Source organism: Nycticebus coucang, chromosome 20 (assembly GCF_027406575.1).
Source record: "Nycticebus coucang isolate mNycCou1 chromosome 20, mNycCou1.pri, whole genome shotgun sequence".
Classification (NCBI taxonomy): Eukaryota; Metazoa; Chordata; class Mammalia; order Primates; family Lorisidae; genus Nycticebus; species Nycticebus coucang.
In genome coordinates, this window is record NC_069799.1 from 68475001 (window position 1) to 68584808 (window position 109808).

Consider the following 109808-nt stretch of genomic DNA (forward strand, 5'->3'; position numbering starts at 1 on the left):
CTGGGTCATCAGCGAAGCCACACCAGTGGGAGGGTCCCAGGGGCTATATCTTTGCAGCCCAGCATTGAGCAGGTCCCCCCCAGCAGGCACCGAAAACTGTGTCCACTCACAACAGGGCCAGCTCCCTCACTGGGGCCCTGCCAGCCAGTGCGCCACTAAGCTCAGTGGCCAGGTCCTTGAGTCCAGGCAGCTCCTGGCACCTGGGCTTCTCTCCCACAGTCAGCAGTTTCCTGGTGACCCCCAAGCAGGCATTCAGGTGGCCTGCAGGCAGCAGCCCTGGCAGGTCAGGGTCTCCTCTGCAGGTTCCACAGGGTCTCCTCCCCTCTGTGCTGGGCAGCAGGCGGCGGGAAGGCAGTGAGGAGGCAGACAGGACTGCAGAGACTGGGCTGACCTCCCAGGGCAGAGCTGGACAAGAGGGACAGGGGCCCAGCTGGCTGGTCTGGGAAAAGCATTTGCTGTAGGCCTTGGGAGCCACAGGACAGTTGAGATTTAAGAGGCACCCATGGGGCACCTGACACGGGTTCCTTGTCTAAACATGAGTCTCCCCCAGACACTGAACAGAGGTGGAAATCCCAGCTGCTTACTTCTGTGTCTGGACCTTACCTCTGTGAGGCATGAGCAGAGCCTGGGCACGTGGCATGCCACCAGAACATGCAAGAGCCACACCTGTCATGCGTGGGGGAACCACAAGGACATCTGGCTGTCACTTGGGGTGCCACACCCCCAAATTTCTGCAGTCTGTTCTTCAGACTCGTATTCCCCAAAGGTTGGAGGTCGGCAAGTGTAATCTTCAGAAGGAAGAGAGATGAAAGATCTAGCAGGTATTAGAGTCCACTGGGAGGAGTCTTAGGGTGGGGGGGGGTCTCAGCAAGTGTTTGCCAAGGTCACCAGACGTCTCGCTACAGCATGTCCAGAATGTCCTGACCTGAATGAGAGGCTTCTCAAGATAGCCAGGCAGGAGTCGGGGCCAAGACCCAGGTCAGAAGCCCGGAGCTGTGGCCACCACCCCAGGGTGCAGAGCAGAAGCTGTCCCCAGCGGGAGCCCTGCTGTATCCTCTGCTGTATGTGAGAACCTGTAGCTGCAGGATGAGTGTTCCCAACCAGAAGTCCGAGCATACGAGCTGCCCGGGAGAAGCACATTGATAGGAGACGGTCCTGAAACCTCTGATGCTTTCTGGACAGGACCAGCTCATGGGTGTATGACCATGGAGCCCATGCAGACCTGAGCTTAGGAGGGCCTGACCTGGTCTGACACTCTGTTGTCATCTTGAGACTCCTTATAACTCTTGAACAAGGGCCCTACGTGCCCATTTTCCCATGGATCCCCCAGATTCTGTAGCCAGCGCTGTTACCTACAGTCCTAGCTCTTCTTTTTACTATTTTTGTTTTCTCGTCATGTGAACTATAACCCTGGAAACCTGTGCACTGCTTGGGCTGGCGTGCAAGGCACCCCAAGTCTTTTTTTTTATTATTATTAAATCGTAGCTGTGTACATTGATGCGATCATGGGGCACCATACACTGGTTTTATAGACCGTTTGACACATTTTCATCACACTGGTTAACATAGCCTTCCTGGCATTTTCTTAGTTATTGTGTTAAGACATTTACACTCTACATTTACTAAGTTTCACATGTACCCTTGTAAGATGCACCACAGGTGTAATCCCACCAATCACCCTCCCTCTGCCCACCTCCTCCCTCTCTCCCCTCCCTTTCTCCCTTCCCCCTATTCTTAGATTATAACTGGGTTATAGCTTTTATGCGAAAGCCATAAATTAGTCTCATAGTAGGGCTGAGTACATTGGATACTTTTTCTTCCATTCTTGAGATACTTTACTAAGAAGAATATGTTCCAGCTCCATTATGTAAACATGAAAGAGGTAAAGTCTCCATCTTTCTTTAAGGCTGCATAATATTCCATGGCATACATATACCACAATTTATTAATCCATTTGTGGATTGATGGGCACCTGGGCCTTTTCCATGACTTAGCAATTATGAATTGGGCTGCAATAAACATTCTGGTACAAATATCTTTATTATAATGTGATTTTTGGTCTTCTGGCACCCCAAGTCTCAGATGGCTTCTACATACCACTATTTGTTCATTAATTCATTCAACAAATATTTATAGAAAGGGAAACATTAGGGCCAAGCTTTATCATTGACGACCAGTACAATCCTTTTGATTAAAAGGCTACAGCACAGTGACATTCTGCTGAGGCTATCACCATGGTCCCAGCAGGTGAGACGGTGACCTCACTGTGACCTGGCCAAGCTTAAAACATGAAAGGAAGGACAGTGTGTGTGTGAACAGCTCCTACCACTTAGTGCTCAGTGCTTGCCAATTCCCTCCCAACAGGTGTGAGTGAGGCCGAGGCACGCCAGCCAGGGAAGTCTCCCCACTTCAGCGTGAACTGGGTTGCAGGCAGTGCGGACCTGGAGATCGTTAATGCCACCACGGGGAGGAGGAGCTGCGGGGGCTCGTCACGGCTCTGCAAACATGTTTTCTCTGCACGGTGGGCACAGCTGTATGGCAGGGTAGGTTACACCTGTCCTTGGGGGGAATCTGGGGTACAGTGTATGGCAGGGTAGGTCGCATCTGTCCTTGGGGGGCGAATCTGGGGTGCAGCTGTATGGCAGGATACATCACACCTTTCCTTGGGGGGTGAATCTGGGGTGCAGCTGTATGGTATGGTAGATCACATCTGTCCCTGATGGGGGAATCCAGGGTGTGGCTGTATGGCAGGGTAGATCACACCTGTCCTTGGGGGAGAATCTGGGGCACAGCTGTATGGCAGGGTAGATCACACCTGTCCTTGGGGGAAAATCTGGGGCACAGCTGTATGGCAGGGTAGGTCACACCTGTCCTTGGGGAGGGAATCCGGGGCACAGCTGTATGGCAGGGTAGGTCGCACCTGTCATTGAGGAGGATTCTGGTTCAGCAGCCCCAGGCTAAAGCCCTAAGCAAGCTCACCTGCACAGGCCACCACTGCCCTGTAATGAGGGTGACGCAGGACTCTAGAGCCAGTCCAACTGCCCAGACCCATAGAATTTCTACCCAGACTAAGCCCTGCTTCCTTGAGCCAGGCCCCAGACCAGCAGCCTGGGTGGGCAGTGAAGCTCCAGGAAGCCAACAAGAATAGGAGCTTATCAGTGAACCTGACATGGCCGAGTGCTGTGCCCACAGAGGGCATCGTATGAAAAGCTAATAGGGGGTTTTTTAAGTCAGTATTATTCCCAGTTTAGATTTAGGAAAACTCATGTCAGAAAAGTTAGGTAATTTCTCCCACATAATACAGGTAGCAAATTCAGGGTTAGAATTCCTCTTCAGCCCCAAAGCACACACATTTCACTACATCAATCACTGCTTTCTCCTTCATAATAGGGGTAATAACTACATTCCTAGGTTTTAAATTGAAATACATATTTTTCATTGTTTCCAAAGCATAGCAAGCTGTAACAAAAAAAAAAAAAACAATATAACAAACAAAACATATTCTGCTAATTTTTCTACACTCCCAATAGGAATAACAATGTTGTGGTTGATTTATCAAGGAGACAGACAGGACAGACATGGAGGCTTGAAATTAGCACTTTGCCAACTTAGAGGATCCCGGAAATGGCACATATTTGCTCTGAGCTGGGCGGTGATCTGTCTCTGTCATGAGCCACTACCAAGGACCTAGGTCTGTGGCCAGCACCCTATGACCCTCAGCCTCTGTCTGGCCTGCTCTAGGGCACCCCAGGTCTTGCCTCTTCTGAAGACTTTGTAAGGCCAGGGAAGCATCAACGTCAACTTGCTAACAAAAGGGACCTCTTTTGCACATGCTCAGGGCTGGCATGAGGTCAGCCTCCCTGAAGGACCCTGGAGTGGGCTCCTGAGCCCCCAGTCCTGCCCTCTCCTGTCCCAGGTTTGATCTCTGCCTTCTGTTGGTGGTACAGCTTGTCCTGCTATAACTCAGGAACTGGGCAGAGGAAGCATCTGAACTTTATGGACCTCCACTGATGATGCAACTCAGGCCCCTGCCTGTGCCTTGCCTGCCGTGATGTGACACAGTCTTGGCCCCGCTAGTCGTCCCCGGTTCCTCCCCCACTGGAACCCCTCCGTCCCCACACGTTGACATCACACTCGTAGCAGGAGGTGAGTCACCTGCTCACCTTGCACCATGTACACAGTGTGGTGAAGCAGCTTCCTGACGACTGGGTTTCCCCCCATTTCCTGAGAAAACTTGATAACTGCGGCCAGGCTGCTCTTTATAATGTTGCTGTTTTCTTTTGAAGAGGGAGAAAAAGACAAGCAAAGGGGCGAGGCCCAGAGCCGATGTCCTCCCGGGCACTCCTGGGTGGAGGCCCATATTTCTGCCAGCGGCTGATTCTCTCTCTCCTTCCTGTCCACAGCTGAGCATGCGGACACCAAGCCACGGAGACACGCCGACCATGTACTGTGAGGCCAAGCTGGGGGCACACACCTACCAGTCTGTCAAACAGCAGCTGTTCAAGGCCTTTCAGAAAGCGGGTCTGGGCACCTGGGTGAGGAAGCCGCCAGAGCAAGAGCAGTTTCTACTGACTATCTAAGCCCCGGGGCTCCTGGCTCTTCAACCAGAGTGATGTTACTGGAGAGGACAAGGCCAGGTCTGTGGAGCAACGTGGTGTGTCCAGAGGTTCTCTGCATCTGCTTTCCTTTGGTGTTCCAGAAACACACACGTGTTCTGTGTTTGGCTAAGACTTGAACTCAGAATTCTTCTCCCCAGATTGCTAGTCCCAAGATCCTGCCCACCATGCCTAGCAGTACAGGTGCAGCCAAGCCAGCTCTGTCTCTCCTTAGTGGCGTCAGAGTCTCTGTTCAGGCGTAGGGGGTTAGCTGCTGCCACGAGAAGTGGTACCGAAGCATTGCCAGTTAGGAATCGGCCCTCAGGCATGGTCCCTTCCGTGTCCCTCCCGTGCCATGTGCCTCTCTGGTGACGCGTTTGGGTCTCACTAGCACAAGTTTACATGACACTTGAAGAAAAGCCACAGTGAAGAGTAAAGCCATGGGCTCCCACCCTGAGCGACCAGGAACAATGCTCTGTGATTGTCATTGTTCATTTAGGTTTTTATTCCACCTCCTTTTACAAAGAATTTGCAGTGCATGATGTTACAGAGCACCTAAATAGAACCAGAGAAATGGAAACAGCTGCCCCACGCACAGATGAGCTAAGGTCAGTGATGTAAGAAAGCCACTTCCAAACTTACTCCTAGAGAGTTGTAAACTGACAGGTGCCTGCTCACTCAGTTACGAGTCTCAGCTTCTTTTGGCAGAGAGTGACCAGCATGGATGTTTGAGTTGTATAAGGGTTGGCTGCCACCCTACAATCACCCTAACAGTCCTTGACCAAATTTTGACTTTACAAGTAAAATTTTGTTAGAAAGCAAGCAGCAAACAGAACAAAACAAACCTTTTCTTTTGGTCTAAGAAGATACCAGCTCTCTATTCTTTTGAATTCTCCCATCGCCATCTTGCATTCCATTAAAGAAAAATTTGCTTGAAGCAGCTGCCAAAGTGCAGGAGGCAGACTCTGTAACCTTTGGAGCAGGTGTCACAGGGAACATAGCACAGCGGGGCCTCAGCCAGAGACCCCCTCGGGGAAGGGAGGCCCTTTTCACACCTGCCTTTATTCAACCCACATTCCTTGAATTGCTTTCATTTCCCCACTGAGAACTCATTCCTAACATTTCTCATGCTGGTTAATTCTCATGCAGGTCTCTAATTTCTCCCATTAAAAAAATCAATATCCAAAATTCATTATGCTAAAGAGCAAAGCATAGCAGTGGCCACGTATGGGCCATGGACTTCCATTTAGAATTCCAGCCGGCCACCCACCAGAGACGCAAGGGCCACATCATTGCACACACACTCAAGTGCTGTAGATTACAGATGTCTTAACAGTAACACAGAGATGAAACAAATTGCGTTTTAGCTATTTGTTACAAGATCATAGGAAACAGAGGTCTTAGCAAGGAAATAGAGACTTGCCTTATGATTTAATACAGGCCAACTGTATCTCTTAACTGAGTTTTTCTAGAAAAGGAAATGGGCGCTGGGGTGGAAACATCTTCGAGATAAAGTTTCAGAAGATATGAAAATGCTTTTGTAAGTCAAGAACTCATATTAGTCTTTCAAAAATTAGGAAATAAAGTGAAATCTTACGTCAGTGCAAAGGCTAAGACCAAAAAGCCAGTTTGTATTAACTTCTGAGGGGCTGGCGCCACAAGGAGGAAGCCTGGAGAACTTGAAGAGGTGATGGTGGATTTGTGACCCAGACACTCTAACTACTGGAAGCACTTCTCTGAAAGCAATGGAGGCACAATCGATTCCTAGCTGAAATCTGTGACCTGCCCTCAGTCCCTGACACTCTGAGATGTTGGCTGGAGAAGCGTGTATATGCTTCACATTGCTGCTCCGAACAATGCTGTTTCCATGCTGAGGGGGCCAGCACAAGCAGCTGCTGTCTGACCGCTGCGGGAGGGATGCAGGGTCTGGTTCAGCGCACGTGGAAAGCGCTCAGCTGCCTGAGAGTGCTAATGCCACATGGCCTGGATCGCAGGTATATGGTCATGACTCATTTTAGGAAGGCAATGACTCTCTAGAAACAACCCAAATTAAAATATCTACTTCTGGGGAAAGCCAGAAATTAACTCCGCTTTACCTGTGAGCCTCAGTAGGTGGATTAGTTTATTAAGTCAGCAGGAGATTCCCTGGAAGAAGAGATTATAAACCTTCGACAAGGAGAAGAGTTTATAGCAAGAGAAGAGTTTTTAATGCAGAAAGAAGTGGGTTGTGGATGCTGGAGCTTTTCCGTGGAGACACCTGTCAGAGTGAGTGTCGAGTGGAGAGAGAAGTGGGAAGGAGAGGCCAGGGTCTGGGCAGAAGGAGATGGCGTGTGGAGCACGCTGGGGAGTCAGTGGGCAGAAGAAGCCTCTAAGGAACTGGGAATCAGAACTCACAGGAGGAGATGGGAAGTGCACAAGTGACCAGTTAGCACTGCACACCATGGCACCTGCAGCCACACACAAGTCCCCACCTGGCAGAAGCCCGGAAGTGGCCAGGTGACGGGATTCTGACATAGTCCAAGGGAACAGGCCATGTCGGCCCCGAGACGAAAGGGCTGGTGGTGAAGCTTAAGGACCTCATTCTCATGTCTGTGTCCAGAAGAACCTCCCAGCACTGCTTCCAGGCTCAGCCTGCACCTTTGGCTGATTAGAGCCTTAAGAGCAGCCCACACACGCCTCACCCAGTGAGGTTCCTGTGAAGAGGGCAAACACAAACAGACCCGGTGTAGCTTTTAGTTATTCTGAGGAAAACGTGACTCAGCAAAACAGAAGACAAAACACAAAGCCAGTGGCTATGCAGGAGCCCAAGCTGCCCTCTGTGATCTGAACTCGCCTCGAAACCCCATCTCTGTGTCTCCTTGACTCATCCTGCCCTGCGGCTCAGAGTCCTCTGTCCTCAAATTGTCTGTATTCTGTTTCCATAAGTATTTAGCCCTGTTATGAAAGTCCACATAGAACCAGCATCATCTTTATTTGCCTCCAAATCACACATTGCTTTCCCCGCAGGGAGATGTGCAATGTAAGGCTCCCTGCCTGGTTCTCAGTCTAAACCTCAGAGTGCAGATATTATGGAGCTGAGCTCTGCCGGTCCTTCTGCAGCACGAGTTTTCACAGCGAAAACCATCAGCGTACTGAATTTAGGAGATCTGGGGTTCAGGGGCTTTTACCAAGGAAAGGATTTGCAGGTCTGTAACGACTGTTTCCTTTTCATTCCTGTGATTCTCTTCAGATCTGCATATATCTATCACACCACTCCTCATTCTGTGATGGGTCTTATTGTTTCTCAGAAAAGTCGAGCTGAGTTACTTTTCAAACAAATGCATAGCTCACATTTTTTCCACATAATTTTCTTTTCACAGGAAACTGTTCTTATTAATAAAGTTAAATGCTTTTCTTTTATTCAGTATAGTGTTTACCACGTCTGGAGAGCCATAAACAGTAAATCCATAGTATATTGATGCCCAGAATAGAATAGTTAAGAGTATTTTGATGAAATCCTATTTTTAGATTATAAATTTCAAGATGTGTCTATAGTATCTTGTTTTAAAAAATATTAAAAAGACATTTGAAATTTAAAGTAGACATTTTTAATTTAGGGAAACTTATATACCCATTTTTTAAGAAGCCATTCTAATAAAAAATAATCTAACTGGTCCAAAATACAATAAGTATCACTTTGTGATAGAGACCAAAGGGAAGTTAGAAAAAGCCTTTCTTTTTATGTGCTCCCGTTTGATTTCTGTGGCCACCTCTTCTGGCAGAAGTTGCTCTTAGCATTCAGCAAACTCAGCGCCCCTCTCCCAGCTCCCCACAGCCCTTCCCTAGCGAAGTTTGCAGAGTTCAGCACCCCGTCTAGGACCATGGTCCAGCATGTCCTAAAAGGCTGTCCCAGTTTTGAGTTTTGCAGGGTTCATGGTTGGAAACACCCTCCGGCAGTTCCTGTCTGGCACAGTCTGCCCCTAGGTTCTCGGTATTTTGTGGGTCCAAGAGGCAGAGTTGATAGAGCGAGGTGGGAGGGGGGTGAATGGGGCAGCTGATAAGACAAGGGGGAAGGGGCCTGCGCTGTCCGTGATCCTGTCTCCACCACGAGGAGACCGGCCACCTCCCCCCCAACGTGGTCTACACTGTCCGTGGTCCTGACCACAAAGGGGCAGGGCTGCGCTATCCGTGGTCCTGACTCCATTCCCGGAATGAGAGTGCTGCCCTGTCTGTGGCCCCACTAGGAGGTTACTGTGCTGTCCGTGGTCCTGACCCCACCATGGGGGGTGGGGGGTGCTGCGCTGTCCATGGTCCTACCTTCTGGGTCGCCGTCCGTGCTCCTGGCTCCACTGCTGGGATACTGAGGGGCTGGCAGTTCCTCCATCCAACATGCTGATTCATCCGTGCCACTGGAGCTCAGATGTCCCCAGGAAGTTAGGGATGTTGGTGGCTCCTATCAAGTTTCTCCACAAATTCTGACGCAGATAAAGTACAGAGAGGACGGTGGGGCAGTGAGGACAGAGAAGCAAGGTATGACAGGTGTGGGCTCTCAGAGGTCGCCTCGGGAGGACACCCAGAGGTGTGGCTGAGCACTGCTCTGCTCACTCCCCCAACAACCTCGCTTCCTGGTTTCGTTTCTCACCCTTTTCTGTCCCTCTCCTCCCCTTTACCTTTCTTACTATCCTCTCCTCCTTATTCCCAAACTTCCAGTTCCTTCATTCTGAGTCCTTATACTCCCAGGAGGGAATGAAGCCTCAGACAAACTCTACCCCTGAAGGGTCTGTGAAGGGCTGGTGCTGGGGCAGCAGGCACTCCCACTGTGTGCCTGGACGCTGTGTCTCCAGGGACTCACCACTATCTCCTTCTGGACTCCTGGAAAGTGTCCACTCAGTCTGACCTTCCTCCTAAAGGAACATCAGTGGTCACATCCCTAGAGAATTAGACTAACAATGTCACCCCTGTGGGGACATGTAGACCATGTCAAACCCTGGTGGAAGAAATACCTTATTTCCAGCTCGTCATTTTAAAGTCAAAGCTGGAGGGAGGAAGTGTCCTCTACAAATAAAGACAAGATTACCTGTGTTCCAGCATCTCTTTTCTCATGGGCCCTAGATTTTTATCACTCTGCACTATATGCACCAGTTTAAAAAAAATCTTTCCCAGCAGTGCCCAGTTAATGTTCAGCATTTTTTAAGCAAAATAAATGTAATACACAGTAATTCTTAATTGAAGGTGTGTACACAAAAAGCATGGCTGAATGGCAATATTGTACCAATGGATGTACATTTGTAAATTTGTAAAAAAGAAAAATCTAAAACCTCAACATATGAATTTTCATATGTTAATTTGCCCTGAATTCTGTAAATTGCACTTCAGTGACATCTGATAAGTGAATGATTCTGTTAAGTGAATAAAAATATCAAATGAAATTGTTCTTTCCTGGACTATTGTGTCTTTTTCATCAAGCAGGTGTCCAGAGGTCTCTGTGGTGTATAAGGTGCAGATTCAATTTGAGTCCACAGTACAGCCCACCCCCACCCAGAGAAGCAGCAAATTCAACCCCGAAATCTTTCTATTTTAAGAATAGTTATGTCAATTAGTGGATTGTGCCTGAGCAACAGTTACTAGCCCAGATGTTACCCTCATAGACTTCATGTAAATGAACTAGTTACAATATCACAAGACTGGAAATGAAAAGACTTACCTTCAAGCCTTGGATCAGTTTCTCGTTATTGTACAAAATGACATTAATCACCTCAGGCGTGACTTTGCACCTCGGTTTTCTCACTGTCAGTTGTGAGAAACAAGCCTTATCCTATTACTTTACAGGATTGCTGAGGGGAATCAATGAAGTCAGAATGTTGCCATGCTTTGAAAAGTTAAAGCATGATAATATTTAATATGTCCTTAGTCTTCCACCTAAATTTGCCATAACAGATGAGGTTATATGTGTGGCTGATAAATTTTCTGTAGAATACTAAACCAGATGGACATTGAAGCATAATAAACTCCTAAAGCATCAGCCTGTTGTTCAAAGCCTTGGCTCTACACAATGCCATGAACAGAACATTCCAGACCGTTTTCCCTAAAACACATTTGCCCCTTTCCAGGGACTTAAGTTCAGATGCAGTATGTCCAGAAAGGGACATATATTTGCTAGCTGAAGAAACTTTGATTTCTCACTTGTCATCCTAGAAATGGGGCAAAATTACAAACATAGTGATTGCAGGGCTCCCGTGCTACAGCTCAAGTAGTTGTGGGTACGCACAGTTGGTGGAAGTAGCCCTCTCATCCTACCACACGTGCCTCCAGGCCAGGGGGGTATTTCCCACATGTTTGCAGTGCACACTCAACTCAAGTGGGTTGCACGTGAGATCTCAGGCAGAGGGGGTGGAGGGTCGGGATCTGTACACAGGCCTGGGATGTCCTGACCCTGTCCCTTCATGCTGGGTGGGGGCTGGCAGCCCCCCTTAGTGAACTGTCAGTGATCTGAAGAGCATCTCACTTTTTAAGTCTCATAGAAAGTAACCCCAGGAGAGGGGATAATCAGAGGTCAAGGTTGTAATCGGGAAAAATCCTGATGGTGTAAATAAGGTCCAAGACAAATATCAAACCTACCAGGGTTGGGACATGCCTCAGCCGTCGCCGGGCCTGAGTCACTAGGCTTTCAGAACCAGAATATCCAGTGGCGGGGCTGGTTTATTGACATCCAGATTAATCTTTCCATGGTCTCCAGAAGCAACTCCCCCTCCAGTGCTCACAGAGGACCCCTCCTGGGAGAAACGGCATCATTCAGCCAGCCAGTGACCAGGCTCTCAGCAACCGTTTAAGTGTGATGGCTCTACACGTCTACCCAGATCACTCTCAAGCCAGCTCAGTCCCTGTCTGCCCTCACCTGGGAAAGCTTCATTTCCTATGGCACTTTTCTTTCTTGTTGAGAATTTCTTTTAGGAGCATGAAACATGAAGTCTATGATACATTGTCTTAGTCAAAGGTTTCAGCTACGTGCATGTTCCCAGGGAAAGTAACTGGAGTCTGCTCTGATTCTTAAAATTTGACAGGTGTGCAATGGGTGGTGAAGGACGAAATGACCACAGGAACCCTGTGATTGATCACCCCTTTGTCTACTCAAGTTATTAAATCAGGTTCCCTTAGCTGGGTTTAGCTCAATGACAGTGAGTTCCAGAAAGCCACCAGCTTTAAAGGGCCAGCTCTCTTTGGAAAAAAAAAAAATGCTTTTTAATCAACAAAGATAAATTATGAATAGACCAGGGATAGTAACAATAAACACAAGTACTGACCTACCCAAAGCAGCAGACCTCCCTCCCTCACCTCTCAGAATTACAAATTAGTCGACTAAACCTGAAATCAAGTTCATTCAGAACATCGGTTCTACAGGTCTCCCTACTGTTTTCTTCGCTCACATCTCTCTCTCACCTTGGGAGACAACCTCAGTGAACTATTCAAAGACAGACACCATGGCTTCACGAGACAGAGGCTCATGTGGAGTAGCAGAAATAGGATGCCTCGTACCAGAAAGCTGGGTTTCTCATCCCTGCTCTATCATGGATAAATTCTGTGACCTTGGGCAGATGACATGGCGCTTTCAGGACTTCAGACATCAACTGGGGTGACACTGACCCAGCAGGGTTGTGGCAAGGATCAGATCAGACAGGGTGAAAGCTCTCCCACACTGAGAGACGCTGTACCCACATTCGCTGCTTTTCTTCAGAGACAGCACAGTGGCAGGTGGCCAGGCGAGGGGTCTCTGAGGACAGACAGCTCCGCTCAGAGACTTCACAACTTGAAGGCAAGAGCAAGAGGGTCTTCCCAGACCTACAAACCACTGTGAAAGAATAAATTGGCCCTAGACTGAGATAAATTGTCACAGAGATAGGGAGAGAATGAGGTGATGTCATTTTATAGAGCCTGATAGAAAACAGCATGTTGGGAAGATGATCGATCACGTAAAAAAATGTTCTCAGAGGAGGGTGTGAGGACCGAGAGATCACTGGCAGCCAAGTGACATGTGTGAGCTTTAAGGGGGAGCCTTTGTCAGAAGACTGGGGACAAAACCCTGGCGGAGTGAGGTGAGGCTGGCACAGAGGCCAGGGATGGGGGCACAGATGGTTCAGTGGACTTGGAAGAAGTGGAGCCCCGGAGAGGCTGCCCAGCGTGCACAGCGGTGGGGGTGCCCAGCACAGAGCAGCCAGGGACTCCCACAAGGACGCTCAGGGCCACCCAGGGCCAGTTCAACAGAGGAGCCTCATGTGGGCTGCTGCATTCTCACTGTCCCTGGACCTGCTCTGTCAGGACACAGGGCAGGGCTGTCGGGTTCCATACCCTCAGGCAGAAGGGCCCTGCCAGGAAGCTGCACCAGCAGCGATTTGGGGCTGCTTTGTGCAGCTGCTTTTGTATCCAGCATACAGTGCACGCTCGATAAACATCAGTACATAGAGAAATGAATAAGCAATGCTGCTGACCATGAGGGGAAGGGAGAACTGGGGCCTGTGCTACAGAATTATTTTCAGTCCCAGCACGAATGCCAACTTTGAACACAACTGTCCTTTGCGTCCAGACCACGTGGCAAAAGGAGGAGCCTTTTTATTTTTATTTTTTTCCTGTTTTCTGTAGAGATGGCATCTCATATGTTACCCAGGCTGGTCTTGAACTCCTGAGCTCAAGCAATCCTCCTATCTTAGCCTCCCAGAGTGCTGGGATTACAGGTGTGAGCCAGTGCACCCAGCTTTAAGTTTCTTATTTGCCAGCAACAGTGGTTAACGTTGCTCAATTGAGCAGGAATGGGGTTCAATGAAAGTAGCAGAATGGACAAAATTGCCATGGAATTATTGGAAGGCCTGGAGAATCAGACTTAAAGCTCTGAAACTAAAAAACACCTCTAAACTCAGACCCCAGCCATCTGCTGAGGAAATGGGGGTGGAAATAGCAGGTCTGACACACCCGTACCTCCAGATTCACTGTGGCTGCGCCATCCTGGTAGGGTCTGAGCCAGGCCCCACATTCTAGCTGCAGAGAGAAAGAATCCCAGACACCTGCTCCCGGGGGTTGGACTCTGCTGTCCTCTGCAATTACAGGCCAGGTGTGTTCTGGGCACTGTGGGCGCCTAGATCTGCTTGGAGGCTGGTGCCCAGCTCCTCAGCAGCCCAGTGTTGCCAGCAGATCCCACCAGCAGCTATTTTTCTCTGGAGGGCTCCCCACACTGAGCAGAAGCCTCCTCGCTGGAACAGCCAGTCCTACACCCCGTCCCCCACCAGGCAGCCCACAGCCACGACTGATGGAGGCACAGAGGCCAGGCCCTGCCTCGGTGGGTAGCCAATCCGGGGGGCAATCTGTGACCCAGGGCTCCCAGGAAAGGGCAGGGTGAGATCCAGCTGAGACCAGGGATGTGCTGGCCACTCGCCTCTGTCCTGAAAGCAGGAATGAGATGTTGGCTGGAATTCCTGCCTAGCTGAGCATATCTGAGGAGTCTTTGGTTGACACTTGAAAAGGGAAGCGTTTCTTCCTCTTCCTACTTTTGTAATTCTTTCTGCAGCCTGATTTTCAGTATGGCAAGAATCAGACCTGGGTGTAGAGACATCCAGGCATGTGCAGCAGGACGGTCAGGTGGCTGCCAGGAACACACTTTCAAGACAGACCATGGGGCCCAAGCTGCCTCAGCCTGGAGGACAGAGCCCAGTTTCCCGCCAGCCATGCATGTGTCTGTGAGCTCACAGGGAAAGGAGGAAAGCAGATAAAATGAGTCATAACTGTCATTTTCACTAGAACACCTTCACTTTGGGCTATAAGGCAACGGAAAACTAGTGCCCACAGAACCACATGCAGACCAAGAGAGAGCAGAGACCCTCTCACAGGACATTCAGGGTCGGGGGAGCTCAGGCCAGCGCAGGATGGTGGGGACACCTCTAAGTAGGAGGAGCAGGCCACAGAGGCCCCCCAGCACACAGACGCAGGGCAGTGGGGGCTGCTGCTCCACCTCAGCATGGGGGACAGAGGCCCAAGAACCAGGCTGGTCTTGGCTACTGAGACCCCATCTCACTGCAGGGCCACCCTCCTCTGCTATGGGGCTGGCATGTCCAGGAGGGTGGCAAGATCCCATCTCTGGGTCGGCACCTGTAGGTCAGTGAGTAGGGCACCAGCCACTTACACCAAAACTGGCAGGTTCAAGCCTGGCCTGGGCCTATTAAATGACAATGACAACTGCAACAAAAAATAGCTAGGCATTGTGGTGGGTGCCTGTAGTCCTAGCTATTGGGAGGCTGAGGCAAGGGAATCACTTAAGCCCATGAGTTTGAGGTTGCTATGAACTGTGACACCATAGCACTCTACTGAGGGCAACATAGTGAGACTCTGTCTAAAAAAAAAAAAAAAAGATCCTGTCTCTAGAGGGGGGCTCATGGCTGGGTACGGTGGACACAGGTGAACACAGATGCCTGGTTCCATGTGGAGGGAGGAGGGAGAAGCTGCGAGTGGCTGGAGGGGAGGGTGGAAGCAGCAAGGACAGAGGGACAGAGAGTTTGCTCTGTCAGTGGTGCTGGGTCCCCTCTGCACGTGGCAGCCCTGTTTATATGTGTTTTTCATCAGAACTGTGGGGCAGTGTGCACACTGGTGTGTGGGTGCCCATCCACCTGAGTGTGTATTGATGTGCTTTGCACATGTGTCCGTGTGTCACACTGCATGTGTGTATATGTATTATACATGTGTGTGCCCTGCTGTGTAAGTGGTGTGTAGTGTGTGCATGCATTGTACATGTATGTGTTGTATGTGCTGTGTCTAAGTATGCGTGTGCTGGATTTAGCAAACAGGAGGCATGGAAGAGAGCCAGGTATGGGAACAGATGACCAGGCACAGAGGCAGATGACCAGGCACAGGAGCAGGTGACCAGGCTCATGAGCAAGGGACCAGGCACAGAAGCAGGTGACCAGGCTCACGAGCAGGGACCAGGCACAGGAGCAGGTGACCAGCCTCACAAGCAGGTGACCAGGCACAGGAGCAGATGACCAGGCACAGGAGCAGGTGACCAGGCTCACGAGCAGGTGACCAGGCACAGGAGCAGGTGACCAGGCTCACGAGCAGGTGACCAGGCACAGGAGCAGGTGACCAGGCTCATGAGCAAGGGACCAGGCACAGAAGCAGGTGACCAGGCTCACGAGCAGGGGACCAGGCACAGGAGCAGGTGACCAGGCTCACAAGCAGGTGACCAGGCACAGGAGCAGATGACCAGGCACAGGAGCAGAGGACCAGGCACAGGAGCAGGTGACCAGGCTCATGAGCAAGGGACCAGGCACAGAAGCAGGTGACCAGGCTCACGAACAGGGGACCAGGCACAGGAGCAGGAGACCAGGCTCACGAGCAGGTGACCAGGCACAGGAGCAGGTGACCAGGCACAGGAGCAGGTGACCGGGCTCACGAGCAGGTGACCGGGCTCATGAGCAGGGGACCAGGCACAGGAGCAGATGACCAGGCACAGGAGCAGGTGACCAGGCTCACGAGCAGGTGACCAGGCACAGGAGCAGGTGACCAGGCTCACAAGCAGGTGACCAGGCTCATGAGCAGGGGACCAGGCACAGGAGCAGGTGACCGGGCTCATGAGCAGGGGACAAGGTGCAGGAGCAGGTGACCAGGCTCATGAGCAGGTGACCAGGTGCAGGAACAGGTGACCAGGCTCACAAGCAGGTGACCAGGCACAGGAACAGGTGACTAGGCTCATGAGCAGGGGACCAGGCGCAGGAGCAGGTGACCAGGCACAGTGCCCCACCCCCACTCCGGCTCCCTGGGCTCTCCAGGTCCCTGCATGGCCTCCACCCAAGTGTGCCCTTCCCGTCCTGCCTGGAGCAGCTGTGCCCTGCTGTCCAGACCCTGTCATGACTGTGTCACACCCCACAGACGTGCCTCACAGGACCCTGCTGCTCCCATGTTTAAGACGCAGGTGCCTCTCCCAGGCCCTGGAACACCCAACCCAGCTCGAGCCTGGCCCTGCTTCCTGCTGGTTTAGGAAGAAAGGGCTTGGGAACTAAAGAGAGCTGGGGTGGACCCAGCTCTGCCGCATTTTGAAAACATATTTACCCCCAAAGCTTGTTTACTCTTTCACACAAGGGGGACGATGAGCTGATGGTGCCACCTGGACATGACGTGCGAATCGTGATGCGATTTCCAAAGGTAAGTTCCTGGTCATTGCAGTACCTGATACATGGGGCACCTCACTGGGGCCAGACACAGAACAGAATGACACTGGGGCCCCCGGCTCAGGGTCCACACTGAGCCTGTCACTTATCAGTGACACGACTTGGGCCCAGCCCATTCTCCCCCCCTCCACGAGTGTCCATTTCCCCCTCCCCAAAATGAGGTTAAAGTAAGTCACTTGAACAGCTATATGGGAAACCGCCTTTAAATTGTAATAAGTGAGACAAATAAATACATAGCTAGCAAGGAGTAGGTGTTACATCAAATTGAATTTATTGTAACTGGGAGAGGGCATGTCCCTAAAGTAAAGGGGGGGCTCCTGCCATCCAGCAGAGCCCCTTACACAGTGTGATGACCCAGCTCGCAAACTGCCTTTCTAAGCCACATTTCCTCCTCCATAAAATAGGGGCCATCGTAGGACCTGCCTCATGGGGTTCCCTAGGATATGGCCAGGACCCGATTTACCCTCTTTGAAACGCTGAGTCTAACGCTGGGCATGTCGGTGGTATAGACGAGGAGGCGCTAAGAGACCCCAGGGCCCCTGGGCTTGGGGGCAGGTGATGGTGGACGCTGCCCACGGAGGAAGCTGGCGTGGAAGCTGCCTCCTCAGGCCCTGGAGGCTGCAGCAGATTCAGCAGTGAGAGGGAGGATCAGAGCACTGCTGCTCTCTTCTAGATATGCTGCAAGCTGCTGGCTCTCATGGACGGTAAACGCCTTTAAATAAAAACAGTGAAGGGCGGCGCCTGTGGCTCAACGGGTAGGGCGCCGGTCCCATATGCTGGAGGTGGTGGGTTCAAGCCCAGCCCCGGCCAAAAATAAAAAATAAATAAAAAAAAAAAAAAGTCTGGGTGGCGCCTGTGGCTCAAGGAGTAGGGCGCTGGTCCCATATGCCGGAGGTGGTGGGTTCAAACCCAGCCCCGGCCAAAAAAAAAAAAAAAAAAAAAAAACAGTGAAGACAGTGGCCTCCTTCACAAGCCAGTAAGTCCCCACAGATTGACATCTCCAAAATAAAAGTCTGCTTTGGGGTAAGCAGGGCTCACAGTGGCATTGCTGCTATGGCTGCCGCTGGCAGCTCCGGGCAGGGCTTGGCCGGTCCAAACGGCCACCAGCCACCCAACCCTGACCAGCCCAGGGGCCGCTCTGGGACTGCAGCACAATCCCAAGTCTGATCAGATATTGGGGGTTTGGAGGAGCAGCAAGAATTCCTCAGCAGAGCGTGTGTGGCCCAAGCTGTCACATCCATGATAAGAGGTGGTGACCTTGAACACGGGCTCAGACAAAGTAGGGTGTCACCCTCTGGACCCGCCAGAGACGTCTCGGCTGCTGTGGGCTGTGGACCTGCTGGAAGGTGCTCAGTTCTCCTTCTCAGGCTCACACACTCACCAGTCCTGACAAGTATCCTCAGGGGTAAAGCAGAGAGTGTGCCCCTCTAAACACAGGACTTTGGTAACAAAGAGAGTGGGTGTCGGGCAGCCTACAAACCTCAGCAACCCAGGAGGGCTGCCAGCTGCCCATTGCTGCATCTGAGACAGCCCCCTCTGCTCTCCAAGATGAGCCTCCCAGGCTTGGGCTACCATAACTTTCCTTCCCCTGCTGTCTTAGCCCCTCCGAGGCAGGAGATGTCTCAATTTGCCTAGTAAAGAAGCAACCCTCGAAGTCCACTTTTTTAGCAAATGAATTAATGAATGAAGGGCTGTTGCCCCAGAGAGGACCAGGCAGGCTGCCCAGACACACATGCAGTCCATGTACAGCCACACATGGTCCATGGGGCCTGTGCATGCTGTTACCTCCACTGGGACCAGAAGGGCAAACCGCACTCTGCAAACCAGCATGGTGCCCACTGAGTCCTGGGGTCACAGTATGTGCCTGGCATGCTGCAGAAGAAAGCATCTGAAATCATACCAGCCACATCCGATGGCACCTCTGAACAGTTTAATTAAAACTGAATATTTAATCTGGCTATATGAGGAGAGTACACAGCGAGTTTTACCTGAAAATAACTTGTTTCTGCTTGGAAAGTGTATATGATCCTCTTCCGGAAACTGTTTCAGAGTGAGTGGAACTCAGACACCACAGCAGCGAAAAGATACCATGACATATAAGGTCCCACCTGCCCTCTGACGCCTGGACAACAAGCCTGTCCCACCTGCCCTCTGACACTTGGACAACCAGCCATCCCGCCTGCCCTCTGACACTTGGACAACCAGCCGTCCTGCCTGCCCTCTGACATCTGGACGACCAGCCTGTCCTCCCTGCCCCCCGACACCTGGACAACCAGCCTGTCCCCCCTGCCCCCTGACACCTGGACAACCAGCCTGTCCCACCTGCCCTCTGACATCTGGACAACCAGCCGTCCCGCCTGCCCTCTGACGGCTGGACGACCAGCCTGTCCCCCTTGCCCTCTGACACCTGGACGACCAGCCTGTCCCCACTGCCCTCTGACGGCTGGACAACCAGCCTGTCCCCCCTGCCTTCTGACGCCTCATTCATCACAGGAATGGCAGTGGCAGGGTGCTCAGGAGAGTAGAAACAGGGTGTACGGTGTCTGATACAGAACAGTCACTATGGTGACAGCGGCCATCATTGCTGCTAACTAGCGCCCAGCGGCTCTCTGTTGATAATGACATGGACTGAGGAGTCACATTTCAGAAGAATGAAGACCCCCCCAACACACGGGGCACAACTTTACACCTGGTTATCTATAGACAGCAATTTACCTAAAAATTGGGATATCTGTCTTGGGGACTGTCATATGTGACTTTCAAACCAGGGGCTTGGCCTTTCTACATGATCAGACTTTGCAGCATGCTTCCTGAGAGAAAATGATTTCTTTTCGTTACCTTTCCCCTGGGGGTCGGGGGAGCCCTCCCTAGGTCACTGCCAAGTGCCAAGTGTCCATGGACGTTCAATTGTCATAATCAGCTCCACCAGCTTGTCGAGTCAGTAAGCACTTACCAAGACCTGCACGCTCAGGAATGCAGAGGTGGACTATGCAGGGAACACAGCATCACACAGAGAAGGCTGTGCCAGTGCCCTGACAGGAAACCCAGCAGAGGACATTCTAGCTGCCCGGGGACCTAGACACTAACCTAACCCTGCCTTCATCAGGTGAACCAGGAGTGGAACTTTTCATCAGAAGGAACTTCTCCTCAACAAACTTCCACACCATTGTTCTTAGGGTATGTGAGCAACTGAGACACAATATTTTTCCCACAATGGCAAATATAAACTTTATTTCATGAAATTATCTAGTGTGAAGTGAGAATTACTTGTCTTTCCAATAGTCCAATGAGTATCAGAGAAAGTCCTATCCTAGGAAAATAGCAAAACCAACCAAATCCCCTTAGAGACAGGTGCAAATCACCCTTTGTGACCCAGAGGAGAAGTGCACAGCACACAGGAGCTGGCAACACAGAGGTGATATTTAGACACTACAGACTCACTGTGGTGTGTCTCAGTCAGGTTCCAGTGTCTGCTTGACGCCAGCTGGACAGGACGTCTGGGTCCCCCCTTCTCTTTGGAACTTGGTTCTGCCGTGGACAGGCCGGAATCCTGGTTACCTGCAGAGGACAAAGAAGTGAGGCTGGTGACAGCCAGCAGATGCCAGGGGGGCATGTGGTGGGGGCAGGGAAACCCAAGATGTATGGCAAGTGAGGAGCCCTCTGAGGGGCACAGTAGACTGATCCTCCAGGCCTGGGGGTGCTGGATCTGGGGACAATACTTGCTCCAGCTACTGTCACCTTGAGCTGTGGTGAGGACCCAATTCTTGAGTCACCAGGGAACAAAATGCTTCTCCCCGGGGCTCAAGAAGAGCCTGGTTTAGGGCCAGGGTGGTGGCCAAGAAATTCCATGTGTGCCCCATGAGGCCACATCCAGTGGAAGGATCCTGTCACTGCGGCCACATCAGTGCCCTTGGAAACGGGAGGCTGCACGGCTGGGCCCCACGGACAGGCCTCCTTCCTGCTGCAAGGCCCCCAGTCAGCAATGTCTGGACTTCCATTCCAGCCCGGTTCTTCAATTACTGCTCCCCGGACCACCTCAGATTCAAGAACAGAGAGGACATCCTGCACAATGCTCACACGCCGCACACCGCACTCCCTGCAGGCTTTACACGCTGTGCACAGTGGTCACGCACGCTTTACACACTGTACACAATGGTCACGCACGGCGCATGGCGCTCACCACGGGCTTTACACGCTGCGCACCGCACTCAAGGCAGGCTTTACACGCTGCGCACGGCACTCAAGGCAGGCTTTACACGCTGCGCACCGCACTCAAGGCAGGCTTTACATGCTGCGCACGCACGCACTTACCGCAGAGCACGCAGTGTGCGTCACAGTCTTAACACACGACACACAGCAGGTACCACATGGTATGTCCAGTGCTCACCGGAGACTCTTAGATATAATCTTCACACAAGAGGCTCAGAGGAAAACGGTTGTGGTCCCAACACTGCTTCCTCCCGGCTGCACCTCCCTGGGTCTCAGTTTACCTTTCCGTAAGTGGCATGTCCCCTACAGGAGTTATCACTCATAATTCCAAAATTTTACAGTTTCGCATGTCATTATGGAAAACAGCATGGTTTCTCAACATATTAACAAATTAGGTCTCATGCAATCCAGCAGCCCACCCTACTGGGTTTATGCCCAAGGAAAGAAATCAGTGCGTCCAACAGGGTCTGCACGTCTGTACCCGTGTTCGTGGAAGCGCTATCTATGGAGCAAAGGTACCAAATCTCCTCAGCAAACGAATAAAGGAAGCGCGGTGTGCGCGCACATCACGGGACGTCAGAGTAGAGGGAGGGCTGCATGCGCGCGCCAGGGGACGCCACAGTAGAGGGAGGCTGCGTGCGCGCACGTCACGGGACACCAAAGTAAAGAGAGGGCTGCGTGCGCACGCCACGGGGTGGCGTAGAGGGAGGGCTGCGTGCGCGCGCCACGGGACCCCACAGTAGAGGGAGGGCTGCGTGCGCGCGCCACGGGACGCCACAGTAGAGGGAGGCTGCGTGCGCGCACGTCACGGGACACCACAGTAGAGGGAGGCTGCGTGCGCGCGCCACGGGACGCCACAGTAGAGGGAGGCTGCGTGCGCGCACGTCACGGGACACCAAAGTAAAGAGAGGACTGCGTGCGCACGCCACGGGGTGGAGTAGAGGGAGGACTGCGTGTGCGCGCCACGGGACACTGTTCTGCCTTTTAAAAAATTAAATTCTGCCACTTACAGAGACGCAGGAGAACCTAGAGGACACGGTGTTGGGTGAGCCAGACACGGAAAGGCGAACACCGCCCTGTCTCACCCGTGTGTGGAATCTGGATCTCACTGGAGCCGAGGGAACAGCCTGGGTTACCCGAGGCTGGGACAGGGGAGGACAGAGAGGTGGGTCAAAAGGCACAAAGTCAGCAGGAAAAACAGTGCGCAGCACAGAACCACAAGCAGATAGGCTTCTGAATGTTTAACAACGAGTGCATGACGTGGCAGGTCCTGCCCCGACTGGGTCTCTGCACAACGCAGACACGTATCCCAACGTCAAAGTGTGTTCCGTGAACACAGCAATTACCATGTGTCAATGAAAACACGCTAAACAATGGTTTTAATTCCCCAGTCCTGTGATCATGCTCTGTCTCCTGGGTGGCCAAGTTTTCGGCTCACCTGTTACTCTTTCCGACACGGCCATCTGGGCAGCAGCTACTCGTGACTCGGGTGCTGGAGTAAGTGGAAGTGAAGTGTAGGCTTGGTCACTTTTACTGTAAACTAACAAACTGTCCAGCGCTCAGCTCTGTGCTGGGCATTTGCCGCCCACTATTCACTATTGGTTTTGGCCCTCATGATGGTAGGCAGTGGGCATTTGGGGTCTCGGCTGTCCTCTCTAGGGGACAAGTCTAGGAGAGCTTGAATGACTTTGCCCTTAACCTTTCTCTCCTCACACGTCCTTCCAGAAAAGCAGAAAACCCTGGGGGCTGGGTGGTCCCTCTGCTGTGATGGACGCCCATTGTCGCTGAGTCTGTGGCTCTCCCACGGGGGCTCTGAAAAGATTTCTAGGATCCAAAAAGATACTAACCGAGCTCTTGGGGATCTAAGGTCTGGAAGTCAAAGAACAAGTAGAATTTGGGGCCCGCAGCCAGCACCATGGGGCCCACTAAGGAGGGAACATTGTTAGTACGGGCCATGGATGTGACACTAAAGCAGCTGCCTCTGAGGGAAGCGCTGACGTGTGATGACCACAGTGCACGCCTGCTTCTGAGAGCTGCAAAGGCTGTCAGTGGAGACCCAGAAAATGTGTGTTGTCTCCATGTCACCACAGGTCAGGTACGTGCATGTACAATCTGCACACAAAGGACCTAATGTCCTCACAAGACAGGTCCCCCAGGAGAAGCAGAGCTAACAGTGACCATGTGCTAAAAGAGCTAGCAAAGAGTTCAGTGTTCTGAGCGCAGTCCTGCCTGTCTCCAGAGACATCCCGAGAAGACTTCACACACTGGTTAGGAGATAGTCTATGGACGCTTTCCCAGTTAGATTTACAAGACTGTGGAAAGTGTCTGTGAACCAGGTCAGGTGCTAAAAACCCAGGTGCATCGGTCCAGGAGACATGCACAGTGGTCAGAGGGTGAGGAACAAGGATGAGCCAGTGCCCATGGCAAGCCCCCGCAGCCCTGCAGACAGCACACGCCCTGCATGGATGCAGCCCTGGGGCCTCTCGGGGCATCCAGAACCTGTCTTTGGCACCCACGGCCCTCCCAGGAGCAGCCTGACCTCCTAAGGGCCCCTCCTTCCCTGGTCCCCTGTGGACTTTCTGGGGGTCTTTCTTGCCACGGCACCACAGGGTCTGGATGGGCCCACTCCCTGACCAGGAGAGGGGGTGGTATGGGCAGCCCCAGCCTTCAAGACTTGAGCTGAGGACACAGGACACCCCCCACAGACAAGTTGTCCCTGCAGAATGGTGCCCACCACGGCACCCACACCTTCCCTGCAGCCCCATCTGCACAGGAATGCACCCCACAGGTGCTCAGCCAGATGCCCTTCGGCTGCTCCCATCCAAACCCCACATGACAAAACACCACAGCCGGCTCACGGAAGGGCACTCCCTCCCACCACGACCTCATGGCAGGTTTTCATCACAGCCAAGTTGTCTCTGCAAAGCCTCTCCCTGCACCAGAGCCGGGCCTGGGAGAGGAGGATGGTGTGGCAACAGAACAGGCGGTGGCTGCACACAGGCCACTCACACCCAAACCTCCACATGTGCTGTGAGAGAAACACAAAGAGCAAGATGTCACCACACCTGAAAGCCGGTGAGGCAGAACCAGGCCTCCCACAGCCTTTTACACCAATGTCTGAAATTGTTAGAAAAAATGGGCAGCAGCTCATTCAAAGCCCTGAGCTCAAGGCAAACTGAGGTGCCTCAGACACAGTGTCTCAGCAGTGAGATCAGTTTTTCACAGCTGCATTTCTCCGGGTGCAACGCCACCACCCTGCGTCACGGTGATGTGTCCCAGTCCCTGTGCCCGTGAGAGTCAGTCTCTGTGACACGTGTCTTTCCCAGCACAACTCTCCTGCTGCTTGGGGCTGAGATGCCCTGGGAAACACCACCCTACCCTACTTCCAGGCACGGATTATCCCGATAACCCAAAACTCCTCAGGGAAAAACAATGCAAGACTCCCACTCACCAGAATTCACTGGGCCAGCACACGGGAGCTTCCAAAAGGACTTTGCATGGAGCCCAGGCACAATTCCAGAACTTCCCAGTTTCAGAAACCACAGGTGAGCCTGGTGCTACGGAAGTTGAGGGGCACATTCATAAGTGCACGTCTTCACAGCTTCCTCTGCCCTGAACAACACTCACAGAATTTCCTGTTCTACCTCACAGCCTCTACAGGCTTTTGCTTATTTCCTGTTATTTATCTTTGTAAGCCAACCAACTAAAACCGCAAATTGATTTTCATTCAGGCAGCTCTGACAGCTGCTAGCCAGGCTTCATGACTTCCTACTCTGTAGGACACCAGGCTCCTCATCCTTAAAGATGTGGCCGAGGACTGAAAGCCTCATCTCCCATCAGCTGTTTAACAGATTCACATGTTCTAGCAAGTGGCCCAGCAAACATCAGCTTCTAGAAAGGTGACCTCAGTGGCTGAAAGGCAAAGCCGAGGGTGCTGGTCCGCTCCCTGGTGGGGCGTCTCTGGAGCCAGCTGTTCCCCTGGCTACAAGTCAGGGGTGGGGAGAGGGTGCTGTCGATTTCACTGCCTGTCTCCACTTGAGTTCTCCCAGAGACAGTCCCTGTGCTGAGGATTTGGGTGCAAGCAATTTATCAAGGCTTTTCTCCCAAGCAATTACCATGGCCTGTTAGCTTGAGGACGACTCTTATACTTTGGTTTCCTCCCTTTCTTTTATACCCCAAAATGCCAGCAGTGGGAAGCCAGCACACGTGGGGAGCAGCTCCTGGGAACTACCCTTGTGTGGAATGTGGGTGCAATGTATGGAGCAGGTGCAGCCATCTTGGACCCAGATGACCATGAATGAAGATACGTACATGAGGTCAGAGATTTAAAAACAAAGTCTTGGTGACCTCATGGCGCACACACTAGGGCTTGGTGGATCATTTCCAGACTTAACCATGAAAGAGAAACCCTAGCCAGTGCTTCGCAAGTTTTGCTGCACACATGGGTCAACCTAGAGATCTCACCAAAACACAGGTGCGGGTGGGGCCACACCTACGATGCATCTTAGAATGGGTACAGGCAAAACTTACTAAAGGCAGAATACAAATGTCTACATACAATAACTAAGAAAATGCCATGAAGGCTACGTTGAACAGTTTGATGAAAATATTTCAGATCGTATATGAAACCAGCACATTGTACCCCTTGATTGCACAAATGTACACAGCTATGATTTAATAATAAAAAAAGAAAAATAAAAAAAAAGAAAATAATTAATGGAAAAAAAGAAAAAGAAAAAAATGCAGGTGCTTACCAGAGAGGCAGGTTTGGGGTCTGAGTTTGGCCATTTCTCCAAAGCTCTGTCTGCTGATGCTGAAGTATGACCTCGCTGTGAGCACTATGGCAGCAGCCTCTGCTAAGTGGGGACTCCATCCACCACTGAGACTAATCTCAACTAGTTAAGACAGATATTTTATCACTTAGGAAGGAAATAAATTTCTATCTTCTTTAAACCACCATGACTGGGGTTTCTCTGTTACAGTCTCAAAAAATACCCCAATGAATATACCTCATTTCACCTAATTTCATATAGGGCACAAATGTAACTAGAATCACAGTCTCTCTAGAAACCATTCTCCATCTTCACAGCTCAGCTCCAATATCAACTTTTCAGGGAACATAAGAAATGTCAAAAACCAAATCAAAATGGATGAAAGACTGAAACCTAAGACCTGAAGCTACCACTAAAAGAAAATACTGAGAAAGACTTGGAGACAGTGTCTGGGCAAGGACTTCTGGAGTAACACCCAAAGCACAAGTGACCAAAGCAAAATTAGACAGATGGGGCCACATGGAGCTAAAAAGCCTCTGCCAGACCCCACACAGACCTGAAATTAGTATTTGGTAAACTGAACTCATCCTTTTTTTCCTCCCAAACAATTGCTTTTCAGTTTCTCCCCACCCCGCTTCTCCTTCCTCCATTCTCCATTCTCAAAATCTTGGAGTCAGCACTGACTCTTCTCCAACTGTCCTTGCCCAGGTGGTGTTGGGAGCGAGGCTGCAGGCTCCCGGCGAGGTTCCTCAATCCAGCTACTCTATCCCTCACTTTCTCAAAGTGCTGGCTGGCTCCCTGCTCTCGAAGCCTAGAAGGTTCCACCTACAAAATCCCCAGAACTCTCTTTTCTCCAATTCTTTTCCCAATGCACAATGGCCTTTGCTCCTCAATTACCTGCACAACTTTCAGTTGAAAAAATACTCTTCAGAGAAGTTTCTCTTCAAATCCCTTGCCCAGCCTGCGATGGGATCCCTTGTTTTTTTCTTGCTGATGCATTTGAGTTCTCTGTGGATTCTGGTTATTAAACCTTTGTCAGAGATATACCCTGCAAATATCTTCTCCCATTCTGAGGGCTGTTTGCTTGCTTTACTTACTGTGTTCTTGGCTGTGCAGAAGCTTTTTGGTTTGATCAAGTCCCAGTAGTGTATTTTTGAAGCTGCTTCAATTGCCCGGGGGGGTCCTCAGTCATGGAAAAAGCCCAAGTGCCCATCGATCCACGAATGGATTAATAAATTGTGGAATATGTACACCATGGAATATTATGCAGCCTTAAAGAAAGATGGAGACTTTACCTCTTTCATGTTTACATGGATGGAGCTGGAACATATTCTTCTTAGTAAAGTATCTCAAGAATGGAAGAAAAAGTATCCAGTGTACTCAGCCCTACTATGAAACTAATTTGGGGCTCTCACATGAAAGCTATAACCCAGTTACAACCTAACAATAGGGGGATGTGGGAAAGGGAGGGGAGGGAGGGGGGTGGTGGGTAGAGGGAGGGGGATTGGTGGGATCACACCTGTGGTGCATCTTACAGGGGTATTTGCGAAACTTGGTAAATGTAGAATGTAAATGTTTTGGCACAGTAACTGAGATAATGCCAGGAAGGCTATGTTAACCATTGTGATGAAAATGTGTCAAATGGTCTATGAAGCAAGTGTATGATGCCCCATGATCATATCAATATATACAGTTATGATTTAATAAAAAAAAGAAAAAATACTCATGGAATACCTATGAAATGCTAGCCAAACAATCTTCAAGACAGCATGCCAGGCACTGAGAAGTTAAAGAGAAGTTGACTATCAAACCACCAATAAGGTCAGGCACAGTGGACACCTGTGTCCCAACTACTCAGGAGGCAGAGGCAGGAGGACCACGTAAGCCCAGGAGCTGGAGGCTGCAGTGAGCTGTGATGACACCTTGGCAGTCCAGCCTGGGTGACCCTACAAGACCGTCTTTAAAAACAAACAGAAACAAAAAAGTAAGTGTTTGCCCCTCTCCCCCCCCAGTAGTGTCTGTTTTCATTCCTGCCTTTGTGCCTGCAGGAGATGGTCAGCTCCCTACCAAGCTGCCCTCGCCTCCTCTGCCTCAGCACAGAACGCAGCCTCCATGGTGTTTAGATTTAGGCCTTGTCTCTCTGTCCCTGCATCTGTGTCTCTCCACCACCCCCCACCCGGCCTGCGCACACACACACATACACACACACACACACTAGACAACTCAGAAGGCCTGGGCCTCAGTGAGCAGCAATGCCATGGGCCAGAAGCTTCCTTCCTGGCAAAGTTTTGCTGGTAAATATATAACAGCTAGTTCTTACAAAGAAGATCTTTGGGGGCCCTTTGGTGGTGTTTGCTCATTGCCATGGTGTAAATGCTGCCACACGCCAACAGCATCCAGGGGTGGGGGGGGAAGGCCAACGGCTCCAGCCCACATGGGCATCACCGGGGCTGCCACTCCCCTACCCCCCTGAGAAGCCTGAGAAGAGAAACAGACAGACGACCTGTAGGGTCTCTGCTGATGGGGGCTCCCTCAGAGGCCTGCAGTGACCAGTGCTGGAGGGGGTCACTACATCACGAGTGTGCACCCAGTGAGCAGCACCCTGCCTACCACAGGAGAAGCCCAGGCAAGCCAGCTGGGGACACACGGGTGGCACTGAATCTGACCAGCTCAGGGAAGGGCACTTCTCTCCAGCCCCAGGTGGGGCAGGGTTTGCTGCATGTCCATCCATCATATACCAAAAGGCATCTCCTGTTTACTGGAGAGAACCATCAGATGCAGCATAAGTGCTATTCAGACTCAAAAGCAAAAACAAGCCACTGTTTTGACAAATGTGTTCTGTGCTTTTTAAAGTGACATGGAAAAGGTTAGTGATGGGGGTGAGGGGGGCTTAGCCAGGAGAATGGGGTGAGGGGGGTTTCCTTTAAATCAGCAAGTCAAAGTCTGGTGGGTTACCTGCAGTTTTAAGAGCAACTGTTGACAGTCATATTTCAAAGTGAAATTCACCATGGCCCTGACAGACCAATTATGTCCCCTGCGGCCCCTAAGGGCACAGACATCCCATCTTTCAGGCCACTCCTGAGAAGCTGCTCCTGAGAAGGCTGCCTGGGGCCTGAAAACACCAGGCCTTGGACACTGCCTGTCCACAGGACCAGCTGGGCTGGGAGCAGGTGAGCTCTGACTGGGATGAGCAGCACAGGTCAGCCCCAGGCAGCATCAGAACAGAAGGGCCTAAAGCACCTTCCGGGAAACCAGAGCAGGTTAAAGAGAAACTCCAGCAAAGTGGGGGTGATGCCTCCTGGGGAAGCGGCTGCCTGGCAGGGAGGGGGGAGCCCAAAAGGAGGAGGTTGAAACGGGAGGTGATGTTTGTCCCCCCTCCCCAAAATCAGGCACATGGAGGTCTCAAGGCCTCAAAAGACATTTTGTCTGTGGTATTTTAAAACTACAAGCGCAGGGTTATCCGTTTCTTCTTCCTTGAGCTCCTTCCCCAACAGGCAGCTTATCTCGTCTCCAAATGTCATACCACGTGGGTTGAGACCAGGAATACAATAAAATACTGGGAGGAATTCGAAAACCAGGAAACTCCCAAGCAATCAGTGAGTCAGGCATCTTGCCCTCCCTGAATCACTGAATATTGCAGCAAATGTCCGAATGAGGTGTGCAAGGAGCTGGTACCGCCACCCACCTGCCATGACACTCAGCCCTGTGCTTGCCAAGGCCCAGCATAAAAAGAGCAAGTCCTTGTTTAGACTCATGGCTGTAGGTGAATTCTCACACATGAACTACACCCTCCTGACAACCCATATTTCAAGCCAGGTGCAGTTGCTCAGAGCTGTGGGAAGCTAAGGCGGGAGGATGGCTTGAGCCCAGTTCAAGACCAGCCTGGCCAAGATAGCAAAACTCCATTTCCACAAAAACTTAAAAAAAAAAATAGCCAGGCATGGAGGCACCTGCCCCAGCTACTCAGGAAGCAGAGGGTGGGGGATCTCTTCAGCCCAGGAGTTGGAGGCTGCGGTGAGCTGTGACAACACCACAGCACTCCAGCCTGGAAGACAGACTGAGACCTTGTCTCTTAAACAAAAAAGAGACTCTTCCTTTCTAGCTTTAGAATCCATGCCTTCTCTGTGCTCTCTCCCCTCTCCCTCATTCCCCACCCTCCTTCCTTCTCACTCTCCCTTTCCTTCTAAGAAGATGAAATAAAAAGTATACTTTTTTGGGGTGTGTGTGTGTAGAGACAGAGTTTCACTTTTTCACCCTCGGTAGAGTGCCGTGGTGCCACAGCTCACAGCAACCTCCAACTTCTAGGCTTAGGTGATCCTCTTGCCTCAGCCTCCCGAGTAGTTGGGACTACAGACGCCTGCCACAACGCCCAGCTATTTTTTTGTTTGACCGGGGCCGTGTTAGAACCCACCTTCCTCAGTATATGGGGCCAGCGCCCTACCCACTGAGCCACAGGTGCCACCCAAGTGTATACTTTTATATACTAGAAACAAAAAAAAGATATTTCAATAAAGAGAAAGTCAAATAAAATTGTAAGCAACTTTACAAAATTTCTCAACATTTGGAGGGACATCTTCTCCCCATGTGCATCACGAGTTTCGTTGCAACAGACAGTATTTCATGACGGATGTTTACGACAAATTGGCAAGAAGTTCAAAAAATCTCACTTTAGAGATACAGAAATTGAGATGTAAGGAACAACTCACTCCTGCTAAACAACTTCAATCTGGAGAGGAAGAGGACAGCTGACCAGGCCAGTAAATATGTTTTCAGAGAATGGTTGAAGAATAAAGAGGGTAAACAAGCTTATTACAGAGCCTGGCAGGTGTTCGCATGTGACAAGCACATATGAGGGTTTAAAATACACTGATACCTTCAAACATCACATGAGTAACTTAGTTCATACTGTGGCTGTGCAAAGGGAACTATTTAAAGGCATAATCTAAGAGGTCTACCAGCTGTAATTAGCAGACAACAATCCCCAGACATGTCTTGAGTCCTAATCCCGGACCCTGCACACGTCTCCTGGCCCAGCAAGCAGGAATTCAAATTCTAGCAAATAGCTGCCCTTAGGATGGAGAGATGATCCTGGGTCATCTGGGGGGCCCAAAATAACCCCAAGGTCAGGAAAGCAGCCAGAGGGGAGTCTGAGGGGGATTGAACGAGGGAAGTGGGGGGTCAGTGGGGTGGGGGGTCATCCTAGGGGCTGGAAGGGCGGGACACAGACATGCCTGGAACCAGACACTTGAGTTCAGCCCAGTGAAGCCCATATCAGACTCTTAACCATGGGACAGACACGGGCACACCAGCTTCTGTGAGTCGCAGTTGCTGCTGTCTGCCAGGGGCCCTCAGACTGCTGTCCTGATGTGGCAGCAGATGCAGATCCATGCACAGGACAGTCAGCAAACTGGCTATTTAACTGCAGGTGATGAGTCTCCCCAAAGTTTGTTCCTGAATGAGAAATTTGAGAAATATTTCATTTTGCCGCTATCTGATTGGTGTCTTTGGAGACAGCAGATGTAGGATTCCGGTGGCCCCACTCGGGGTGAACCCCGCATGTTTCTCACTGGGCATCACCCAGCCCTCCTCCACGGGGGTCACACAGAGAATAGATTGTGAGAAAGAACAATGACGTGGGAGAAAAGCCAGAGGCAAGAGCTGCAGGGGAAGTCGGATGCAGCTGCAAGGGAATATTCAGTAACAGGATCCAAGGGAGGAAAGCGAACAGAGACGATGAGCAAGAAGGCTGAGAGGAAAAGGGAACGAGGTGGGGAGGGTGGACATGTCCCCCTGGCTGGACCATGGTGGAGGTGGCGGGGCCTGTGCAATTCTGATTCTCCCCATCCCACTGAAAATTTCCAAATCGGACCTGAAGCCAACAAGTTTTCATACTTAATACGTGTGTATAATCATAAAACAAGGCAATTTCTCTCCCCCCTTCAAAAAAAAAAAATCAGGAGAAAACTAATGATCCAAAATGTCACGTCTTTGAGGGGTATTTCTGGTGGAGTTTGAGCCACATTTTCTCGCAGAAGACCCTGAACACCAGAAACCCTAAGTTCCTTTTCTTTCTCATTTGGTCTCTGGTTTAGCAGATAATAGAAATCACTCCCAGGAAGAACTAAGGCGATGACCCCTTTACCCCGGAACCCCTAATCAGTAATGTGGTTTTAAGAACTATATTCAAGACACTGGACCTAATGGTCTATTCTGTGACACTCAGCAATATCAGACTCATCAATACTATTGTGTGTGAAAACTTTTCAGCTTCCTAATCAATCCTTGCGCCATCACCAGCAGCCTCATTGCCCATGTTCAGATGCCAGCGTTGGGAGTTTGTGATTTATTCTCTGCCAACGCGGGGTGCCTAAAGTCACTAGGACCTATAAGTTCAATTGCTCACATATGCAATTTCCATTGTCCAATGAAGAAACCGTGAGATTCCAACTCCCTGCATGCCTGACCTCACATTGGAACAGGTCGCAGCTCTCACTAAGCCGCAGTGCGAGAAGCACGCAGGTCAGGGAGCGCCTCTCGTCTCTACCACGCGTCTGCAGCTCTGCAGGACCCAGGGTGCTCATCTTCACACTCTTGTCAGTGGTTGGCATCTGAATCCTCTTTGAAACCTGGAGGATCCCCTGCCCTGGGTGTGGACATGGGACACTCATGTCTCCAGGGCCCCTCGAGCTGGGGCTTGGTGGGCCACACTCTGCTAACAGATACCATGATTTCCAATCAGGAGCTGTGGGTTTCAAACAATAGCAGTAGGGGAGAATTCTCTCTGGTGGTGACAGCAGTGATGAAATTGCTGAGTTTCTGGGCCAGATGTGCAGGTGGACATACGGAGACATCCGAGGTCCCAGGGGACCTCCTGAGGCTCTGTGGTCTGCTCTGGGTGGAAACTGGGACGGAGCTGCCAGCAAGAAGAGGCTGGGCACACAGCCCTGCTCCTCTGGAGCCCCTGGCCAGGGTCTGCAGCCCTCGAGCCCTGAGCTGACCCCCAACTGATACGCCCAAGCACCAGGCAAACAGTCAGTGCAGACTTACTGCCTGCTAAGGCCTAGATTGTATTCTTACAGTCACCTAAAAGCAACAGCACCCGGGGACAGCTCCCACCACCTGACGACAACCCACTACGATGAGGCCCATGCTCTGACACAGCAGCTGCCATTTCTGGCTTGTGGCCACTCTAGACAAGGGTGTGCCGACCCCCCTGCAGCGGGCGTGGTGTGTACCACACATTCTCATGAGACTGAACCAAACTAAATGCTTCATTAAGGAGCCGAGAAAGTGATCTTTCTCAGACAAATCAGTCCCACTTGTGATTCAGTAAAACACCTGTTTAATCAGCTCAAACTAGAGTCATCTTTACCTTCCCTAAAACTCCTGAACCAAAATATCAGAAATATTTCAGGATATACAGTGTTGTTTGCAAACGAGCCGCAGGGCCGCCTCCTCATCATGCCTCCTCCCCGGCACCCCATCCTGGCAGCACTGACACTCCTCTGCCTGTCCCCGACCTGCAGCACGGGTTCGTCTGTCCCTCAAGATGTTTTAATGGTGAGTGAGAATACAACACCTTTCAGTACCTTTTCTCTTTGTATTTCAGATTAACATGGGGGTATGTACAATTAGATCACAGAGTCTAGGCTGTGGTCGTATCCTTCACCCGGGAAGAACACACCTTCCATAAACAAACTCGTCACATAGCCAGGTGTGGAGCACGGGGACAATCCATGCTGAGGACTTGACTCAACTTGGGGGAGGCCGCAGCAGGGTCCGCACCATCTGCCTCTCTTCAAATGGGCCAGAAAAGGGAAATGGCTCAGGAATGGCTGCAGTGGGCACGGCACGTGGGGACAGTCACCCTGCTGGGCTGGGGAACTAATGACCCGGTGCATGTCCCAAACAGAGGCTGAAGTCAACCATTCCAGAACCCAGTGCTTTAAACTCAACTTTACATTTGAAAATATACTTTACATTCTTGGCTTGGTACCTGTAGCTCAAGCGGCTAAGGCACCAGCCACATACATCAGAGCTGGTGAGTTTGAATCTAGCCCTGGCCCGCCAAACAACAATGACAACTACAACCAAAAAATAGCCAGGCGTTGTGGTGGACACCTGTAGTCTCAGCTACTTGGGAGGCTGAGGCAAGAAAATCACTTAAACCCAAGAGTTTGAGGTTGCTGTGAGCTGTGATGCCACGGGACTCTACCCAGGGTGACAGCTTGAAGCTCTGTCTCTAAAAAAAGAAAAAGAAAAGAAAATATACTTTACATTCTCAAGACAATAACATGGTGAAGTGACTGTTCACTGTTTTACAAAGATAAAAAGCAAATGAAATGTGGTTTTGTTTTCATAAAAACAACCTTTATGCTTTTGTGACTCTATTTTTCCTAACATTTTCACTTAAAAACAACAGAAACAATAACCACCACCAAAAATTAAAACCGCTATATATCACCTGAGTAAAAAGGTCTCATGTGCACAATGAGATACTATGGAAACACAATTTTCTAACCTGCTTTAAGGTTTTCTAAATGCAGACATTTTAATTCATTTCTCAAAATATGAAAATGTTACAATTTCTAACTTTACAGGAAGAAACTTTACTTTGACATCAGTGAAATGAGAGGAGTTGGCAATTTTCTATAGCCTGAACTTTTCCTTTGCTGTTTAGAGAGTTCATTCCCAGGATCTGGGGAGGCCTGAGTATCCATCGTCCTGGCCAGTGGGCAGGTGAGGGAACAGCGGCCAGGGGTGGTACCACCCAGCAGGCAGCAGAGTCAAGCTATTAGAAAGTAATTAGACTGCCTTCCAGAACAGAGAGTAAGAACATCTATAGAAACACAAAAATATCGAGCACATAAAAGAGTAAGATTCACATTATCATTGGTGCAGCAAAATACAGCTCATAATGAGGAGAAAAATCAGTTAACTAAAACCAGCCCAGAGCTGACACAGTTGCTAGATGACATTGAACCACCCTGTTAGATGCTCCCATGTGGTCTGAATCCCTAACGCAGGCCCTGCAGCTTCTGACTCCCAGAAACCGAAGTCCTCATATCCATCTGACTTTGCAGTTATAGGACCGCATTTTGCCCTATGACCTCAACTTTCTAATACATTTAAGAAAAATCACTGATTTTCCATTTTTCACCTTTTTTTGATGAGAAAGAGGTTGAGACAACTTCCAAGTACTTTACATGTCAGAACAGAACCTGGAGGTTTCCAGGACAACCACTTTGGAAAACTGGATGGTGGATTTTTAAAAATTAAAAATATAGACAGGTGCGGCAGCTCACCCATGTAGTCCCAGCTGCTCAGGAGGCTGAGGCAGGAGGATCGCTTGAGCCCAGGAGCTGGAGTCTGCAGTGAGCTGGGATCTCACCACTGCACCCCAGCTTGGGCAACAGAGCAAGACACTGTCCCAAAACAGACAAAAAAATACAGTGTACCAACCATATGGTTCAGCCATTCCCCTCCTAAGAATAACTTGTGCACGAATGTTCACACCAGCTTTATTTGAAATGGTGGACAGTGGAAACAATGTCCATGTCCATGGGCAGGTGGTAGGTGCGCTGAGCCGCTCCCACTCCACGGGAGGCACATGCTGGTGTGCTCGTGATGTTAACCAGGTGCCAGAACGGCTCATCCACGTAACAAGTGCCGAGAGTGAGGACGCAGTCCACACCTATAACCACACTTACATTAAATGCTAGAAAATGCAAATTATCCTTTAGTGACAAAAAGCAGACCAGTGTTTCCCTGAGGATGGGGTGGGCTGAGGAGGCATCGTGGGGGTACAAAGGCCCTGAGTGAACTTTTCTGGGCAGTTCCGCACTATCTTGACTGTGGTGATGATCTCACGGGTGAGTATATGTCAAAGCTCATCATATTTGACCCTGTAAATAGTTTAGTGTGTTCTGTAACCATCATACCACGATAAAGCTTAAAAACAGAGAAGAAATAACATTAGCTCCACCTAACAAGGATTGGTGAGAGAATACATAAAATGAATTTTATTACTGAAAAAGAAAAATATAAAGTTTACCAGTGGAACATTTTTACCCTATTTGTTGAGGGTCTCTTCAGCAGCTATAGTGGAAGACATTTGCAACATATGTGCATTGCAAAAATGATACACACTTAGCAAACATTCCAGACCTTAACCAAGTGCTGTTTTCTCAAAACACAGACTGTGGGAATAAAGGCTATTCCAATATATGGCATCACTCTCACGACGCTTCGATTTCCTCCTGGATATGACGCTTGGATTTCCTCCTGGATTTGAAATTATTTCCTGGCCCAGTTTACAGGAAACATAAGAAAACTACCTTTATTGTTTTATGATCACACCTGGTAAATGAAATTCTTATTACATTTCCTGCCTTAAAGCTAGGATTTCCAAAACGTGATTTGGAAATAGCCCAATTTTAACACAGTGTAACACACTGCCTTTTTGCAATTTCCTTAGTGACCACTTTTTCGAGAGCATTCTCTTGGAACAAAATTGGCTTTGTGATACATCCTACAAAATGTATGCACTTACTAAAAATTAGACGGTTTAGAACAATAAAGTAAACGAAAAAACAACTAATATCCAAAGTGAACAGAATTATGCAATGATATATTTGAAACCGATGCTGTTTGCTGTTTAAAAATATCAGTATATGGCTCAGTGCCTGTCGCTCAGTGGTTAGGGCGCTAGCCACATACACTGAAGCTGGTGGGTTTGAACCCAGCCTGGGCCTGCCAAACAACAGTGACAACTACAACAAAAAAATAGCGGGTGTTGTGGCTGGGGCCTGTAGTCCCACCTACTTGGGAGACTGAGGCAAGAGAATCACTTAAGCCCAAGAGTTTGAGGTTGCTGTGAGTCGCAACACCATGGCACTCTATCCAGGGTGATATAGTGAGACCCTGTCTCAAAAAAAAAAAAGAAAGAAGTATAAATTCCCCCATTATCTCAGAATTCATTCTATCCATCTGTGGAATAGCACACACTTTTTCCTTAGAATTTTTTAAATTATTCTTTTAATCATGTTAAAGGATACGTTAAAGCAATATAGACATTTGAACTATGAAATATGAAAATTAAGACACAAAACTTCAGTTCCCACCATCCAAATTAGGAACTGAAAATTGCCAGTTCTTTCTAAAATTATCCCTGTATTTTTATAGATTTGGGGGCACAGCTGCAGGTTGTCAGCGGGCACACTGTGTAGTGGTGAAGTCTGGGCTGGAGCGGTGTGCTTGTGCCAGTAAGTAGCTGTCATCTTGCATCCTGCACCCCACCTCTGGTCTCCAGTGTCCTCTGTCCACTCTCAGCCACGCACACCCACTGCTCAGCTCCATCTAGTCTCCATTCCTTCATTTCTTCATTTACGATGACGTCCCCCACGTTGCTGGAGGGACATTGCTGCATTCTTCTCTAGCTGGGTAGTCCTCTCTGTGTGGACAGACCGTGTTTCTTCTTCCATTCCTCAGTGGAATGATGGATGCACGTACACTGATTCCGTATCTTTGCATATAAACATGCAGGTGTCTATTTGATGTAGTGACTTCTTTCCTTTGGGTAGATCCCCAGTTGTGGGATTCCTGGAACAAATGGAGATCTGTTTTCCGTTCTTTGAGAGATCTCCATCCTGATCTCCAAAGAGCTACTAATTTGCAATCCCACCAACGATGTATGCGTGTTCCCTTTTCTCCATATCCACAGCAATATCTATTGTTTTTTTGACTTTAATAATGTTCATTTTCTTTTCTTTTTTTTTTTTTTGCACTTTTTGGCCGGGACTGGGTTTGAACCTGCCACCTCCAGCATATGGGGCCAGCGCCCTACTCCTCTGAGTCACAGGCGCTGTCCCATAATGGCCATTTTCACTGGAATAAAGGTGTATCTCCTTGTGGTTTCCACATACATTTCCCTGGTGACTAGGGGTGTTGATTATTTCTTCGTGTGTTTCCTGGTCATCTGCACATCTTCCGAAAATGTCTGTTCATGTCATTTCTTTTTGTTTTTTTTTATGTTCCTGGCAGATTCTGGATATTAGTCCTTCATCAGACACACCGTGTGCAAATGTTTTCTCTCATTCCGTAGGTTGTCTATTACACTGTTCATTGTTTCTTTGGCTATACAGGAGCTTTTTAGTTTAAGTCTCATTTGTACATTTTTGTTTTTGTTATTTTTGCTTTAAGGGTCTTAGTCATACATTTTTTGCCTAAGCCAATGTCCAGAAGAATTTTTCCTAGATGTTCTTCTTTACTCTTTGAAGCTTCTGGTCTTGCATTTGAGTCTTTAACCCACGGGACCCAGTTTTGCCCTCTGCAAGAGGCTCTGCAATTCTCCCATCTCTCCCAGGGTATGTGCAGTCTGCTTGTCAGAGCTCACGTGCTCTCAGGTAGGCAGCCTTCTGGTTCTCACTTCTGTCCCATCAGTCCATGTATCTATTTTAATTCCACTAGTACAAGGCTGTTTTGGTTACTAGACCCTTGTAGTATAATTTGAAGTCAGGCAACATGATGCTTCCAACTTTGTCCTTTTTGCTTAAGACCATTTTGGCCATTTGGGCTCTTTTTTGGTTCCATGTGAATTTTAGAATTTTGTTTTAATTCTGTGAAAAATGAAGTTGGCATTTTGACAGGAATTGTACAGAATCTGTAGGTTACCTGGGGCAGTATTGTCATTTCAACAATATTAACCCTTCCAATACATTACCATGGGGTATTTTTCCATTTCTTTATGTCACCAGTGTTTTGTGGTTTTCCATGTAGAGATATTTCACCTCTTTTTTTAAATATATTCTGAGAGGCTTCGTTTGGGTTTTCTTTTTTTTTTGACAGGTGTCATGAACAAGATTGAGCTCTTGATTTGACGCTCAGCTTGGTCCCTCACTAGAGACAGCATTGGACAGATCACTGAGGCAGAAAGTCAACAAAGACACACTGGGCTTAAACTGGACTCCTGAACAAAAGGACCTAACAGACATTACCAGGACATTCTACCCAACAACTACAGGACTACATCTTTCTCCTAAGTACATGCAACATTTTCTAAGACTGTATTTTAGCCACAAAGTAAGTCCCAATAATAAACTTTAAAAACTGAAATCATATCAAGTATTTTCTAAGACCACAGTGGAATAAATAGATATCAACTCCAAGAGTAACTTTCAAAATTATACAAATACTAAATGACCTATGCCTCAGTGATCTCTGGGTCAACAAAAAAATCAAGACAGAAATTTAAAAACGTCTTGAAACAAATGAAAATAGTGACACAACACATTAAGATCTCTGGATACAGAAAAAAGCAGTTCATAGCATCAAAAGACAGATCACAAATCAGGGACCTAACGCTGCACCACCAGGAACCAGAGAGACAAGAACAAATCTGACCAAGCCCTGGCGGAAGGCAAGACACGAAGATCGAAGCAGAAACAACCATCAAGACTGTGACCAAAATGCAACATAAAGTGTCAATGAAACAAAAGTCCGTTTTTTGAAAGATAAACAAAATGGATAGACTGTTTGCTAGATTAACCCAGCATAGAAGTTCAGTCAGAAACGAGACACCTACAGTAACGATGCCCAAAAACACAGCAGGTCGTCTGAGACCACTACGAACATCTCTGTGCCCACGAACTAGAAAACCCAGAGAAAATGGATAAATCCCTACAAACATACCAACTCCTAAGCTCAAATCAGGAGGAAAACACCCAACAGACCAATAATGAGCAGCAAGACCGAAATCACCGAGAACATCTCCTAACAAAAAAAAAGCCCCACAAAGATGGGTTCACAGCGAACCCAGGTCTGCAGAGAACTGATATCAACCGTACTGACTCTGCTCCCGAAGACGGAGGAGGAGCCTCCCCAGCTTGTCTGCAAACCCAGAATCACCCTGACAGCAAGGCCATGACAGGTTAGGCAATGACAGTGGAAAAGAAAACTGCAGGCCAATGTCCTGACAAGGACACAAACTCCCAACAAAATACCAGCTGACTGTATTTAACAGCACATCACAGATAATCCACCACAATCTGGTAGGTTTCATTCCAGGGATACAAGGTGGTCCAATATATGCAAAACTGGCAAATATAATATGCCATATAAACAGAATATAAAACCAAACCTGTATGATCATCTCAATAGATGCAGAAAAAGCACTGAATAAAATTCAGTATCCTTTTGTGATAAAACCCTCAACAAAGTAGGCATAGAAGAAACATATCTCAAAATAGTAAGAGCCGGCTCAGCGCCTGTGGCTCAAGCAGCTAAGGCGCCAGCCACATACACCTGAGCTGGCGGGTTTGAATCCAACCCGGGCTTGCCAAACAACAATGACGGCTGCAATCAAAAAATAGCCAGGCGTTGTAGCGGGCGCCTGTTGTCCCAGCTAGTTGGGAGGCAGAGGCAGGAGAATTGCTTGAGCCCAGGAGTTGGAGGTTGCTGTGAGCTGTGATGCCATGGCACTCTACCCAGGGCGACAGCTTGAGGCTCTGTCTCAAATAATAATAATAATAATAATAATAATAATAAAAGCCACACATGACAAACCCACAGCCAACATCACACTGCATAGGGAAAAGTTGCCGGCATTTCCCCCAAAGAATTGAACAGGGCAGGGAGACCCATTGTCACCACTTTTATTCAGCATAGTGCTGCAAGTCCCAGCCAGAGCAGTCAGGCAAGAGAAAGAAGTAAGAGGATATAAAACTGTCCCTGTGTGTTGACAATATGATCTTTTATCTAGAAAACCCTAAAGAGGCCAGGAGCAGTGGCTCATACCTGTAAGCCCTGTGCTCTGGGGGGCTGAGGCAGGTTGTTATGGTGGGCACCTGTGTCCCAGCTACTCCAGAGGCTGAAGCAAGAGCATCACTGGAGCTCTAGAGTATATGAGGTTGCTGTGAACTAGGCTGACACCACAACCCTCCAGGCTGGATGACAGGAGCAGAGACTGTGTCTTAAAAAAAAAATTATATTTAGAGGAACACAAAAGTAAGGCAGATTCCTAGCAGCCTTCCCATAAAATCATAGCAGTGAAAGTCTCTTCCTCCTGATTCCTTATACTAATATATCATGAACCAGAGTGAGGAAGGGGAAGGAAGCTGAGTGGGGATGGTGGGGATGAGGTAATAAAACACACAGGAGGCAGGATGGGGCTGGGAGGACGGGAGCAGCTGAGGCTGCAGCCAGCACTGAACTGTGGAAACGCTAATCTACAAACATACCAACTCCTAAGCTTAAGTAGGGAAGAAAACACCAAACAGACCAATAATGAGCAGCAAGACTGAAATCACCAATGAGAACAAACAAACTAACCGTGGAAAATCATATAGCATCTAAACAAGGTCACTTATCTTAACAAAGTTGCTTACCAGAGGGGAATTAGGCGAAGGAATATTTTTATCTTTAGAAGGTTTTACCAGAGAGAAAAAAGGAGAAGTTACTGGATAAGCAAAAAGAAACTTTGTCAAAAGCAATTTTCTTTTTCTTTCTTTTTTTTTGACCTGATTCTAGTACATGGGGTAAAGATGAACTTTAGGGATGAAAAGCTCCAGGCTTTCCAGAAAAAGATAAAAGGGAAAGATTGTACAGGCTACGTGACTTCTGCAAGAGGAGAAAAGAGTGGTGTTGTTCTAGGAGAAGCAGCAGCTGGGAGTCGTTCCCTGAACGTGTCCCAGGCTGTGGGGGCCTGGCCACTAAACAACCACTACTCCACAACTCCTTTTTCATTTTTTAGTTTCAGTTTGTGAATAGATGATTTTTAGTTGGAGGAGTTGCTTGACTCTGATTCTCCAGAAGACTGGGAGAATACAAAATAAAACTAGTATTAATATTCCTAATATACACAATGCTATTATTAAATGTTTAATATTTTTTAAATATTTAATATTTTTTAAAGGACTGAAAGATTGTAATTTATCAAAAATGTGTTTAGCTAATTGGGCAGGACTATAAATGTCTAAATGAGACTCATGTATAGTTTGAATTTCTTGGTGAAGCTTTGCCATGTCAAGACTAATATTATTATGAGACCACACTCCTAGGTGACAAATTTTTACTTTATCCCAATTCCATTGTGATTCATTACAGGGTTTCTGAGTAACACAAATTCATTGGAAATGGTAATGGTAAATGTGGTTTTAAACTTCTAACTTCAACTCCTATGAAAGTTACTACCTGTTCTAAAGCATCAAGTTTGGCTTCTAATTTTTTGCCCACCTCTTCCTGCATTGATAACGCTAAGGAAGCGTATTGATCTGATGTATTTACGTAATGGGCTGTGTGTACAGACTGCATGTGACTGGAGCTGAGAAGCAGCACTGGCCTTAATGACAGCTAATGCTACAATAGCTGCTATGATCATGCCTATAACTCCTTTTTTATGAGTTATATCATACTTATTAAGTTCAATTAAAGTTTGTAAACCTGAATCATCATACCATGGTTGAGTTAAATCTACAGGTATATAACAAAAGGTTTCTCAACTCTAGTAACAGCATGAAAAGGATCAATGTGACTAACACAATTGGTCAAGTTACAGCTTATACGATTTACAGTAAAACCATGGTCAGTGTCTTACCAGCTAGCAAGAGTCTTGGAGGCAGGACACAGGCCAGTGTAAAGCTCTGGAACTGTTTTGTGTCACGTAAGTCGTGGGCTTCGGGACTTCTACTGGTTTTGAAGGGCCGCTGCAAGTCACCAAAGATCTGAACGTTTCCTGATTCTGTTGTTAGAATGTTAGTTACCCATCCCCGGCAATCACTTCATCATTAATGTTATGAGTGAATGGTGATTTTCTAGACCAATCCCACAACTTTTCTGTGACATCTTCAATAGGAATATGAACTGGGGAGTTATAGTTAACATTCAAGCCAAGGAGCTAAAGTCAGATGAACAGAAGATGAACAGAAGGGATGGTACAGGAAGGTATTCCAACTGGTATAGGAGTAGATGATATTTAGCGAACCCCCATTTTACAATCTTTGGAAATCTTTAAGAGTTTTAAAAGAAAGTGGCTGATGCTCTCTTACTCTATTGCCCTGTTCATCAGTAGTTTCTATGAACGGGAAACAAGAAAATCCATCAAGATATTCACTCTGTGGCCGGGTGCGGTGGCTCAAGCTGTAATCCCAGCACTCTGGAAGGCCGAGGTAGGTGGATTGCGTGAGCTCACAGATTCGAGACCAACCTGAGCCAGAGTGAGACCTCGTCTCTGAAAACAGCTGGACGTTGTGGCAGGTGCCTGTAGTCCCAGCTACTCGGGAGGCTGAGGCAAGAGTAACGCTAGAGCCCAGAAGTTTGAGGTTGCTGTGAGCTATAATGCCACAGCACTCTACCAAGGGCAACGAAATGAGACTGTCTCCAAAAAAAGAAAAAGAAGAAAGAAATTCACCCTGGTCCTGGGCTTGTTCTGAAGTTTTTGTAAAGGAGGTTTAGAAATGGGATACGGATCAAAAATCATTTTACAACAAAGACATTTGCACCAGAATGTTTATTGCAGCCCAATTCATAATAGCCAAGACATGGAAGCAGCCCAAGTGCCCATCATTCCATGAATGGATTAACAAATTGTGGTATATGTACACCATGGAATACTATGCAGCCATAAAAAAGATGGAGACTTCACATCTTTTTTGTTTACCTGGATGGAAGTGGAACATATTCTTCTTGGTAAAGTATATCAAAAATGGAAGAAAAATATCCAGTGTACTCAATACTAATATGAAACCAACATATAATCAATCACCTATACATTCATATGAATGATAAAACATAACTATAGTCCAGAAAGAAAAAGTGAAGGGGGGGAAATGCCAGGAGGAGGGAGGGTATTTGGTGGGACCTCACCTAAGGTGCATAATACAATGGCACATTTCTAAACTATGAAGAATATAAATGTCTTACCACAACAAATAAGCAAGTGAGGTGATGGTTACATTAATCAATGTAGAAATGGGATGTGATGGAGATTTAAAGGGGGATTTGGCTATGTAATCCTTCTTTACAAAAGGTGGTGGTGGTGGAGGCTCAGGAAATTCAGAATTGTGTTGAAAAGCAACAGTGTTAGGAGGATCTGAAATGTGGAATCCTGCCACAGCAGTATACCCAATGAATCAGGATTCTCTTCTGAGGGGAGAGAATTCCTGTTCACATTTATGCTCCTTGTTCCACAACTCCTTCCAAAATTCAGGAGGTGGAGGGTCACTCACAGGGGCTGAAGGAGAAACACCTGAATTTATTGATAAAGGGGGTCATCCCTGTTCATGATTGGGATCTAAGTACTCTCAGATCAAACTCCAAAGAGCAAAGGCATCAGTGGGAGCCCGAGAAGGACCGTTAGTTGTATGAGAACATAATTTCTTTCCTAGTTTATCCCAAGTTGATGCACTGACCATACCTTCCTCAGGAAACCAAGGACACATTTCCTGAACAAATGTAAAAACTGTTCTAATTGAATAGCATTGACCCTACAACCTCTAGTTTTAAGCATAGATTTAAGCCTTAGAATAAACAGTTCTCACTCCTTGGAGCCTGACTGTCCCATTATTCATAACTCCCATCAAGGATAATCCCTAAAAAATATATACCAACTTGGGACAGTGCCTATGGCTCAAGAAGTAGGGCGCCAGCCCCATATACCTGAGGTGGTGGGTTCAAACCCAGCCCTGGCAAAAAAAAAAAAAAAAAAACTGGAAAAAAAATTAAAGAAATAAATATATACCAACTGCGCAGTTTCACTTTTCTTCCGTGGGAAATTCCCTCACCTGCTTGCACTCACTTTCCGTACTCAGGTCCCTGTTTGGGCACCACCTGTTGCGAACCAGCACCAGGAAGGAGAAGGAAGCTGAGTGGGGATGGTGGAGAGGTAATAAAACACACAGGAGGCAAGGATGGGGTCAGGAGGACTGGAGCAGCTGAGACTGCAGCCAGCACTGAACTGTGGAAACAGCTTTATTATACAGAAACTAAACAAGGTCACTTACCTTAACAAAGTTGCTTGCCAGAGGGAAATTAGGCGAAGGAATTTTTTTTTTTTTTGTAGAGACAGAGTCTCACTTTGTCACCCTCGGTAGAGTGATGTGACATCACAGCTCACAGCAACCTCCAGCTCTTGGGCTTAAGTGATTCTCTTGCCTCAGCCTCCTGAGTAGCTGGAACTATAGGCAGCCCTACAAAGCCCAGCTATTTTTTTGTTGCAGTTTGGCCGGGGCTATTTTTTTGAACCCACCATCCTTGGTAGATGGGGCCGGTGCCCTACTCACTGAGCCATAGGCACCGCCCCCACAAAGGAATATTTTTATCTTCACAAGGTTTTACCAGATAGAAAAAAGGGGAAGTTACTGGATAAGCAAAAAAAAACTTTATCAAGGCTTGGCACCTGTAGCTTAGCAGCTAGGACACCAGCCACATACACCAGAGTTGGCCGGTTTGAACCCAACCCAAGCCTGCCAAACAACGACAACTACCATCAAAAAATAACCTAGCGTTGTGGCGGGCGCCTGTAGTCCCAGCTACCTGGGAGGCTGAGGCAAGAGAATCACTTAAGTCCAAGAGTTTGAGGTTGCTGTGAGCTGTGACACCCTGGCACTGAGTACCAGGGTGACACAGTGAGACTCTGCCTCAAAAAAAAAAAACTATCTAAAGCAAAAGCAATTTTCCTTTTCTTTTCTTTCTTTTTTTTTTTTTAATGTGATTCTAGTACATGGGGTAAAGATTAACTTTAGGGAGGAAAAAAATCCATGCATTCCAGCAAAAGATAAAAGAAAAAGTATGTAGGGGCTATGTGACTTCTGGCAGAGGAGCTGGGGGTCATTCCCTGAAGGTGGGGGCCTTGTCACCAAACAAGCAGTACTCCACACTAATAAAACATGAACTTTTAAAACAATGAACTTTAGACAATAATCATGTGTGATTTGAGGAGTAAGGTAAGGAAGGTAAGGAGTCAGGAGAGCACTACCTCCAGGTCTGAAGTCCTCCCAGGGCCTAGAGGGGAGGCAGCCCAGACCACAGTGGCTGCTTCTCCCCAAGGACACAGCCAGCAGGACTTGACAACTCCCAAGGCTGCTGTGGTGACCACAGCACTTCCCTCACTGGACTGGAATGAGATTGGCCCCAGTCACTGCTAGTCCCAATGAGTACTCTCCCACAAAAAACAATGCTGCTGTGATTTACTTTTTACTTTCAAACAAGCTTACTCCAGAATTAAGTACTGTATTGCCCATTTCAAACACTTTAATTTTAGACTTAAGAAATCAGCTGCTGTGTCTCCTGTCCCATCCGGCACCCTGACATTGACTGATATGTGATTCTGCTGCTTTGTCCCTGATGCCCAGAGTCTCTGAAATGCTTGACAGTTTGACATAGTCTATAGAAGGTCCTCACATCACCGTAAAATGCCTGTACTTGCTCGATTTCTGGGTCACTGTGGTGTTTACATAGCCACTAACAATGTTCCACCAAAGAAAATGAAAAAAGTGAAAATAATAAAAATAAGAGACTCCAAATAATGTAAAAGTCTTGTAATAGTAATCAAGGAACATGGATGTTTTAATGAATTTCATATTGCAATAAAGATGATGAACACTTAATAACATCAATACAACTGATTCCAAACAACACGTATAAATGCGTACTTTTTTCTCCAAAGAAATATGTTTTTCACAGATTTAAGTAACAAATGATATACATAGGATTCTTCAGGTTCCAAAATATGTACAGAATTTTTGACTCTACCAACACTGATGAGAAAAAGTGGCTGAGAAAAAGTGTTGCTGTGCCCAACAACACATCCCTTATGAAGTTCTGTATCAATGCACATTTTCCAGTAAGCACGTATGTTCCTTCAATTATTAAATGAAATTCTGGACACATCACACATGGAACAAAACTGACAACTTGAGAAGTCAGCAACACACACACACACATATGCTCACACTCACCTGCACACACCTGCACTCACACACACGTGCTCACTCACCTGCACTCACACACACATGCTCACTCATCTGCACACACCTGCACTCACTCACACATACACCTACACTCCACACACGTGCTCACACTCACCTGCACTCACTCACACGCACACTTGCACTCACACACGTGCTCACACTCACCCACACACACACCTGCACTCACATGCACACCTGCACTCACACACACATGCTCACTCACCTGCACTCACTCGCACGCACACCTGCACTCTCACACACATGCTCACACTCACCTGCACATGCACATACCTGCATTCACACACATGCATGTGCACACACACCTCTGCACTCACATACATGGTCACACTCACCTGTGCTCACTTGCACTCACACCTGCCCTCACACACATGCTCACACTCACCTGTACATGCATGCATATGCCTGCACTTCCACTGACCTGTACTCGCACACACGTCTGCACTCACACACACATGCTCACACTCGCCTACCCTCACACACATGCTCATATACCTGCACTCACACACTCACCACCTGCACTTGTACACACATGCCTGCACTCGCATGCACATGCACACACCTGCACTTACCTATACTCACACACACATATGCCTGCATTCACACACACACCTGCACTAACACACCTGCTCGCACACATGCCTGCACACTCATGCACACACCTGCACTCAGGCAAATGCCTGCACCAGCATGCACACACTCACACACTGGGCCCATCTCCCCCAAGGAGTGGGAGGCGACCACACTAGGGGTGACATGCGGTCAGCAGTAAGGGGGTCCCTGAGCACCAGCAGGGTCTGTGCCCCGAGGGAGTGTGCATAGCCTTGGCTCTGGAGTCTGGGTCTGGTCCCCCCAGCCCCTAGAAGAAGCTGAGCAGTTACCACAGCAAAGGTCACTAGTCTGCCATCATGAATATTTATTTTTAAAGCTTCAGAATTCTTTAATCTGACTGAGATCTGGTTCTAAGGTCTGATTTCACTAACCACATGCGTTTTCTGATGTTCCTAACCACATCCTGAGACATCAACTTTCAGGCACCAGAGCAGATGGCTATGCACCTCGGCCCCCAGAAGTCGCCTGTGCCCAGCCCCAACGTGTGCCACGGGGGGATCAGCCTCTCACTATGCAGAAGGCCCCAGGCACAGCAACCCCTGGGCAGTGGCACAGTGCTCCACAGGGAATGCAGGCAGGGCAGCAAGAGTGACCAGCCTGACTTCAGTTCCCAAAAACCGTGGAGTCAGGTGAGAGGATTTAAAAATACAACAAATTTTTAGCTTGAAATGACTCTAAAATGCACACGGCCTGTCCCTTAGTTAGCACCCTCTAACTGCACTGTGTCGACATCAGTCATCCTCTGCCCCTCCTTGCTGGGCTGTGCCGGTCGTTCCAGAATCTCCCAATGCCTCAGCTCTGCAGTCCGAGAGCAGCCCCTGTGTGTGTGAGGCCAGGCACTCCCCAGGCTGCTGCCTGCACCCTCCAGAGGACAGCAGAGCACCCCGTCCTGCTATACCTCTGCAAATGGCTTATGCCAATTACCTACTGGTCACACTCCCACATCACCACAAAGCAGGGTAAAACACAAAGAAATAGCGTCACCCGGATGGTGAGAGATAATCACCTGCTTAAAGGGGCAAGAACTGAGATGACTCCTTATCAAAACTGTAACAAGAAAGGAACTCACAAACATCAGAAGAACAGTGATCTTAACAAAGGCAGAGGTCAGCTCACTCCCACAGTGGCAGGTCAGCACTGGGCAGTACCCCGTGTCCCCTGCCACCTGCTCCAGGTGTCACCACAGGAGCCTAACTCGGGATACACCTGGCATCTTTCCTGCCTTCTGGGTTAACTTCTGTATTCCAGCCACAAATCAAGGCCCCAGGACCCACAGCTGCCCAGGCATCCACTGAGGTGGTGTGGCCGGCTCTGGAACACCAGCAAGGCCGTGAGCCTGAGACTCGAAAACCTCCCATAGAGGCTTCTCACCTCAGTCTACTCACATTCAAATGGGTGAGTCACTTGAAACTTCTAAAACCTGTTTATAACCAGAGCTATAAACTAAAGTGCTTTAAATTTTGCTTACTATCTGAAATCAGTGATTAGAATCTGATTTTTTAATTTTCTAGTATGAGACCTCAGGAAATTGAAATGATTTTCTATTAAAAAAAAAAAAAGCAGAAAACATTTCTTTTCAAAACAAACTCCAAAAGTTGGACTCAACATTCTGTGCTACTTTTTTAACTTCTAAAATCCAGATCATTTTTACAGAACTATAACAGAAACTCGAGTTGAAGATAAATCACACGACAGCACGTGCTAGAACTTGAAGGGTAAACAGGACACTGGGGCTCAACTCTGTCACCAGAAGCCCCGTACCCCCGTACAAGGTAGACGTGTGTAATTATTCCAGAAACGCAGGACTGCGTGTGCCACAAGAAAAGTAGACAGATTCACATTTAATCCCACACATAATGCCCTGCTGCTCACCTGCCGGACGCCAACAGCTCACAAGTAATGCACGTGCCATGCGGGAGGTGGGCTTCACCTGCACTGGCCTGAGGATGCCAGTGACGTGATACACACACAGACAGAAATAAACATGTGACACACGTCCCTGTACATTTCATGCAAGCTGGGCACGGTGTAGAAATGACACACACAAAGCACCCTCCTCAGGGTCAGACTCTCACAAAAGTGGCCAATTACTATGCAGAAAAGCCTGCACCAGTCAGAGGTCCATGGCAAATGACAAAACCAGTGACCCTATTTTTCTTGTAACAGCGCAGGGATGTTGATGTTCCAGCCAATGGCCTGCCGGTCAAACCCACAAGTGAACAGATTGCACACGGGGTGGTCCTCGCTCCACGCCGAGCAGCACACCATCCTCCGGTGGCCCTGCCGGCTGCTTCGGGGAAGCCGGGCCAGCCGTACACCCGACATGTCAAACAATCTCACTTGCCGGTTGTCGTGCGGGAGGGCTATGATTTTTTGCCCGACACATACATTGATTCTGCAGAGAAGAGATAAAAGAGAGTTGTACATGAAACAGAGACACAGACGCTGATGCAGGGGACACTCCCATCATTCACATTTCAAGGCAGACTACGTGAGCCCAGGTGCATCTGCCTACAGCATCAGAGAAGAGACCAAGGTGCTGGTGTGTAACTACGACAAGACACACAGACCAAGAGCCCTGGAACACCTGGCACAATGGATCATTTGTGTTCTTAACAGAACTCACGACATTAACCTGAATTTCTACTAAGTGACTTTAAGTATTTGAGGAATGCTGACACAGCATTAGAGGGTGAATGAAAGATATTCCTCAAGGCTCTACCCCTCAAACACCACATCTCCACAATGGAGAACAGACCCATGACCACCCATTCACATCAGCTTGAGCGTCGCGGGCCATGAGCAGTTACAGCACCTGTTGATGGCGGAGTCTGTGCGGATGGTTGCAATGGGGGACCTCATGTTCTTCAGGTCCCAGACTTTCACTGTGCGGTCATCACTGCCGGACACCACATTGTCTCCTACGGTGAACACGGCCGAGGTCACAGTGCTAGAAGAAAGGGACCCAGTCAGACCCCACAGTGTCCCAGGGCAGGTGGACAACACCCCTATCTGCACCCCACAGGATCCTGCTTCCAGAGAACCCTAGGCTGGGGCTCAAGAGGGACGGCCCCCACAGCTGTCCTTCCTGAACACTGCCCCCACCTCTGAGAGACTCTGCCCCGTTCTACACCTCTAGGGAAAGGGGTAAAGAGAACGTGCCAGAGAATAAGAATTACACAGAACCCACCAACCCGGTGCTTGGGTCTAACAACAGCAACTCTCAATTTAATCAGAACACAGAAAGTAGAGAAAAACTCTGACAACTCCGCAAGTCAACAGTGGGCAAAAGACTTCAGCAGACATTTTCCCCAGGAAGACACACAAAGGGCCAACAGGCACGTAAAAGACACTCGCACCTCTGGTCAGGAGGGAGCTCAGCCAAAGCCACAGCAAGACACCAGCACACACCAAGCAGAAGGGTCGTCGTCAAAAGCAAAACCAAACATGGGAGATGTAGGTGCTGGCAGAGATCAGAACTCCTGGGCACTCTGGTGGGAGATGAAACGGTCCTACTGCTGAGAGGGTGTGGCTCCTTCAGCCGTCAGACCCACAAGAGCACTCGGCCCACACAGAAGGGCCGAAGGCCACGGACTCAGACACCAGCATCTCTGATGACAGTCAAAAGGGTGGACACACCCAAACACCTGTAGCAGACACGTTTTTTTAAAGATGTAGCATATATATGGAGTATGTTTTAGCCATAAAGAGGGAATTCTGACATGGGCTGCAGTTTGAGCCCTGAAACGCAAAGGGCCCACAATGGGACCCCATTATATAAGGTCCCAGGGTCTGAGGACACATCACTGACACAGGGGACACGGATGGAGTGACAGAGGTCCCAGGGCCTGGGGACATATCACTGTCATAGGAGGAGGACAGGGTCTAGGTGGAGGTGGGTCAGTTCAGTGGGTGCAGAGTTTCTCTCCAGGATGATGAAAAAAGTTCTGTAAATAGTGGTAGTGAGGCAATAAGGTGAATTTATTTAATGCCGCTAAACTGTACATTTAAAATGATAAAATGGTAAATTTTATGTTATACACATCTACATAATTCAACATCAGAACCTGTCTCGGCAGATGTTAAGTAATAATTTTTCTGTCTAACTCAGATGTTCTAGCACATGGCCACCAGCTCATCACAGAGCATCAAGGACCAGACACCAAGATGGAAGTGCCATTAAAACAAGAGGCTGTAGCTCAGCAACTAGGGCGCCAGCCACATACGGTGGAGCTGGTGGGCTCGAACTCAGATGGGCCTGCCAAACAATAATGACAACAACTAAAACATAGCTGGGCACTGTGGTAGTCCCAGCTACTTGGGAGGCTGAGGCAAAGAATTGCTTAACCCCAAAAGTTTGAGGTTGCTGTGAACTGTGACGCTACGGCACTCTACCGAGGGTGACACAATAAGACTCTAGTCTCAAAAAAATAAAAATAGGGTGGCGCCTGTGGCTCAAGGAGTAGGGCGCCAGTCCCATATGCCGGAGGTGGCGGGTTCAAACCCAGCCCTGGCCAAAAACCACAAAAAAATAATAATAATAATAATAATAAATTAAAAAAAGACAGGAATCCTTCCTTTAGTTTGTGTTAAGATGCTTCATCAGCTTTGCTCTTGAAATGCACACAACACAGGGCACCTGATACAGCCTCACATGATGCGAACCTCTCACCACGGGGAAATTGCACCAAGCACAGAAACAGGGACCTGGGCACTCAAACTGCCTGAGAACACGAAAAGACCACCTTGCTCCAGTGGGTGGTCTGGGCCGTGGCTGGGGCTCCTCCCTCAGGCCACAAGGTCACCCACCCTCTCAATCAAAGGACAGTCACCAACCAATTACTACAAGGCATTTAGCACTGAGCAATAAAAGGCCATTTGAATTAGAAAACTCAGTCACCTCTCAGCTCGATTGGCCAAGTTCAGTGAAAAGAAGAATGTGACACAAGCCTTAATTTCCCAGGGAGCTGAGATGTGGCCACAGAGTCCAGGGGATGCTGGAAGGTCTTGTGGCCGGTGAGCCCCACCTGCACCACTCATCCTCAGCAGCCTCAGCGGGATGTGCTCCCTGTCCTGAGCACTGCAGCATCCAGGTTAATGACCGGCCACCAGGGAGACGACACCTGCTCTCCAGGCAGAGCTGGCAGCAGCTTCTGAGAGACACTGGCCTCCCTGCACTGTCCCCCGTGCAGAGGCTAAAGCACATCTTTGCACTCACTGATGCTAGTCACATCTACCCTGAGGTGACAAGTGTGGAAACCTCCCCTCCATTCATCACAAGTCTCTCATGTGCTGCACCCTCCACACCCAGCCGACAGGCAGTGATTCCAGCCGTGCCAGCTATCCTGGTCACTGACACGCAGCCGTGACTGCAAGACCCACTAGGGCTCTGACAAGTGCTCTGCTATCCAGGCTTTGGGTCCCTGTGAAACCCTTTTGATTTAAATGGACACAGGTGGCCAGACACAGTGGCTCACACCTGTGATCCCAGCACTCTGTGAGGCAGAGGTGGGAGAATCCCTGGAGCTCAGTCGAGGAGTGCGAGACCAACCCGAGCAAGAGCAAGACTGCGTCTCTAAAAAATAGCCGGGTGTTGTGGCTGGTGCCTGTAGTCCCAGCTACTTGGGAGGCTGAGGCAAGAGAATCTCTAGAATCTAAGAGTTTGAGGTTGCTGTGAGCTGTGACACCACAGCACTCTACCGAGGGTGACAAAATGAGACTCTGTCTCAAAAAATAATAATAAAATAAAAAATAAAAACAGGCCAGACACAGTGGCTCACATCTGTAATCCTAGCACTCTGGGAGGCCGAGGCAGGTGGATTGCCTGAGCTCACAGATTCAAGACCAGCCTGAGCAAAAGTGAGACCCTCTCTCTACCAAAAATAGAAAAACTGAGGCAAGAGTATCATTTGAGCCCAAGAGGTTGGGGTTGCTGTGAGCTGTGATGATCCCACAGCACTCTACCTGGAGTGACAGCTTGGGACTCTAAAAAAGAAAAAAAAAACAATAAATGTACACAGGTAACGTGCTAGCTAAATGTGAGCCCACGGCATGAACATGCAGTTTTAAAGATGGAGTGTCAGGATGGCGCCTGTGGCTCAGAGGAATAGGGTGCCAGCCCCATATGCCAGAAGTGGTAGGTTCAAACCCGGCCCTGGCCAAAAAAAAAAAAAAGATGGAGTGTCAGAGCACAACAAAGCCGCTAAGACTGAAGAAGCTCCAACAATGCCCAACAAAAAACTGTGACCAGAAGGCCCAGGAACACCATAGGGAATGACACAGTGCAGCCTCAGTCCACAGAGCGCACCACCTGCAGCAGAGGCCCTGCACAGCAGCACATGTCCATAGCGCGAGCCACGCACACTAACTCCCAGCCCGAGTGCAGCCTTAGTCCACAGAGCACACCGCCTGCAGCAGAGGCCCTGCACAGCAGCACATGTCCACAGCGTGAGCCACGAACACTAATTCGCAGCCCGAATGCAGCCTTAGTCCACAGAGCACACCGCCTGCAGCAGAGGCCCTGTGCAGCAGCACATGTCCACAGCGTGAGCCACCCACACTAACTCGCAGCCCGAATGCAGCCTTAGTCCACAGAGCACACCGCCTGCAGCAGAGGCCCTGCGCAGCAGCACATGTCCACAGCGCGAGCCACGCACACTAACTCCCAGCCCGAATGCAGCCTTAGTCCACAGAGCACACCGCCTGCAGCAGAGGCCCTGCGCAGCAGCACATGTCCACAGCGTGAGCCACACACACTAACTCCCAGCCCAATCTGACATCCAGCAGGAACTGCCCTAAGTGAGACATCTCTCCTGGGCACTGCAGGGAGTAGCGGCCTCCTCACCTCCGCCACCACTGCCAGAGCAGGCTCCTCCCAGGTGTAACAACCAATGTCTCCTGGGGGCACCACAGCAGAGCACTCAGAGGGACAGGGCCATGCAGGAAGCGAGGAGGGGAAGTGCAGATCAGCAAAGCCCCCCAGCCCACAGATGCTCTGTAGTCACACAGCACTGCGAGGTCTTGCGGGGTGGGCCCCTCTGAAAGGCACAGGCCACCAGGAGGCCTGAGGGCTTGGAAAGTCTCAGGACGAGCTGGCCAGGCTAAGTCTCAGTGAATGTTCTACTGAATTAATGGGGAAAACACTCCACAAAAGACCACCTAACCCCATATTAATGAAATGTTGAAAGACATTAGGTCTTTAATAAATCACAATCTTGACAGTTATTATAGGATATCAAAAGAAAGAAAACAGACAAAGAGGCAGCTGAGACAGGGTCGCCTGGGTGAGGGTGGTGAGCTGTGGCTGGAAAAGCTCCAGACTCTGCCCAGCTCCAGTGCAGCTCATTCGTCTTGTCTTGGGGAACAGTGGAGCAGTGCAGCCAGCTGACAGCCCATCGCATACAGCCGCCTGCCCAGGACACCGCTCCCTCTGTGGGCCGCAATCACCAGGAATCATATACAGCAGCTGCCTCCCACACAGAGTCAGGGCTGCTCTGCATAACAATCTGCCAAAATTTCACATGATGTGGAAAATGCTGGAAAGGGACTGTGGTTTCCGTTTCTTTTTTTTTTTGAGACAGAGCCTCAAGCTGTCGCCCTGGGTAGGGTGCCATGGCATCACAGCTCACAGCCACCTCCAACTCTTAGGCTCAAGCGATTCTCCTGCCTCTGCCTCCCAAGTAGCTGAGACTACAGGCGCCCACCACAACGCCCAGCTATTTTTTGGTCACAGCCATCATCGTTGTCTGGCAGGCCCAAGCTGGATTCGAACCCGCCAGCTCAGGTGTATGTGACTGGCGCCCTAGCCACTTGAACCACAGGTGCCAAGCCCCGTTTCTTATTTTTAAAACAACTTCCTAAAAAATAACGCTCTTGGTATCTGAAGAGCCGAATAGGCCTTCCCAGGGAGCAGGTCCTGTTGAAAGCTGGGAGCAAGGGGCATCCCTTCCCTTGGAGCGCCCAGGGCCATCTGGGAGAATGGACCCCTGTCAGGTGCCCTGAGGCCTGAGCACTGGCCAGCTGTCCAGGTAAAGCGCAACTTAACACAGAACCACAACACCCGCACTGCCCAACAGCCCTCGACTTAAAATGCGGCAGTGTCTGAAAAGCGTCCAGAAGGTCAGGCAGGAGCAGGCCTAGACTGCCTCACCCAAGGCCCAGCACCTGAGGATAGACCTGGCAGGACCTTATTCTCTGTGCTCAGAGCCACTCCCTCCTGTCACTCTCCAGTCACTATATAAAATCAAGCTTTCGAAAGAAGAGACAGGTCTTCCCTTGAACAGCAGCCTGCTAAGTGCACATCCCAGGGTCTGGGTGGGGGAACCCCTTCCCCCCATGCTGTTCCTCCACGTGGCCTTTGAGGGTAAGAAGTGCACACTACTTTGTATATCAAGGACGCCAATGAACTAGAACATTCCTGAACATTCTTTGATGGCTAAGTCCCAAAACAGTGGGCCCCAAGATAGCAAACAATCAAAGTAAAAGTCAAATGTGAGTCACACAATTCTTTTTCAGGATCCCTGGAAGAAAGACGTTAACTGTCATGACCTATGGTTCCACCTCCACGTCTTCACATCTCCCTGTGGTTTCCAAGCCGTCTGTGTCAGAGCCATGCAGACACTGTCACAGTGACTTACTGGGAAGAGTGCTGAGGGACCATCCTCTCAGGAAGGTCCCAGAAGAAAACATCACTCGGCCAACGCCGCCTTCTAGCAGTGAAGACAGCAACCCACTCGGCTGAATGGTACACCACAGTTTCAGGGCACAGACCCCGTTCTGAGGCTCAGGGGTGCTGGCTGTGACCCTGCTGGAGCCACAGGCAGCCTCCAGAAGCCAGATTCCTCCTGGCCCCAGAGAAAGGCGCTGTGTTGATCCCAAGGGGTCAGGGCAGCGTGTCCAGGACAGGGCTGCACTTCCTCAGGGTTTTCTTTGTAGCAAGAACCTTCCAGACACTGAAAGAAGACACCCAGTCCAATACAACCTGATTTAAAATCATTACAAAAAAGTTAAAATTAGTAAAATTTATACAGTAACTTCATTCTTGTAACAGCAAGGGTAAAGACTCTTGCTTTTTATAAAATCTGATCATTCTGCTTCATTCTTATTAAGCAAGGTGATGGTCAACTTTAAATAAGTTTGGAATATTTGTAATTACATGAGTAATTTCAAAGAAATCTGAGAGGAATACCCACTACATTTAAATGAGGTAAGAATCTGGCCCCTCAGGTCTTAAAGATCAGACTTTCCAGTCCCTTGGGCCCTGGGTCTCCACCTGCCTTCTGCAGGTTCATCGCTCAAAGGTGCCATGCTACAGACTCACTAGAATAACCAAGAAAATTAAAGTCAAAATATATCAAGAAACACAAGATTTTCACTCTCAAACACATGAGTAGATTAACCAAAAACCACAAAGACAGCCACAAAGCCCCTGCCTCAACAAGCTGCCTAGTTGCCACATGGAGCAGGGAGCCCCAAGGCATTGCAGGAACTTGCGGGGACTCAGCCTGGCCCAACCTGCACCTCTCTGCATACTGGGGACTGATCTGAGCACCCCTCATACTCAAACAGAGGCTCCCCTTTTGCAGCCCTGCCATGCACAGCCCCGCTCAGCACCAGGAGCCAAGAGCACACACGTATGAGGTGGGCTGGCCTCTCCTGAGAGGATGGGCTGCTGGGTCAGCTGGCCTCCCCGGTCTGCCACTCACTGAAGGTGGGGCTGGCACTATGATGGCCCCCAGGGGCTCCATGCAGGCAGACTCGAGGTCAAACATCACTTCTTAACCCCACAAGAGTTCAGAATGAGCTCCAACCTGGCCCCCCAATATCTGGTACTGCCTCCAACAAAGCACCAGGGAGGGTTTCCTGCTGCTCTGCCCAGCACCTGGGGTGCACACACTCTCTGCCAAGTCTCTGGGAACTGACCCTTAGGGCACTGCTGTTCAAAACAACCAAAGACCCACATCCCTGCAGCCCTGAAGAGCTCTAAGGTGAACACCCTGGTCTCCTGGGCCTCAGACCCCCAGAAGACCAAATCCCTGGTGAGAATGACCAGAACGGCCACCTGGCCTCGCCCAGGGACAGATGCTCACCCCCCAAACACACCACAGGCCCAGGCTGCTACAGAGAGGGCAGGGCTGCGAGCTGAGCAGGGAAGGTGCTCCTGTCTCCAGGTCACTGAGCTGCGGCTACGCACACTCCTTGAAGCTAAGGTTCAGACACTACCCTGCGCAACTCGTGGAAGCCAAGAGGCTCCCAAGACCACATAGCCATAGTCCTCTGTCATCCTCCACATCACACAGGGCCCGGGCCGCAGCACCAGCACTCCAGGAATGGCAGTCGGTCAGTCCTGCTTCTAGGCAAAGATCCCCTCAGCCAGCCCACAGGCAGGTCTGATTCCAAGGTCAGTTTGAGTCATCACAGGTACACCCGACACACATTCCCACTGCCCTTGAGCCTCTCTGCCTGGGAAAGCCACAAACTCTGCCCCTCAAGCTTACCCTGTACAGCTGAACTCCACCCGCTATGGGCTCCACACTGCCCAAGCCTCACGCGCCTGACATCTACCAGGGATACTTTCATGACCAACTTCCAGGAAAACAAAGACACCACCCTGGGACGGGGGACACCAACAGCAGGCCAGGCCTGGCAGGTCTGCACCTAAATCAGCACACACTGGGCCACTGAGAGGTGATGAGAGGGTGACAGCCACATGGGCACGTGTCAACATACAGAGTGAGAGTAAATATAACACATCAAAAAAGGGAAGGGCTGGACTTTTCTAACAAACACAAACAATATAACCTTGTATTAATCCAAAATAAGAAAAAAAGAAAAAGCCTTATTAGTCCTTTCTAAAACTTCACAGTCAAAGCTGTCAACAGATCTTTGCACCAAGGAGCTCTACCCACACCCAGCAAAGATAACGATGGTGCAGATTCCAAGGGAACCCACCTGGTTTCAGTTTATCATCTGACACTCAAGCACCATACTGCAAACTCAAGTTTTTCAAACAGACACAGAATCCACATAAAATGACAAAAAGGGGGAAAATCTCTCTCCTATGTAAATCGGATTATAAAATTGGGCCATAACCCTGAAGCACATACAGCTACATCTTGCCTTGAGAAAACCCAGTACACAAAAATTCAAATGAACTGCACAGTTAAGTGAATTATTCTCAAAAAGAATTAGATTCTAATGCACATTACTGAAGAATTTATGCTGAGCACTTGTAAATGAAATATGCCCCAGAGTAAAACTTTTAGAAACATGTTCCACATCATGTTAATATGAACTGCGTGAGAACACACGTGTTTAATACATACTGCCTCTGTCTAAGCAATGATTCACTGAAAACACTTTACATATAAACTTTCAGGGCCATACCAACAAGAACAGCAAGTTTCTTGAGAATTCGAGTCTGAGTTTTGCTTTGGATGTTCAGAAAAAGCACTGGGTTAAAAGACTCGAGAGCATCTCCTTAGAAACCAATAGAGCTGCATCCTGGGCCAGGGGTGAACTGCAGGCCTGACAGGCAGTGCCCAGGGCCACTCTCCTTCCCCTGAGGAGCAGATATGGAGCCGGGCACCGGCCCTACACACAGGACAGTTGAGCTCCTCATGATCAGAGTGGTGGCAGAACAGGGCCCAGTAGTGGGGGATCACAGGATCGTGGGTGCCACAAAAGAGCCTCCAGAGCAGAGGCCCTGTCAGAAGGACACGGCAGCTGGGGACAGGCCCCTGGTCTGTTTCCACAAGTAACATTCAGAATGTCACAGACAAGTGACCACAGGGAAAAACACGCTGCTGCTCCCTCAGCAGAGGACCGAGCCCTCAGCCGGGAACAGGCACACACAAGTTCATACCGCAGGAACCATGTCTCCTGCAGAGCCTCTGCAGAGACACAAGGTGCTGTTACCAACAGGAAGATTCCATAGCTGAAACATTTTTTGTAAAAGGTCTCATTTCCTACTTTTCTAGCTCAGTAGTCAGGGGACCGGCCGCATACACAAGGGCTGGCGGGTTCGAACCAGGCCCAGGCCTGCCAAACAACAATGACAACTACAACAAAAAAATAGCCAGACAGTGTGGCCGGCGCCTGTAGTCCCAGCTACGTGGGAGGCTGAGGTAAGAGAATCACGTAAGCCCAAGAGTTTGAGGTTGCTGTGAACTGTGACGCCACAGCACTCTACCCAGGGTAACATAGTGAGACTCAGTCTCAAAAAAATAAAAAAAATTTTAAAAAGTCCTATTTTTCTAAATACCAGGCCTCCCCAGAGGTCACAGCCAGGATGGGAAGAGGAAGAGGAGCCTGTCTTGTGTCCTGAGATCCATCCACAGCTCCACCTGCTGGCCCAGCCTCCAGCCTCCAGCAGGTCGAAGGACTCAGGCTTAGAAAAGCCTAAACTTCCCCTATTCCAACACAGCAAGGAAATTATAACAAAGGAAGAACTTTCCAAAACATGTTCTTGGATTTACACATCAATAAACTATACTAGCTCCTGCTAAATCAAGCAAGAAAAGAGAATAATATAACTTCAGAGTCTAGTGGTGCCTGTGCACACACCCTCCTTTGATAAACTCTCCCAAGCACCTTGGAGGACGGGGGCAGAGAGGATCCGGGGCTCATGCTCTGTACCTGATCCCATAAAAAACACAAGCCCTAGAACACCATATGCACGGGTCCACATCAAAAATAAGAACTCCTTCATAACCAGTTACTTTCCTTATAAGCACATCCCTCTAAAAAACAACTATTATTTCATATACCTCAAGTTGCCAACTTCATACCTGCAAGACACAAGAGCAAACACTTGCTGCTGACATGTCTTCAAAAGCTGAACATGACGCCAACCAACTCCCAGTGCACAAACATATGTGTATTCTTACCTCTTTTTATACAAAAGTGAAAGTTTTTAGACAATCAAATAAGGCAACTGAGCAGAGAACAGGTGACTAAAGGTCCTCTCAGAAGCACCAGGAGGCAGCTGCAGGAGACTGCTGTGGGCAAGCCCTGCACTCAGACCCTCACGAGCTGTCACCTGTGCCTGCACTTTTCTCTGCTACATGGATGACCTACCAGGCTCCCTATGAGGTGCCCTGACCACACCTGGGATCCAGGTCCTCTGCCTTGCTCTGAATACAATGTTCTGCCCTTGGCCACTGCCCTCAGTCTAGCTCCCTGTACATCTATTCCCCAGTATCACAAGGACAACAGAAGCAGCCTGCTCTTGCCCAGTCACACGGGTGAGCGGGGTGATTCAGTCAGAAGCTGCCAGCCTGTCCCCTCTGGGAAGGCCCCTCTGTGCCAGGACAACAGCTTAGAGATGATGCCCCCAGGGAGGCACAAAGGAAACCACCAAGGATCACAAGCTGCAAACAGGAGAGCCCTCAGTCTGTGCTGACACTCAGACATGACGCGCCAGCTGGAGTAGCAAGAGCGCTCATCAGAGACGCCTGAGGCAAAGGGGGGTCAGGCCACTGTCCGGCCTCTGAGAGACCACGGCACACTTCCCAAAGCCGCTACAGCGCTCTCCACCTGGGAACACACATCCCAAGTCAGACAGAGCAGGCCCCACCCTGACCTGGGTCCAACTTGGCTCCAAGACCACCAGCACCTGGCATGTGCACAGCCTCAGCCAAGAGCACTGCCAGTGGAGGAGGAAACCATGAGAGAAGTGCAGAGGGTGCCTCAGCCAAGGGTACTCCCAGCGGAGAAGGGGACCATGAGAGAAGTGCAGAGGGTGCCTCGGCCAAGGGTACTCCCAGCGGAGAAGGGGACCATGAGAGAAGTGCAGAGGGTGCCTCGGCCAAGGGTACTCCCAGCGGAGAAGGGGACCATGAGAGAAGTGCAGAGGGTGCCTCGGCCAAGGGTACTCCCAGCGGAGAAGGGGACCATGAGAGAAGTGCAGAGGGTGCCTCGGCCAAGGGTACTCCCAGCGGAGAAGGGGACCATGAGAGAAGTGCAGAGGGTGCCTCGGCCAAGGGTACTCCCAGCGGAGAAGGGGACCATGAGAGAAGTGCAGAGGGTGCCTCGGCCAAGGGTACTCCCAGCGGAGAAGGGGACCATGAGAGAAGTGCAGAGGGTGCCTCGGCCAAGGGTACTCCCAGCGGAGAAGGGGACCATGAGAGAAGTGCAGAGGGTGCCTCGGCCAAGGGTACTCCCAGCGGAGAAGGGGACCATGAGAGAAGTGCAGAGGGTGCCTCGGCCAAGGGTACTCCCAGCGGAGAAGGGGACCATGAGAGAAGTGCAGAGGGTGCCTCGGCCAAGGGTACTCCCAACGGAGAAGGGGACCATGAGAGAAGTGCAGAGGGTGCCTCGGCCAAGGGTACTCCCAGCGGAGAAGGGCACCATGAGAGAAGTGCAGAGGGTGCCTCGGCCAAGAGCACTCCCAGCGGAGAAGGGCACCATGAGAGAAGTGCAGAGGGTGGGACATCATTCAGAGAGCTGCTTGGAATCTTCACAAAAAAAACTCAGTGCCATAAAAATAACAAGAAATGGAGAAGGATGGTTCTAGATTAAAAGAGTCCAAAGGACATAGTATCTAACTGTGATGAGCGAATCCTGATTAAATCCTAGATCTAAAAAAAGGGCAGGAAAGGGTGGCACCTGTGGCTCAAAGGAGTAGGGCACCAGCCCCATATATCGGAGGTGGTTGGTTCAAATCCGGCCTTGGCCAAAAAAGAAAAAAAAAATGGCAGGAAAGACATTTGGGGGAGAGCTGAGTAAAGTTAAACCTAAAATGGATAGATAATAGATGATAACATACAATTTACATCTCATTACATTTTCCTAGGTGGATGATAGTATTATATTAGGAGAACATCCTTATTCTTAACAAACACTTGAGGCACCAGCACTTTGGAAGCCAGGGTGGGAGGATCACCTGACGCCAAGGGTTTGAGACCAGCCTGGACAATATAATAAGACTCTGCCTCTGCAAAAAAAAAGATGTGGGCTTAAGTATCTCCTTTCAAAGTGCTCAGCTGAAGAAAACGTGTGTGTGTGTGTGTGTGAGATACACCTATACATACATAGACAGAAACCAAATACGATAAAAACAGGTGAATCTGGTGAAAGATAAATGGTATTCATTGTACTGTTTTTTCAACTTTTATGTAGGCTTGAAACTTTTCAAAACAAAAAGCTTAGGAAAAAACCTGCAGGCTCAGGACTGAGCCTGTCTGGGTCAGGACCTGCCCTGTGTGCTCCGCTCACTGCTGTAAACCCATCAAAGAACAGCGTGGGGGAAAGGGCCCTCCCTCACCCACATGCACACTGCCTGGTGTCAGGCCCACACCCAGACAGAGGCCTCTGCTGCGGGTCCCCTCTGCATGTGGACATCAGGAGCATCACCTCCAGACTTGGGGACAGCTGTGCCCACCCTGGCCTCTCCCTCACCAACCAGCTGGGCAGACAGAACTGAGGCCACAGGAAGGTCAGGCCACACAGAGCGGGGCATGAGGTCTGGCCAGGCACACACCATGCCCAGGTGGAGCAGGCACACTGTGCGTGCTCAGCCACTGACCGTCGTGAAAACTTCCGGTCCTGTGGCCATCATTACCCAAGCCAGTAGCGTAAGGGCCTACTTTATATCATATGATCCAGACTGAATATCTTAACACAGGTGGAGCTCTTAGAACAGACTCCATCCTACGCACAGTTTCAATGCGTGTTCACCATTTCCCAGCACTGACTACAGCAGGCCCTCAGGGTTGAGAAACTAACTTATTTTCTAATCTCAAGATTCTTAAAAAAACTTTGTTCTATTTTCCTTTTGAATACTGTATTAAACCCTTTGAACATAAAATCTAAAACTTAATATCTAATGTTAAATAAACATATAAAACAGATTTCATATTTTGGAGTAGCTAGATGAACAAGTACTTACTTAAAAAGCACTCCAATTTGTACAAATAATCAACACATCAAATCCCGTAATGGTATAAATGTATTTATGATCTATGTACAAACCTGTGGCCCAAGGAGTAGGGCGCCGGTTTGGCAGGTTCAAACCCAGCCCCGGCCAAAAAAAAAAAAAAAAAAATTATATATATATATATAGACTGTAGGCCAGGCATGGTGGCTCACTCCTGTAATCCTAGCACTATGGGAGGCCAAGGCAGGTAGATTGCCTGAACTCACAGGTTCAAGACCAGCCTGAGCAAGTGCAAGACCCTGACTCTAAAAAATGAGCAGGCTTTACAGCAGGTACCTATAGTCCCAGCTACCCAGGAGGCTGAGCCAAGAGAATTGCTGGAACCCAGAAGTTTGAGGTTGCCAAACTCAATATAATGCCACAGCACTCTACCAAGGACAAAGTGAGACTCTGTCTCAAAAAAATATATAGATATATAGGTAGGTAGGTAGATAGATTGAATGGCCTATGTAATAACTCAGACCTATAACCCCAGCACTTTGGAGGCCAAGGCAAGAGGACTGCTTGAGCCCAGGAGTTCAAGACCAGCCTGGGCAACACAGTGAGACTCCATCTCTACAAAATATTTTAAAAATTAGTGGGATGTGGTGCCTATAGTCCCAGCTTCTCAAGAGGCTGAGGCAGGAGGATCACTTGAGCCCAGGAGTTAGAGGCTGCAGTGAGCTGTGATGACATCAATGCACTGCAGCCCGGGCAACAGAGCAAGGTCCTATCTCTTAAAAAAAAAAAATTCTCTGAATGCTCCTACAAGCAGGTACTTGTCTAGACGTGGGGTGTCAGCAGGACCAGCTCTGGGAGCAGCTACCCAGTACACACCACAGGTAGGACTGAACCAAGCAAGAAGAACAGTGATAGGGAAGAGAGGCAGAGGGAGATTTAAAGAGAAGAATCAAAACTACTCCACTGGGAGGCCAGGTGGGTGGACTGCCTGAGCTCAGGAGTTTGAGACCAGCCTGAGCAAGAGCAAGACTTCATCTCTAAAAATAGCCGGGCATTGTGGCAGGCAGCCTGTAGTTGCAGCTACTTGGGAGGCTGAGGCAAGAAAATCCCTTGTGCCCAAGAGTTTGAGTTTGCTGTGACCTGTAAACTCTGTCTCAAAAAAAAAAGCTCCAAGGTCTGTAGCACAAGTGACCAGACATGTTCTCAGAACTCACTGAGAAGGGTCAGACTGGGAGAAGCAAGTGTGGAAAGAACCAAGGAGACCTGTCAGGACCTCCTTACACTGGAGCTGCTGCCATCTATCCCAGTAGAGAGGCACACAGCAGGCTGAAGGCTCTGCACACGTCAGGTGGGCGTGCAAGTATGTACCCCTCACAAACACCTGCAGACACACGTGATAGAGCCCCCACAGACACCTGCAGACAGACGTGTTAGAGCCCCCCAGACACCTGCAGACAGACGTGATAGAGCCCCCCAGACACCTGCAGACAGACGTGATAGAGCCCCCCAGACACCTACAGACAGACATGATAGAGCCCCCACAGACACCTGCAGACAGATGTGACAGAGCCCCCCACAGACACCTACAGATACACGTGATAGAGCCACTCAGACACCTGCAGACAGACATGATAGAGCCCCCACAGACACCTGAAGACAGACGTGATAGAGCCCCCCACAGACACCTACAGATACACGTGATAGAGCCACTCAGACACCTGCAGACAGACATGATAGAGCCCCCACAGACACCTGAAGACAGATGTGACAGAGCCCCCCCAAACACCTACAGATTCACGTGATAGAGCCACTCAGACACCTGCAGACAGACATGATAGAGCCCCCACAGACACCTGAAGACAGACCTGATAGAGCCCCCCACAGACACCTACAGATACACGTGACAGAGCCACCCAGATACCTGCAGACAGACGTGAGAGCCCCCACAGACACCTACAGACAGACGTGATAGAGCCCCCCAGACACCTGCAGACAGACGTGATAGAGCTCCCACAGACACCTGCAGACAGACGTGATAGAGCCCCCCAGACACCTACAGATACACGTGATAGAGCCCCCCAGACACCTGCAGACAGACGTGATAGAGCCCCCCCAGACACCTACAGATACATGTGATAGAGCTCCCACAGACACCTGCGACAGACATGATAGAGCCCTCCAGACACCTACAGATACACGTGATAGAGCCCCCCAGACACCTGCAGACAGACGTGATAGAGCCCCCCAGACACCTACAGATACACGTGATAGAGCCCCCACAGACACCTGCAGACAGACGCGATAGAGCCCCCCCAGACACCTACAGATACAAGTGATAGAGCCCCACAGACACCTGCACACAGACATGATAGAGCCCCCCACAGACACCTACAGATACACGTGATAGAGCCACCCAGACACCTGCAGACACAAGTGATAGAGCCCCACAGACACCTACAAATACACATGATAGAGCCCCCCAGACACCTGCAGACACAAGTGATAGAGCCCCCCACAGACACCTACAGATACACGTGATAGAGCCCCCAGACACCTGCAGACACACGTGATAGAGCCCCACAGACACCTACAAATACACATGATAGAGCCCCCCACAGACACCTGCAGACAGACGTTGATAGAGCCCCACAGACACCTACAGATACACATGATAGAGCCCCATAGACACCTGCAGACAGACGTGATAGAGCCCCCCACAGACACCTACAGATACATGTGATAGAGCCCCCCAGACACCTGCAGACACATGTGATAGAGCCCCACAGACACCTGCAGACAGACATGATAGAGCCCCACAGACACCTACAGATACACATGATAGAGCCCCACAGACACCTGCAGACAGACGTGATAGAGCCCCCACAGACACCTGCAGACAGACGTGATAGAGCCCCACAGACACCTACAGATACACATGATAGAGCCCCACAGACACCTGCAGACAGACATGATAGAGCCCCCACAGACACCTGCAGACAGACATGATAGAGCCGCACAGAAACCTGCAGACAGACGTGATAGAGCCCCCACAGACACCTGCAGACAGATGTGATAGAGCACCCCACAGACACCTACAGATACACGTGATAGAGCCCCCACAGACACCTGCAGATACACGTGATGGAGCCCCCCTAGACACCTGCAGATACACGTGATAGAGCCCCCCTAGACACCTGCAGATACACGTGATAGAGACCCCACAGACACCTGCAGACAGACATGATAGAGCCCCCCAGACACCTGCAGACACAAGTGATAGAGCCCCACAGACACCTACAGATACACATGATAGAGCCCCCCAAGACACCTGCAGATACACGTGATAGAGCCCCCCAGACACCTACAGATACACGTGATAGAACCCCCTAGACACCTGCAGATACACGTGATAGAGCCCCACAGACACCTACAGATACACGTGATAGAGCCCCACAGACACCTGCAGACAGACGTGATAGAGCCCCCACGGACACCTGCAGACAGACGTGATAGAGCCCCCCAGACACCTACAGATACATGTGATAGAGCCCCCCAGACACCTACAGATACACGTGATAGAGCCCCCTACAGACAGACATGATAGAGCCCCCCACAGACACCTACAGACACACGTGATAGAGCCCCCCAGACACCTACAGATACATGTGATAAAGCCCCACAGACACCTGCAGACACACATGACAGCACCAGGTAGAGGGGAAGGTCCAGACAACGCCCTGTGGCACCGTAAGCACCACCAGCCAACCTTGCTGATGGTGGCCTTAGGCTGTACCTGCGTCCCCAAAGCTACTCTGCCCACCGCCCATTACACCCTACCCAACATCAGTGCCTTCTCTTCACCTCCTGGATCCTCTGAAACAGCAAAAAGGGAGTGTTCAGAAAAATAACAGCCATTTAAAAGACAGCAGATTTGGAAATATTGAAAAGCAAGTTTGGAATTAAATTTTCACGTCAATCCACAGAATTTTTTTCATGAACATTTAAGGACACAGGTCTAAATGGCCAAGACTCACTCTGTATGTCCCTGGAAAACATTCACGGAGTGGATGGAAGGGTCCCTGAAATCCCAGAGGCGGAAAGTCGTGTCTCGAGAGGAGGTCACCACCAGCCGCTGGGTGGGGTGCGTGCAGCAGTGCGTCAGCTCCTGGTCATGCCCTGCAACCAAAGGCCACAAAATGCAAGGTCACCACTCACACACACAGGTAGGGCAGCACCTCAGGAACACCAGAACCAGAAACCTGCCCCTGAGGGCTATACCGCTGACCCCCGGGGAAAGTACAATCACTCGGCATGCAGAATCACAAGGGCACAGGCTTTCCCTGACAAGCTTCCCTCTCAGCTAGCCACTCCAAAGGAGCAGGGAGCAGGGTATGTGTTTAACCTATCTTCTATCCTACCAGTTAGAAGGTCGGGCAAGTTAACAAGCTGAGTACATGAACAACTGAAATTTTAATTCTTCCAGAATTAACCTACAGGACCATGCACCCTCAGTAAAACAGTGTTTCCTCAACAAGGAAATGCAATCATTGACAAACGTGCAGAACAACTGTGGGGGGAGGGGGAAGAATACCAAGTTGGCCCCTAGCCCCTGAGCCACCCCCACCTTAGGCCTGTGAACTGTGTAACCTTTGGATATGCTGAGACAGCTCTCTAATGATTAAGGTACATTATAAGGCAAGAAGAATCTTGTAAACATAATTAAGGTCCCCAAATCAGTGGACTTTGAGTTAATCACAAGAAAGGCCGTCCTGGGGGCCTGACCTGACTAGGTGGCCTGTGATGGGCCCTGGTCCCCCAGAAGCTGGAGGGCTCAGAGCAGAGGTGCACTCCAGCCAACAGACAGGTGGAGAAAGGCATCCCTCTGAGGGACCACCAGGGACCAAGGGCAGCCTCAAGATGCTCAGAGGAGGCCCCAGCTGACAACCACAGGAAACAGACTCTCCAACAACCAGAAAGCATAGTGGAGAACCCCAGCCTCAGTGAGGCCCCACCAGGCAACAGCCTTGCCCTGAGGCCCTGAGCAGAGGAGCAGCTGCCACAGATCCAAGACCCTGACCCAGGAAGTTCTATTGTTGCAGAGCAATAGAAAACTAATACTGGCTGGGCACCTCTAGCTCAGTGGTTATGGCGCTGACCACATGCACGGGGACTAGTGGGTTTGAACCCAGCCCGGGCCTGCTAAACAAACAAACAAGAAAAAAAAAAAATAGCCAGGTGCTGTGGCGGGTGCCTGTAGTCCCAGCTACTTGGGAGGCTGAGCCAAGAGAATCGCTTGAGCCCAAGAATTTTAGGTTGCTGTGAGCTGTGATGCCACAGCACTCTACCGAGGGTGACAAAGTGAGACTGTGTCTCAAAAAAAAAAAAAAGAAAGAAATACTATACGCCACAATGAAATCTCCTGAAGATAAAATAAATTCAGCTGCCAAAAGTTCTATCAGAAACAATCTCTGAAAATCTGTGCACAGAAGAGCCATAAGCACTGAACAGTCCTAGCTAAAAAGTGACTCTCAAGCTCAGACAGCGACACACAGACGAGAGTGTGACTGCGGCACACAGCACCTGTCAGAGAATGCACCAGCTCCGACGTCTCCACATCATACAGGTTTGCCGTCCTGTCCCAGGAGGCTGTCACGGTCTGCTTGCCCCCCACCAGCCAGTCGGCAGCGATGACCACACCCTGGTGGCTCTTGAGAGATGTCAGCGGGACCCGGACGGTGGGGCAGTCACTGGACGTGTCTCCATCAAGATCAGGCTCATCTTTATCGGAACATTCTACTTCATCTTCTCCAGAGATTTGCTGCTAAAGGTAAGAGCAGAAAAGAAGGAAATTCCCAGGGGATCTTGAGTATTTTCTGACATAGCTACAAGATCAGAGTCCACACTTTCCTCTTTAGGACGTGCTCATCACTACGGCTAACACCAGGAGGACACTAAGTACAGATGCAACACAAAACTAAAATACAAGTGGTAGTCAGTAAGTTGTTACCATAAGAAAGGCATTTCAGTTCTAAAGAGCCTGTTTAAAATATACTTAGAGATATCTATTGCTATAATAACTACATGAGAGTTTATTTTCCTGAAATATCAGTGAAATCTTTTGTCAAAGGCCATGACAAAATAAAAACCTAATGGACAGCACAGACTTTAGCTCTATAAGAAAAGCTGCACACAGGCTGGGCCTGGTGGCTCAGCCTGTAACCCCAGCACTCTGGGAAGTCAAGCAGGTGGATCGCCTGAGCTCACAAGTTCAAGACCAGCCTGAGCCAGGAAGAGACCTCCTCTCTGAAAATAGCTGGGCGTTGTGGCAGACACTTACAGTCCCAGCTACTTGGGAGGCTGAGGCAAGAGGTTCACTTGAGCCCAGGAGTTTGAGGTTGCTATTAGCTATGATGCCACAGTATTCTACCAAGGGTGACAGAGTGAGACTCTGTCTTAAAAAAAAAAAAAAAAACCAGAAAATATGCACATTGACTCAACACATATCTGCCCAGCACTTAGAGGTGCTGGTGACACACCACAGGGAACAGACACCACCCAATGCGTGCAGGGCTGGGCGCCCGGGCAAGAGCCTGCCTCCCCAAACCCGCACTCAGCAAGAGAGATCACACACAGCACACAAGCCAGCACAGGGGTGAGGGACACAGGCACACACGACTGCAGGAACACAGATCACACAGTCATACACAACTGTGGGGACACACATTACAGGAACACACACCACTGTGGGAACACGCACATAAGGACACACGTCTATGGGAGCACACACCACATGGACACACACGGACGTATAAACTCAGAACACACACCACCCAGACGCTCAACTGTGGGCGCACACACACATGGGCACTCAACTGTGAGAGCGCAGACACCGACACACGCCTGTAGGAACACACACAAGGACACTCGACTGTGAGAACACACACACAGGGACACTCGACTGTGAGAACACACACACAGGGACACTCAACTGTGGGAACACACACAGGGACACTCGACTATGGGAACACACACAGATGGACACACAACACACATCACAGACACACGATTGTGGGAAAACACACAGACACACATCTGTGGGAAAACACACATGGATACTCAACTGTGGGAACACACACACGGACACTGGACTATGAGAACACACACATGGACACTCTACCTTGGGAACACACAGACAGGAACACTCGACTGTGGGAACACACAGGGACACTCGACTGTAGGAACACACACACAGGGACACTCGACTGTGAGAACACACACACAGGGACAATCAACTGTGGGAACACACACACAGGGACACTCGACTGTGGGAACACACACACAGGGACACTTGACTGTGGGAACACACAGTGGGACACTAGACTGTGGGAACACACATACAGGAACAGTCGACTGCGGGAACACACACAGGGACACTCGACTGCGGGAACACACACACAGGGACACTCGACTGCGGGAATACACACACAGGGACACTGGACTGTGGGAACACACACAGGGACACTCGACTCTTGGAACACACACACAGGAACAGTCGACTGTGGGAACACACACAGGGACACTCGACTGTGGGAACACACACACAGGGACACTCGACTGTGGGAACACACACACAGGGACACTCGACTGTGGGAACACACACACAAGGACACTCGACTGTGGGAACACACACACAGGGACACTCGACTGTGGGAACACAGACAGGGACACTCGACTGTGGGAACACACACACAGGGACATTCAACTGTGGAAAACAAACACAGGGACACTCGACTGTTAGAGTGCAGACACGGACACTCAACTGTGGGAACACATACCGGACACACAACTCAACACACATCACAGACACAAGACACACACGACTATGGGAATACACACCACACAGATGCACCACGCAGGGGTCTCTGTGTCAAGCCAAGTCCCTGGTGGGACCCCCTGGCCCACCACACCCAAACAGGGAGGGTCTCCACGTCCAGCTGAGTCCCTGGGTGGGACTGCTGCAGCTCTGTGCTTGAGCCCAGCCAATGTCCCTGCACTGCCTGTGGGGTCACTCAGGGGACACTGGCTCCCAGGCTGGGAGGGTCCTCGTCACTGCCTGCACCGTCCCCAGGTGGGAGGAAGAGCTTACTCCAGATGTGTGTGCCCAGGGGCGGCCAACATGGTGCTTGGGGAGGCCTTGTGGGTGTTGCCAACGTGGTGTCACAGGGATAAAGGGAAGAGGCCTCAGGCCCCAAGGAGCTGGAAGGCAGAAGGAGGCAGCTGTGCCAGAAGGATCCCAGACTCTGGGGCTTATCAGGCTGCACCTAACCCAGAGTGGAAACCAACAGCCACTGGCTGAGTGGCCCTCACAAAAGGACACAGACCAGGGACACAGCAGGCTGCTTCCTCTGCCAGGGACATCCACAGAGTTTGGGTGCGAGAGCATGTGCTCCAGTGAGGCCTGAAAGAATCTGTGAGGGGAGTGCAAGTGCATGTGTGCAGGTGCATGTGCGCGTCATCAGGACACACGTCTGAAAAGGCAAAACAAAGTCAGAACCTCATACGAGTAAATCTTACAAACTACACAAAGAATTAAAAGACATTTTAAAGCATAAATGTACTAAGCCCTATTTTCAAGAATAATCATAGGCTCTTCTAACCTTAGTTGGCAAAGCACAGCATATAAAGTCTGAGGACTCCCACTGTGTCAGAGATGATCAGGCCACTCCTTCAGGTCCTTCCTAAGCCTACCATGCGTCAGCACCAGGTCAGCCTGCGGAGGGCCCTACTGAGCGCACTGCACAGCCAGCCATCACTGACCAGCACAAGCAGGCAGGACAAGGCCACCAGAAGCCAGAGGGGACGCCTCTCAATTCTCACTACCAGGCCACACTGATGACCCAATGTCACCTGGCGGGGTGCAGCAGTGTGGCTGGGCATCTTGGTCTCTCTGACTGCACCACCTAGACATTTCCCTGTCAACACCATGGGTGCCAAATAAAACTCACTGATGCAGATTTTTGAAAAACGCATTCTGTCTGAAAGCTGCACTGACTCAAAATGAACACAGATTTTAACAGGTTATAGTCTATGTGAGTGGCATAGATGAATTAGAACTACTAAGTGAATCTGAGTCAAGACTGAACAGCAAAAACTTAAGCAAGTTACTTTCCATGCAAGAAACGCCATTATCAGCCAACGATAGCTGGGGAAGGACTATGCCGCTTTACATGAGTGGCATCTGCAGGGTGTCCTCGGACTGGCCCGAGACCTCGAGGGACACACCATGTTACCTACTCTCATCACCCCAAGAGAGTTCAGGTCATGGCGAGAAACCTGTTCATAAAGCAGGCTCGTCAACAGTTCAGACAGAGCCCCCTGCCCCAACTTTAGCCCTGAACCTTGAGACAGCAATTTAGGAGCATGAGAAGTCCCTGCATCCCATCCAAACAAAGTAACAAAGAAGAAAGAAAGGCTAACTGAGCATTCTAAGTGAACTATTCAGTGTTTCTAATGTAAATGCTGAACGGAAGTCTTCCCTCTGACAAACCAGCACCCTCCTTACTGGAGGAATCCACCTGCACCATGGTGACCTCCTCTCTGAATACGCTGGATGCAGCAGCCTCACCAATCACGTCTCACTTGTTTCCTAAATAAGACACGTGTTAAGTGTGCGACATAATGAACACTTTGGCAACTCCATAGCAGGAAAAGGTGCTAAGATAAAACACACAATACATTCAATTAAAAGCAAACTGTTAACACTTCTCAACTAAAGAAAATGCGTTCTTATTTATTGCTGGAATGTATTAAATGCTTAACCTATCTCCAAATAGAACAATGTTTAGAATGTTTATAAAGCAAAAAAGTAAAGAACTATTCAAAGATGAAAATATGAAAACTAGATTACTATCATTCTCACACCAATCATAGCCCAGTACATCCAAGCTCCCTAAACACAAGCCTGACTGCAGGACACTCGTGCCCCCACCTGGCCCCTGCACCTGCTCAAGCTGCACAGTAGGCTCAGGGTCAGGGAGGCCCTGTGGCCAGACTTTACCCTGCAGCAGAAACCCAGGGACCACAAGAATCACTGAAGCCCCTGGGAGATCACAAACCTGGGTGTGAATGTATCAATTCGTTCTTCTCAATATGTAACATCCTTTGCTACCTTAAAATTTTACCAACAGGGCGGCGCCTGTGGCTCAGTCGGTAAGGGGCAGGCCCCATATACCGAGGGTGGCGGGTTCAAACACGCCCCGGCCAAAATGCAAAACAACCAGAAAATAGCCGGGTGTTGTGGCGGGCGCCTATAGTCCCAGCTACTAGGGAGGCTGAGGCAAGAGAATCGCTTAAGCCCATGAGTTGGAGGTTACTGTGAGCTGTGTGAGGACACGGCACTCTACCAAGGGCCATAAAGTGAGATTCTGTCTCTACAAAAAAAAAAAAAAAAATTTTTACCAACAAAGAAAGGATATCACACAAGCCATTAAGTGGCAATAAACGTCTGCAAAAAGATATACAAACTGTCTAATAGTAAATACATACAACATTAAGAAACAGTAAGCATAAATTTAAAAGAATGCATGTTAAATGTTTAATATTTGTGGAAAGGAAGCTACACACACATAAATAAAGGTGCTTTTTAAAAAATGTCTCAGTCAGCTTGGATGCTGAAACAAAATACCACAGACCCAGCAGTTTTAACAACAGAAATTAATTTCTCACAGCTCTGGAGCCTTGAGGTCCACAATGAAGGTGCCATCCACTGGGGTTTCTGGGGAGGCCCCTCTCCTGGCCTGTAGGTACTGTGTCCTACTGGTGCTCAGCAGAGTAAGGGAAGGAGAGGGAGGGAGAACGAGAGGGAAAGGAGGAGGAGGGATGGAGAGGGAGGGAGGGGAATGGAGAAGGAGGGAGGTATAGGGAAAGGGAGGGGCAAGGGAGGGAGGGAGGGGTGGGAAGAGAGCACAAGCATAGGCCAGCCCTCTGGGTCTCCTCTTACAAGGACCCTCATACCAGCAGATAGGGGCCCTCTTACATCTTCACTCAGTCTTAACAACTTCTCCAAAGGCCCAATCTCCACACTGGGGTTAGGACTTCAAAACATGAGCTTGTGGAGGGCACAACATTCTATCGTAGCAGACATTACGGACAGAGCCCTCCCGCACAGCGCAGGCTGGGTTCTGGGAGGAAGGGTGCTTACGCTAGTGTCGGCCACAGGCTGGGGAGTCGGCAACTGCACCACGTATCTCCAGACATGGGCGGTCTGATCTCCAGAAGCTGAAGAGAGAAAGCGGGAAGGTTACCAACACACAGCCATGCACAGGTGACCATGCGGCTCAGGCTCCTGTGACCCAGGGAGGACAGAGTGAAATGACAGGCACTTTATTCACACGGCCATCTCTGAAACCACACAGCACCAGTGAGAAGAGCATAAACACACAAAACTAAGATGTGATTATAGGGTAGAAAGTTGCTGAGTTCAGAGAAAACTGACAAATAGATTTTACTCTCCATCTACCTGGTCTCCGTAAACTGAACCTTCTTGACACCACAGCTAGCAACTAAAATAGGTCCTGGCATGGCTCAGAAAAGTGAGTAATTCTCGTATTCATCCCCCAAACACTGAGCGGACCCTACAATTTGCCGGCACCTGTCAGTATGGCCTGCAGGTGCAGCCCCCTTCCTCTCTCTGAATGGGCCCAAGTTTGCAAGGACACACCCAAGCGCCCCGCAGGCCTCAGACACCTGGGGCAGGCGTCTCCCTCATGGGAACAGCCCAAGTCCACCTTCCTTCCTGCTGCAGAGGCCCTGCAGGAGCAGCACCATGTCCATCCCAGGCTCACCCCACCATCCCCTCAGCTGCACCCACTCCCTCATTGTTTCCACTAGGGCCACCTGTCTTTGGCAGCCCCCAGGCCGTGGGCTCCTCAGACGCTGAGTGGTATGTAAGTCAGCACTTGGTCCAGGCCTGCTCGGGTGATCCCTCCCACCAACCTTCCCCCTCGTCTCCTTACATGTGAATGCCCCCACCAAACTGCACTCGGCCACCCGTACCTTGAGCCTGGTCACCTCCACTGCCCTGTTCTGCCCCCAGGTCAGCATAGTCTGGCCCAGGGACCAGATCCAGGCAGCCCCCAGCTATGTCAATAAAGCTGCTGCACACACAGCACAGCCACGCTGCCAGAGCAGCTGTGACAACAACAGGACATGTGTCCAGCAAAAGAAGCCTGTCCCCTGCCTATGCAGGAAGCAGAGCTAACCCTGGTCCAACGGCAGCTGACACACCCTCCAAGATCATCACCAGTGAGCCCAAAATATGAAAGGGTGTCTGAGAACTTCACAGGAAGATCCTCGCTTCAATAAAGCTTCTGCCCAAAAGTGATAAATGAAGGTAGGTTTTTAAAACTACTAAGTGAAGCTATCAAAGCTTAGGTAAATTATCTAAGAAGGAATAAAAATGCTGTGTCTGGGGATTCCTTTTCTCACTTCTTTATTTCAGAGGCAAAGAGAATTAGGACACCCAGCAGTACCACAGGCCACCAAGGAGCTGGGTCACCGCCCACCATGAACCACACAGGCAGCAAAGACGCGCTCGACAGAAAGACGGATTGTAATGTCACAACAAGTTCAAGTTACCCTAACTGGTTACGCACTGTTGGCTTTAAAGGGACTACTCAAAGCAGTTTTTAACTCATTTCTCATTTGATTCATAAACTGCCTACTACAGACTGTCTACATTTTGTAAAAGCCAAAGATTATTCTGATGCTACTGGCAAGAAAGGAATACATATTTGTTCTAAGAGTATCAATAGGTCTGTTCAATAAAGGAAAAAAATCAACATACCAGTGAGAGCCAACTGCTCTGAGGGATGAAACTTTATAGAATTTACTGCAAAATAAAAATATGATAAAAACAGGTTATCAATATTCATTAGCTACAGTATATATTTTAAAATTAAAATAATAATAGTTTGATAATAATCTCCCATTCAATTAAGTGATGAGTAAATGTGTTAGAACAAAATAGCAAAGGCACAGACCACAAATTGCAGAATTTCAGGACACAGAAAAAGAATATTAAGAATCTCTTTCTCTCCACAGACAGGGAAGTTGTTAGAGCTACATATCAATCAAGTTAAGTCCCACCTGGCCCAAAGCCCACCACCCACCTTCCCAGTCTGTTCTGTGACAAGTGGAGGCCCAGGAATGCAGGGACACAGCCCTCCACAGCCTCAGGGGATGGCTGGAAGGGGGCAGACCTTGTCCTTGTCCAGATATATCTTCCAGGGACACTGGCCCTCTCTTGATAAAGGACCTTGAGCGAGAGAGGGGCCTCCCTCCTTCCTGCCCTGAACGCAGACAGGAAAGCTGAGCATGTGGCCAGTGCGACCACGGGCGCCACAGCCAGCACATCGAGGCTGGAACCTAGCTCGACAGAGCCACCCAGGTCCCAGCCCACTCCTGAAGCCATGCCCACTAGGGTTTCCTGAGAAGAAGGGGTCTCAGTGGGCTGGTCAGCCTGACACGAGAGCTGTGCCCACATCACAGGGGAGCACCTTCACTGCCACATCTTCTAGGGAAAGGGCATGGCCCCGGCACAGAATATGAGGTAAGGAAACAGCGACACCACTGGAATTATTATTTTTTTTTTTTTTTTTTTTTTTGAGACAGAGCCTCAAGCTGTCGCCCTGGGTAGAGTGCCCTGGCATCACAGCTCATAGCAACCTCCAACTCCTGGGCTCAAGCGATTGTCCTGCCTCCACCTCCCAACTAGCTGGGACTACAGGCGCTCGCCACAACGCCCAGCTATTTTTTGTTTTGTTTTTTTTTTTTATTTTAATACTGTTTATTAGCAGAAATCTTTTTGATTAATTCTTGATATATTTTAGAATAAGTAACAACTTATATTTTAAATAATTAGGTAATATAAACCAGATACCGCTAAGAGATAAGACAGCTCTCTCATTAGTGCAGTATTGGCATCCATTGGTCTTTTTTTTTTTTTTTAATTAAATCATAGCTGTGTACATCAATACGATCATGGGGCACCATACACTTGTTTCATGGAATATTTGACTCATTTTCATCTCATTAGTTGACATAGCCCTCCTGGCATTTTCCTAGTTACTTTGCCAAGACATTTACATCTCACATTTGCCAAGGCTCACATGTACCCTTGTAAGATGCACCACAGGTTTTGGTTGCAGCCGTCATTGTTGTTTGGCGGGCCAGGCTGGATTCAAACCCGCCAGCTCAGGTGTATGTGGCTGGCACCTTAGCCGCTTGAGCCACAGGTGCCGGAATTATTTTTTTTAAGAAACTAAGAAATTGCTAGAACATGTTCTTTTTACCATTAACATTAAAATACAGGTAACTGTGGTAGAGACTATGACACCTTTTAAGTAATAAAGTTAAGCAATAAATAATGTTAAAAATAAACTATAACCACAACTACTCATAGCATAAATGCTTCCAATTTCGGTGAGAAATCCTGGTAAGATCAGTGGTTTATTTTTACTCCACTGTCTTTCTAAACCTTCAGCAAAGCACCTGTGGACACAGCCGACCCTGTTACCTCAAGACTGCTGGAGGCAGGAGGAAGAGGCCCCCGCCAGCCTGTGGGCACCTGCAGCCCCTGCCCAGGGAGCATGGCGACAGCTCACCGTCAGCTGCCAAGAGTCGTGCTCAGACTCCAGACCTCCCACGATGACGATGCATCTACAGTGGGGCTGGGGACTGGGGCCCCGCCTGGGTGTGACACACAGAGAGTGTGGCATGAGAGTCGCGTCGCCTTCTGTGGTAGGAGGTCAGCAGAAGTGGCCAGAAAGGAGCCACCAGGTGCAGCGCATGAGTACATGCTGCAAAAACGGGGAGGCAGCACCCCTGTGGCCAGAGCAGCAGGGCAAGGGACGCTTGCGAGGGCCTCGAGCGTCTGCTGTCGGCCAAAGGCTGGGAACGACCCAGCTCAGCGAGGAACACACAGCACGGACAGGCTGAGAGCTGGGCCTCTCACCGCAAACAGCAAAGCCAAGAACGCAAAGGAGAGGTTCACAGAGCCACTCCAACAAGCACACGGATGTGGAGAAGGCCCCACAGCCCCACTGCCAACATGGAGGGAGTCTGAGCGGTCTGGACAGATTAAACCAGCCACAACACTCCCTCAACCAAAGCCTGACCCACAGCAAGGCCCCAACTCCCTTTCGTTCTGTAATGGCTAAGAAAGGTGAGGATGCTACAGGGTAGGTCATGAGGTTTAGGGAAAGAAGCCGTCTCTGCAATGCGATGTGCAAAGTGGGCACAGCTGCTGATGGAGAAGCTGCAGCAGGTCACCCAGAAGGTCCAGCTGAGATAACTGAGCATCAGAGTTTCCACACAGACCAAGCAGCCTCCTACTGGAAGAAGGAGCTAGGCATGGTGGCTCATACCTATAATCCCAGCACTCTGGGAGGCCAAGGCAGGCGATTGCTTGAGTTCACAGGTTTGAGACCAGCCTGAGCAAGAGCAAGACCGCATCTCTTGAAATAGCCAGGCATTGTGGTAGGTGCCTATGGTTTCAGCTACTCGGGAGGCTGAGGCAAAAAGATTGCTTGAGCCCAAGAGTTTGAGGTTGCTGTGAGCTGTGATGCTACGGCACTCTACCCAGGGCGACATAGACTCTGTCTCAAAAAAAAAAAAAAATAGCCGGGCATTGTGGTGGGTGCCTGTAGTCTCAGCTACTTAGGAGGCTGAGGCAAGAGGATCTCTTGAGCCCAAATTTGAGGTTGCTGTGAGCTGTGATGCCATGGCACTCTACCAAGGGTGAAAAAGTGAGAGTCTAAAAATTAGCTGGTGTGGTAGTGTTCACTTGTAGTCCCAGTTACTTGGGAAGCCGAGGCAGGAGGATCGCTTGAGCCCAGGGATTTGACGCTCCAGTGAGCTGTGATCTCACCACTGCACTCCTGCTGGGGTGACAGACCCGTCTCCCTTGAGGCTCTGAAGCCAGGCACTGACTTCTCTAGCTATGAAAGGCCCAGATGGCACCTTCTTCCAGTAGGAGGCTGCCTCCCAACGTGCCATAACAGGTGTTAGCCACCACACTGGGCCCACTTCAACTTTCCAATCTTATTATTTAGAAAATACATTTTGTAAGGCTAGAGCTGCCACAGACAGTGAGTCCTCTGGTGGAACTGGGCAAAGTCAACTGAAAACCTTCTGGAAAGGATTCCCCATTCCAGGTGCCACTAAGAACATTTGTGATTCATGGGAGAAGGTCAAAATATCATTAGTGGGAGTTTGGAGAAGTTATTCATAGCACAAGATTTCAGTGGAGGATCAAGCACAGGGGCTCACCCCTGTAATCCCAGCACTCTGGGAGTTCAAGGCAGGTGGATTGCCTGAGCTCACGAGTTCGAGACCAGCCTGAGCCAGAGTGAGACCCCACCCCTAAAAATAGCCAGGTGTTGTGGCAGACACTGGTAGTCCCAGCTACTCGGGAGGCTGAGGCAAGAGAACCACTTGAACCCAAGAGTTTGAGGTTGCTGTGAGCTATGACGCCATAGCACTCAAACCAAAGAGACTGAGACTCTGTGTCCAAAAAAAAAAAAGTGATTTCAGTGTAGAAGTCACTGCAGATGTGGTAGAGACACAAGAGAACTAGAATTATTCTGAAGATGGGACTGAGCTGCTGCAACCTCATGGTGATGCTGAGCAGATGAGGAGCTGCTTCTTATGAACGAGTCTAATTCTGGCAAAGGTGATCTGAACACTGTCTGAATGACAAGAAAATATTTAGAATAAGCTACAAGCTTAGCTGATAAGGCAGTGGCACCATCTGAAAGGAGTGACTTCAATTCTGAAAGAAGTTCTACTGAGGGTAAAATGCTGTCAAGCAGCACCTCATGCTGCAGAGAAAGCTTTCTGGGAAGGAAGAGGGTATAATGGGGCAAAGTTCACTATCATCTTGTTTTAAAAACTGCACAGCACCCACCACCCTAACCGGGGAGCACCACCACCAAGGCAGGACTCTCCATCAGCAAAACAATTGACTTGCTGAAGGCTCAGATGACTGTTAGCATCTGGGTTTGAACCCGCCACCCTTGGTGTATGGGGCTGGCGCCCTACTACAGGTGCCGTCCCAGCAATAAGGTATTCTTAAATTAAAGTATTCACAACTGACCTCTGAACAACACAGATCTGAACTGCATGGCCCCTTACACACAGCGTTTCTGCTGCCCCTGAAATGGCAGACCCAACAACCCCACCTCTTCCTCCTCCTCAGCCTGCTCAATGTGAAATGTGAAAATGACCAGGGTGGGACATTCAGGACACTCCACCTCCACTTAATGAACAGTAAATACATGTCCCCGCCTTATGATTTTCTTAACATTTTATTTTCTCTATCTTACTTTACTGTAAGAACACAGTATTCAGGTGGCACCTGTGGCTCAGAGGGGTAGGGCGCCAGTCCCATATGCCGGAGGTGGTGGGTTCAAACGCAGCCCCGGCCAAAAACCACAAATACATAAATAAATAAAAATTAAAAAAAAAAAAAGAACACAGTATTCGATACGCATAACAAAGTATGCGTTAATTAAGGCCAGGTGCGGTGGCTCACACCTGTAATCCTAGCACTCTGGGAGGCCGAGGTGGGTGGACAGCTTGAGCTCTAAGTTCAAGACCAGCCTGAGCAAAAGCAAGACTCCATCTCAACTAAAAATAGAAAACCTGAGGCAAGAAGACTGCTTGAGCCCAAGATTTGGAGATTGCTTTGAGCTATGATGCCAACACACTCTACCCAGGGCAACAGCTTAAGACTCTGTCTCAAAAAAAACAAAACAAAAAGTGATACTCTTGCCTCAGTTTTTCTATTTTTAGTAGAGAGAGGGTCTCGCTTTTGATAACAAAAGAAATAAAGAAAAATTAATGTACAAAGTAAAAAGAGGAGGAAGAAGCAGGGTTAGGTTTGCCGTGTTAGGGGCATCAGAAATGCCGCGCGTAAGTGGCCATGCAGGTCAGATCTGTGTTGTTAGCATAATCCAGGAAGTCCAACATCCTATTAATATGAATTCCAAAATACATAAATATTTCTATTTCTCAAAACATTTATTTACAGATTGAAAAGTCACAGTGAACGGCTAACACAATTAAATAAAAAACAAGTCCACAAGCCAAAAAAACGAAGTCCTAAAAGCCTTTAGAGAGAAACATCAGATCACCTACAAAGAATCAAAACAGCATTAGACTTAACATCTTAAAAGCTATAAAAATAGATTTATATAATAATGCCCTCCAATTTTATGAGAGAAATTTATTTCCTATGTAGAGGAACGTACTTGCCAAATTATCAAGTGTAACGATTGTCTACTTTTCAAACACTTAAGACTTGAAATATGTCACCTGCCAGGTGCCCTTTATAGGGAAGGTCTTGAAAGACGGCTTCTGTGAGAAGCAATGAGGGTCCACAGAGGCTGTGACAGAGGGCCCAGCTGCAGGACCACAGGCCACCAGAGGCCTCTGAGGACTCGGATCCCAGAAGCTAAGGTGGGACCTCCAGAGAGGAAACAGGAATGGCATGAGGGACAAGAGACCTTTGAGTCTGTGCTTACACGCTATACACCTGGCAGGAGACTAGGGGGAAAAAAGGACAGGCCTGACAAGTAAGTTTGTGAACTCATCCTAAAGAAGATAGAAGAGCTGTGCCCCACCGCTGAACACCACTGCGGTCACCTTGAGAAGCTATGCACCCACAGCAGCGCCTAGTCCACTCTTCAAAGCAATTATGGAACTCTTTCTGGAATGATCAGCAGAGCCATCATCACATGTGGGGTCCGACATTAAGTTTGTGAACTCAGCACTGTGCAAACAACTCAGTGAGGGCCCAGAAGCTGGTACCTCAGTGTCTCACAGCTATGTTTGTGGTCACGGTACTGTTTGTGATTGTGGTTGTGTGTTTTTGTGTGCTATACAATAGCTCTGATAGTTACTCCAGAAAGAGTTCCAAAACTGCTCTGGAAGGTGGACCAGATGCTAGCCTCAGGGCACAGCTTCCCAAGGGGAGCACTCTGAAGGTGACCACAGTGACACTCTGCAGTGCGGAATGTAGCACTTTTCTAGGATGAGCTTGAGAACGTAATTGTTAGACCCCCATAAGACAACTATTGACTTAAGAGAAAACAAAACTGGAGATGAAATTATTGTTCAACTCTTGGGCAGGTGCAACACCATAAGATAATCATAGTTACTAACTGTAAGTATCCTCTTCCATAAACATCATGACATCACTACCTGGGATGACATGGAAGGGAGAAGTATGCATGTGAGGAAAATCTTCATGTCCTTAAGAGGAAACAATTCTTTATATAAAACTCTAAAGTTAAGAAATAATAAAAAAGGCTGTTATGGTGGCACCTGTAGTTCAGTGGGTAGGGCCTCAGCCACATACACCGAGGCTGGCAGGTTTGAACCTGGTCCGGGCCTGCTAAACAACGACAACTGTAACAAAAAAAATAGTCGAGCATTGGGACAGGTGCCCGTAGTCTCAGCTACTTGGGAGGCTGAAGCAAGAGAATAGCTTAAGCCCAGGAGTTTGAGGTTGCCGTGAGCTGTGACGCCACGACACTCTACCAAGCGTGATATAGTGAAACTGTCTCAAGAAAAAAAAAAAGAGCTATTATGTAGAAAAACAGCAAGAACAAAGAGGAAAACTTACAATAGCTGTGGTCTTCTGGGAAGTGACACCAGGAAATGAGGAGGATGGGGAGGAATGAGGCAGGACACTGCCAGTGACCTTTTATGTAGTCACATGTGTTTAAGTTTTAAAATGTTTTAAAGGAGTAAATTGAAGTGATGGACAGAAACAGAGGGTACAGCCTCATCCTCTGAGTGACATTCTTCTCCATTTCTGAGCACCTGGTGCCCTTCAGCACGGTGTCACAAAGTGAGGGTGAGGCGGGAGCACCCAACAGCTATGGGCGAGAGGTGCAGAGCAGGCAGGGGAGGGAGAGACGCACAGAGGGCCAGGGGAGCTACTTCCATGCTGAGGGGAACAGAGGCACAGACAATGACTGAAGGAGAGAAAGCCTGAGAAAGGGAACAAGACAGTCCGCAGCGCCCCCACCCCACCTCCCGGCCATGGCTGGGACCACAGGATGGACAGGTTGCACCCAGAGGGACACATCCACCTGCATGTGCACCCCTGTACATGCCGCAAGGGATGCCACCTGAGTCTTCCAACAAGGTGAAGTGTGCAGAGGCAGGTGTGGGAGGGGGGTGAGGGCCCCCAGGCAGGGCATTTGGGCAGGCACTGATACGTACACGGGTCTAACCAGAAAGGCAGGACCAGCTACTGGATAAGCATTAAACACAGCACAGAAGTGCATTTTCAGAGTGTCCTTTATTTAGCCTAAAAGTATCCAAATTCACTACATCAAAACTCAATCTCTAAAACAGATACATATTTTGTGATGAATAACGCACATCCAGAGCATTAAAAGAAAAAACAAAAGAATCCATACATTTCAGTAACAAAATTTCCTACACATGCTGATGTCCAACATGAACTAAAACACAGGCTGTGTGCACACTGCCAAAGGAGTTCTACTTCCTCAAGCCGTACGGGCTACAGACACACAGTTTATCCTAGGGTCTGGCTGCACCACACTGTCCCCTCACTATGGGAATAGTGAATAAGCTTCCAAACAAGTAGCTGGCTTTATGCAAAATTCTAAACACGAATCAAGTGGGAAGCAGCCGGGGGTGGCTGCCAGGGCAGTGCTCACCTGAGCCGGCGTGGCCCGCATACTTCACAAGGCACCTCCCCGTCTCGATGCTCCACAGTAAGGCCGTGTGGTCTGCAGGGTGAGAGAGACAAAACCCAATGTGGCCATCACCAATTTTATTCATGTTTTGATTAAAGAGTAATGCTCTACTGGGAAGTGACACTAATACCTCCTGCAACTTTGACTGTTACTCTGTAAACTTCAGTTCATCAAAAAGACACGTCCAGGATCGGGCAAGTCCCAACATGTCTGCACCAGGAACTCAGCTTGGCTGTGGCAGGCTTCACAGTTCCATAGTGGTTTACGTGGCAGCCTCTTTATTTCATGTACATATCAAAACTTTTCAGATCTTCCCATATGCAAATCCCAACACCATCCAAACCCACTTGCAAATTATTTGAGATAATAAGTACCCCTCTGGGCCTTTCCTTTTTTTTTTTTTTGAGACAGAGTCTTACCCTGTTGCCCTGAGTGGAATGCTGTGGCATCACAGTTCCCAGCAACCTCAGACTCTTGGGCTCAAACAATCCTATTGTCTCAGCCTCCCCAGTAGCTGAGACTACAGACACATGCCACAACACCCAGCTAGTTTTTCTGTTTTTAGTAGAGACAGGGTCTCACTCTTGCTCAGGCTGGTCTCAAACTCCTGACCTCAAGTGATCCTTCTGCCTCAGCCTCCCGGAGTGCTAGGATTAAAGGCGTGAGGCACTACGCCCAGCCAGGAACCATTTTCTTTTAAAGTAAACTTTCTAGGAAAATCTAAGAAATACATGCCAGGGCAGTGTACATCCAAATGAAATTTATAAAATATAAATAAGGACTCTTTTGCTTTTTATTAAATTGTGATTTCTGGCTGGTCCACCAAAACCAGCCACACTGACCATCTCAACGTGCAGCTCATGCGCATCGCCACATTAGACATGGTTCATAAAGTGTCTCTTTTTTAGAAAAAAGAAAGGAGGGGCGGCACCTGTGGCTCAAAGGAGTAGAACACTGGCCCCATATTCCAGAGGTGGTGGGCTTACACCTGGTCCTGGGCCAAAAAGAAAAAAAGAAAGAAAGAAAGAAAGGCATCTAACATCCCACCCCAGAGACCCCTGCAGGCACATCCTAGGGCATCCCTCCAGCCTCCACTGCCCCAAGCTCCAGGACAATAAGCATTTTTCCCTTGTTACCACAGCATTTCCCTCGACTGTACTTCCCTGTTGTAAAAAATGTCAAATACATCTGCCAGTCTGAAGCAGACAAAATAAGTCCAATAAAAACACTCCTAATGTTACCATTGCCATTCACTCTCGACACAGTGAAGTTAAATCCACCCAAAACAAGCATGTCCTTCCACAGAGAATCAGGCCACAGTGATTGTGACTCACCCACCAGACCACACACCATAGGACACAGACAGGACACCACCCCCAGGACCAGGAGAGGCAGGACGCAGACAGGACACCACCCCCAGGACCAGGAGAGGCAGGACGCAGACAGGACACCACCCCCAGGACCAGGAGAGGCAGGACGCAGACAGAACACCACCCCCAGGACCCCGGGAGAGGCAGGACACAGACAGGACACCACCCTCAGGACCCCGGGAGGCAGGACGCAGACAGGACACCACCCCTAGGACCAGGAGAGGCAGGACGCAGACAGGACACCACCCCCAGGATCGGGAGAGGCAGGACGCAGACAGGACACCACCCCCAGGACCCCAGGAGGCAGGACGCAGACAGGACACCACCCCCAGGACCATGGGAAGGCAAGGCACAGTCTGTGCTCCTATATCTAGGTCAAACAGTCATTATTTCCAAGATCCCTTGAACACGGACGACTGTCCTCAGTCCCTGGTCAGCTGTCAGCAGCACTGTGCTTCAGCAGGCTGGTGAGATCAGTGCGTACTCACCAGCTGATGCAGTGCCCAGCACCACTGGCTGTGTCCTGGCTACACTGACATCCCAGATGCCGTCCCTGTGGCCGATGTACTCCTTCACCAGCTGGCAGACAGCCCTGGAGGTGGTGGTCTTAAAGCTGGAGACAATCTACAATGGAAAAGGAAAGCAACATCTTTAAACAACTCATTGAAGTGAATTTTTCAAAGTTCAAAAGCACAAAACAAGAAAGATATCTTGCGAAATATAGAAATCATTGAGGACGATCTTTGAAACACTAAAAAAGCCCTGTAAGCATGGATGGGACTAATTCGGTCTGCATGGCAGCCCAGGCTCATGCCAGAGACGGGGTGAGACCCTGCTCCCCACTTTACCTTGAGCACCGTTGGGTACCAGTGTCATACACAGAGAAAGGGCATGCTGAGGGACTCAGTGATTTGCCCCCAAATCAGCTGACAGAATTTCCTATTTTTTTCACAAAACACCACATAGCTACCAGCATCCAGGACACAGTCACAGGGGACACCCCCACACCCTTCTTGAGGATTACTTTGATCACTGGGGTACTTTCATTTTTTTGTTTTTTACACCAACCATATATTATCAAGAGGGAAAAAAGCCCATGGTAGGGAGGAGTCAAAAGATGAGACTCTAACGGGTAACTAGGTTTGTTCAGATTGTTTATTGAGCTCTTGCTGGGAGCAAACACGGGGCTGAGGGAGGGCCCTGTGCATGGATCTGGCCTTCAGAGCCCACGGTGTGAAGGAGACAGACACAAACCATGCAGACGACAGGCACACACACAAAGCCGAGTGAGACCGGCAGACGACGGGCACACACACAAAGCCGAGTGAGACCGGCAGACGACGGGCACACACACAAAGCCGAGTGAGACCGGCAGACGACGGGCACACACACAAAGCCGAGTGAGACCGGCAGACGACGGGCACACACACAAAGCCGAGTGAGACCGGCAGACGACGGGCACACACACAAAGCCGAGTGAGACCGGCAGACGACGGGCACACACACAAAGCCGAGTGAGACTGGCAGATGACGGGCACACACAGAAAGCCGAGTGAGACTGGCAAGCACAGCTTAGTTCTCATTTTCTCTTAGAAGGAAAAATATAAAGTGAGTGGAAGAAACTAGTCAAACACAATGATTTCTTCAGTTTGGTTTTTAAATTTTTCTCAGGTAAAGAACAGCTTTTTAGCTTTTAAGTACATCAGAATAATGTACATTATTTCGAATAATGAAATCATAGAATTAAGTAAAAAACAAAAATTGGTGTCAACATACACCATGTGTTAAAACAGATTTAGCAAAGCCCTGAAAACGCATCTGAATTCATTCTTACATTAACTCGTGAAAGCACAATCCACAATCCACTGTACATCAAGTCACATTCAAAACATTCCCCCCAAACAGTGAAACGAAAAGCTTGGTGAAAAGGCTGACAGTAATATAAACAGGTACCATTGGACATGGTTTAAACTTAACAGAAATTAAAGAAACATTTGCTCAATCTCAAACCCACCATAATCTTCTCTTTCTGAAAGATAATTATCTTACGCAACCCGGCAAAATTATGTCTCCCCATCATGGGACATGCTTTTGGTTACTAAAAGTGCCACTTGGATATTAAATAACAACATTTTAGGAGGGACTGAAGTTAAAGAACACACAAAATCTGCCCCCATCATAAGTTTACAATTTCATATTCTAAGTGTTAAAGGAAACCAAGGGCTGCAGCCTTGCCTTACACCTTCTCAGTCCTGCCCCAGCTGCACGTCCAGCAGAACGCGGTGCAGAAGGTGTGAGTGCAGGGACGTGAGCGCACACGTTGCCTCCCACGTGCCGAAACTCTCTGCCACCGATTAAAGGACTCTTTGCTTTTAAAAATGGTGACTAAGTCACAATTACAAACACCCAAAAACAGGCTGACTCAGAAAAGTCGCAACCGAAAAGCAGCAGAATGAAACAATAAGCTGACGCTTACACCCGCCTCCCGAAGCACCTTGACTGGGACGCAACCTGGCACTTTTTAAAACTCAGAAATGGCTGTTTTCACAATGACAGAGGCTTATCTTTATAAGAGTATCTGCCAACAGGGCAGTGCCTGTAGCTCAGTGAGTAGGGCACCAGCCCCATATACCAAGGGTGGCAGGTTCAAACCCAGCCCCAGCCAAACTGCAATAAAAAAATAGCCAGGCACTGTGGTAGGCACCTGTAGTTCGGGAGGCTGAGGCAAGAGAATCACCTAAGCCCAAGAGATGGAGGTTGCAGTGAGCTGTGACTCCACGGCACTCTACCCAGGGTGACAAAGTGAGACTCTGTCTCTCTAAAGTCTCTCTAAAGAGGCCTGCGGGTCACACTGCCTTGGATCCTCCCAGGAGCTGTTACCAGAGACACATCACCAGCCTCCTGGGAGTGGGGCGGCCTCCTCTGGTCTCCCTACACACACACACACACATCTGGGCCCCCTACACACACACACACACACACCCGCGCGCGTGCGCGCGCCCCCTCCACACACTCAAGTGCTCCTGCTATCTCACCAAACTGCTACTTGCCTCTCACAGCTCTCAATCAAAAGAAAGGAAAGTAATGAATTTTTCTTGTTGCATTCATGCTTAGCTTTAATACCAAGAATCCATGCTGGAGTACAAATCAGAATATATTCTGCCACCAAGTTATTTAATTTTCAGATAGTGTCTTACATTTTCATTATTATTTTTTAAAATAGGTACACATAGCGTGCAAGATGCTGTAAAGACCATTCGTAATATGTCTCCTATAAATTCAGATGAATTTCTGGTACCTAAAAGGACTGGGGCTTTGTCTCTAATACACTTTTTAAGGTTCTACTGTACATACTCTCTTAACTTTGCCCAAATCTTATTCTGTATCGCTCATGGTAAAGGATAACTTTATAAAATCCTTTCCTCCTCCACTTCAGAAATAACAGAAAGTTTTGGAACATTGTATGCACACGATTTGTAAACACAGAAAAAGCAACATAACTGAAGATAACATAACAAGAAATTAAATGAGGAAGAACATAATTTCAAACTTCATTTTGAAGAAAAAGATTATTAAAAATTTCAAAACTAGGTATTACATGACAAAAAATCAAATAATTTAGCAACTTATATTCTAGATGTCTTCCAATAAAAGAAAACAGAAAATGCCAGCAAGTTCAGAATTTCTTTTTAGTAACAAAGAACTGTCAAAAAATTTCAACTACAGAGAAGCACAGCAGGACAAGACTTCCTCCCTGCCCACCTCACCAGTCACCGCCCACTCGCCACCCTACGCAGCAGCACACAGGGAGCAAACCAGGAAAACCCAGAGCTCACAGAGGCTGTGGAGGCAGGCCACAGCACACACACTGAAATGTCAACTTTCCCCAGGTCAGCAAAAAAGGAATGTGCTTTTGCTAAAGTCAGGTAATTAATTTACCTTTTGTATCTGTAAATTAATCTGCTCTGTCAGAGACAGATGAATTCCCAATTACATCTCTGCCACGTTAAGGAGGTCAGCACAAGATACGTTAAGGAAAAACAAAATAGCATAAATGCCCCTATTTGCCTCAGAGGCAGACCTTCAGTTCCTGATCATACGCAAAAAAAAAAATAGAAGGGAAAAAGATAGTGAATCAAGATGTAAGTTCAGCTCAGAACATAATTTTCATAATTTTATACCTATTTACAAGTTTTCTCTAAATTCAAAACCTGTATAGTATTCTCGCTTATACTACAAAACCTTTATATCAAGCCAATTAACAATCAAAAACATATATTCCCTCTAAAAACAATATATTTACTAATACAGAATATATTAGTCCCAATAAATACTAGTGTAAGTCTGTCTGCATCCTGTGGCCACTTAACATATGATATTCCTTTCAGAAAATGAATTGTCCTAAAAACCACTTATGTTTTTCTAATCCACTTTTCTAACTGGAAAATACGCAAATTAAAGTACGCATCTGCACACTTAACCACCACAGGACTGGCTCGAGCGCCAGCGCCTGGCATACCTTGCTGGTGGAAGCCTTGTACGTGGTCTTCAGCTTCTGGGAAAGCTGACTGGTGCTGTGGCTGGCTGCAGAGACAGAAGTGACAATCAGCACAACTGTGCCCCAAAGAGTCACCTCACAGGGAGAAAGTGGAGGGAGCCCCACAGGTTAGTGTTGTCCACAGCAACATCAGCAGGGGGCAGAGCTGGACAAGAACACACACCCTGAGAGCCTTACCCTAGACCAGTGCTTTTCAGCCTTTTCATATCACAGTACATTTGAACCCATCAACTTCTGCAGTATACTTATGTTGATCAAAAAAAGAGCAAAAAAGAAAATATGCTTACTATGCTTTGAACAGTCGAAAATAATCTAATTAATAATCTTTAAAATTTTTCCAAGCACATCTAGGAACTGTTTCATGGCACACTAGTGTACTGCAGCACAGGGGTTGAAAATCACCGGGCTAGACCCACACCCGAGTTTGGAATTTCCAGGTTTGCTGACATCAAAAAGGCAAACCAGTCAGAGTCCTTTCCTCAGTGCTGAAGCTCTGCACACACCCTGCAGGGCAATACGGGCACATGGGTCACCTTACCTTTCGTCTTAAGTTGGCCCTTACTCAGTTCTGCTCCATCAATAGCCTGTCCGTCGGCAGCTAATCGTTCGTTAAGAGTATCAATTTCTCTACGCACTGGAAGTAAAAAAAAAATTTTCAAAAATGTAAAGTACATTTTTATTTTTAAATATACTCACCAGTTCTAGAACTTCCACACATAAAAATGTTATGTTAGTATCACCTAAACAGCGACATAAATAATATTCTGATAAGCAAGATCATAAGTCACGGAGTTCCAAAAAACTCAAGACATCATTCCAAATAGTATCATTGAAGATACCATTCCAAAACTGAAAGCTTACACATGCCTGCTACCCTGTGAAGACGGCGCCCTCAGGGCCTGAGCAGGACTCCCGCTACCCCGTGAAGACGGCGCCCTCAGGGCCTGAGCAGGACTCCCGCTACCCTGTGAAGACGGCGCCCTCAGGGCCTGAGCAGGACTCCCGCTACCCTGTGAAGACGGCGCCCTCAGGGCCTGAGCAGGACTCCCGCACTTCAGCACAGCTTCCTTTGTACTTGCCTCTATGTGTTAAAAATATTCTGCTACTGGTGGCGCCCACAGCTCAATGGGTTGGCCACACCGAGGTTGGCAGGTTTGAACCCGGCCCAGGCCAGCTAAAACAATGACAACTGTAACAACAACAAAAAAAACAGGACGTTGTGGTGGGCGCCTGTAGTCCCAGCTACTTGGGAGGCTGATGCAAGAGAATCACTTAAGCCCAAGAGTTTGAGGTTGCTGTGAGCTGTGACGCCGTGGTACTCTACCCAGGGCAACAGTTTGAGACTAAAATTAGAGGTGGACCATTTGTTTACAGAAACAGTCGCCAGGAGAACAGTCGCCAGGAGAAAGTAAAAAATACAGAAAATATTTCCTTTGAAGAGTGTGATGGGGTCAAGGGCTATGGACACCTTTTCTTTTAATTCTATTTGATTTTATTAAGCACACAGAGGCATTACTTCCAAAATAAACAGAACAAAACCAAAACTAAAGCCAAGCTAATTCAAAATTCTTATGATTTATGTTTACTAAGTCATATACTACATAAATTTTAGGAAATTTTCAAATGATGGCACATGTAACAAAAAACATGAATCAAAAGTTTTCTGAATCTGGCCAGGCCAGGGGCTCACCCTGTAATCCTACTATTCTGGGAGGTCCAGGTGGGTGGATTTCCTGAGCTCAGGAGTTTGAAAGCAGCCTAAGCAAGAGCAAGACTAAAAATAGGAAAACTATCCGTCTCTATCAAAAATAGGAAAACTAGCCAGGTGTTGTGGTGGGCACCAACAGTCCCAGCCACTCGGGAGGCTAAAGCAAGAGAATCGCTTGAGCCCAAGACTTTGAAGTTGCTGTGAGCTGTCATACCACAGCACTCTACTGAGGGTAACTGAGTAAGACTCTGTATCAAAATAATAATAATAAATAAATAACAAAGTTTTCTAAAGTATTTTCTTTTTATAAAATCATAATTCAGATTGGTAGATGTAAGAAGCAGGATAATGGCCCCCAACGATGCCCATTCCCTAAACACCATAACCTGTGTGCACAACACCTCATGAGGTACAGGCACCACTGCAGGGGAAAGGCCTACCCAGGGCTATCTGGGGCCCAAATCAATCACAATGCACCCTCAGAACAGAAGGGAGGCAGAAGGGTGAGTCAGAGAGCCAACCAGGGGACTCCCCAAAGCGGGTAGCCAGGAAACCTCTGTCCAAAACTGTCAGGAATTAAATTCTTTCACAATTCTGCCAACACCCTCACCCTCTGAGTCTGCAGAGAGCCAAGCCAGACCTACAGACCGCAAGGCCATAAACGTGGACAGAGCCACGTCAGACCTACAGACCGCAAGGCCATAAACGTGGACAGAGCCACACCAGACCTACAGACTGCAAGGCCATAAACGTGGACAGAGCCACGCCAGACCTACAGACTGCAAGGCCATAAACGTGGACACAGCCACGCCAGACCTACAGACCGCAAGGCCATAAACGTGGACAGAGCCACGCCAGACCTACAGACCGCAAGGCCATAAACGTGGACACAGCCACGCCAGACCTACAGACCGCAAGGCCATAAACGTGGACACAGCCACGCCAGACCTACAGACCGCAAGGCCATAAACGTGGACACAGCCACGCCAGACCTACAGACCGCAAGGCCATAAACGTGGACACAGCCACGCCAGACCTACAGACCGCAAGGCCATAAACGTGGACACAGCCACGCCAGACCTACAGACCGCAAGGCCATAAACGTGGACACAGCCACGCCAGACCTACAGACCGCAAGGCCATAAACGTGGACACAGCCACGCCAGACCTACAGACCGCAAGGCCATAAACGTGGACAGAGCCACGCCAGACCTACAGACTGCAAGGCCATAAACGTGGACACAGCCACGCCAGACCTACAGACTCTAGGCAATAAATGTGTGCTTCTTTAAGCCACCTGGTTTGTTACAGCAAAACAGAAAACTAATACAATGGTGAATATCCACCCACAAATGTTCTCTCAAAGATCTCTATGTACAAATAAGAAGTTATAACAGTATATTAAGACAGGAAATACTCACATTCTAAGTTTTCAATATAAAGGTTTTCAAACTCTCTTTCTATTTGTCCAAACAGTTCCAGGAGGGTACTGCGAACCGAGGAAGGGAGTTTCGAATCCTGCAGAAGATGATTTTATCCACAATGAACACAGGAACGAACAAGAAACGCTACCACCAAGCACCAATGTATTTCCAAAGTGAATAATCTTTTATCTTAAACTCTGGTTTTACAACATTATAGATTTATTTCCTATATATATAATATTTAAACAATTTAAAGTTTCAAATTTCTATGGAGGAAACTCTGAATAAAATTGTATAAATGGCTACCTAGAGTAATATGGGGCTTAAGAACAAAATAATAGGCCAGGTGCCCGTAGCTCAGTGGTTAGGGTGCCGGCCACATGCTCTGGGGATGGTGGGTTCAAATCCGGCCCAGGCCTGCTAAACAAAAAATAAAATATCCAGGTGTTGTGGCAGGCATCTGTAATCCCAGCTACTTGGGAGGCTGAGGCATGAGGACCGCTTGAGCCCAAGAGTTTGAGGTTGCTGTGAGCTAAGATGCCATGGCACTCTACCAAGGGTGACCAAGTGAGACTCTGTCTCAAAAAAAAAGAACAAAATAATACGACTTTCCCTTTGCAAAAGAGGACAAAAGACCACCTTATATTCAAAAACTTGCAAATGGAGAGCAAAGGAGGGCAGTTCCCAAAAGTGCAACTGTGTTATGAACAGCCTCAGCTCTGTGCCCAACTACTGAGCCCATACGTTAACGTGATGAGGAGCACATTAGCAGAAGTGCCTGCACAGAGCTGCCTCTACAAAAAGGTTATCTCCTGTGACCTTACACAATATGTAAAGACAACTGTGAAAAGGGAAAACATGCAACCCTCAGCAATAGATGCAACATCTCTTAAGTGAAATCATTAACTTTAAGTTCTCAGCTGGGCCATGTGCTTCACGCCTCTGCCCATCCTGTACCTCCAGCCTCACTAAACATCAAGGAGGCAGCAGGCAGGAGCAGCACTCACACCCCTTCCACACTGTGGTCAGCGCAGCAGGACCCTGGGCACAAGGTATCCTTTCACAATGCACTAATACCCACGGCTGCCCTGGGCAGTCAAGGTCCACTCCCACCTCCCTGAGACCTTCATGACACCTTTCTGTCCCCACAATGTTTCTAGAATAATGTCTCAGTAATGAACTGCTGCTAATGTAATTCTGTAAGTTACTTTTCAACTATTTATATGGCATACTTTTCTTTATTTTTGATGAGTTGCAAATTTTTAAAAACAAATGTTTATTATTAAGTCCTTCTCAAAATAGCTTGTTAGAGAAAATGACAGCACTTTACTTTTTCTTTTTTGAGACAGTGTCTCACTATGTTTCCATCAGTAGAGTGCCATGGCATCATAGCTCACAGCAACCTCAAACTCTTGGGCTTAAGTGATTCTCTTGCCTCAGCCTCCCAAGTAGCTGGGACTGTAGGTGACGGCCACAACACCCAGCTATTTGTTTTGTTGCAGTTGTCTAGCTGGCCCAGGCTGGGTTCAAATCCGCCAACCTTAGTATACGTGGCCAGTGATGTAACCACTGTGTGACCAGCATCAAGCTGATGACAGCACTTCAGCAATACGAATTTTACAATTATCACAGAATTCTCACATAAATACACATGAAACAACTGCTTTAAAACCTGAATCTGGTAGAATAGGTACTAGAGTCTCTCAAAATCCTCTAAAATAGCAACAAAGAACACGAAAAAAAGGAAAAAAATCTTAAAATAACGATGAAAATTAAAATTAAACCTTCAAAGAGGAAACTCCAATAACTAGAGGACATAATCTTGCACTGAACTGAGAGTCACAATCAGTCTTTCACTCTCTGTCCTGCCCATGGCCTGGGCACACTCCATAGCTCTCCGTCCACTTCCCTCCTTGGATGTCGCCCCTTACAAGAGTCTCACCATGTCCTGTGTGAGGCCAAATCGCCCACAGACATTGACTCCTACTATCTACACCTGTAACACTTTAATGTTCAGCAACTAGACTGTCACATTTACTTGACTATGAAATGCATCATGCGTTTGATGAAAATTGTTATGAAAAACAAAGCTGAAGTGTCAGCATTAACCTTGTTTCAAAAGTAAAGATGATCAAGAAACTCAACATACAGAGAAGAATTTTTGCACAAGGAAACTGAACCCAAGAAAAAAGCCTTAGAACTACTTTTCCTTTTCCCATCATTTCTCCTTGATTATGCCGTTCCATTTATAGGCCCTAACGTGAAAGATGTTGAACTTTTGGTACTTGACAAAGCTCAAGACAGGAAAGCTCTAAGCCAGCAAAGCTGTGAGACCAGTTTGCATCTCACTGCAGGAGACGGACACACACTGGACACAGCACACCAGCCAGCAGTTCCTGACCACAGCTGACACAGACCACAGGCTCTCTGCAACAGAAGCCCCTCCCTGAGCTAACTTGTTCCTAAACTCCATCAGATTTGCAACTCTAAGGTATGAAAAGCCAATCCTAACATGACTTCTCACTCACACCACTCCTGCACATCACCCAACAATGGAGAAAGTGCGTCTAACCAGGGGAGGTAGGGAATGTGTGCTCTTAGGCTGCTCCTCACACACCTACCATGCCAGTGCCTGCACCCGGCAGTATGGCCCTCCCTCCTGCTCAGCGCCCACACCGGCCACTCACAGAACAGCTTGCTTGGTCCCACTCCAAGTAACTGTACTTGTTCAACAAACAAGCATCACCTAGAGAACGTAGGAGGCCCACAAAAGAGGGCCACAGAGTGCTGCAAAGGACTCAGCTGCTTGGTCTGGAGAATGCCACGCTGCCTCCCTGGGGGTCACCATGAGACACAGCGACCTCCTTGGACTGTGTCACAATGGACAACAGACATGCAAGAAAGCCAGAAGGTCATGATTCCTCACATGGAGGTAACTCTAGAATACACCTGCAAAAGAGGTGCTAGAATTCTACCACCTCTACACACTGAAAGACTCATCTCTGACTACTCTCCCACACTATCGAATATGGTAGGCATTTAAATTTCAATGTAAAGTATTTAAATTTTTAAAAATTAAAATTTTAGGTTTTGAGACACCAGCCACATCTCAACCATCCAACACCCACATGTGACTCCTACCATATGGCACAGAAGGAGAACACTTCCACCACCACAGAAGTTCCACTTCACAGCTCTGACATCACTCCTCAAGGGCTGTGGCTAAATCTTGCCCCCAAAATTCACATGTTGGAGTCCTCAGGCCCAGGACCTCAGAATGTGGCTGTGTATGGAAATATGGTCCTTAAAGAGGTGATTAAGATAGGTGGTGCCTGAGCTCAGTGGGTAGGGTGCCAGCCACATATACTGAGGCTGGTGGGTTCAAACCCGGCCTGGGCCAGCTAAAACAACAAAGACAACTACAACAAAAAAATAGCCGGGCACCTGTCGCCCCAGCTACTCGGGAGGCTGAGGCAAGAGAATCACTGAAGCCCAAGAATTGGAGGTTGCTGTGAGCTGTGATGTTACAGCACTCTACCAGCATGACACAGTGAGACCCTGTCTCAAAAACAAAACAAAATAGGAGGTGATTAAGGTAAAGTGAGGCCATTTGTGTGCACCCACTCCAGTCCAGCTGAAGACACACAGGACACAGACTTGCCCAGAGGGACGCCATGGAGGACACTGGAGACACCATCTACAGGCCAGACCCTGACAGAGGCTTCTTGCCTCCAGGACTGTGAGGAAACACACTGCTATGACCTAAGCCCGTTTATGGGGCTCTGTTACAGCAGCCCCAGCAAAGTAATTAAGAATGTCAAAACTATTTGTATGATTTTATTTTTTCCATTAAATTAAAATATAATCATTTTACTAGAAAGCGGAACCAGACATTTATTTATTCACTCATTGAACACAAAGTAATTTAATTCTAATTAAATTATCTACTTTGTGGCAGCCATTTTGTGCTGGGTCCTGAGAGCGGTCACACTGGGCATCCGGGGGAAAGATGCCCACACAGTTCTCACAAGATCCACAACGCACATGACCCAGTTTCTCAGATCTAAGCCTTATTTTCCTGCAACATTATGGCTGATGAATTAGTTCTAACTGTGAAGAAACAGTATATACATTTATAAATATATATTAGATATACCTACAATGTGTTTTAATATAACATACTTTTGTCTAAGCTTCACAATTTTTTTTTTTATTTAGACAGAGCTCACAGCACCCTCAAACTCTTGGGCTTAAGCGATTCTCTTGCCTCAGCCTCTCAAGTAGCTGGGACTACAGGTGCCCACCACAACACCGGGCTATTTTGTTGTTGTAGTTGTAGTTGTCATTGTTTAGCAGGCCCCAGCCAGGTTCAAACCCGACAGCCCCAGTATGTGTGGCCAGAGCCCTAACCACTGACCTACAGGCGTGGAGCCACGCCTGGCTATTTTTAAAGATGGGGTCTCACTATAGCTCAGGCTGGTCTCGAACCCATGAGCCCACGCAATCCAACCACCTCGGCCTCCCAATGTGCTGGGATTACAGGCGTGAGCTACTGCGCCCAGCCAATTTTTTAAGCTCTAACGTATTTTCATCATCTATAAAGAAACTAAAAAAATCATAGGCAAAATTTATCTCCATCAATAAAATGAGTTACTAAATCAAAGGCTAGCATGCTCACTTTAGCAGAGACAAGGAACCTAAGTCACAAAAGGTCTGATTTCAAAAAGGCTTCAGAGAACAGAAAGAGACCATTAAAATCGTATGATGCTCTTTTTCTGAGACTACAGCAACAGAAAACTCAAAACTACACTGTCAACTAACCTGCACAAATGTCACACCTACTTCCTCTTGTTACTAAGTATCACAAACACAGTATCCCATCTGTGTGTGCTGCTATATTTGACAGTACTTTCAACGGGTTTATTTTGGAGGATTTGGGGAGGATTATTTTTTGTAACCCAAGCTCCTCTCTACTTGGAGACCTGTGTATATGTGGCTACCTTTGTAACATCACCAACACGACTGCGGTCAGCGTGAACTTACCTGTCCTTCCAGCATGTCCCTTGGCAGCCCTGTCCGCTCCTGCTCCGAGCTGTTGGTTCTCCGTATGGAAAGGCTATGTGACTTGCGCTTTTGTTTTGCTTGGCGAGAGGTCGAACAACTTGCGCTTTCTGTGGGCATTACTTCCAGAAGGTAGTATCCTGGTCACTTCCTCAATAAGCTAAACAAAGGCAGGGAAAACATTTATTTTATTTCTGATATAGCAAACTGAAATAAAGGAAACAACAGTAGACAAATAATAACTTTTAATTAGAAGCTTCCTTACTATGATTAACATTTAACTATATAACTAAGAACACGACAAATTAAGATGTTTTAAGGTAGAGACCACAGTCTTTGTTAAAGAAGTAATTTGGAGTCAGAGCCCATAGCACAGTAATTACGGCAACAGCCACATACACCCAAGGTGGCACATTCGAACCCAGCCCAGGCTAGCTAAAACAAATGCAACAAAAAAATAGCTGGGCATTGTGGCGGGTGCCTATAGTTCCAGCTACTTGGGAGGCTGAGGCAAGAAAATCACTTATGCCCAAGAGTCTGAGGTTGCTGTAAACTGTGACATCACGGCATTCTACCAAGGGCAACACAGTGAGAGTCTGTCTCAAAAAGAAGAAGTAATTTGTTATCAAATTTCATTAACATTTTAAATAGCAAATAGCAAAGAATGACTTAAAATTAAAACTTTCTTCCAACACAGTCTGGAACCTATTCTAACTGCATATTCTAGAGACACGTTCTACAGAAATGCTATCCAAGAGAAATGCAATGCAATATGCAATTTAAGATTTTCTAATGACCATATTAAAAAAGTAAAAACATAAAATTACTTCTAATTATTCAGCCCATTGTCTAAAATATTTTATAGTCTATACAAAATATCAATAGACTATTTCACATCGTTTTTATGATTACCACTTCAAAATTTAGAGTGAACTTTACATTTACACCCTATCTCAATGCAAACTAGCCACATGTGATTAAATTACCCAACTCTCTAAATAATTTTAGCATCAAGATTTACCCACTTTGGACATTTTCTACTCATTTCCTGTTATTATCCAGTCTGTCTCCCTATATAATTGAATCACTATGTTAGCTAATATTTACTTTCAGGAAATGGATCTACACGTTACATCTTCCTTCTTCAACTACTACAGACTTAACAGTTTTGAATATCACCTACTGATCTTTGGCTATTACAGACCCCTCCTCCTCCAAACACAACTCTATGGTCAGATCAGCTTAGGGAAGTGCTGAGCAGCAGCGCTGGCCACAGTGGACACTACACCTGCCCCCAAGAGCAGAGTGAGCAGACAGAGCAGCTGGGACTTCGATGCAGTAACACGTCACAGTAACACGTCACAGTTAACTTAGGGAAGAAAATCAGCTAACTCCAACATTAGAAGGGTGATTCTGCTGAACAGATGTATCAATATAATGGGAAAACAATCGTGAAGGCTGTAAACACCCAAACTCCACGCTGGCAGGTGGCACTGTGGCCTGACTGCACAGCACGCCTGGGCCCCAGGCAAGACCTATTTCCTTGCCCTTCTTCCAAAGATACCAACTTGAAAAAAAAAAAAAAAAACCCAACCCTGTCTTGGTTATTAAAGTAACCATTTAAATAAGATTTATGTTAATATAGGTTTAGCATCCAAAATTCAAAATCTAAAATGTTTTGTATGCTGACTTGATGCTGGTACAAGTGGAAAATTCCACCCCTGACAGGTGCGATGGGTCATAGTCAATGCAGGCACAGAACACACGCTTTATTCAGCTTCCCCAAGGGGAATGTGAAATTCCCTTCAGGCTATATGCATAACGTGTATACAAAACATATGCAAGTTACGTGTTCATGTGCCCTGAGATGCAAATCTCCCCAAATCTGAGAAAATCCTAAATATAAAGCACTCGTGGTCCTGAGGCTTCTGGACATTCAGCCTGTGCTGACTCGCGTGAGATGGAGAACACTAGTGGTGCCAGTCACCTTCTGATACCAACTGCACTTAGTTCTTGGGCCGGATCTTAGTCTGTGCGGGATCTGGGGTGAAGGAGGGAAGTGGTGGTAAGACCAGAGCAGACTGCTCTGGTGTTACAAAGGTAGCCACATATACACAGGCCTCCACAGGGAGAAGCTGGAGGATGTGAATACAGAGACACAAGTGAAAACAGAAAAATCTGCACGAAACATTGTGACGAAGAGAAAAATTAATAACAAATGTATAAGGGGTTAGAAAAGTGGAAGCTACAGACCTAATATCGGAAAAATATTGGTAGATAAACTACAGTTGAAAATACTACAGGAAAAGGTGGAACTTGAAATAGCCAGATAATCCGTCAGTTTTAATAATGGAGTGTATGGCATAGACATTATGGACCTGTCTTTGAGATATGATTTCACAGAGTTTAAAAAGTTTCTGTAAGTTTAAATTACTCCAGGATAAAAAAAAAAATCTCTATTTAGAGATTTAAATCATTTTATATATATATATAAAAAATATATATAATCTAATTGGGCGCCCGTAGTTCTGTGGGGGGACTGCCAGCCACATACATGGAGGCTAGCAGGTTCAAATCCAGCCCTGGCCAGCTGAAACAATGACAACTGCAATAACAACAAAAAATAGCTGGGCATTGTGGCAGGCACCTGTAGTCCCAGCTACTTGGGAGGCTGAGGCAAGAGAATCACTTAAGCCCAAGAGTTTGGACTCTGTCTCAAAAAAAAAAAAAAAAAAATTGTGTGATAATATTTTTCTCCTATGAAAAATATTTCCAGCTTTGGTTAGGATTAAAATTACAATGCTTTTATGGGGGGGGGGGAAGGAGCAGAAAGAGGGACAGAGGGAGGGGGGTGGGGCCTTGGTGTGTGTCACACTTTATGGGGGCAAGACATGATTGCAAGAGGGACTTTACCTAACAATTGCAATCAGTGTAACCTGGCTTATTGTACCCTCAATGAATCCCCAACAATAAAAAAAATAAATAAATAAATAAAATAAAATTACAATGCTTAATGAATTAAATAGGAGAGAATTTTCTTTATCATATTGTTTATTATGTCATATTTTACTTTTTGTGAATATGTTCTGTGTTCATTAAGAATATACTTTACAGTCGGTGCCTGTGGCTCAGTGAGTAGGGTGTCAGCCCCATATACTGAGGGTGGCGGGTTCAAACCTGTCCCTGGCCAAATTGCAACAAAAAATAGCCGGGTGTTGTGGTGGGCGTGTGTAGTCCCAGATACTTGGGAAGCTGAGGCAAGACAATCACTTAAGCCCAGGAGTTGGAGGTTGCTGTGAGCTGTGAGCTGTGAGCCCCTGACGTCCCAGCACTCTACTGAGGGCGATAAAGTGAGACTCTGTCTCTAAAAAAAAAAAAAAAAAAAAGAAAAAGAATATTCTCCTTTATGTTTGCATAAACATTTTTCTTCTTCAAGACAAGAGGACTTTTTTTAAAGAGGAAAGGAAGTACTGGTGATCTTAAAATATTATAGTAAACAAATCATTTTGTAGCAAAGTAGGGAGGTGTCATGATTATTGATTATATGACAGCTGGGTAATAAGGAAAGAAGTAACATTTTGGGGCTTTCCTTCAGGTTTTGTAGTGTCTGAGGGGTCTCTGGGAATGGGGGTAAGTCCTGAGGAACCTGTGACGAGGTGAGCTGCAGGTGCACACCTGAGTGTGTGCATCCATGCACACAGTGTGTAGCACTCACACACCTGGACAGGGCAGCCTGCTACACTCCTGGGCTTCAGGCAGGGCCTACTGCTCCAGGCCGCACACCCACACATCAAGGTCTTGCTCTACGCAATGCAGGCAACTTAAACAAAACGCTAACTGTGTATCCAAACATATCTAAACACACGAAAGGTGCAGTAAAAACACAGTAATATATTCTCATGGAAACACCATCACATGTGCCATCGACTGTTGACCAGAACGTCATGTAGCAAATGACAATATTTAACAGATTAAACACTATAGCAAATTGATTATACAACTGTAACAAGAAGAAAACTTTACTCAAAAATAAGCTACTTTTAAAAGAAAAACAAGCTACTTTAACAACTATGCATGTTTCATCTAAACAAAAACTAAAACAGAAACCTGGAATCACAAGAGATAATTATTTTCCTTCACATTCATATTTGTAATCCCAGCATTCTGGGAGGCCAAGGCAGGTGGACTGCCTGAGCTCACAGGTTAGAGAGTAGCCTGAGCCAGAGGAAGCCCTGATCTCTAAAAATAGCCAGGCGTTGTGGTGGGCGCCTGTAGTCCAGCTTCTCAGGAGGCTGAGGCAAGAGAGTCGCTTGAGCCCAAGAGTTTGAGATTGCTATGAGCTATGATGCCAGGGCACTCTACTAAGGGTGACAAAGTGAGACTGTCTCAAAAATAAATAGATAGATAGATAATGTGTTTAATAATAGTGTATTGTGGGCGGCGCCTATGGCTCAGTGAGTAGGGCACTGGCCCCATAAGGTGGAGGGTTAGAACCTGACCCAGCCAAACTGCAACAACAACAAAAATAGCCAGGCATTGTGGTGGACACCTGTAATCCCAGCTACTTGGGAGGCTGAGTCAAGAGAATTGCCTAAGCCTAAGAGCTGGAGGTTGCTGTGAGCTATGACGCCAGGGCACTCTACCAAGGACAACAAAGTGAGACTCTGTCTCTAATAGCACTATTAGGAATTCGTAGTGTGCTGAACACCAAACTCAATATCAAAGGAGGATGGTCTCTTGAGGCAACCTAAGAAATATCATCACTGACCTGCTTAAAATATTTCGTCACTGCTGAGATGAAGGCCTGGAATACATACACACTTATCAATTCTGTGGATGATACTGAAATGGGAAACATCATCAATCTGAGGAATAATAACCAAGCATTTTTTTTAAATTTCAATCATCAAAAGAACGAGCTCAAAGCAAGGACAAAATTTAATAAATACAAAATCTTTTCCTCAAAAAGAAAAAAAAAATCAAGGCAGGATAACCCCAGGGAAAAGAATGAAACCTAAGGAGTTTAGCACAGGGCAATCGCAACATAAGTGAACAACAGTCCAACATGGCTACCCACAGAGAGGTACAAAGAAGTTGAGAGAAGAGGAAGGAAACACACACACTGGAGCTCTCCTGTGTCTAGCACTCTGTAAGAAAGCTCAGCATATATCACATGCCATAACCTTTCCAACAGCAAAAATGACACAGGCTGATAGAAAAACCATGTTGGAGGCTGGGCACCCATAGCTCAGTGGTGAGGGTGCCATGGGCACCAGGGCTGGTGGGTTCAAACCCAGTGAGGGCCTGCTAAACAAAAAAACAAACAAAAAAACTAGCTGGGTGTTGTAGATGCCTGTAGTCCCAGCTACTAGGGAGGCTGAGGCAAGAGAATCCCTTGAGCCCAAGAGTTGGAGGTTGCTGTGAGCTGTGATGCCACTGGACTCTACCGAGGGTGACATAGTGAGACTCTCTCAAAAAAAGACAAACAAAAACAAAAAAACCAGCCTCCTCCACCAAAAGCTTCCGAAGTGCTTCAGGCGCCTGCGGTAGGAGAGAGTAAGGGCGCTCTGGGGCCCAGGACCGACCCCTCCGGCGCCCGGTCCCTTCCAGTACCCGGCCCCCTCCTCCATCCCACCCCTCCTCCGCCCCATCCCCTCCGGCACGCCGTCCCTTCCTCTGCCCGGCCCCCTCCTCCGCCCCATCCCCTCCGGCACGCCGTCCCTTCCTCTGCCCGGCCCCCTCCTCCGCCCCATCCCCTCCGGCACGCCGTCCCTTCCTCTGCCCGGCCCCCTCCTCCGCCCCATCCCCTCCGGCACGCCGTCCCTTCCTCTGCCCGGCCCCCTCCTCCGCCCCATCCCCTCCGGCACGCCGTCCCTTCCTCTGCCCGGCCCCCTCCTCCGCCCCATCCCCTCCGGCACGCCGTCCCTTCCTCTGCCCGGCCCCCTCCTCCGCCCCATCCCCTCCCGCACGCTGTCCCTTCCTCTGCCCGGTCCCCTCCTCCGCCCCGTCCGCTCCAGCGCCTGATCCTCCTCGGTGCGTCCCGGGAATGACTCGAGCGCCACAGCTGGGAAAATGGTGACACTCACCTGTCACGGCCGCCCCGCCCGCCACCGCCCGGAACCAGCCCGGGTCGCGCACAGCTCGTCAGTCCCCACGACGCGACGCCCAGGACACCGGCTGTCTCCGCAGTGACGCGACCCCGTGACCCGGACCTGCTGCGCCGCGCTTCCGGCACCGCCGGAAGTCCCATCCCGGGCTTCAGCCCCGCCCCGCGACGCCGGAAGTCTCCCTACAGCTTCCGCTCCGTAGACAACACGCCTCCTCGTCGCCGGCGCCCGCCCGCGTCTCCGCTGTGCGGTCGGAACGCGGCTGCTGGGCTCGGGCGGGCAGTGGGTCGGCGCTCCAGGTCAGGGCGAGGTAGGCTCGGTCGGCTCACCCAGGGGATCCAGCAGTGGGCAGGCAGCCTGCGCCTCCACACCCGCCCGCCCCCCGGACCAGCCGTCCTCACCCGCCCGCCCCGCGGGCCCCGGACCAGCGGTCCACACCCGCTCGCCTCAAGACCCCAGACCGGCCATGCACACTCGCTCGCCCGAGACCCCCGGACCAGCAGTCCACACCCGCTCGCCCCGAGACCCCCGGACCAGCCGTCCACACCCGCTCGCCCCGAGACCCCGGACCAGCCATGCACAGTCGCTCGCCCGAGACCCCCGGACCAGCCGTCCACACCCGCTCGCCTCGAGACCCCCGGAACAGCTGTCCACACCCGCTCGCCTCGAGACCCCGGACCAGCCATGCACACCCGCTCGCCCCCTCCTCGTGCTCTCCAGCGGAGGTTCTCTCTCTCACCCCGGGGGTGCAAATGCCCGTACTCATCCAGCTTCGTATCGCCACCAGTGCAGCCTGGGCCCTACATCTTTCCTGGAGCAAAGCAAAAGCCTAAAAGCTTTTTTTTGGATACAGAGTCTCACTTTATCTCCGAGTGCTATGGCGTCATAGCTCACAGCAACTTCCAACTCCTAGGCTTAGGCGATTCTCTTGCCTCAGCCTCCCGAGTAGCTGGGACTACAGGCGCCCGCCACAACGCCCAGCTATTTTTTGTTGTTGCAGTTTGGCCAGGGCGGGGTTCAAACCCGCCACCTTCAGTAGATGGGGCCGGCGCCCTACCCACTAAGCCACAGAAGCTGCCCATAAAAGCATTTTTCTACATGGGTCAACATTCTTGATTCTGCCTTTAAAATTCAAGAAGCAGTAGTGTGTTACCCAAGAAACAAATTCAATATTATATTTAAAAAGCCAAATAACGAAAGTGAAGTTAATTCTGCATTAAGTATAGTAGTAAAAGCTTACCACTAAAAACAATATTCTGTAGATGAATTCTCAGGAAAACATATTTGATTCGGAAAATAATTTCTTTTTTTAAACATAGTCTCTCTCTGCCCTGGGTAGGTGTGCTGGTGTCATAGCTCACAGCAACCTCAAAAACAACAAAGGTATTTTCAAAAGACTTGTAGAGGCTGTGACTAATACTCAAGTAACAATTTATGTGGCACCCTGTGTTGCGCAGACATGGAAAGCATTGCAAACCAGAGTCACATTTAAGCAACTCACCTTCTAAAGGGTGGTTTTATCTTGCAGCAGAGCTCCCACAGTTAAGATTACAATTAGGATATTGTTAATATACTTTGTTTAGGGTTCCACAAGTCACTGAAAATAAGCGTGTCCTGATGAGATGTCACAAAACCAAAGGAAAGGAATCATGTTCTGAAGGCCAGTGACTTTAAACAGTTTTTAATCCTCAAAACCATCCAATAAAGTAGAAATTATCCTAAACTAAAATTTAAGCGTAAGAATATTGAAATAATCTGTTCAGAGTCAAAAAGCTAGGGCTCAGAGGTTCATACGTGGAATCCCAGCATCCAGGAGTCTGAGGCCAGAGGATCCCTTGAGGCCCAGGAGTTCTAGACCAGCCTACAACATGGAGAAACCCTATCTCTACAAAAAAAATTAGGTGGGCATGGTGGCACATACCTAAATCAATCCCTTGGGAGGCTGGGGCAGGAGGATTGCATGAGCCCAGGAGGTTGAGGTTGCTATGAGCAATATATATAGTGCTGCCACTGCACTCCATCCTGGGTGACAGAGTTATATTCAATCTAAAAAAAGGAAAACCAAAAAGCTAGAGTGCAGCAAGGAAAATGCTGAAATCCAAACTGACATGGACCCCACATTCTTTCCACTGCATGAATTCGTTAGTGCTGCAGTAACAAAATGCCACAAACCTTTAATAAATTTAGAAAAAAAAATGCCACAAACTAGGTGGCTTAAACAGACATTTACTGTCTCAAGTTCTGGAGGCTAAGCATCAAGGGTAGGGTAGATAGGGTAGGTTCCTTGTGAGAGCGGTGAGGAAGACCTGCTCCAGGCTTCTCGGCTTCTGGAATCCACCATGTATGCTCCCGACGTGTGGGAGCACCACCAGTCTTCACATGGTGTTCTCCCTGTGTGCATGTCTCTTGGCATTCTTGAATGAGGACATCATTCATTAGAGACTACCCGACTCCACTGTGCCCTCATCTTAACTAATGATACGTGTAGCAACCCCATTTCCAATTAAGGTCACATTCTGAAGTGCTGGGAGTTAGAATCTTTAATATATGGATTTGGAGGGAGGGGACACAATTCAAGCTAGGTGTTGCGGTTGTTTCCAGCAACAACTATCCGATGTAATTTTTCAGTGGAGGAAGTAACTGCAGGTATAGTGGAAACAGCACGAGAACTACAGGAAATGGAGGCAGAAGATAGGACTGAATTACTGCAATCTCAGTACAGACTTGAACACATGAGCATGTGCTGCTTGTTGGTGGTTGGTTGGTTTGAGACAGTCTCACTCTATCCCCCTGGCTAAAGTGCTGTACCAGCATAGCTCACAGCAACCTCAAACTCCTCTTGCCTCAGCCTCCCAAGTACCTGGAACTACAGGTGCTGGCCACCACACCCAGCTAGTTTGTCACTTTTTTTTTTTTTTTTTTGAGACAGGGTCTCACTTTTTCGCTCTCAGTAGAGTGCCATAGCATCATACTTATAGCAACCTCAAACTCTTGGACTCAAGCAAATCTCTTGCCTCAGCCTCCCGAGTAGCTGGAACTACAGGTGCCTGCCACAAGCCCTGCTGTTTTTAGTGGTGAGGTCTGACTCTAGCTAAGGATGGTCTCAAACCTGCGAGGTCAGACAATCCACTGGCCTTGACCTCCGAGAGTGCTGGGATTACACGCGTAAGCCACTGCACCTGGCCCAGTTTTTCTATTTTTAGTAGAGACGGGGTCTCACTCTTGCTCAGGCTGGTCTTGAACTCCTGAGCTCAACTCCGGGCCAAGGAGGTGCTTCTTACAGAAGAGCAAAGAAAGTGGTTTCTTGAGATGGAATTGACTCTTCGGTGAAGATGCTGTGAACATCGCTGCAAAGACAAGAAAGTACTTGAAGCCAGGTGTGGTGGCTCACACCTATAATCCTAGCACTCTGAGAGGTCCAGGCGGGGGATTGCCTGAGCTCAGGAGTTCAAGACAAGCCTGTAAAGAGAGAGATCTCGTCTCTATAAATACCCAGGCATTGTGGCAGATGCCTGTAGTCCCAGCTAATTGAGAGGCTGAGGCAAGAGAATCACTTGAGCCCAAGAGTTTGAGGTTGCTGTGAACTGTCACATCACGGCACTCTACCAAGGGTAGAGTAAGACTCTGTCTCAAAAAAGAAAGGGGCAGTGCCTATGGCTCAAAGGGGTAGGGTGCCGGCCCCATATGCCAGAGGTGGTGGGTTCAAACCTAGCCCTGGCCAAAAATTGCAAAATAATAAATAAATAAATAGCTGGGAGTTGCAGCAGGTGCCTCTAGTCCCAGGTACTTGGGAGCCTGAGGCAAGAGAATTGCTTAAGCCCAGGAGCAAAAAAAAAAAAAAAAAGGAAAGAAAAAAATGAGGGTTGTGCCTTTTGGGCGGCGCCCGTGGCTCAACAGAGTAGGGTGCCAGCCCCATATACCGGAGGTGGCAGGTTCAAACCCAGCCCCAGCCAAAAACTGCAAAAAAATAAATAATAATCACAAGTTGGTTAAATAATATCAGGGCGCCGGCCCCATATACCGAGGGTGGCGGGTTCAAACCCGGCCCCGGCCAAACTGCAACAAAAAAATAGTCGGGCGTTGTGGTGGGCGCCTGTAGTCCCAGCTACTTGGGAGGCTGAGGCAGGAGAATTGCCTAGGTCCAGGAGTTGGAGGTTGCTGTGAGCGGTGTGACGCCACGGCACTCTACCGAGGGCGATAAAGTAAAACTCTGTCTCTACAAAAAAAAAAAAAAAAGAAAGAAAGTACTTGAATATGAGATAAATTTCGTTGACAAAGCAGCAGGAGCGCTTACAGGGCTGACTCCAGTTTTGCAAGACATTCTTTAGTGGGCAAAATGCTGTCAAACAGCATCACATACTACAGGGAAATCTCTCATGAAAGGTAAAGTTCATCCATGCAGCAAACTTAGCAGCTGTCTTTTTTTTTTTTTTTTTTTTGTAGAGACAGAGTCTCACTTTATGGCCCTCGGTAGAGTGCCGTGGCCTCACACAGCTCACAGCAACCTCCAACTCCTGGGCTTAAGTGATTCTCTTGCCTCAGCCTCCCGAGTAGCTGGGACTACAGGCGCCTGCCACAACGCCCGGCTATTTTTTGGTTGCAGTTTGGCCGGGGCCGGGTTTGAACCCGCCACCCTCGGTATATGGGGCCGGCGCCTTACCGACTGAGCCACAGGCGCCGCCCCTTAGCAGCTGTCTTATTACGAAGCCACCCTGACCTTCAGTAACCACAACCCTGATGAGTCAGCACTATCAACATATAAGCAAAACCTGTAAAAAGATTATGATTTGTGGAATGGTCAAATAACCATTAGCATTTTTAGCAGTTAATTGTTTCAATAAAGGCATGTGCATTATATTTTAGATGTAATGCTATTGCACACAGACTATGGTACAGTGACACTAAAAGTGTCTACTCTTGTGAATCTTACTGACATCAAGGTATTAAAAAAAAGGAAAAAAAACCTAAGTTCTAAAAACCAGAATGGTCTCTGCTTTCTTGCTTACTCCTGATGTCCGAGCTGGTCACACATGGTAAGAGTAACCTCTTCCTCCATGAAATGTTGTTTGCTTCATGACCACTCATTTCCCTGTAACTGTGGGACACGTGTGTGAAGGTAGAAACAACATAAAATGTGGTGCCAGACCTCAGAAACTGGAAGTTACTTAAGACAATAACAAAAAAACAAGGACCATTTATCATATAAACTATATTACGCTTAAGGAAAGTACTGTTCTATTATCTGGAATACTTGGAGAATGCACCAAGGACACAATACTTCAATGAACTTTGAAAGCTGAAGTACAATATACATAGAATGAATGAAGAGGAGGCACATTTCAGACAGGAAAAAAAAAAAAACCCAGCACGGTCTCGGTGGGCTCACACCTGTAATCCTAGCACTTGGGAGGCCCAGGCAGGTGGATTGCCTGAGTTCACAGGTTCAACACCAGCCTGAGCTAGAGTGAGACCTCGTCTCTAAATAATAACCGGGAAGGCTGGGCACCCATAGTTCAGTGGTTAGGGCATCAACCACATGGTCCGGGGCTGGTGGGTT

The 109808-nt window shown here is 48.5% G+C and overlaps 2 protein-coding genes and 2 long non-coding RNA genes across 11 annotated transcripts in view; 1 reads left to right on the top strand and 3 right to left on the bottom strand.

Moving 5' to 3' along the window:
* Nucleotides 1–4584, top strand: part of ADARB2 (adenosine deaminase RNA specific B2 (inactive)) — a 392152-nt gene extending 387568 nt beyond the window's left edge. Inside the window, exons 9-10 of one of the 2 annotated variants that reach the window (XM_053573048.1) lie at nt 2365–2543; nt 4404–4584. In XM_053573048.1, the coding sequence (XP_053429023.1) occupies nt 2365–2543; nt 4404–4580 (356 nt within the window). In that variant the 3' untranslated portion in view covers nt 4581–4584. Of the gene's footprint in view, nt 1–2364; nt 2548–2756; nt 2928–4403 lie in introns of those variants that run through there. The other variant, XM_053573049.1, reaches the window with a different exon arrangement.
* Nucleotides 4585–4627: 43 nt separating this feature from the next.
* Nucleotides 4628–13946, bottom strand: LOC128572913 (uncharacterized). Of its 2 annotated transcripts, XR_008376276.1 has the most exons (4): nt 11193–13946; nt 9427–9478; nt 8892–9049; nt 4628–7288 (listed from the first exon to the last, which is right to left on the bottom strand). It is a non-coding gene; the product is annotated as an uncharacterized LOC128572913 (long non-coding RNA). The 2 variants fall into 2 exon arrangements; XR_008376275.1 differs by lacking the exon at nt 9427–9478 and having other exon boundaries at nt 4946–7288; nt 11193–13925.
* A 5319-nt stretch (nt 13947–19265) lies between these two features.
* Nucleotides 19266–24592, bottom strand: LOC128572914 (uncharacterized). Its single transcript, XR_008376277.1, has 3 exons — nt 24438–24592; nt 20219–20335; nt 19266–19386 (listed from the first exon to the last, which is right to left on the bottom strand). It is a non-coding gene; the product is annotated as an uncharacterized LOC128572914 (long non-coding RNA).
* Nucleotides 24593–46293: 21701 nt separating this feature from the next.
* Nucleotides 46294–104365, bottom strand: WDR37 (WD repeat domain 37). 6 transcript variants are annotated; one of them, XR_008376271.1, is made up of 15 exons: nt 104231–104348; nt 102913–102986; nt 98127–98304; nt 93081–93177; nt 90490–90585; nt 89913–89977; nt 85882–86017; nt 83985–84056; nt 76073–76117; nt 74429–74505; nt 68809–69049; nt 67263–67404; nt 50167–50301; nt 46945–49746; nt 46816–46836 (listed from the first exon to the last, which is right to left on the bottom strand). XR_008376271.1 is itself a non-coding variant. In XM_053573054.1 (14 exons), exons 3-14 carry the CDS (start codon nt 98262–98264, stop codon nt 49500–49502), a joined length of 1488 nt encoding a protein of 495 aa, XP_053429029.1. In that variant the 5' UTR covers nt 98265–98304; nt 102913–102986; nt 104231–104348; the 3' UTR covers nt 46294–49499. The 6 variants fall into 6 exon arrangements, 5 of the variants coding, with proteins under 5 accessions (XP_053429029.1, XP_053429025.1, XP_053429028.1 ...); XM_053573054.1 differs by having other exon boundaries at nt 46294–49746; nt 68809–69046; XM_053573050.1 differs by having other exon boundaries at nt 46294–49746.
* Between the last annotated feature and the right edge of the window lie 5443 nt (nt 104366–109808).

What these genes read in the sequence shown, in the direction of transcription:
- WDR37 (XM_053573051.1), bottom strand. Translation starts at nt 98,264, where the DNA reads ATGCCCACAGAAAGCGCAAGTTGTTCGACCTCTCGCCAAGCAAAACAA. An exon ending in GCTGGTGCATTCTCTGACAG is followed by an intron (nt 67,405 to 68,808) that starts GTGCTGTGTGCC and finishes CTTTGGTTGCAG; the next exon opens with GGCATGACCAGGAGCTGACG. An exon ending in GTTTTCCAGGGACATACAGA is followed by an intron (nt 50,302 to 67,262) that starts GTGAGTCTTGGC and finishes CCTTTCTTCTAG; the next exon opens with CACTGTGACCTCGGCCGTGT.